Below are 144,179 nucleotides of genomic sequence, written 5' to 3' on the forward strand. Positions count from 1 at the left end.
ACAGTAGAAACTGGATATAATTTCTAGTTTCAGAAAGAAAAAAAATGGGTGTCAAAGTGCTATATTAAACTCTTAAGCCATCCATAAATAACACACAATTCAAACCTCAATTTTTTTGATTGAGCCCTTTGACCGGAAATTATATTACTCATTACCAGTTATGATGCTAGTACTAGGAGCTAACACGTGCTCAGCATCTGGAAGCGGGTAGTACTCTGAGTGCTCTACAGCTATGAACTCATTCATACCCCCCAACAATCAACGACGGTAGCATTATCATTACCCCAATTTTAGAGCTGAGAAAACTGTGCCTGACTGGAGAGGAAAGTGGAAGAAGAACCTATTGTGTCAACAGAATGTGATTTTACTTTGATGTTATTTTCTTATCATAATAAAAATATTTCTCCTGTCATTAGAACAGACTCCGAGTCACACTCCCCCCACCTTACAGCTGGACGTCCCGGGGCTTCCTAAATACTGTGGAGAAGCTAGAATCAAGTCTGCTGGCCTCAGATAAAATGTAGGAGGTATTGTTTTCCTGACGTCATGCACTAGCAGTTTCTCTAAGTATACAGAGGACACACTTTGCCTACATCTTCTCTCAGTTTCCTCCCTGCATTACCAGAGCAATCCCCCCCTCAGGAAAACACTGAGATTCATTTTCTTGTCCTGAGCCCCTTCATCACGAATGAGGTTACAAAAATAGCAGATGCATCAAATCACCCCTGCTTTCAAGATACCCATGAGGTATGGGGTTAGCCTTAAAGGTCTGGATCCACCCATTAATCAATTCTAAATTAAGATAGATTTCAATTTTTAAATGTATAATATTTAAAGCAGAAAACGTTGCAGTCCTTACTGGCCAAGGCGAGGGGGGCTGTAACAACTCACTCGGGGTAGATAGATGAGGCGAGATGCAGGTGATTGTGTTTTTCATAGTAAAAGACCAAAATGGGGCGGTGCGGGGGGAGGGACTATGGGCATCTAGAAAGATCCTTTGACATTAAAAACAAATCTACACCATGTTGGCCTCTGGCTAAAACAGGAAAAAAGAAAAAGGATGCGTTTTTAAAAAAAACCTCTCACCTCTGTGAAGGTTTGCCCAATTCCGCCTTATAATTCGACAAGAGCCACAGCAGGTAACAATTAAAGTAATGACTTCTAAATAGGACTGTAAATGTAAATCATCTGGAAGACTTTCTGATCATGTTTTTACTTGGGCTACACCCTCACATGCTAAATCAGATTTGCACAACTATGTTTATACCTTCCTGTGGAGGAAATGGAGGTGAGCTGCACACGCCTGTACGTGCTCGTATGCAGAGGCAGCGTGTGTAGCGATGGAGCGTCTAGGCTCTCCACCATACGGGCATGCCATTGAGAGGACACGTGTGGAGCCAGACTGTCATGTTCATATTGCACTTTCTAGCTGTGTGACCACAGGCAAGTCACTTAACCCCTCCAGGTCTCAGTTGCCTCCCCTATAGAAAGGAAATGATAATACTAGATCTTACCTCATAGGTTGTGATGAGGATTAAATGACTTAATAGCTTAGAAGAGTGCCCTGCAAATAGGGAGCACTATGAAAGTGTTCAGCTGCTGCAACTGTAATAACAACCATAATATTATCGAATATGTATGCACACATGAGAGTGTGTGAGTCACTGGAGGCCATCCAGGAAAACAGAAATTGCTGTGAAGCAACTCAGAAAATTCCAGGCGGCCATGGAAGGGCTGTCCCTTTGGAGCTGAGAACCTGTAAGAACAGCCACCCGGTGGGAGCCGGAGCTTATGGTGGAGTTTCCCCTGTGGCTCGATCTGCTGCAGAAGGAAGCAGGAGGGACTGAGCAGACATACCCTGCTTTCTCCACTCCCCTACCCTCCCTTGTAAGGAATGGACTTGAGAGCAAACAGACATGTGACCAGCACGAGCTACTGAAGCATTCTCGTCCATGGAAGTGAATCTGTGCATGTATTATGTATATGCTTATGAGTGTGTAGTGATAAACGTGCACCCACACATACATACAGATAAACATCATATGTTGTCTGAATAAGCTCTCCAGGCAACTCAGGCTTGGACCACCTGGAGAACCACTGAGGCAAAGGGAACCTGAACACCTGGCTGCTGCAGTGCTTGTGTGAAAGTTAGCCGACTGTTGGCCCAGTCTACATATGGTGTTACTGTTGAGGGCTGCTAGTTGCTGGTTTCTATTAATGGACTCTATGTTTCAAAGCACCATAAAGCATCTCCTTTCCAAAGCAGTGTAAGTCTTCTGCACCAGGACCTTTAGATCTATACTAAAGCTAAACCTCCAAAGGAGGACACTCTTTTTCCATATTCAAACCTTCCAGGGTCATTTTCTGATAGGCATCATAACCAAATTAAGTAGTGAGTGAGTCCTTAGTGAGTCTCAATTATGACCCAGGGGAAAGCCAAATAAATAACTTAATAAATAAAAAGTGAAATTTACTGTTCACAAGTTCCAAATAAACAAGAAATAGATGGAAATAGCTGAACATGTTTTCAAACACAGAAACTCCAAATATTGTCGGCTAAATGTGTTTTGTGGCCTCACTGACCTTTCCATAAAAATATTGTTAAGGAATTATGCTATTTGCAAATTATTAAAGAAGGGAAACAGTGCTCAGAGTAACAATAACATTTGAAGTAACTCATAAGTAAAAGAAAGGTTCAAATTTTAATTAGAAAAGGTTAATACAAAGCATGTTGCAAAAAAAGAAATGCAAAATTTTTCAGTGATTTTTGTAGAAGAAAGGAGGTGTAGAAATGTTGGAATTGAAGATTCAATCAGAGAGGAGATACAGGAAAACTTAACCTTCTTTGGCATTTTCTTTACAATACTTTGTCTCCATCCTAAATTGTTTTGACCCATCCTGTTAACCTTTCTCATTTCCCTTGAAGTATGTCCACACCTGTTTTGACTCCATTCTGTGCATTTCAGCCTCCAAATAAAGATTTTCCCCCCATCATTGTTTCGTGTGTGTGACTAATACATCCATACTTTTAATTCTTTCTGGGTAGCTTCTCCCATCAATTTCATGAGTTTTCTTCTGTGTTGTTCTTCTTTACGCTTCATTATTTTTTTTCAAAATACTGTACCCATCAAGAAATTTTGGCTTCAAGGAACAAAGACCTGACCAAAGAACCTCAGGATAAAGGGGAGATTTTGAAAGGATGTCCATACACGGGAAGGAACTCAAGAGTACCTCGACAACCATTCTTATGAAAGGCAGAAATGCAGGCAGCGTTTAGGTCCAAACATGTCTCTATTTCTGCCACAGTGACACTGCATAACTGTCCTTCTCCAGACATTTACTCAGTTTTCACTTTCTCTTCTTTTATCTTCCTCTCACTCTAATCTTCTATTTCCTAAAATGGCAGCCCCAAGACCTGCATCGACATGACCTTTCAGTTACAGCAGCCAAGCTCATAGTCAACTCTGCTCCTGGATTCTCAGTCAAATAACTCTTTTTGAAAGGGGTGAGTGACAACTATTTTTTCAATCAACTGTGCCATGGAAGCAGTAGACTGCTGCCTCCTCAGAAAGGTTATGGATGGATGTGGACAAGAATATACTCTTTCATTGCCTAGCACATGGGCAAGCTTCTAAATCCCTCCCAGTCTCTTCAGAACCCCCTCATTATGCCAAGCCACAGCTCCTTGGTCCATTAACTGTCCTTCTGTTCATGCCCTCTCACTTTCTCTCAAAGTTTAGTTGTCATTAGAGCATGGGTTCATCCTATTTCAGCAGGTTACAACTGGAACTGAGGAGAGGTAATATTTTTCTCTACTTTGGAAGGAAAAAAAGAGGCATTTTAAATAAACTCATTGAAAAAAGGGGTGAAGAGAAAGGTCAGGATTATAGGGAAAGAGAAGAGATTCTCTTTGTGTAAATATACATGGAAGAATGTCACCAAGATGTGTGTGAAAGACTGTCTGCTCACTCTTCCCAGAACAGGGGTCCCAGCCCACAGAACCAATGTGCTGGTTTCCCCATTTGCCTTCCCTCTTCTGTGGGGCCCTGGGGCAGAGACACCATTCAAGAGTGGAAACTTCATTTGAGGAGCAAGTGACCTCAAATACAATTGACTGCCATCTTACTCATACTTCATGGGATAACACTAAAACCCAGGAAAAGTTAGGTGACTGGCTCTAGCCCTAAAGCAGGTGAACAGCAAGAAACTAAGGAACCATTCATGAGACACTTATCCTTAAGTGACAGCTCTCATAGTACTGGGGAGCTTATTTCTAGGTAGAACATGAAGTGATCTTGCCTACAGTGGTTCAGAAAAGCTTTTCATGCATTGCAATTCTCTCCAGCCCTCACCTCTTGCCCATGAGAAGATGTCTGAGTCATAGTGGTACCTTGGGAGAGTTACTCGGTGTTGTATAATCTTGCTTTGGTATTTTATCGTGTAAGAATAAAAAAAGGAAAAAAACTGCAAAATACTTAAATTGAATGCTTTGGATAATTATTACAGGAGGAGATAAAGGGCAAATAGAACTTATGTTTACTATTATTTAAATTTATGTGGGGACCTGTAAGACCATGTAAAACTTTGAGGAGCAAGGCAGGTGATAGCATCAAGACACACATACACCTGGGCAAGATCACTTGATTTCAAACTAACCAACTCAAGTGAAATTATAAAAAAAATTATTCCAGTTAAAGTTTTAAAACAAGGTTATGAGAGTGGCAGTTTTATTCATTCAGAATAATTTTTTTAACTACTTTATTGGAGTATAATTGCTTTACATTGTTGTGTTAGTTTCTGCTGTATAACAAAGTGATCAGCTATACGTATACATATATCCCCATATCCTCTCCCTCTTGCTTCTCCCTCCCACCCTCCCTATCCCACCCCTCTAGGTGGTCACAAAGCACCAAGCTGATCTCCCTGTGCTATGCGGCTGCTTCCCACTAGCTATCTATTTTACATTTGGTAGTGTATGTACGTCAATGCTACTCTCTCACTTCGTCCCAGCTTACCCTTCCCCATCCCCATGTCCTCAAGTCCATTATCTATGTCTGCATCTTTATTGCTGTCCTGCCCCTAGGTTCTTCAGAACCAATTTTTTTTTCTTTTTAGATTCCATATATATGTGTTAGCATACGGTATTTGTTTTTCTCTTTCTGACTTACTTCACTCTGTATGACAGTCTCTAGGTCCATCCACCTCACTACAAATAACTGAATTTTGTTCCTTTTTATGGCTCAGTGATATTCCTTGTATATATGTGCCACATCTTCTTTATCCATTCGTCTCTCCATGGACACTTAGGTTGCTTCCATGTCCTGGCTATTGTAAAGTGTGCTGCAATGAACATTGTGGTGCATGACTCTTTTTGAACTATGCTTTTCTCTGGGTATATGCCCAGTAGTGGGATTGCTGGGTCATATAGTAGTTCTATTTTTAGTTTTTTAAGGAACCTCCATACTGTTCTCCATAGTGGCTGTATCAATTTACATTCCTACCAACAGTGCAAGGGGGTTCTCTTTTCTCCACACTCTCTCCAGCATTTATTGTTTGTAGATTTTTTGATGGTGGCCATTCTGACCGGTGTGAGGTGATATCTCATTGTAGTTTTGATTTGCATTTCTCTAATGATTAATGATGTTGAGCATTCTTTCATGTGTTTGTTGGCAATCTGTATATCTTCTTTGGGGAAATGTCTGTTTAGGTCTTCTGCCCATTTTTGGATTGGGTTGTTTGTTTTTTTTGATATTGAGCTTTATGAGCTGCTTGTATATTTTGGAGATTAATCCTTTATCAGTTGCTTCGTTTGTAAATATTGTCTCCCATTCTGAGGGCTGTCTTTTCATCTTGATTATGGTTTCCTTTGCTGTGCAAAAGCTTTTAAGTTTCCTTAGGTTCCATTTATATATTTTTGTTTTTATTTCCATTTCTCTAGGAGGTGGGTCAAAAAGGATCTTGCTATGATTTATGTCATAGAGTGTTCTGCCTATGTTTTTCTCTAAGAGTTTGATAGTGTCTGGCCTTACATTTAGGTCTTTAATCCATTTTGAGTTTATTTTTGTGTATGGTGATAAGGAGTGTTCTAACTTCATTTTTTACATGTAACTGTCCAGTTTTCCCAGCACCACTTATTGAAGAGGTGGTCTTTTCTTCACTGTATATTCTTGCCTCCTTTATCAAAGATAAGGTGACCATAGGTGCATGGGTTTATCTCTGGGCTTTCTATCTTGTTCTATTGATCTATAATTTTGTTTTTGTGCCAGTACCATACTGTCTTGATTACAGTAGCTTTGTAGTATAGTCTGAAGTCAGCAAGCCTGATTTCTCCAGCTCCGTTTTTCTTTCTCAAGATTGCTTTGGCTCTACAGGGTCTTTTGTGTTTCCATACAAATTGTGAAATGTTTTGTTCTAGTTCTGTGAAAAATGTCATTGGTAGTTTGATAGGGATTGCACTGAATCTGTAGATTGCTTTGGGTAGTAGAGTCATTTTCAGAATGTTTATTCCTCCAATCCAAGAACATGGTATATCGCTCCATCTGTTTGTATCATCTTTAATTTCTTTCATCAGTGTCTTTTAGTTTTCTGCATACAAGTCTTTTGTCTCCTTAGGTAGGTTTATTCCTAGGTATTTTATTCTTTTCCTTGCAATGGTAAATGGGAGTGTTTCCTTATTTTCTCTTTCAGATTTTTCATCATTAGTGTATAGGAATGTAAGAGATTTCTGTGCATTGATTTTGTATCCCGCTACTTTACCAAATTCATTGATTAGCTCTAGTAGTTTTCTGGTAGCATCTTTAGTATTCTCTGTGTATAGTATCATGTCATCTGCAAACAGTGACAGTTTTACTTCTTTTCCAATTTGGATTCCTTCCTTTTATTTCTTTTTCTTCTCTGATTGCCATGGCTAACACTTCCAAAACTATGTTGAATAATAGTGGTGAGAGTGGGCAACCTTGTCTTGTTCCTGATCTTAGTGGAAATGGTTTCAGTTTTTCACCATTGAGAACGATGTTGGTTGTGGGTTTGTCATATATGGTCTTTATTATGTTGAGGTAGGTTCCCTCTATGCCTACTTTCTGGAGAGTTTTTATCATAAATGGGTGTTGAATTTTTTCAAAATCTTTTTCTTCATCTGTTGAGATGATCATATGGTTTTTATCCTTCAATTTGTTAATACGGTGTATCACATTGATTGATTTGTGTATATTGAAGAATCCTTGCATTCCTGGGATAAACCCCACTTCATCATGGTGTATGATCCTTTTAATGTGCTGCTGGATTCTGTTTGCTAGTATTTTGTTGAGGATTTTTGTATCTATGTTCATCAGTGATATTGGCCTGTAGTTTTCTTTTTTTGTGACATCTGTGTCTGGTTTTGGTATCACAGTGATGGTGGCCTTGTAGAATGAGTTTGGGAGATATTTTGGAAGAGTTTGTGAAGGATAGGTGTTAGCTCTTCTCTAAATGTTTGATAGATTTCACCTGTGAAGCCATCTGGTCCTGGGCTTTTGTTTGTTGGAAGATTTTTAATCACAGTCTTAATTTCAGTGCTTGTGATTGGTCTGTTTATATTTTCTACTTCTTCCTGGTTCAGTCTCAGAAGGTTGTACTTTTCTAAGAATTTGTCCATTTCTTCCAGGTTGTCCATTTTACTGTCATATAGTTGCTTTTAGTAATCTCTCATGATCTTTTGTATTTCTGCAGTGTCAGTTGTTCCTTTTCCTTTTTCATTTCTAATTCTGTTGATATCAGTCTTCTCCCTCCTTTTCTTGATAAGTCTGGCTAATGGTTTATCAATTTTGTTTACCTTCTCAAAGAACCAGCTTTTAGTTTTATTGATCTTTGCTATCTTTTCCTTCATTTCTTTTTCATTTATTTCTGATCTGATCTTTATGATTTCTTTCCTTCTGCTAATTTTGGGGGTTTTTTTGTTCTTCTCTCTCTAATTGCTTTAGGTGTAAGATTAGGTTTTTTATTTGAGATGTTTGTTGTTTTTTGAGGTAGGATTATATTCCTATAAAATTCCCTCTTACAACTGCTTTTGCTACATCCCCTAGGTTTTGGGTCATCGTGTTTTCATTGTCATTTGTTTCTAGGTATTTTATGATTTCCTCTTTGATTTCTTCAGTGATCTCTTGGTTATTTAGTAGTGTATTGTTTAGCCTCCATGTGTTTGTATTTTTCCAGTTTTTTACCTGCAATTCATATCTAGCCTCATAGCACTGTGTTCGGAAAAGATACTTGATACGATTTCAACTTTCTAAAGTCTACCAAGGCCTGATTTGTGACCCAGGATATGATCTATCCTGGAGAATGTTCCAAGAGCACTTGAGAAGAAAGTGTAGTCTGTTGTTTTTGGATGGAATGTCCTATAAATATCAATTAAGTCTATCGTGTTTAATGTGTCATTTAAAGCTTTGTTTCCTTATTTATTTTCATTTTGGTTGATCTGTCCATTGGTGAAAGTGAGGTTTTAAAGTCCCCGACTATGATTGTGTTACTGTCGATTTCCCCTTTTATGGCTGTTAGTATTTGCTTTATGTATTGCGGTGCTCCTATGTTGGGTGCATAAATATTTACAATTGTCATATCTTCTTCTTGGATTGATCCCTTGATCATTATGTAGTGTCTTTCTTTGTCTCTTGTAATAGTCTTTATTTTAAAGTCTATTTTGTCTGATATGAGAATTGCTATTCCAGCTTTCCTTTGATTTCCTTTTGCGTGGAATATCTTTTTCCATCCCCTCACTTTCAGTCTGTATGTGTCCCTAGGTCTGAACTGGGTCTCTTGTAGACAGCATATATACGAGTCTTGTTTTAGTATCCATTCAGCCAGTCTATGTCTTTTGATTGGAGAATTTAATCCATTTGCATTTAAGGTAATTATCAATATGTATGTTCCTATTACCATTTTCTTAATTGTTTTGGGTTTGTTATGTAGGTCTTTTCCTTATCTTCTGTTTCTGCCTAGAGAAGTTCCTTTAGCATTTGTTGTAAAGCTGGTTTGGTGGTGCTGAATTCTCTTAGCTTTTGCTTGTCTGTAAAGGTTTTAAATTTCTCCGTGGAATCTGAATGAGATCCTTGATGGGTAGAGTAATCTTGGTTTTAGGTGTTTCCCTTTCATCACTTTAAATATGTCCTGCCACTCCCTTATGGCTTGCAGAGGTTCTGCTGAAAGATTAGCTGTTAACCTTATGGGGATTCCCTTGTATGTTATTTGTTGCTTTTTCCTTGCTGCTTTTAATGGTTTTTCTTTGTATTTGTCTTTGTAATTTTTGATAGTTTGATTAATATGTTTCTTGGTGTGTTTCTCCTTGGATTTATACTGAATGGGACTCTCTGTGCTTCCTGGACTTGATTATTTCCTTTCCCATGTTAGGGAAGTTTTCAACTATAATCTCTTCAAATATTTTCTCAGACCCTTTCTTTTTCTCTTCTTTTTCTGGGATCCCTATGATTCGAATGTTGGTGCATTTAATGTTATCCCAGAGGTCTCTGAGACTGTCCTCAATCTTTTCATTCCTTTTTCTTTATTCTGCTCTGTGGCAGTTATTTCCACTATTTTATCTTCCAGGTCACTTATCCATTCTTCTGCCTCATTTATTCTGCTATTGATTCCTTCTAGAGAATTTTAAATTTCATTTATTGTGTTGTTCATCATTGTTTGTTTGCTCTTTAGTTCTTCTAGATCCTTGTTAAACGTTTCTTTTTATATATATATATATATATAAATTTATTTTATTTATTTACTTTTGGCTGTATTGGTTATTCATTGCTGTGCCTGGGCTTTCTCTAGTTGCGGCGAGTGGGGGCTACTCTTTGTTGTGGTGCGCAGGCTTCTCATTGCAGTGGCTTCTCTTGTTGCGGAGCACAGGCTCTAGGCATGCGGGCTTCAGTAGTTGTGGCTCACGGGCTCTAGAGCGCAGGCTCAGTAGTTGTGGTGCACCGGCTTAGTTGCTCCGCAGCATGTGGGATCTTCCAAGACCAGGGCTCGAACCCATGTCCCCTGCATTGGAAGGTAGATTCTTAACCACTGCACTACTAGGGAAGCTCCTTGTTAAACGTTTCTTGTATTTTCTCCATTCTATTTCCAAGATTTTAGATCATCTTTACTATCATTACTCTGAATTCTTTTTCAGGTCGACTGCCTATTTCCTCTTCATTTGTTTGGTCTGGTGGGTTTTTACCTTGCTCCTTCATCTGCTGTGTGTTTCTCTGTCTTCTCATTTTGCTTACCTTACTGTGTTTGGTGTCTCCTTTTCGCAGGCTGCAGGTTCGTAGTTCCCGTTGTTTTTGGTGTCTGTCTCCAGTGGGTAAATTTGGTTCAGTGAGTTGTGTAGGCTTCCTGGTGGAGGAGACTGGTGCCTGTGTTCTGGTGGATGAGGCTGGATCTTGTCTTTCTGGTGGGCAGGACTGCGTCTGGTGGTTTATTTTGGGGTGTCTGTTAACTTATAATTTTAGGCAGCCTCTCTGCCAATGGGTGGGGTTGCGTTCCTGTCTTGCTAGCTGTTTGGCATAGGGTGTCCAGCACTGGACCTTGCTGGTCGTTGAGTGGAGCTGGGTCTTAGCATTGAGACGGAGATCTCTGGGAGAGCTCTCGTCGATTGATGTTACGTGGGGCTGAGAGGTCTCTGGTGGTCCAGTGTCCTGAACTCAGCTCTCCCACCTCAGAGGCTCAGGCTTGACACCCAGCCAGGGCACCAAGACCCTCTCAGCCACATGGCCATGTACGTGAGGAGTTTCTTCTCTTTTGGTAAGTCTGAGGTCTTCTGCCAGAGTCAGTAGGTGTTCTCTAGGAGCTGTTCCACATGTAGATGTATTTTTAATGTATTTGTGGGGAGGAAGGTGATCTCCACATCTTACTCCTCCACCATCTCTAAGGTCCTCCAGAATAAATTTTTGAACCATTGATCTAGACGCAAAGAATGAGAAGTGTGAATTGGCAATGGAGTCTTCTTGAGAATGACAGCTGATTATATCTAGATACTCATTATTTAAAGAATTTCCTTTAAACCTCTCCTCTGTGTTGAGGGTTGATTAAAACCATTCTTATTATATCAATGAAAATATACATCCAGCACAGACTTCATCATTTGAACCAAGTAGCACTTACTAAAGGAGCACAAACATCTGATAATAGGAAAGTGACAGAGCCGGGAAATAAAATTTTTATACAGATAGCAAAATCTTTGAATTACCGAATGTTGAAAACATCAAATTCACAGTTTCTAATACTTGATTACTTATCACCATGATTGCTTTTTATTAATACTTGATCCAAATATGTTAGCCTTAGTATGCAAGTTAAATTTAAATGAGCAAATTTGAAGATCGGTTTTGGTAAAATCCTCCCTAACGATAAACAGATCACTGGACTATTAATGAATAAACATATTTTAGGCTTCATGTTTTGTTCATATATAAATACTAATTCAGAACAATAATCTTCTAGAAAGATGTCAAGTTTTCAGTGCTTGTAAACAACAAATGCTTTAGGATTATTGACAACTTAATGAAGATGAAATGGATTTTTTTCCTTCATACATGACTCAACTGATTTATCTAGCATTAGGATCCCAGTCCAAAAAGGTGCTTTAAAGGAAAGGGATATAGTATGACTCTAGTAACAGAGTAAAAATAAGAGAAAATTGTTGCAAAGTAGCCAATAGTGGATATGTCTTCTACCAGCCTCAACAAAATGGACAACTGGAAGTGGAAGTTTAGTCCAAGGCACTGGAAATCCAAGTTCCATAGATGGTATTATCTTGATGTAAAATGATCTCTTTCATATTAAAAACTAATCATCATGTCATGTGGACATGACAAAGTGGAGAACTTGTGTCAAAGCTAATGCTAGCCAGCACCATTGACATTTTCATGCAAGGTCTAAAATCAAAACTGAGATTTGCTGGCAATTAGATGTGAGGGGTATTTTCACAGGGGTTACAGAACCTAGAGGAAGGGAACATCAAACCAGTGAAACATCTGTTTTAGCATTTCAAAATTTCACAACATAGTAAAGATCAAGAAAACCTGAGAGTGCCAAGGAAGAGCTCATACATCTGGAAGAACCCTCAACATCAGCTGGAAGTTGTTAATGCCACCAAGATTGGAACGTGCTATGTTATGTGGGCAGGGGAGGTGTAGAGAAAGTGATTTCCATATTTCTTTATTTTCTGATTGTTGAAAGAGTATTTGTCCATAGCTATGGATAATTTCATATTTCCTTTGAACTGCAAAAGACTGAAGCAGATGAGGCCACATTTCTGGATCAGCACACAAAAAGGTATCCAGAGGAACACTCTTGGGACAGAATGATGAACACTGGGCTTGAAATCAGGTTAGAAAATATGCATTTCAGAGCAAATTTTGCCAGTGTACAAGTGAGATGCCAGCTAAGCAGAAGTGCCAAGGATATCTGCAGTGCAATCATTCAGGTTTAAAGAGATCACCTAAATGACACAGGGTGAGCAGGAGCTGTATTTAGCCAAGGAGCATTTTTTGTTCATTTTAAGATGTTAACTTAATGACGACTATTGGCATGATGTTGATCTAGGCATTAGGGGTTTTACAAATGCGGAAGGCCTGCTGCTCTCCCTCAGTGTTTGCATTTTGTACATTGTAGATATCTTAATTATCTGTATTGCTGTATATCTAGCCACCCCAGAACTTAGAGGGGCTTTAGAAAGCAATTACGATTTGTTGGCTCGCAAGTACACAATTTGTGCCAGGCTTGTGGGGTATGGATCATCTGTGCAGAGACAGAGTTGACTTGAGTTACTTATGCAGCTTCATTTAGCTAAAAGCTCGGCTGCGGCTGGAACATCTAAGAGGTTCACTCACATGTCACATGTTTCAGCTGGAGTGGCTGGTGTGGACTTTCTCTCTCTCTCTTTTCATGTCTACAATAACCCTCCAAACCTTTCACATGGTAGATGGGTCTCAAGAGGTTAAAAGTCAAAGTTTCCACCATAGGCCTAGAAGTCTCACACTTCTGCGGCCACATTCTGTTGATCAAGGTAATTGATCCTGGGCCCATCAAGGATGTAACGGGAGGGGAAACAGACCTCACCGCTTGATGGAGGAAGTAGTCAGGCATTCAGGAATGAGAGGTGTCGGCAGCCATCTTTGCAGACAATCTTCCATGGTATACAGGAAAACTATGTAACTAAGAATGCATGATACAAAGGGAGGGGATATCTGTATGTGTATGGCTGATTCATTTTGCTGTGCAGTGTAGGCTAACATAACATTGTAAAGCAACCATACTCCAATTTAAAAAAAAAAGAATGATAAGGGAAGCATTTCTGTACAAAATCAAAAGTAAATGGACCTTTAAGCTCTAAAGGAAAAAAAAAAAAGAATGCATGATACAAAACGTGGAAGAAAAGATAAAAGAAACCAAAAATAGCTAATGTTTATTAAGTATCTATTTTGTTCTAGGTAAAAGGTCTGCATCAATATGTATCTTAGTAAATGCTAGGAAATAAAACAAATTCAGAGAAATAAATACAGGATTTGTAGATGAAATTGTATTTCTTATGGAAAGAAAAGGATGAGAAGGTATAAGTAGACGGGGGAAAGAAAGGAAGCTTATTCCAAACTGAGAAAAGAGCAGGAAAATGGCAAATTACAAGAGTTAAGGAAGAAGCTTGGAGGAGAGTGTTATGTCTGTATGTACGTGCATGTATGTTTAAGGAGCGAGACGTAAAGCTGAAAAATATGGCATGGATTTAGTCCTGGGAGATGTGGCTGGAGGTTTGGAAGTGGATGGTAAAAGGTACTAACTGTTGAGAACATTATAGGCAGCAAGGCCAACATGATTTGTGATTTTGCCATAAGGGATGTTTCTCAGATTTTCTAATTTTCTGAGGGTTGAGACCATGGTAGCCTTTTCATCATTGTATAAAAGCACCTAGGTTTAATTTAGTTTACTACATTTAAAAGAGTATATCCAAACTTAAGTCTTTGTCCTTAAAGGTTTTTGGTGATACCATGGGTACCGATGATTATGTGGAAGAGACCCCAGTCTATCCTCGTCATATCCTTTGCCCTCCATGACCCACTTATCTTTGGCAGGAGTTCTGATCATAAAGACTCAGACCCTACTGTGCTGGCATACTGCAGGCACCAAAGATTATTTGCTGATGGACTGATAAGCAGTCTCCCTTCTGAGTCAGCATCCTCTCCCACCGCCTGCATCTCTACTGCCAGATGAAATTACCTGAGGAGTCCATAATTGACACTGTCATTCCCAAGGAGGAAATGTAGGGTGTCTAAATGCCTCTTGTCAGTGTTTGCCAGGCACAAAGCTCCATTAACATTGCTTTCAGACCATCACCCTTCAAATCACAGTTTAGAAACATTCCTGCAACACCCTGGATACCCTACCCGGGTGGATGCATGCCATTTTGGAAATCATTTATCCTTTGGAGATGTGAATAATTGGCAGGCTTCAACTGCAGCGCTCTCATCAGACGTTATAATGTTGCCAGTTATCAAACTTACTCTTATGTTAGCTGCTTTCCAACATCATTCTTTTCCATCTTACAGCAAGACAATTTCTGGGTTGCACTGAAATAAGGAAACAGCAACATGCATGCTTGTTTTGAGAAAGCCAGATGAGACATTCTGCATTTGGCAGGGACAATTTATGAACACACTTTAGAAACAAGGGATTTTATTGGAGAGTTATGAGGCAACAGTGGGTCCTAGTGGATACTGTTTTACACTAGAAATAAAGAACACATTTTATTTCCCTACCTAGATGGGTAACCTCATGAGCAATTATGAAAATGGTATTTTTAGGCCACGATTTCTGACCTTCTCTGAAGGGATCGGATCACCCTCTCAAAGATCAAACATATTATATTAGGCTCCCTTCTAATTTTGTGGCACATAACTCTCTGGTTTAAGTAAGTTCATGTTAAAGGAATCAGCTGTGTTTTTAAAATGGAAATATTCAGCAATACTTCGGAAAATTGGAGAACATTCTCTTGGTGTGAAACTGAAGCACTGCTTTTCTTGTTTAGTATTTTTATAAAGCTCTGTGTAGGTTTAGAGAAGAGGAGGAAGAAAGGAATAGAAACTCTGAAAGGTGAAGTTTATTAGTGGTTAGATTTCATCTCCTGGCATGAATATTCATGCGTTCATTTCAAAAGTTTGTATTGAATTTCTAAGAAGCTTAAATTTAACCACTGTATTAAATTGGATACCATCAAGTTACAGAAAAAGTTACAGAAAATTATAACTCATATGTCTTAAAGAGTAGGAAATACATTATTTCACATAACAGGAAATCTTGAGCAGGCAGTTCAAGGGTTGATTAATTCAGTGACTCAGTGGTATCAGGTATCCACATCAACTTCTCGGTTTCTCTTGACTTTCACCTCATGCCCTCAAGGTAGCTGCCAGAGCACCAAGCATCACATTACAACAAAGCAATATTCAAAGCCAGGATGTGACATGTTTCTGCCTTGTATCTGGAAATGTCCAACAACAGAATTCCCAGATGACTCATTTGTCAGTATTATATCTGCTGCCCAGTCAATAGCAAAATAAATAGAATTACCATGATTGGCTTACAGCAATCAAAATTTAACTAGTAGGTGCCAGAGAGAGGCTTCGTAAGCTTTTATGTACCTAGTTCCTGAAGGCCATTAGTATAATGATAATCAGAAAGAGGGAAGGAACAGCCATTGAATAGACAACCAAAAGCACCCACTACAAATATTTTCCCTTCTGCAGTTATAATTGGGTAACAGTTAAATTCTGCTACATAACCAACCACTCCAATACTTACTGGCTTGAAACAACACCATTTATTTAGCTTTTAATTCTGTGAGTCAGCCATTTAGGTTGCACTCAGGTAGTTTTCCTGCTGATCTCGACTATTATTGTGTATGTATCTGTAGTGAGCTGCAGGGAAGTTGGGGGCAGTTAGGTCAAGGGGAGTTTGTGTTCTAGGAGTGGTTCTCTGCTTTAACAGCTCTGCTCTATTCTGTATGTTCTTTGTTCCTCCAACAGACTTGCCTGGACTTGTTCACACGGTGGTGGAAAGGTTTCCAGAGCCACTAAAAGGTAATCCCCAATGTACAAATTTTTTTTAAAACCTCTGTTGCATCATATTTATTAATGTCTCATTGCCCAAAGAAAGTTACAAGGCTAATGCGGATTCAAGGGTAGAAAATAGTATCTGCTTCTTAATGAAAAGATATACAGTATCATGTTGCAGGGGATGGGGGGAATGCAGGAGAGGAAAAATCTGTGGCCACTTTCACAATCCACCATACAGCTGTCCTAGAAGTTGCTGTGCTGAGCTGCTTTCCAAATTTCTTACAACACACGAACAAAGGCAAAGATCAGAAGAATAATAACAGTTATACATGACTGTTTACATGCCATACATTATTCTGAATGCCTCACACATTAAATTAATGATATCACTCTTATAAAACTTGTAAAAAGCATATGATGAAGTGGAAAAAAATCTGGGTTTTCATGTAAGAAAGATCTATGTGTGATCCTGACACTTGCCTTTTACTAACAATAGGTATGTGACTTTGGGAAAGTTATTTAGCTTTTCTATGGATTGGTTTTCTATCTGTAAAATGGAGAAGTGTTAGTTTGAATCCTCTAGGAAACGGACACCAAGACAGGGTAAGATATGCACAGTATTTGTTGGGGAAAACACTTGTGAAGATTAAAAAGAGATGGAGCAAAAAGTAGGCAGAATTTCACATTGCAGGTGGGATTTGGCACCTGTGAAAGGTGAAAGGGAAGGGAACTGGGTATGAAGAACCTCAGACAAGAGCACGGGACCAAAAAGATCTTAGAGCCGAGGGAGAACGCCCAGGCCTAACTTGCCCACCAGAAGAATTCTGCAGAGGGCAGGAATGGCTTACTTCTAGTGTCCCCAGTGGGCTTAATCCTTGGCCAGGAGCAAGCAGCCCAGGGAAAGCACTGCCTGGTGTCAACACAGAGGCAAATTCAAAGAGATGGCAGGGCTTCCCTGGTGGCGCAGTGGTTGAGAATCCGCCTGCCAATGCAGGGGACACGGGTTCGAGCCCTGGTCTGGGAAGATCCCACATGCCGCGGAGCAACTAGGCCCGTGAGCCACAATTACTGAGCCTGCGCGTCTGGAGCCTGTGCTCCGCAACAAGAGAGGCCGCGATACTGAGAGGCCTGCGCACCACGATGAAGAGTGGCCCCCACTTGCCGCAACTAGAGAAAGCCCTCGCACAGAAACGAAGACCCAACACAGCCATAAATAAATAAATAAATAAATAAATAAATAAATAAATAAAATTTAAAAAAAAAAAAAAAGAGATGGCAGCTAGAAGCTGTCAAACAGCAATGCTCCCTGCAGCTGGTTCTCTTGAAGAGCCATCTGATCAGTGTAGTTTCACAGGGCTAAAAGGTTAGCATTGCTGTGTCAAATGAGATAATATGAAAAGAGTCTGCTGTATTGTCCGGTATGTAATAGAAACTACAAAATGATACTTTCATCCTAACTGCTGGAAGTACAAATAGCCTCAAAGTTCAATCATCTTACCCAAAAGTCAAGTCCAATGCTGATTGCAAAGTAGGTGTTTAATAAAATATTACCCAACATTCACTAGCTGCAGTGAGCATCTCAATATAATGGATACTGTAGTGAGCATCTATTACACTGATTTTCAAGCCCAATCCCATTCTAGTTTATGTGATTTGTACCCCTCAAATCATGTTGGTAGAGCCAAAGCAGCCATGTCTATATTATATGTCTCAACCATATTGTGTACAGTCTATTGACTTGTAGTGGGCAGCTAACCCAACATGAGCTCATGACATATCTTCCCTGGGAGATTAAAAATGGAAAGGGTCAATTCAATTGCTCTCCATGTAGGTGGTCCAGTAACAGGAAAACTCAGGATGTCATAGAAGCTACATTTCCAACATATGGCCTGGGAAATAGTGAATGCCAGTGTGCTATCAGGAAGAAAAATGAACTAGATTCAAGAAAAAGATCATATATGAAAGACAGAATGAATGTCCTTTCAGTATTTGAATCCTTTGTTTCAGTTCATTTCTTCATTTCTGATGCATTTCTGTCATTTTATGTGTTTATGTGATACATAAAATAAATACAGTATTTCCTTCATTTTCTTTAAATTGGTTCAAGTGGGCTTTGTTATATATAACTAAAAATGTCCCGTCCAATACACCAACATATGTATGGTGCAGTCTGGTTGCAACCAAGCACCGAAGAGTTTCTTTCTTTAATGTTATTTGGAAGTTATAAGAAAAATAACTAAGATATACTAACAACGGAAAAAGGCCATTTCTGTAGCAATCCTGCTTTTGAACAAATGGTAACATCCTAAACATGAGTCCTTGGTGGCATCATATTTAAAATTAGGAATATTAAGTATACAAATTGAAAGCATATTAAAAATATATTCAAACTATAAGAAGAAAACAAATTGCTTAAAAAACCTTACTACCATGCATTATGAAAATTAATATAGGGATTTTAAACATTAGGGATTACTAAATAGAAACACTTTACAGAACTATTTGTTAGAGTTTAGAATTCTCCAATATTAAAATATATTCATAGGGCACTAGTAAAAATTATGTAATTGGTAGTATTTAAACAGATGGTGGCTGATGGACCTCCTGTGCTTATATAAAATGGATTCCATTCTATACTGGAGATTGAACCAGAGTATCATTAAATCCATGAACTCTCTGATTCAAAAAGACCATCATAAACAACACAATGTACAGGCCATGATAAGAACTGAAAAAATTCCAGTAAACATATAAGATGCTCAGCTTCACTAAAATCAGAGAGGTATATATAAAAGCTTTAATGAGAATGTTAGAATGTTAATCAGTCTCTCAATGTTAAGAGTTGATAAGAATAGGAAGAGACAGGAACTCTTATTCTCTGTTAGTAGAACTATAAGTTGATCCATATTAATTTTCTTACATTAAGAAACATGGATGTACGTAGGAAAATTAATATTGTGTATATACTCCCATCCAATAATTTCAATTCCAGGTTCATAAACTAGGATCATTCTTGCACATGTGCACAATAGGAAATGTACAGGGGTGTTCATTGAAGCACAAAGCCCCTCCTGACTCTTGATGGTATTCTCCCTGTATGTGATGCCTAGAAATGCTATGATCATCTTGCTATCAACTGGAAGATGAAGCCAGAACAAGATGGAAGAGAGATTCAAGAAAAACCCAAAGAATAAAAGATGGAGCATCATGCCTGGAATTGCCCTACATATGTACTTAGGTAAGCACACAATTTTAAGATAACACATCCATTTATTGTTTACACCATTTGAGTGGTTTATCTATTACTTGCAGCCAAAGCATTCTGTAAAATAATATCATGAGATTTTTGTCTGTTGCTTTGTTTCATTTTGTGTATTATTTTGTTTTAGCAAGGTAAGGGCCTTATGTGCCAGAGTGAAAGTGCAAATCAATTCTAGATTTATCACTGGCTCATTATAGAATGTGTTAAATATTCATGTTTTAGCCTTTTGCCCGTTCATTCTTTCTTGCCATTGCTCTTTGGCATTCATTGTCCATTAGTAATATTTTATTTCCATTGACTTTGGGGAGGAGTTGAAATTTGACTCAGATAATTCAGAAGTTTCTGTCCAATTAGAATGAATTTTTACATAACTGTAGAACTGTACTGTACACTTATGATTACATTATAGTAAAATTTGGTGGAAAAGGGGCTGCAATCTTTATTTATCTATAAAAATCAACAGTATTCCTACTTGGATATTTGTGAGTAGGCCTTGTAACAAAGACCACGAAAAATATTTTTAAGATAATCTGATACTCATAATAACTCTCTGTGCACTTGGTTCAACCATGAGACACATTTGCAATCTGTGAAATGGGCATTTCAACACTGTAAGTTTAAAAGATTCTGCCAAAAGATTGCTAAAATTTATCCACAAAGACTTCAGTCACCTTAAGGATGCTCTTTTTAAAATATTAAACCAATTGTGTGGACTTTTAGTTCCTTTACTGCTGGATGAACTAGTAATCTCTATAAAATTGAAGCAGGGCTTCCCTGGTGGCACAGTGGTTGAGAGTCTGCCTGCCAACGCAGGGGACACGGGTTCGAGCCCTGGTCTGGGAAGATCCCACATGCCGCGGAGCAACTGGGCCCGTGAGCCACAATTACTGAGCCTACGCGTCTGGAGCCTGTGCTCCGCAACAAGAGAGGCCGCGATAGTGAGAGGCCCGCGCACCGCGATGAAGAGTGGCCCCTGCTTGCCACAACTAGAGAAAGCCCTCGCACAGAAACGAAGACCCAACACAGCCATAAATTAAAAAAAAAAAAAAAAAAAAAAAAATGGAAGCAGCCTCATTTTACTTTGCATAAAAGGCAGGGGTGCAGGAGAGGAACACAAATGCTTGGCAGAGGTCAACTGTTTCTCCTGCCAAGGAGGAGTTGTCAGTGGCAAGAGACTGTCAAGACAAATTAATCCAAACTCTTGTTTACATCACTTGAGGAAAGTGGCTCCTCTACATGCCGCTTCCTCTGGGAACACTTGATTCATAAGTCTAAATCACAATTCCAATTTCAGCATGTTCATCCGTCTCACAGACCACAATGCTCCGTGTTTCCCTGGTAGAGCACTTTATTTCATTCCACTTTAATGCACAGTATGGTTCTGCTCTCATGCAGAAATTACCATTCCTGGCTTTTCAATGAAGAACATTTATTCTGCAAAGTTTCCATAAGAGGGAAGATGCTGAATTTAAGTGGTTTATTCTCTTGTGTGATATTAATTGGCTGAACATAACTGAATAAAATCCATCAAATTGAGTAGCCAGTCAACAAAAGGACAAGAAAATTAAAAAAAATTTTTTTCAGTGAGTAATCCTCAATTAAGGATATTTCACAGGATGCAAGGCTGCACGTACTACAAAATGTCCAGTGTATAATAGCTTTAAGTATAATATTTAATCTTTACATTCATTACAATTATTACTCACCCCTCTAGCAACTGAATAGTGTTGACAACACACAATCTTATGGTTTCCATAGAAAAGAGTTTTCCTAACTCCCAACAGTCACCTTATACCTATCCCTCCCTGACACTCAAATAATATCTGAAGGTTGTTCCTTAATATAATTAAAATCAATTTAGATGGCAAATATAAAAAAAAAAACCCCCAAATAACCCAATCAAAAAAATGGGGAGAAGATCTAAATAGACATTCTCCAAAAAAGACATACAGATGGCCAACAAACATATAAAAAGATGCTCAACATGACTAATTATTAGAGAAATGCAAATCAAAACTACAATGAGGTATCACCTCACACAGGTTAGAATGGGCGTCATCAAAAAATCTACAAACAATAAATGCTAGAGAGGGTGTGGAGAAAAAGGAACCCTTCTACACTGTTGGTGGGAATGTAAATTGGTACAGCCACTATGGTGAACAGTATGGAGGTTCCTTAAAAAACTAAAAATAGAGCTACCCCATGACCCAGAAATCCTACTCCTAGGCATATAACTGGAAAAGACTGTAATTTGAAAGGATGCATGCACCCCAATGTTCATTGCAGCACTATTGACAATAGCCAGGACATGGAAGTGACCTAAATGCCCATCAACAGAGGAATGGATAAATAAGATGTGGTACATATATACAATGGAATATTACTCAGCCATAAAAAGGAACAAAATAGTGTCATTTTCAGAGATGTGGATGGACCTAGAGATTGTCATACAGAGTGAAGTAAGTCAGAAAATGAAAAACAAATATCATATAATACCGCTTATATGTGGAATCTAGAAGAATGGTGCAGATGAACTTATTGGCAAAACAGAAATAGAGTCACAGATGTAGAGAACAAACTTATGGTTACCAAGGGGGGAAAAAGGGGGTTGGATGAATTAGGAGATTGGGATTGACATATATACACTACAATGTATAAAATAGATAACTAATGAGAACCTACTGTTTAGCACAGGGAAACCTACTCAATAATCTGTGGTGACCTAGATGGAAAGGAAATCTAAAAAAGAGTGGATATATATATACATATAACTGATTCACTTTGCTGTGCAGCAGAAACTAAAACAACATTGTAAAGCAACTATACTTGAATAAAAATTAATTAAAAGAAGAGAGCAAAACTGTATTCGTTAAAATGTGGGAGAAAGCATGGCTAAAACATATTTTGAAATGTATTTTACAATTAATGTATACTGAAAATATTTTAGTTAAAAGCAGACATTTTAAATGACCTCCAAAACACTAAAATACCACAGTAGCAGTAAAATAGTTCAACCAAATGTTTTGATTATATTCTGCTTGATCTAATACCCAGTTTTGAACATTACAAATATCAATAGGTTATTTCTATCTCAAAACTTTCAGTCCATTGTACCTATGCTGATTGGAAGATGCTGATTATAAATTAAGACACACAATGGTCTATGAAACATATAATTTCCAAGTTGGGGTGTTACAATTCACAGGCCAGTGAAGGTTCCAATACCTGAATGCAATGGAAAGGCTGACCTGGTAGACTCAGAAATCAAAGTAGACATGATTTGAATAACTTTCCTAAATCCAGGTAGCTTTGCAGTGATCATTACATTTTGAACATGATCACTGACTGATCTGCTTTCATATTTGCATTATTTTGCATATTTCTGCTTTATCATAAGCTCATTTAATGAGCTGTAATACAAATATGGTTATTTACATTGATTTGCATGTCATTGCACACAAGAATTAGTTTACACCCTAATGGCAAGACATTTGCCCTCTGACTTTCTTGGCTCACTCATAGATGAGAGTTAAGCTAAACTAAGCCAAAAGAAAGAATCATCTAGAAAATAATTTACTATACAGTTAGTATGTATTTGTGTGCAGAGATGTACTTACAGCACACCTTCTCTTTCAATCAAACTAAGAGGAAATTTCCCAGGGTAACATTAAAGCATCCTTATAATTTACCTCTGAAATCTCTTCATTTATTTTTGAAGCAAGTCATATAAGTTAGCCCTGTACTTGAGGAAATTCTGGAGTAATAAGTATAGATCTCTGCTGGTCAGTATGACAGCCACAAAACAGGTGTAGCTATTTTAATTTAAATGAATTAAAATTAAATAAAATGAAAAATTCAGCTCCTCAGGTGTACTAGACATATTTAAAGTGTTCAACAGCTGTATGTAGCTAATGACAATGTACTGGACACTGTATCTATAGAATATATAAAGCAAACATACAAATCAATTAGAGAAAAACAACCCAACGGAACAAAAATGGCTCACTCATTTCTATAAGCAAATGAATCGTTAGCAAAGGGAGAGCCTAGGAACTAATGATGAAGCAAAGCCGAAATAGTGGATCAAACGGTACATGTGTCAATAGAAACAAATGTGATCCTAATGATAAGTAAAAAGTAGCCAGAGGTAGACCCGCTATGCTCCAACCCCCTATGTTTAATGAATGTTACAGGTGAGCCGGCACCTGCCCCTCTGACTGCCCTCGGGGATGTAGATGCACTCCTGGTCCCCCAGGGATGTGCTTACTAACAGTTGCTGCATTTGCTACCCAAACCACTTATTTGAGCTGAATGATAAGTTTTAAGTTTTATTTATCAATAAATATTTTTAAAACTGAAGAAATATGTGTGTTCTATAAAGTCAGTCAGAAAGGGCATCTTGCTCAAAACTTATTGTAGAATTAGGTATATAGTAGTTTTAAATAATTGGGGTAAACCATCATAAAAATATAAAAGACCTCACTCTGTAAGGAAACTAAAGCTGGAAATGTTAGATGATGTGTCCTGAGAATTTTTTAAATGAGTAAAAAGGCAGCGGGGAACTTTTGTCAGCAGACCTATACTCAGTAAATAAAAAGCCTTGGTTTTGCAGCAAACAGTTAATGAATAAATGAACATTTATATTTTTATATTAAAAATGTTTGTGTGTATGATCCCACACATTAAGTGATATTTTTATGGGTGATCAAATATCAGTGCCAGTTTTATCAGATTGGGTTTCTACTGTACACTTTTCTTTACACCTAACCTGTAAAGGACAAAAAAACCCACTCATTGAATTCTGTTTTATTAAGAAAGAAAACATTCACTTTGTTGCCATGGGTCCATTTAAAATGCCAAACCCTGATTCTCTAATTTTTCCCTTCATGTAGCAGAACCTCAGCTTTCTCACCTGTAGAATACGTATCATAGTCCAACCTCAGAAATGCATTGGGAAGATTAAATGAGATAATGTTATAAAGCACTTAACACGGTGTCTGTGACTTAAGAATGCATTACATTTCATAAGATCTATTTACACAGTACTTCTCAAATTCATCAACAAGTCTCAAAATTTGCAGTCCCCAGGTCACCACGGGGAACAGTAACATTCAGCCCAGAAATTGGATGGAGAAAAAAATCAGCTGGGCCAGCTGCCAGCCATCTGGTTGCCGGGCCTGGCCAGACCTTTTTCTGTGTGAGCTGGCACAACTCCCCGTCTGAGGTGCTCAGCTGCTATCAGCGCAAAGCTCGGTCCTCCTGTCCCTGCATCCACAGGGAGCCTGATCGGGGACACCCACAAAGTGGCCATAGTCAAACCCTGGCACACCTGGGCATGGGAAGCACAGCCAGCCTGCTGCTGGCATTCCGGGATAGGGTTGTAGGGAGGGGAGAGATGGGCTGCAGTGCCACCTTTTAACCCATTTACAGTACTACAAAAGCAAAATGTATATCTTTGTACCTTGTTTTCTCTTCCATTTGCAGTCTCATCCTAACTCCTAAGCCAAGTCCAGAAGAGCTGCTCAATAAATGTTGATGGAATGCTAACTTTAATTGATTGTTATGTGTCCCTTCTAGATCTAAAAGTCTGAAACACTTCGGTGAAATAAATGAATTTTACCCACAAAGATACTTCTCTGGCAGCAGGGCACACTCAAAATGATTTGTCCCAAAACAATGGAATTGGCAGTGCTACAGTATAAAAAATGGCAAAGATACATGAGTATTAGCAAACATGTACTGAGTGCTTACTGCCTGCCAGGAACCTTACATGCATGATCTCATTCACTCTTCACAAAAACAGAGTGAGTTCAATATTATTATTATTTCCATTTCATTTGGGAGTTTACGGCAAAACAAAGGGAAACTAAACTGAGATCATAGAACTTGGATTCAATTTCATGTCTATCTGATTTCAAAGAATGGGCTCCCTTAACAGTTAAATTAATTTCCTCTTAGAGTTAATAAGAATGGAGAGAGGGTGTCCAGCTGAAAGATGGAAGAACGTAGGCCATGTGGCTGTTTTAAAACATGGCTGCAAATGTTGTGCTATTCCTCTCATGAGAAGTGGAGTCTATGTCCCCTGCCCGTGAACCCGGGCAGACTTGTGACTGTTTAAACCAACAGAGTATGGCAGAAGGGACTCTAGGTATCTTCCAGTGCTACCTAATGAAAGGCTGTGCAGCTCTGCTGTGTTCACTGGAACACACTACCTGAGCCATCATATAAGAATTCACACTACCATTATCATTCACACTACCTTTATCATTCTAGAAAAGGTGCTCCAATGGACACTCCAGACACCCACTCATGCTATCAGCATGTATGCAAAGCTATCTTGGGCCACTGAGATCCACCCATCCCACAGCTGTGTGACAGCCATGAAAATGTACTGCTCAGATCGTCAAGACAACTGGCTGCAGGGGGTACGTATGACTGACAGTCACCCCTCCTGATCCAGGTGGTCCAAAGCCACCCTTCTCCTAGACGCCTATTATCCAGTGACTGAGTACAGTTAGTCTACTAGTGGAATCTCATTCCTGAAGGACATATTCAACACATTTCTTCTCACAGGTAACTTGCAGCCTGCCCGAGCCTTTCTTAAACTAACACTGCAGTCTTGGTCTTCCTCCCCAGTCCGCTCTCCTTCCCTGTATCTTTTATAGGTATCAGACCTGCATCCCAGCCTGAGTCTTTTCCTACCTATTCCCACTCCCTCCTCTTTATCCTTCACAGGCATTTCCCCAAGAAATCCCACGCATGTCTAGACTCATTTTTACCTCTGCTTCATAAAAGCCTTATACTAATACAAATTGGAAGAGAATAATTCCCCAGTTAAGCTCTATCCAATTCCTGACCCACAAAAATCATGAGACGAGATTAAATTGTCACTGTTTTAAGCCACAACTTTTGGGCTAGTTTTTAATGCAGGAAGAGATAGCTGGAACAGCAATGTTTTACCACAAGCTGCATGAAAGACAAAAAGTTTGTATGTGAAAATGCAATGTGTTTCTGCAGCAAATACTCTTCTAAAGACAAGACTATAAAAAATAACCAGCCCAGGATATGAAGCCTGAACTACAGTGACCACCTCATCCAAGTTTGCCCAGGTCTTTCTAGTTTCAGCACTGAAAGATCAAAGTCCTGGGAAAGCCCTCACTCTAGGGTAAGCCATGTCAGTTGTTCAACCCACCCAGAACTCTTCAAGTACACAAAGTGAACTGGACTAAGGTTTTCCTCTTGGCATCTATGCTGAGACAAGTATTCCTCTTTCTCAGAGAACCCCATTATCTTAACCAAGAGTCACACGGCTTAATGTAATTGCTTAGTTATGAACTCAAGGTCATTCCGCTAAATTAAAATCTGAAGATAATTACCTCTTATTACTGTCTCATTTCTCAGTGAATTCCTTTGATGGAAAGTTCCAAATATATTCATCTTAGCCTCCAGGAAGCTTAGAGAGAAACTGTACTCTGCATCCCAGCCACCAGTTGAGTCCAAGCTAACATTTCTGAGAGAGTGCTGAACTCTTGTGTCTTGAGACCCTTTAAGAAAGAAAAAAAGGTGCCATGGTTACTTTGGGAAACATTGTATATTGGCTATCCCTTACAGAGAATCTCAAAGCATGTTACATATTAAGAATCTGAGTAGGTTTGCAGAAGAACAATCTTTTTGTATCAAAATATAAATCACAAGAGATCTATTTCACTCATCAGACTGGCAAAAGCAAAATGATTTGTAATATCCACTCTTTGCAAAAGAATAGGAAAATAGTTCCTAAGATAAACTGTGAATAAAAATATAAATTGGTAGAGATTTTTCTGGAAGGCAAGTTGGCAGTTACTATTAAATATAAATGTACATATTCTTCCATCCAGCAATTCTACCTCTTGGTGTCCTCCTTAGAACAAGTACTCATCATTGCACAAAGATGTATATACAAGGGTATTTATTGCTACAGCTTTGTAATAGCAAAAATTTTAAATCAGTCTAAATGACCATTCATATACATTTATTTTGCAAGTGTTTATCAAATGTTTGTTACATGCCAAACACTGTTCTAGTCATGGGAGATGGACCAATGAAAACTGGAAATAAGAAAATGGTCATCCATCATGGAGCTTTTACAGATGGAATTTACGTAACAAGGAGAATGAGGAAGGAATCAAATAATAAGCAAACAAAATCTAATAAATATATATCTCTTAGATTTAGGATTGCCTTGGTATATCTGGATTCCCAAATAATAGTGGCTTAAACAAGGGAGTTTGTGTCCTTCTTATGTCAAAGTCTAGATAGGTGTTTCAGGGCTGGTTTGGTGACTATAGTCAAATGAGGCCAAGTTACTTTCAACAGTCTGTGCTCCCATCCCTGTGAGTAACCCTCGTTTTCAGGGTCCAGTATGGAGCTTAAACCATCACATCCACATTAGGGAGAGTGGTAAAAGGTGGGAAGAAGAATGTCTGTTGGAATTTGGACGTTCCACGTTCACTTAATCTCACCAACCAGACCTATTCTTATGGTCACGACTAACTGCAAGGAAAGCTGGAAGTTACAGTGCTTTTTTTGTTGATGTTTTTTGTCTGTCTGTTTGCTTGTTTTTTAAATGAGCATTCATGTGACCAGAAGTTCTAGTAATGAGGAAGCAGGAGAGAAGAGATAGTTGGTGACAACTAGTAGCTTTGCCTTAAGATAGCAATGAGCTATAAAAAAAAAAGTGATAAAATAAACTGCGTGATTTTTTTAGTGAGGATGAGACATTAAGATTGGGTTGTCAATGACAGAATTTCTGATGATTTGATAGTTAGGTTGACACCTACATGAGGGGAAACTTCTTCTATTATATTAGTTATCTATTCTGAATAATAATAACCCCAAACTTAGCGGCTTAAAATAACATACATTTATTATCTCACAGTTTCTGTGGGTCAGGAACTTGGGCATGACCTAGCTGGGTCATCTGCTTTCTGTCCCATGACAAGGCTAGACTCAAGGGGTTGACTAGGGCTATAATCTCACCTCAAGGCTCAAGTGGGGAGGGATCAACTTGCAAGCTCAGGCGGTTGTTAGCAGAATTCAGTTCCTCCCCAGTTGTTGGACTGAGGATCTGACTTCCTCACTGGCAGCCAATCAGAGGCTGCCCTCAGGTTCTAGTCACGTGTAGGTTTCTCTAACATGGCAGTTCACTTCCTCAAAGCATGTAAGCCACGAAGGCAATAAATAAAGTCTGCAATCAAAATGGAAGCCTAATCTCAGAGTGGCATCCCATCACTTTTTGCTGCATTCTATTTATTGGAAGCAATTCTAACTCCAATCCACATCCAAGGGGAGGGGATAACATAAAGAAACAAAAATAGCAGAAGGTGGAGCCTTCTTAATAGACCGCTTGCCATACCATCTATGAAAATACATGCAGTGAAATCATTCCAGGCAGATGGACCAACTAGTACAAAAACCCTAGTTTGCTCGCAATCTCGGCATGTTCACAAAAAGATGGAAAGTATAAAAATAAAAAAAAAAAAAAAATGGAAGGTATATATTTTGGGAGTATAAAGGAGAAAAGTGCTATGAAATGAGGACAAATTAGTAGGTAGAGGTCAAAGCACATGGGTTTTCTTAAGTTGAGATATAGTTGATGTACAATATTATATAAGTTACAGGTATACAACATAGTGATTCATAATCCTTAAAGGCTATACTTTGTTTATAGTTATTATAAAATATTGGCTATATTTCCTGTATTGTATAATATATCCTTTAACTTATTTTATACATAATGGTTTGTATCTCTTAATCTCTTACCTCTATTTTGCCCCTCCCCCCTTTCCTCTCCCCACTGGTAACCACTAGTTTGTTCTCTATATTTATGAGTCTGTTTCTTTTTTATTATATTCACTAGTTTGTTTTACTTTTTAGATTCCACGTATAAGCGATATCTACAGTATCTGTCTTTCTCTGTCTCACTTATTTCACATAGCATAATACCCTGCAGGTCCATCCATGTTGCTGCAAATGAGAAAATTTCCTTCTTTCTTATGGCTGAGTAGTATTCTATTGGTTATACAGATGTATAGAACAATTCTCTTCATGGAAAAGCAAGGCACACTGAAAATTGCTGCAGCCTATCTCAAGCAGTCACAGAAGCTCTGGCTTTCCTGCCAAACTTCACCTCTGTCCCCAAGGACAGAGATGAGAAAAGAAGGAGAACAGTGCTTTCTGGAAGCAGCAAGTTCTCAGGAGAAGGTTGACGCCCAGCTAACATAAGTTGCAGGAATTTACAGCTCTTCTCAGGAATCAGCAGAGGACAGCAGCCAATCCTCAAAAGCCAAGTCTGTTAACACCATCACTGGACTTCCTTTTATTTCACACTTAAATCTATGCAGTTTCAGGGGCTTGTACATAGTCAGTGATCAGTTAATGTTAGATATTATTGATACTATGGAAGAATAAAATTGGTACTTAATATGTATTAATAAAGATCTAGGATAGTTTACCTTCTGCCTGATTTTAAGACAGGAAGAACATTTATATATCTGTCACTAAGCAGCATTACACACTATTTTCATTCCTATATATACAAACTTATAATAACAAATTTAGCACTTTATATATAGATACTGTCACATGCCTGAAGTAAAAAAAAGTTGTAGAATCTGAGTCAAATTCTTTAAAATTTTTTTTGAGATATAATTAACATAAACCATTGCGGTGTTTGTGTTTAAGGTGTACAATATGTTGATTTGATACATTTTATGACTTGCAATAAGATTAGCATGGCAGCATTAGTTAACACTTCTATCACGTCGTATGTTATCATTTCTTTTTTGTGCTGGGAACAATTCAGACCTAGCCTTAGCAACCTTGAGGTTTATAATATTATTATTTATAATTACAGATCCAAATTCTTGATCTCATATGGAAACTGAGAAAAACTTTCTGACTTTTGTCCACACTGTATCTCTATCACTACCCCTTATTAGTTGCATAGAAGACTGTGCCATTAAATGCTCCAGTTTTGAGAATTTCTAGAGGCACATGCAGGATGTTTATATATAAGAAATATACAGAAATCTTTCGTACTTAATAATGGGCTTTCAGCTTTAAAATAAAAGGTGCAGATTCAAAAGCTTGACATCTTCCTCAAAAAAAGGTGATGTGCTACAGTCAGGTATTGAATTCCACCTAAGGTTGGTAGTTCAGTAGTGGATTATGGATTCCAAATGGTGTAAGGAGTTATATCCTGCACCTGGCGGGAGATCATAGGTTTGGGGCAGCCCATCCAATATGCTCTCTGCAGTCTAGTTGGACAAAGCGTTCTCTATGTTCTATAAATGTGCTATTTTCTTCCTAGTGCTCATCAACAAAAGTTGACTATGCTAGAAAATTGAAGGACAGTATGCTAAAGCAGTATGGTATGATTTGATAATTTGGGATGTTAATAATGACACAACTAAAATTAAATGACAAACAATAAGAAAAAAATATTCATCACTCTAATTGTTCACAATTCTTCCCAAACACTTCTAAGTAAATTCAGGTTTAATTGCAAAAGGTATTTAATAAAGGTGTACCAAATATGAAAAATGATCACACCACTTAATTACTTATAGTTCATTTAAGTAGATTCAGTAAAATACAGAGTAAATATGAAAACATAAATATACCACTATGCATATCTTTGATTTTATTCAGTTGCCAGAATATACTCAGATTTGTCAAACAGGTTCCCAAATATCTCCAGGTGGACAACTAGTGAGATCATTCAAAACCTTAACTATTTTAAAGGTAGTATATATTCTTCTCTGCTTTGGCCTTCTTACTCTGTTTTTCCTTATTACAGTTTGAGCACAGTTTAATTTCTGCTCCATTGAAAATCTGTGCTAATTTGATCAGAAACTGGACATAAGGTGTTTCTAGCAGCAAAACATGGCTTGGTAGTAAAGTTAGTATCAAGTTTCGAGTTCACGTTTCATTCTCTTAAAATAATAAGCAGTTTGTGGGAATTTTGAAGCGTATTTTACCATCAATGTAGTTAACATCTCTGCTTCGTCTGGTATTTTCTCTGTCTATATAGCATGTTTATAGGTTCACCAACAAAGGGTTTCTTTTGCCTATTTCCAATTACTATGTGTTCTTCAATGTAATAAAAATACCTTTGCTTTTTGGTCCAGTAATTAAGACTTTTAACTAATTCAAGCTGACGTTCCTGCAATGGGTGCAAATAAGTGAGATTAAAATGAGATTGCTTGTCTCTGTTCTCCTGGTTTACGTGCAACTTTTACTACAGCTCATTAGCTAGATAGTTCAGTGCAATGAAGTGCTACTTTGTCCTTTTTCAGTGAAAGTCTGGTCCTATTAGGCTTAGTAGCTCTTTCTCAGATTTTGAAAATAATTTAAAATTAAAACTGGTATATATAAAAATTCCTAGTTGGTATTCATTAAATTTCTATCACACGTATAGACCTTAACACAGTATTTAACTCTTTCTTTTTATGAAATTTAAGAATAAAGAAGACACTTGGTTAAAATATGGCGTATCAGTCAGCACAGGCTGGTTTACGCTGCAGAAACAAACAATCCCCCAGATTTCAGTGGTTTGAAATACCAAAAGTTTCTCTTTCACAAGCTCCTTGCCCAACAGGGATTGGCAAGTTGGTCTATTCTCATTGTAGTCACTCAAGGATCCAAGTGCTGAAAACTCCTTTTCTTCCACAATCAATAAAGGAGACATAGTTAGTCAAAACCGGCTTTAAGACGTCTGCCTGAAAAATGACACTTGTAACTTTTTGCTCCTATTATAGTGGCCAAAGCCAAGCTTAATATCAAGGGGGCCAGTTGAGTACAATCCTACCATGTGCTTGGAAAACAGAAAAACTGGAATATTTATGATTATCCCTATTGACCGGCAAAATCTGCCTTCTGGTCACCACATATTTTATATACTCTCGTTCCTTCCTATATACACACAACAACAAACATTCACCTGGTCTATGAAGGGAATAACCTATAAGCCACACAAAGTCACAACATCAAGATTAATATCTAGGATACCTGAGTGATGGGCTGTAGTTCATGGTAGTTATAAAAAGTACTGGTTATATCTCTTCTTGATCCAGAAACCTCCAAAATTAATGATAAGTTATCTACTCCTACTCACACAAAATATATAATCATGAAACAGTGATAGGATATCCATAATAAGTATTTTCACTTAGAAAAAAAATAGGAGACATAAGATATATGCCTCTACAACTGACAAAGGACTCATCTCCAAAATTTATAAGCAGCTCATGCAGCTCAATATCAAAAAAACAAACAACCCAATCCAAAAATGGGCAGAAGACCTAAACAGACATTTCCCCAAAGAAGATATACAGATCGCCAACAAACACATGAAAGGATGCTCAACATCACTAATCATTACAGAAATGCAAATCAAAGCTACAATGAGGTATCACCTCACACCGGTCAGAATGGCCACCATCAAAAAATCTGCAAACGCTTTTAAGTTTCATTAGGTCCCATTTGTTTGTTTTTTTATTTCCATTTCTCTAGGAGCTGGGTCAAAAAGAATCTTGCTGTGATTTATGTCATAGAGTGTTCTGCCTATGTTTTCCTCTAAGAGTTTAATACTGTCTGTTCTTACACTTAGGTCTTTAATCCATTTTGAGTTTATTTTTGTGTATGGTGTCAGGGAGTGTTCTAATTTCATACTTTTACATGTATCTGTCCAATTTTCCCAGCACCACTTATTGGAGAGGCTGTCTTTTCTCCACTGTATATGCTTGCCTAATGAAACTTAAATGCTTTTGCACAGCAAAGGAAACCATAAACAAGACCAAAAGACAACCATCAGAATGGGAGAAAATATTTGCAAATGAAGCAACTGACAAAGGATTAATCTCCAAGATTTACAAGCAGCTCATGCAGCTCAATAACAAAAAAACGAACAACCCAATCCAAAAATGGGCAGACGACCTAAATAGACATTTCTCCAAAGAAGGTATACAGATTGCCAACAGACACATGAAAGAATGCTCAACATCATTAATCATTAGAGAAATGCAAATCAAAACTACAATGAGATATCATCTCACACCGGTCAGAATGGCCATCATCAAAAAATCTAGAAACAATAAATGCTGGAGAGGGTGTGGAGGAAAGGGAACACTCTTGCACTTTTGGTGGGAGTGTAAATTGATACAGCCACTATGGAGAACAGTACAGAGGTTCCTTAAAAAACTACAAATAGAACTACCATACGACCCAGCAATCCCACTACTGGGCATATACCCTGAGAAGACCATAGTTCAAAAAGAGTCATGTACCAAAATGTTCATTGCAGCTCTATTTACAATAGCCAGGACATGGAAGCAACCTAAGTGTCCATCATCAGATGAATGGATAAAGAAGATGTGGCACATATATACAATGGAATATTACTCAGCCATAAAAAGAAATGAAATGGAGGTATTTGTAATGAGGTGGATGGAGTTAGAGTCTGTCATACAGAGTGAAGTAAGTCAGAAAGAGAAAAACAAATACAGTATGCTAACACATATATATGGAATCTAAGGGGGAAAAAAAAGGCCATGAAGAACCTAGTGGCAAGACGGGAATAAAGACACAGACCTACTAGAGAATGGACTTGAGGGTATGGGGAGGGGGAGGGGTGAGATGTGACAGGGTGAGAGAGTGGCATGGACATATATACACTACCAAATGTAAAATAGATAGCTAGTGGGAAGCAGCCGCATAGCACAGGGAGATCAGCTCAGTGCTTTGTGACCACCTAGAGGGGTGGGATAGGGAGAGTGGGAGGGAGACGCAAAAGGGAGGAGATATGGGGATATATGTATATGTATAGCTGATTCACTTTGTTATACAGCAGAAACTAACACACCATTGTAAAGCAATTATACTCCAATAAAGATGTTAAAATAAAAAAAAAGATATATGCTTCTATAAAAATTGAAAACGCACTCTACGGGCCCTCTACCTTGAAGGTGGGGCATACCCCTTGGTTAAGCTCTGATTCTATTTTCTGAGAATCCTTTGCACAGTGGTCTCTGTAGCCCCTGGTCTTACCTTCTTAAAGATACTTTCTAATTTATTATCCTTCTTGACTATATCCATAGGAGAGACTAGGAAATATCCCCTATTAGGATATGAACAGCTTTCTCAGCCTACCTCCTGTCTGCAACTTTTGAGGCCCTACCTGACTGATTTACATTAGATATCTGTTAAGACCAGTTTCCTACTTTTAGTACCGGTTTCTGTATCAATCTAATCTTAATACAACACAAGTTTATTTCCTGTTACATTTTGAACATGGGGCAGCAGGGAAGCTCTGCTCATGGTATCACCGAGGGACATAGCTGATGGGGGCTCTGTTTTAACACAGGCCTTCATAGGGGCTAAAACAGGTAAAAGGAATGTGGCTAAAGTGGCAATTTTTTTAAAGCTTCTTTCTAAAATGATAATTGTTATTTCCACTACTGTTGTTGGTCAAAGCAGTCACATATTCATGATATAAGTAAAATATTACCATTTATCTAAAATGATGAAAACAAGAGTTCTAGGTAACAACATTAAATGATTATCACATATGGAAAAATATTTATTTAAGATTTTTAGCTATAACTGTGGCATTAAAAAATGAGAAGTTAGTCCTGAAAAGGGTGCAGTAAGTGTGGGAATATTTCCAAATACTTTGTCAATACATAATTTATATAATTCTATAAAAATTAACTTGTTAGCATAAATCTATATAAAATAAACTCTTAAAACTACTATGTGAATTTGGCAAGGTTACTGTACATAAGATCAACACAAAAAATAATTACATTTGTATATACTAACAATGATCATGTAGAGAATGAACTTAAAAAAAACACAAAACCATTTGAAAAACAGAAAACTGTTGTTCTACAACTGATCCAAGAAAAATGAAATACTTAGGTATAAGTCTAACAAAAGATTTATAAGATCGAAAGAAATTAAAGAACACCTAAATAAATGAAGAGATATATCATGTTCATGGATTGAATGACTCAACATGCAAAGATATCAATTCTGACAAACTGATTTACCTATTTAGGCATTTTTTATTTCTAGTGAGGTCTGTGTGTATCAGTGAGATTTGATATAATTTCTATCAAATCCCAGTGAGGCTTTTTATAGACATAGACAAACTTATTCTTCAGTTTAATAGTGCCACAATTACTGAAGCCCGCACGCTTAAAGCCCATGCTCCGCAACAAGAGAAGCTACCACAATGAGAAGCCCACGCACTGCAACGAAGTGTAGCCCGCTCGCTGCAACTAGAGAAAGCCTGCACACAGCAACGAAGACCCAATGCAGACATAAATAAATACACTTATATTAAAGAAAAAAAGAAAAAGAATTGAATGGGATGAATTATTCTACCTGAATATAGGCCTACTATATAGATACAGGAGTCTGACAGTGTGGTATTGGCAGAGGTATAGGCACATAGAGCAATAGAGCCCAGAATTAGACTCACTCAATGATGTCCAACTGGTTTTTGACAAAGGTAGCAAAGCAATTTGATGGAGGAAAGATAGGCTTTTCAACCAATGGTGACTGATTATAGGCAATAAAAATAAACCTTGACCTAAACCTCCTACCTTACATAAAAATCAACTCAAAATGGACTACAGACTTAAATATAAGAAGTAAAATTATAAAACTTAAAAAAATTAAGCAGAAACCTTCAGTATCTATAGATAGGCAAAAAGTTCTTAGACTGATATCAAACATGTTTCATAAAAGATTGATAAATTGGATCACATCAAAACAAAAACAAACACAAAAACAAACAAAAACAACAACAAAAAAACTTCTGTCCTGTCAAAGACCCTGTTAAAAGGATGAAAAAAACAAGATACAGATTGGGAGAAAATAATTATAAACTACAAATCCAAAAGAAGACTGGTATCTAAAATACATAAGGAACTTTTAAAATTCAACGGTGAAAAAACAAACACTCCAATTAGAAAATGGGAAAAGGTATAGAGATATTTCACCAACGAGAATGTACAGATGACAAATAAGTACATGAAAAGATATTCAACATCAGTAGCTATTAGATAGATGCAGATTTAAAATACAGTGAGATATCACTACATACCTACATAAGTGACTAAAATGAAAAACAGTAACAACACCAAATGAAGATGAGGATGTGGAGAAACTGGGGGAGACTATCTCCCATATATTATGGGAATGTGAAATGTTACAGAAACTCTGGAAGACAGTTTGGCAATTTGTTATGAAACTATATATCAATTACAACACAATCCAGCAGTAGCACCCTTGGACATTTATCCTAGACAAAAACAAATGTACGATAACACAAACCTCTGTACACAAATGTTCATGTCAGCTTTATTAAAAACAGCCCCAAACCGGAAACAATCTAGATATCCTTCAGTTGGTGAATAAACATATGGTTATATATCTGTGGCATGGAAGAGTACTTAGCAATGAAAAAGAGCAAATTACTGATACCTACAACAATTTGTATGACTCTCCAGAGAATTATGTTGAGTGAAAAAAAAAGTCAATCCAAAAGGTCACGTACTTTATAAATCTATTTAGATTACATTTTGAAAAGACAAAATTTTTGAACTGGCAAACAGATTAGAGGTTGCCAGGGGTTAGGAAAGGAGGTATGGCAAAGGGTAGGTGGTGGATATGGTTGTATAAGGCAGCATGAGGGATCCTTGTAGTGATGGAATTGTTCTGTATCCTAACTGTGGTGATGGATACACAAACGTACGTATGTGATAAAATTGTATAAAACTAAAAAATACACACACATACACACATACAGATAAGTACCAGTAAAACTTGAGAAATCTGTATAAGACTGGTGAATTGTACCAATGTCAATATCCTAGCTGTGATGCTGCACTATGTAACAGTGGGGGAACCTCGGTAATGAGTATATGGGATTTCTCTGTACTATTTCTTATAACAGCACATGACTCAGTTATCTCAAAATAAAAGTGCTCATTGAAATTAATTTGGCAATATAACTCAAGATCTTAATTACTTTCAGTTACTTAAGTGTAAGAATGTCTTACACACAATGCTGACATAGATCTGTATCAGTCAACATTTGGAAGTAACTTCAAAGTAAGGTAACTGATAAACACCAAGCCTCAAAATATATGCCTAGGTAGATCACATTAGTATAAACCAAGTTGTCTGAGTCTGGTCTGTGTCAGTGAGTGTTCAGCTAAATGGAAACAATCCAATTATCAATGGTTAACTCTGGTGATTATAATGTGGGGTATTGTAAAGAAAGATGAAGTTTACTGTATATTCAAAGTAATTCTCACTGAGATTTTTATAATGCACATGTGTAAATTTGTAATTAAACTGGTTTCTTTAAGAAGAGTATGTGCTTATAAGGAATAACACTTGCTATGTAACTGAATAAAGCAGAGTACATATTTGCTCATAAAGTGTGGTTTGTGCACTAGATATTAGCTTTTTGGTATTTAGCCATACTTTTTATTAATTCTTAAGTTTCTAGTTCATAGTGCCTACTGCAGAAGAAGTCAATAGATACTAATAAATATAGATTGTGTATAACACAACATACATAAAGGAAAGGAGACTGAAGGTGTTCAGTAGATTATAAGGAAATTATTGTTTTAATCATATCTATGGGTGATTTCATTGTTTTTCAAATTTTGGCTGCTCAAGATATCAAAATTCATATGATGAAAAAAAAATAGCTCTCAAATGGGTTCATGGTGATCCAATTACCGAAGTATGTAAGAAATACAATCCAGTCACTTTGTCATTAATTTTATTTAAATAAATAATCCAGCATATTCTCATGTTACATATGACATCAAACAGTGAGGATTATTATGTTCAAAGGAAATATTTGCAAGCTCCTGATATTTTTGAACTTGGTCTTGCCTGGTTTGAAGTACGGATTGAGCAGCAGATTAAAACCTACATGTTCAGTCACATCTCTAAATGATGTTTCACTTGTTCGACATGTCATGGCATTTCTCTTTAACAGTCTCAGTTAACTTGCTTCTTCAACATATGTACTCATCTTAATCATTCACTCATCCTTGAAGTAGCCAAATTTAAATGCCATATGTTTTTATTTGCAGAGCATGGAATCAATCTCATTATACTCTTGAATGCACAGCTTTTACTAGGAGATCCTCCTTCTAAGCCAAAAAATCAATTTATGTTTATCTGGAGGAATGATATCTTCTTCTCTGTGTTGGCAGAGTGGGAAAGAGAGGGAGAGAGGGAACAAGTTCGCTTATTATACGTTAAAATGTAACTCAGTGGCTAGCTCCCGTGTGCAGGGTGGATCTCGGCAGCTAATTTACCTTGTCAAATCATGTTATTCTCACTTTTAAATTCATTTGTTCTTTCTGGATAATGTAACTGAAGTCGATGTTCTGCAAGGGAAGATGCACGATCACATTAAATGCATTGATGTGTTAATGTGTTACAACATAGTATGATGTAGCCGTAGTCCAGTGTTCACTAGGACTCTCAGGAATGACTTTGTCTTAAAGATCAGGAAGAGCTGTTTTGCAAGGACTAACACAGGAGACAATAATTCTGCAAGATCAAGGGATTAGTGTGGGGAATGAAAATCCAGAGCTTACATTCACAGCTTCATGGTGAGTTTATATCGAGTTTGCTTTTCTCAATTGTTAGTATGCTAAGATTCAGAAAAGAATTCCCTCTGAGATGTCTCTTGCATGATTTGTGTTGTAGATCAGAGAGCACTCAAGAAATTTGGGGGGCTTCACATGATGATTTAAGATGGAAACACATTAGTACTGATCTTTACAGTTTGACAAAATACTTTCACATCTATAGCTTTAGGTGATGTTAGTAAAAGCCTTGTAAGTAGGCAGACCAGTTATTGACTCCAGAAAGGTTAAAGAGATTGATTAAGATCACATATTTGGAAAAAGACAGCACTGAGATGGTAATTTTGCCTATTGATGGAAAGCAATGAATGAATGAATGAATGTAAATGAATGAATGAATGACAAAATAACCAACTCTAGGTCTTTCTTACAAGTAGTACAGCATTGCACCTACTAGCTCATATGGCATATACCACTTAACATTGCATGTTCCCCCAAAACTTTTTTTATGCATTTGGAGGTAATCCTTTAAAGAGATGGTGTGCACAAGCCTCAATGAAATTATTGCTTTTGTGAATAAATATTGGATGTGTCAGTTTAGATATAAAACATGTTCTGGTAGTTTGCACAGTGTAAAACTCTCAGCTTTGTCTCTATTTGATAAGAAGCAGTGACATCTGGGAGTAATGTCAGAGGCAGTAAGAATTCTGTATTGTTAGATCTACAGAACCACTGTACACGTGATTTTACCAAGTGATATGAAACAACATTCTCACTTTTATAATTGTAAAGGACTAAATGTCCTTGAAAAATCTTTTTAATCAAGCAGTGCAAATTTGGAATTATCCATATTTATTCACTTCCTGAATTGAAAACCATCAGAAGGAATTCTGTATCATATTGATGTCATTTTTATTACTGCTACATCAGTGACTAATTGAAGTATACTTTAAGCTTAAAGAATATGCTGCTATGCTTAATTATGTTAATAAACATATTTTATCACTTTTAACACAAATGCTATTTCATTATAATTAAATAGGTTTTAGAAACATTGATTTAGTTGACAGTTTGCAATACCATGAAGAAATGGGATGAATAAGTCAAGGTATGTTTTATGTCTTACAATTGATGAAATACAGGTTCATGAGTCTTTTTTGCCTATAACTTTCATTAGTTAATGGTATTTCCATTAGTTATATTGCACATATGTCATGGCAAAAGGAAATAATGAGTGTTTTTATCAAGGAAGAACAAGTTGTAAGTTATGAATTATTTTCTTCCTACTGCAAGTAAAACTTAAGCATAGGTATTACCAACCAAGATTTGGCATTGCTCAAGTTTCAGGCTATAATCAGCTCTTACCACAAGTACTATAAGAGCCTCCTAATTGGAATACCTGCACTCACTCTGCCTAGGCTCAAATACTCAAATTCTGAAATCTGTAACCACAGGAATTTTGTTTTTAATCAAACATAATGACACCCACTCCATTGCTTAAAACCCCTCAATGGCTCAGAACTTCTCTTAGTATAAGACATTGTATTAGAGAAAGAATAGCTGCCGTAACACATAGACCCCAAATTTCACTGGCTTAACACAGTACAAGTTTCTCTTTCATTCATGTTCAGTAAAAAACAGATGTCTCTGCTAGGCGCGATTCAATCTAATTATGATATGAGAACACCAGTTCCATCCCTTAAGGACTCAGAGTTTGCTACATTCTGATGGAAGAGTAAAGAAAGGGTGAAGAAGTCACATTACTCCTTAATCATGTTATTCCAGATGTGCACATAAATTTTAACACATTCCATTGGCTTGAAATAGTCTGATGGCCATATATAGCTGGACTTATATCTGGGGCTTATGTTCCTTCAATGGAAAGCCACTTCCAGGGAGTTTTCCACCATAAATGGTGAGATAGTTTTCAGTGGATAGCCAACTGTCTCTGCTACAATTCTATCCCCCAAAATGCCATGTAAGACCCTGTATTTCTGGCCTTATCAAGTACCCTGCACTCCTTTGGCTCACACGGGTGTTCCTTCTATCTCTTTAATGCCACAAGATTCCTTTTAATATAAAGTTTTTGCACATGTATTTTCTTTTTGCCCCTGGGTTTCAGCATAACTGTGAATTCTTTGTCAAATTCTGATCCAACCTGAGTCAAGTCCTTTTGTTATGTATTCTCATAGCTACACCCTACTGTGTCTCTCTACTCTGTAGCATTTGTCTCTGTTGCAATCTTTACATGTATTTGTCTCATTGTTAAATAAAATACTCACTAGAATATAAGCTTCACGAGCGTGAGTATTAAGTTTAGTTTTGTTCACTCTTATTTCCAGGCTCTAATGCAGTACTTAGCATATAGTGGGCATTCAATAAGTACTAAATTAATTAATTAATTGACTTTGACCTAGTACTCTTCAAAACATTTTCAACTGCTACTGAGACCTTCTAAATGCAAACATTCACCAAAAGTGTTTTCTTCCATTTTGACAAAAGTTAATGCCTTAATTTAGGTTCTCTCAGAAGCAGACCCTAATTTGAAATATTCAAGTGAATGTAGTTTATTACTGGGAATGGAGAACGTGAAGAGAGAAATGGGAAAGTGATACAGGGAAATATAGGTAACCAATAATGTGTTATTAAACCACATTGGGTGAATGAAGCTGACTTTCATAGGGAAGACTGGGAAACAATGTAAAAAGAACCCAGAAATATCCAACTTAATGGTCAATGGACTTGAGGTATTAATACACTCCTCATCATCATTACTTTAGGAGGAAAGTTGATTTTCCAGCAGGGATAAATCAAACAGAGTGGCCTTCTGAGAAAAGATTCTGGACAAGGATATGCAGATGTTGGCAGTTGGAAGTTCTCAGATGCATTGAAAAATTTTATGTATATATAAAATTATATGTGTGTATATATATATATATATTTTCACGCAAGACATTTATAGCAACTGCTACAGTTTACCTGAGGCTTAGTACTGCTGTGATCATGTAGCTCAAGCCTTTCTCCCTCTCACCTTTGACTATTATCTTTCTGGTCTTTAGTTTATGCTCTTTCCCAATCTATCTAGAATACCACCGACAGATGAATATTCTTAAAGCATGCCATCCCTCGTGTTATGTGCTTTGTCAATAGTCTTCAGTAAGTATTCTGGCTTTTTTTCATTCTTGACATCCATTAACAAGTTTTCTCCTTTGATATGGTCTTGTGCTTTTCTGCATAACTCCCCTTATCCCCACTACCTGGAATAATCTTGGCTTACTGAATTTCCAGTATTCTTTAAGATTGCATTCAAATCTAAGATTTATTTAAACACTGTTTATTAGAATGTTTAATCTTGGAGCTATCTGAATGACCTACCTTAGAAGGTGATCAGTTTGCCATTCCTATACATTTTTAAGTACAAGTTTGGCAAAAACGTGGTGAGGGTTATCCAGGGGAGACTGGATGAGTAATGCATTATATATCTAGACCTCTGAATGCCTTCTTATCCTGTGATTCTATGAACCTCTTCCTAATTAGTTCAACCAGTATTGATCATTTTGTAAAATGCCTGTGACAGGCATAGTTTTAACTAGGCTTTTGGAACTAATCATCTATAGCAATTTTCATACATCAATTTCTCATCTCCCCTACTAGATAATAAATTCTCAGAGGGAATTTATGTTGCATCTCAGAGATGCAACATAATTCAATCTATATCTCAGAGTGCCAGTATTTTGCTTACGGTAAGAACTAAAATTATCTAAAATGAGCCAATACATTTTTTCAGTGACCTTCAGGAAGCTTCATTTTCCTTTCTTGATCCCAACCACCAGTGAGCATGTACTGAGTATGTAGTGATCCTAGCCCTGTTGACCCTGAGCAGTGTGGTGCTACATAGTTCTACTCTCAGAGTGAATATTTCACTCAGAAAATAAACTATAAAAAAACCCTTTGATTATCTTGTTTCTAGAAATCATATGTTACAAATTTCAGTGTTAATGAATAAATAATGTACATTTTCTTTGGGTGACTTATGCAGGTGAGTTGGAAATGCTTATATTTATATACTAGAAATACTGTGGGAGGTTTAGTAGTTCCCAAGCCTTGCCCATTATCTGGTAAGTGTTCCCTACTCCAAAGTGGTAGCTCCTGTGGACGTGTTTGCATTATGTGTTTCTACCCATCCCATTTTTTATTGATGGGTCTGGGGTATATATTTGCAAAATGGAGACAAAAATATCTGATCTTTTTACTGTCAATATATACACTGAGTGCAAAAATAAGAGTATTCAGCTATACAGGGAAAAATAGATATAAAATTCAATATGTTACTGAGTACAAAAAACTCACTTTAACAGTTCTTTTGCCCTTTGAAATATACTATATTTTCTCAATTCATACACAGATTTAAATTTTTCTTCTCACCCTTTCTAGCATGCATTCACCCACATACTGCCTCACCACAATTTCATCCTGTTTCTCAGCTCATTATTATGATTAACTGTCGCAGTGATAAATTAAATACACAACTCTAATAAAGAGAAAATATACTGCAAATTTTTCTTGTATAGAGTCCATTTATTTCTAATTTTATTTGCAATGCTAGTGCATTCTTTGTGATTTCTCTCATCACCACCATCATCATCCCACATACAAGAAACAAAAAACGCAAACTAAAGAGTAAAAGTATTACTTAAGCTGAATACTGGTCCATTCCAGATCTGGCTCAAAGGCAAATCTTCTAGGCAGGATATAATCTAGAGTTTTGAAAGTCAAAGTTTGATTCTTGGATAATTAGCAATGGTACCACTTGGGAGCTTGTTAGAAGTATAACCTCAGATTCTATCTCAGACCTAATAAATCACAATCTGCAACTTAACAAGTTCCTCGAGTGGGTTATATGCAAGTTTTGGACATGTGAGACCTGGACATTACTGTAGCAGAGATGACTGGGTATCTACCAGCAATTCTTTATTTTATGTTTTTTTAAATAAAAGAACCTCTTAGTTTTAGCTGGTTACTAGGTTAACCATCAAGAGAGTACATTTCTCAGTTTTTCTTGCAACTTCCTGTAGTGATGGGACAAAGTTCTGCCCAGTGGAATGTGAGTAGAAGGTGGTCTGTGATTTTCAGGTCAGGCCTAGAAAGTGAATGTGTGTGAGCCCTGGTCCTGTTCCACATGATGCTGCCTGACAGATGGTGACAATCTGAACAACTAAATTGGACCCAAAGGAGGAAGCCATATATTAAAGATGAGAAAACCAACTTTGGACTGCTAAACTAACCCTAAACTACTCTGTGAGAAAGAAAAAAAAAGTTTTATCTTGCTCATGACACTCTGTTTTGTCATTTTATTAATATTGCAATTGCATGGATAATATAATATCCAAAAGTTAATTTTATCTTTGTCATTCTATTTAAACCACATCTATGACACAAAGATATAGTGAGTTGTATTTTAAACTCCCATCACGACATTTTTAACAGCTGAATCACCTCACTACAAGCCAATGATTAACTTAAGTCAGTGATCATCTTTATCTCTTTTGCAACTTTCAAATTTGTGTTACTTAGCAGCCTTTAATTTAAGCATATGTTGCTCTTTCTAACAGGTAAAATGATCAAAATATTACCAGAAAAAAGTCATAAAACAAGCCCTAAAGTGTACAGCATAATTAAACAATTATTTATCTTTCTGATTTTCAATGTTAATTTTGGTCTTATACTTTAAACCCCAGATAATTGCATTTTTCTGATTATACAGCTTTATACTTGGCAAAACAAACCCTGTTTAACATAGGGACTTACCTTTCTACAACAGGATCCCCTAGAGTTTTAGGACATATTCCTGGCATGATGTTCTGTATAGAGAATACGTTCATTTACACAGTCTTTCCCAACTTTTAAAATATTATTTTCTAAAACAGTTTTAGGTTTACAAAAAAAAAAAAAAAAATTACAATGATAGTACAGAGAGTTACCATACATCTAATACCCAGTTTTCCCTGTTATAAATATCTTGCATTAGGGTACTGTATTTGTTACAGTTAATGAACCAGTATCAAAACATTGTTATTAACTAAATTTCATAGTGTATTCAGATATCCCTCATTTTTACATAATTGTCCTTTTTCTGTTCCAGAATCCCATCTAGTTCCATTTTGTGGTCATGTCTCCATAAATTCTTTCAGACTGTAACAGGTTCACATTTTCCTTTTTTTTGCTGACCTTGGCTTTTTTTCTTTTTTTTTTTTTTTGGAACACAGGTATTTTGTTGGCTTTCCCTCTATTGCAATTTGTCTGATGTTTTTCTTATTATTGTACTGGCAGTGTGGGTTTTGGGGAGGAAGATCACAGAGATACAGTGCCATTTTTATCACATCATATCAACTATATATACCATCAATATTATTTAGGACTTGATCTTTATCACCTGGCTGAGAGAGAGCTTGTCTGGTCTCTCCATTGCAAAGTTACTTCTTTTCTCTTCTGTTCCCCCTTTCCATATGGTACTCTTCGGAAGGCCCTCATATGCACAGTCTACATTTATGTAGTGGGGAGTTATGTATCTCCTTTCTGAGGGTAGAGTAGCTACATAATCTGAACAGAGTTTTTATGCACTTTTTCTTTACTTTTTATGTTTATCTTAATGTTTATCTCCTAAGATAATGCTGTTTCTGAATATTTGGTAAACACATTTCAGAAAAGCCTAATTGTCCATATCTTTATATCCATGTTTAATATAATGGAGAGAACTAACCTAAATTTATGTGTGCTTTAATTATGGAATAAACTCTTGTGTCTGATATACTGGTTTAAGGAAGATAACACAATACTTTTAACTAATATTTACTGACTGCTCGCTGTGTGAAAAGAACTATTCTAAGTGGTTTGCATGTATTATTTAATTGATATTAAACCCCACTCTATTCCAAGGATTATTATTAATCTACCACTGGGGCTCAGAGAATTCAATAATTTTTCCAAGTTTTCACAATTGTTAAGTGGTAGATCAGGGAATTTAGTCTAGTCTTATTCAAGTGAGGTTTAGTGACAGTTATGAGATTGGTATTAGGTATTCAAATGTTATATTAAGGCAAAAACACATTTACTCAGTGAAACTTAGAACACATATCATTTGAATATTTCAGCTGTGAAGAATTTTGGTTTCAATTTTTATATAATGATAACTGCATGGTCTAATGCAATCATCCAAAAACCACTCAATTTCAAATGATAATCCACCCACATAGCATTAGTCATCTGAGAACATACACAGATTTGGATTTGGAAAATTGCAAAATATTGTGGGTGAGTCATGACATCTACAAAAAAAAATAGTTTTGTCCTCTTGGTATGCCCTCTAAGAGGATTTTCAATGATTCATAAGTGAGCATGATAGAAAGTAGGTAAGCGTTTTTAAAATTCTGTTGATGGCACGAGAACAGATTTTCATACCCAATTAAAAGCGTTCCATTTGTGATCTGCTGGAGTATACAAGTGTTTCCTATTTTCACTGCATTAATTGTACTAGGATATAAATTGTATAACAAAATTCACAGGCAACTGAGAAATTTTACAATGATATCGTGGCAGGCATAGCAGCCTGGAAGCAGTTTTGCAAGTATGATATTTAACAGCCATAAAAGTTTTACTGAATTAAATGTACTTACAACTGGCAGTTAAAGAATTAACAAGACACCAGTCATTTGTACAAGTTTCCAAACACAGTGACATTGATTAGAAATGCCCTTGCTCCAGAGATAGCAAACAGAATGACTTGTAAGATTCTGCTTTAATGGAAACAGTAATGATGCATTTGATAGGTGTTGCATATAGAAAATGAATTAAGGACCACTCCGCCATCATCTCGTTTTTTTATAAGAACAGTGCCCTCTGGCTAAATTTCATGTTAACAGTGGTTCTCATTTACTTCTCTCTTGCAATTTCCATTACTCTAAAATAAAACTTAGATAAATTCATTGGACTGCCTACTTTGACATACATATTTTAAGCCTGCAAATTCTGGAGAGATTTATATGGCTTTATAACTTGTTTTCAGCTACAATATGATCACACTGTGTTATCATTTTAAAAGTGTCAGTGTTAGATAACAGGTCACTGGTGGAAGTAAACGTCAAGGTATCTAACATGTATCTTTTCAACTGAATTCACAAATATGGATCTCAACAATGGCTCAGAGGCATTATTAAGTATGGGAGCTAATATTTCTCTAATATGACTGCATAAAAAAAAGCCACCAGCATCTATAATGTTTAACACAATCCTGGTGAAATACAAAATAGGATAGCTCTTTCCCTTAATATGACACCAATAGTTAGTGCATTCATGTTGAGACTTCCTTGATGCAATGTCTCTCATATTGCTTTTCTTTGCTGTTTAAACCATTATTTGAAACTGATTTAGCTTCAATTTGGTTTCACAGATACATGTGTCAGGCATTTTATCCTTTTGATGGACGTAGGTTTCTGATTATGATTCTATAGCTGTCAAATTTCACATTCAAAATCTGATCCCAAACTACCAAACGTATAGAGTTGAAGCCCTGATTGTAAAATATTAATGATTCAATTCAACTTCTTCACCCTAAGTCAAACAAATCAAAAATCAAAATTTGATACACTTAGCTATTTAAAAAACAGACATTGATTAAATAGCCATGGGATATCTAATCAATAAAATAACCACATGGCCACGAAGAGTGCTATAATAGAAGAAGATGGAATCACACAGAAAAATGGTTACAATGTATTTTAGGTAAAAAAAAGGAGTCTATTAAACCTTAAGATCCTAATTTCAAAAAGAAATAGTTGAATACGTGAATATATAAACAGGCAGATAGGTAAATAGTGGATCAAGGAAAGAAGAGAGAGATAGATAAAAGGATTGAAGGAGACAGAAATGATAAAAATGATATTATCCTTGATTTGTTTCTTTGTGTTTTTGCATTTTTAAAAAAATAAATAATAAAGTATATCTGTATGTATTAAGAACAGAACAACTCTCTCATTACTAAAACGATTAGGAGTTTTAGTAATCAGTTCATGCCTAATCCCTTTATTTTGAAAGAACTGAAAATCCAGAGGGCACGGATTTATACCAAGAATTATAGTGTCAGAGCAGAAGCAGAAACCAGAAGCCAGAGCGCTGATCTCCTGGTTAGTGTTGACCTAACGAGACCTCAATGCCTCTCTCCTTCCCCCGCCACTTGGTAACTTACTGGTAGTTCTTTATTAGGCATCTCAGGTGTGGATCTTTCATGGCAAAATGGGCTTGAAATGATCTTATAAGAGGGTTAAACAACTTTTCAAATTCTCTGACAGTTTGGGAAATAATGGAGAAATCGTTAAGAGACCTCTGTCATTAAAGGTGGGCTGGGAATGTATATGTGCAAATAATGTATTCACAGAGCCACCTTGCAGCTAGGAGTTATAAAAATAGACTCCACAAAGGTACATTTTGTGTGGCATTCTAAGTGCAAAGTAACATGTTTAAATTCAATTTTGTTTCTCAATTAAAGTGATGGGGAATTTTAAGAGCTTGGCTGACTCATGTGTAGTCAAGCCCATCATATATTGACAGAATGTGGTATACGGAAGTTGTTATTCATTATTAATTATGGTGAAGAAATTAGTGAAGACGTGGGTAGGAATTTTGACGAATACTCCATTTCCTCCTTTCTTGTTGTTTTTCATGGATTGAAAGAGTTCAAATGCTTTTGGTGATTGTTTTTGCTTATGGTGTGAGATGTGGAGCTAAGTTTACCTTTTGTCGAATGGCTATGCAGTCATCCCAGTACATGTTATTAACAAGTCTATTTCTATCTCAGTGATTTGAGATGCCACTGTTGTCATATACTAAGTTCCCCAATATATTTAAGTTTAATTCTGGACCTTCTATCCCATTCTTCTGTTTGTCTAGTCATGTGCCAGTAATACTCTATTTTAATTGTAGAAACTTTGCAGTATCTTTTAATGTCTGGTAAGACTGGTCTTCCCTGGTATTTCTTCTTTTACAGTGTATTCCTGGGTACTCTTGCATGTTTTTTCTTCCATCTGAACATTAGTATCATGTTATCTAACTTTGTAATTTGTTGGTATTTTGATTAGGTTTGTATTGAACTTATAAAACAACTTATGGAGAACTTACATCCTTATAGTGTTGAGTCATTTTATGCAAGAACAGGGGGTGCCTTTCCATTTGTTCACGTCTTCTTTAGTGTCTTTCAGGAGCATTAAAATTTTCATCATACATGTATACATTTTTAATTAAATTTATTCCTAAATATTTAGTATTCTTTTTGCTATTGTACATGGGGTTTCTCTTAAGTTCTCTAACTGTTCACTGTTAGAGACTACATAAAGCCTATTGATTTTTTTAATGTTAATTCTATATCCACCTAATTAACTGAAATATTTGATTCCTTGAGTGAGCTCTATTACTGATCCTATGTGGTTTTCCACAACAGCAAGTAGAGATAGTTTTATTTCTTCTTTACCAATGTTTTATGTTTCTTATTGATTCCTCTCATCTAATTGAGTTGGCCAACACTATAGAATAATGTGAAATAGCAGTAGTAATAATAAGTATCCTTACCTTGTTCCTAATCTTACTGGAAATGCCTGTTGTATTTCAGCATCAAAGAACATACCCGCCTTAAGACCAAGGTAAATATATTTTAGCAGGGTAAGAAAGAATACCTTAATTCATATCTCCTTGAGTGCTTCTATCATAAATTAGTCATGTTTTCTGTCAAAGGCTTTCTTAATGTCTATGAAGATAATATAATCCTCCCTTAAATTGTTAATATGGCATATAGTATAAATGATTTTTCTAATATGTAACCAACCTTGCATTCCTGAAGTAAATCCTATTTGTTCATAGTGTATTATTTTCTTAATGTGGTGTTGGATTCAGCTTACTAATGATTTAAGAGTTTTACACTAATATTTATGAGTAATATTGACCTGTAGTTTTCTTTCATCATGTGGTATATATCTAATTTAAGTATCACTGTTATAGTTGCTTCAAAAGGAATTAAGATATTTTTCTTCCCTTTTAATGCTCTGAAATAATCATAGAGCATTGGGACTATCTGGACTTTGAATGTTTAGAAAAATTACCTTGTGAAAGTAACTGGGCCTGGTGCTATTTTGTGTGGTGTTTTCCTAATAGTTTCCTATATTTATTCTATGAAATTGGTCTACTTAAGCTTTCTAACTTCAATGGGATCACTTCCGGTAATCTGTATTTCTCTGGGAAATAATTCATTTGCCTAGAATTTCAAGTTTATTTCTGTAGAGATAGAAAACGTAGTTTCTTACGGTTTAAAAATTTCCTTTGGTTTCAATAATTTCTTTTTTGTAATTTCTAATGTTATATATATTTACTAATTTTTCTTTTTTATTGATAAAGTGAATGTAGAAATGCATTTAATTTAATTATCTAAAACTTAAGTTTAAAAGCTAATATTTGGCTTATTTATTAGAAAACTCTCAAGTATATCTGGAAAAAGTTGGTATGTGAATTAACTTTTAAAACTGTACATCTTACAAAATCTAAATATAGATCAATAGAATAGTATGAATTAACCGTGTACCTCAAGTGGTTACTGCAGCTTAGAGCCATGGATTTGATATTAGATTTTATGTAAATAGCAGTCATATCACATTGTAGACTACAGAAAATGCTTGTTATTTTTTTTCAAGGCTTAGAATCTGTACCCTCTACTCTATGTTTGGATAATTCACTATTTTAAGAGTCTCAGTAGAAGGCAGAGATTATTTCTTTAAAAGTTGAAAACAGCACGTTCCAGTGTATTCAACCTTCCCCGCACTAGGGCATGGTCAATCAACGAGATGCTTCCAACCAAGTGTTTAAATTGGCAGGTAATGATGAAAAACAAACAAAAAAAAGAGACTGGCTGAGAATCTATTGCAGAGGTAGACGGGGTGGCATAAATACGTGACTGTCAGGGGTAAGAGACTAAGTGGCTCAGTCGTGGTATCCAGAGGTGGCAGCCATGGCTTTAAGGTCTGTGGCATACACTGCTCCAGAAGACAGGTGTGGTGTCCTCCCTGAATTAGTTTTATGAAAAGTTTTCATTATGATCTTCCCAGCTGCCTATTTCTTTACTGTTTCTGTGTATTTTTGAGTCTAGTTCTTTGGATTTCCTGATAGTACTCTAATCTATTCGATATCCATTCAATAGATTCTCTTTATTAAGTTCTGCCAGAGTCAATTTCTGTGACTCGTAACTGAGGGCTCTCACTGATATAACTCTCTTGGCACAATCAATGGATGTGTAGTATATTTGCTTCTTAGCTATTTCTTCCCTCCTCTATCTAGAAAAGAAATATTTGTTTAGCCTTCCATACACTATTCCCTTTATGTCATAATTTGAGCTCTCTTCTGATCATCCTTGTGTCTCTTCAATAGTGGAGGGTCCAAACTCAGCACCTGATGGAGTCTGGTAGTTTAAAATCAGCTAAAGACACAAATTTAAAGTCTAAATCTGCTACTTAGTAGTTGTGTGACTCTTAGTAAATCAATGAACCTTTCTTTACTGTAGAGAATCTGTAAATTAGGGAGAATATTACCAGTTCTGTGAATTGTTATAAGAATTAAATGAGGTAATGTTAGCAAAGACTCTAACTTAGTACTCACACATAGTAGGCATTCAGTGCAGTTTATGGTAATCACTATTAGTAATTACATAGTCTCAATACAGTCTATGGACCTACAAGTATCATTTGTATTCACTGTGTTTGAGACACCAGTCTTTGCAGTCAAATTTCAGCTTGACTTTTATATCTTTCTTGCTTTTATTTTCTCAAAATTATGCCTGTTTACTTAGTTCTCACTTTTAAAATGACATTCACCCAGGCCTTAACATCTAGTAATTAAAAGTATGAGAGAATAAGGATCTTTAAAAACCACTAGAGTGTGTTAGGATAGTACTAAGTCCTAAGAGTTTTATGCTTAAGTAAACAAATAACATTTTACTGCAGCTCATTTAAGTAGGATTTTATGTTGTTCCTGAGATGGGAGTCTATAGGCAACTAATAAGAGGAAAGAAGTAACTGTGAAGAAAAACCAGCTGCACCAAACTGCAAGCACCCCATGAATCTGCAGATCCTGCAGGGCACCAAGAGGTGAACCCAGCCAGATGCAGCAGTGGGCAGATTTCTCCAGTGTTGTTTCAAAATATCAATAGTGTTTTATGAACAAAGAGGGCTTTTTAATCATTTGTATGTCAGAATCCCTGCTTATCAGCATTACTTCTTGAGGTTTTTAACCATTAATATTAGTGTATTAAAGATACTGAAACATCACAGAGTAAATAAACCTGTCACATTTTTCTAAAACCTTTATTTCTCCCAACGTACTAACATAAAATTTAAAAAAATATTTTGTTTAGATTTGTTTTTACAGAACACTTTGTGATGATCCAAGGTATACAGCTGATATAATTCAATAATGACAAATGAAACTGGAAAGGTAGGACTAACCAATTATGAAGACTCATAAAAAACAGTCTATATATTTGGAGCTTTATCCTCCAGGTACAGGAGAGCAATTAAAGATTTCTGAGGTAGAACAATAAGGAAGTGGTAAGTTAGAAAGGTTAATTGACAATGATATGTAGACTTCATTAAAAAAAGAAAACAGATGGAGGCAAGGGAATTCATTAATAAGCTATTGTGATATCTCTATTTTGAGAAAATAATTAAGAATTAGAATGAAGGCACTGAACATAGAATAGAAGCCACAAATAGAAGAGATTAATCCACAGGACATGGGGGCTAGTGGATGTGGATGGGAAGGAGAAAAGACTGTAAGAGAAAGTAATTAAAACTGGCAAGAGAGTTCATGCCTGAAAGAGTGAATAAAATATTGTAATAAGTAATCCTCAAAAAGATCAAATCAAGAGGGCTTTTGTGGAAAAATACTGAAAATATTTTAGGAGCCTAAAACCTAGGGAATTATTCTGATGTTTCCACTTAAGTTGTTTGGAGTCATAATTTGTCAAGGATTGAATCATGTTTCAGCTCTCTATCTTGCATTTTGTAATCTAGAAAAGAGAACTAAAAGATAATAAACACTCCTTTTGACAAGTATTTTGCCATCCTTCACCTACTTGTTATGTAGAAGCATGTCTTACTGAGTATGTGTCACATTTACTGGTGATTTACGTGGAAGAAGGATTCAACAACATGATAATCAATAAATCTGGATACTTTAGTGCTTTTTGGTAGAATGTAACATATTATGAGTACACAATGTAAAGAAATCAGGAATCCTCCAAGGACAAATGTTCATGAAGGATGGGCAAAAGTAAGCTAGGGCAAGACAATTTTTCTCACCCTTATTGAAACGTTCCTATTAACTCCCTGTCTTATACTTTGGGGTGTTATCATGCTTGTAAGTAATTTTTCAAGGGAAGAGGGAACATTAAAATATTTGTTTTAAAAACACAACAAACTAGTGAATATAACAAAAGAGAAACAGACTCACAGATATAGGGAAAAAGCTAGTGGTTACCAGTAGGGAGAGGGCAAGGAGAACGGGAAAAAACAGCGTAGGGGGTTAAGAGGTACAAACTACTATGTATAAAATAAACTGCAAGGATATATTGTATAATATAGGGAATATAGCCAATATTTTATAACTATAAATGGAATGTAACCTTAAAAGTTGTGAATCACTATTTTACACCTAAAATTTATATATTACATCAACTCTATCTCAATTTAAAAAGTTTAAAAAGTAATAATAAAGCAATGCAAGAAAAAATAAAATAAATTCTTTGTTCTACATTCTTCCAGTTAGACATTAATACCCCATGCTGCTCTAGACTTAATTCTATCAGTAATCTTTTCTGAGAGTAAACCACAGTGTCTTGTCTTCCTTTAAGTTATGCCACAGTCCTAAGAGCCACACTTGTGAAACTGGTGTCCTGGTACCAGATAGGGTAAATTTGAGAGGGCTGCAGAAATTACCCAATAAAATTTGGAAGATATAGGACTGGGTTCTGAGAAAGAGCAGGGGGGAGGGGGAGACAGAAATATCAGGGCCAAAATTAAACATTTTGGAATCATCAGCACAGAGTAAAAATCATATCTTTACATGAAAAATAGAGAATTTCTCCAGAAAAGGAAATATAAGGAGAAGGAGATTGTAATGCTTTAGAAAACCTCACAGGACACCCACAATGGAGTTCCAAAAATAAGGATTACCAGCAATGGAGACTGAGACAGAACATGTACAAATGAAGAGAATTTGATGATAGGAAAGTATAGTAGGTGGAATAATAGGTCCCCAGAGATGCCCGCATTCTAATCCTTGAAACCCGTGAATATGTTATATTACATGGCAAAGGGGAATTAAGGTTGCAGATGGAATTAGGGTTGCTAATCAGCTGACATTAAAATAAGATTTTTCTGAATTATCCAAGTAGGACCAGTTTAATCACAAGGCTCTTTTGTATATGGAATTAGGAGGCGGAAAGTCAGTATCAGAGTGACACAATGTGAGAAAGACTCCTCTGGCCATCTCTGGCTTTGAAGATGGAAAGAAGTCATAAGCCAAGGAATGCACTTATCTTCTAGAGGGTGGCAAGACAAGAAAACTGATTCTCCAGAAAGGAACAAAGCCATTCTGACATCTTGATCTTAGCTTACTGAGACCGATTTCAGACTTCTGCTCTCCAAAACTGTAATATAGTAAGTTTGTGTTGTTTTAAGCCTCTAAATTTATACCAATTCGTTATAGCAGCAATAGGAAACTAATACAGATGGCTATTGTTTACATGGATATGCAGTTTCAGTAAAAAGTATAGAAACCTATTACAAAATCTTACAAATGAAGAATGGAAGCAGGAGGTGTGGCCATATTTTCAGCAAATTAGGCAGTGGAATAAGGAAGAGAAGTAGGATGACAATGTCTGAGAAATTGTTAATTGGAGAAAAATTCAAATGGATCTAATTAAACAAAAATAACATTGCTTGAGAAAGATGTTCTATTATATTTAGTTCCTTTTTTGTAAGTAATCAGAACATTTCTTGAGATCATACGAACATTATCGTCAAAACAAACAAATGAAAACCTCCCAAACTAATGTATGTAATAACTGAGATCTAGAAACTCACAGAAAGCTGTTTCACTTTTTAAAGAATTTTTAAAAAGTAATCTCTAAATTATATGAAAAAACAAATACTGCCAATTATGAATGAGATGAAAATAGACACTTAAGAAAAAATTCTGGCACCTTATAAAAATGTCAATTTTATATATTAAAAGAACAAATATAATGCTGACATGATAATTGCATTTACAGAGAAAACAAAAATGAGTATGTTAAATCAAGACATATACAGAGCAAAATAGAAGACTGGAAAATTGTCAATAAAATCAGTGTATAGAAAAAGTAAATCTGGCTTTTCACAAGGGCTTTTGTAAGAAAGTAGGAATATTTAAGAGTAAAAGGTAACTAAGCCTGCCAAATGCTACTGTGGACAATACTAAATTACATGCGCAATTCTTATGCAAAAGTAATTCCATTGTAAAAACACAAAAATGATGAAAAAATCTTTTATTTACATAGATTTGACTAAAAATGAGTTTAAAGCTAATAATGCAGTTTTAAAATAGATTTGTCTAAATCTAGGTAAACGAATTCAACTGCCAAATGAATGATTCAGACCATATACCCTACCAGGTTCCATAGAAAATAATTGTTCTAGGAATTCTAGTGCTGGAGATGTAAGTAAGCATTACTTGTGAAAAGCATTCGGTGACGAGTTGTTTGGTAAATACTTTATTAAACTTTGCTTCATGCTTTCTCAAGCCCTTTAACAAATACTGCATATACCACATAAATCACAAATACCAGTATATCATCATCCTTAGATTAAATCCATAAATTAAATTTATCTATAGATAAATTTAGTTCTAAAATAGAAGTGAAAAATAGAAAGAATAATTTTGATTTCTTTCTAAATCTCCACTTTTTGTAGACCTTTTGGATTATAATGGACTGTTAACTCCATTGTTCTACTTTGTAGCACTACATTTGCCATGCCGATTGTCTGGTTATTAACATTTAAAGATTTTCTATCTGAGAAGGTCCTATTGGGTTGTTGAATCAGATCTTTGGGCATTGAGAACTCCTGTTTACTCCATGTTCTTGATTATTCATTTGCCAAGTTATTCTCTATACGCTTTATCACCCTTTGGCCTTCTTTTCTCTTAAATAACAATCAAAACTCCAGCAGTTATTAGTTTGGTATTAATAATACCAATAATTTGCTAAGCACTTAAGATGGAATTAGCTTTTCATGTCTTATCTCACTATTCACAACAACTTTGGGGCAGGTGTTAATCTCTCCACTTTGCAGAAGAGAAACCAAGAATTAAGATTCCATGGTTGATACATGAAAGAGTCAAGGTTTGAACCCAGGTTTGCTTGTCTCCAAAACTTTCATCTTGATGCTATTGTCTTGTGATACATTTTCTTGCCCTCTCTGTGCTCCATCATGAAACCCTCATAACTATCTAATTCTTTAGCTAGATTTCCATGAATTGACCCTAGGTATATAGGAGAAGAAGAGGACATTACTTAAGGGAAAAGAATTCAAGGACTAGAAACCTGAGGATGACTTCTGAAGGTGATCATCAAACCCAAATCAGAACTCACTCATGCCCCAGGGTGCTTTCCCCCACTGCAGAACCCGACATCAGGCCTTGAAAAATGGTCATGACTTTTTCTTGAAAGCACTTACCTCTACCACTTCCTCTTTCCCAGCTACCCCTGTATGAGGCTCACCCTTTTCATGAGGAACATGGCCTCACACCTGTGAGTAATTTCTTGACCCCCTTTTAACTATGTGCCCTCAATCAATAGCCCTTCCTCTTCTCTTGCCACTGATTTTTTCCAGAGGCCTGAAAACGTGATTCCTCTGAGTAACGGAAGCCATTTCTGATCTGTGCCACTGCCCCCACATGTTCTCTTTTTCTCCCAGAAGTGTGTTTCATGTCACTCATGCTATCTCAACCCATAAAACCTTATGTTGTACTATATAAAAGTATATTCTTCTAACTTACATAGGGCCCATGAGCTCTAGGATGCTATTGTTATCTTTAGGCAATATGATCCCAGATTTTTAAAAACTGTGACAATGTTGTCTTTATTTTTCTAACAAAGGGTTTTTTCCCTCTTATAAAAAAGGAACTTGTTCATGGATTTAATGGGGATCAGACGAGTCCACTTAGAATCATCTGGGAAGCTATATTAAAATATCAGTGCCTGATTTAAGAGTTTTGGAGAGGTCCTGTGTGTCATTGTTTTTAAAAGCACCCCAGATAATTGCAGTGTGCATCTGGGAATGAGAATCACTGTTGTAGGTAGCAGTTCTGAAGTTGGTGTTCTTATATGGGGTAACCATATGTGCTAGTTTGCCTGAATAAAGTCCTGGTATAATTATTAACAATGCTTCTTTCTCTCAATATCTTGACTTTGGATGATTAATCATATGGCTATCCTATTCTTACTAACCATCTAGACAGCCCATTAAAAATTCAGATTCTCTTGTCCCATGTCCAAAGATTAAGTTTCTGTAGGACTAATAAGAGGTCTGAGAATCTGCATTAAAAACAAGCACCACTGCCCTGAAGTGATTCTAATGCAGGTGATCCACATACTACATATTTTTTTAATGCACTCTATTTTTTTTAAGACTTTTAGTTTCATAGCAAAATTGAGAGGAAGATACAGAGGCTTCCCATATACCCCTGCCCCCACACATGCAGTCTCCCTCAATATCAACATTCCTCACCAGAATGGTATAATTGTTACAAATGGTGAACCTACACTGTCACATCATCATCACCCAAATTCATAGTTTACATTAGGGTTCATTGTTAGAGTCCTACATTCTATGAGTACGGACACATGTAATACAATGACATGTGTCCACTATTAGCATCATGAAGAAAAGTATCACTGTCCTAAAATCCTCTGTGCTCTGCCTATTCATCCTTCCCTCCCCTCAGACCCTGGCAACCACTGATCTTTTCACTGTCTCCAGAGTTTTGCTTTCTCCAGAATGTCATGCAGTTGGAATGACACAGTATGTTGCCTATCCAGATTGGATTCTTTCACCTAGTAATATGCATTTATGGTTCTTCCATGTCTTTCATGGCTTGGTAGCTCATTTTTTTTAGTGCTAAGTATTATCCCATTGTCTGGATGTACCACAGTTTATTTATCCATTCACCTACCGTACATCTTGGTTGACTTCAAGTTTTGTCAATTATGAACAAAGCTGCTATAAAGTACAGTATGTAGACATAAGTTTCCAGCAACTCTGGGTATGTACCAAGAAGCATGATTTCTGGACTGTATGGTAAAATATGCTTAGTCTTTTGAGGAAACAGCATATTGTCTTCCAGAGTGATTGTAGCATTTTGCATTCCCACCAGCAATGAATGAATGTTCCTGTTGATCCAAATCCTCATTAGCATTTGGTGCTGTCAATAGTTTGGGTTTTCTCCATTCTAATAGGCGTGTAGTAGTATCTCACTGTTGTTTTAATTTGCATTTCCCTAATGACATAAGATTAGGAACATTTTTTTTCATATGCTTACTTGCCATCTGTATTTCTTCTTTGGTCAGACGTCCAGGTTTTTTGTCCATTTTTAAACTACGTTGTTCATTTTCTTATTGTTGAGTTTTTAGAGGTTTGTTTGGTTTTTTTTTTGGTGTATTTTGGATAAAAGTCTTTTATTGGATATGTCTTTTGCAAATATTTTCTCCCAGTCTGAGGCTTGTCTTATTCTCTTGACAGTATCTTTTGCACAGCACAAATTTCAATTTTAATGAAGTCCAGTTTATCAATTCTTTACTTCATGGATTGATTTGAAACTCACCAAAACCTTGTGAGGCAGACTGTACAAAACCTGCTAATTTAAGCAGATTAAATGACTTTATTATCCCTGATGTTATATTGGCAGAGTAATGAAGGCAGTATATGAAAATAGGTCTTTTAATTCCATATCTATTTTCTACTCTTTCACTTAATGCAGATTAAATAAGGACCCATTTTTTTCCCACTGTGCATTTTTAAGGACCTGTGAGAACTACCATGCTTTAGAATAAAAGCAAAATAAATGTTTACCTCTTTTGAAGTAGATGGTTAATTTCTTATTGCATGCCTTGGCAACTATTTCTGAAGCTTAAAAACATACCAGAAAGTCCCATCTCTTCCATTTCTAATAGAAAATCACCCCAGCTGGCTCCCCAACTCTTTTGTAAGTTCTCTCTTATTTATCATATTCAAATCTGCAATCTTGATGCTGTTTTTATGATTGTAATTCATGCTCAACAATCTGCTTCCATTCTCAACTCAGTGAGCTGGCAATCAATTTCTTAGTGCTATTTGGGAAGAAGGCAAAATCTAAAAATGAAGCTATTAATATATTACAAGTAAGAACTGAATCTGTTAGGTAGGGGCTGACAGATCACATTAAAATGGGCGCCCTGAGGCACTGTGAGGCATGAGAAAGGACCTGTGATGCATGATACTATTATTGACCTTTGAGTTACACAATTTATCAGAAAGGAAAAAATAGCTTATTTTGTGTAGGTAAAAACCACTAAGTGAGCCCTTTACCCTAGATTTCTAGGAGAAGCAAATTGGTCATTGCAAAAGTTCACTAATTAGACTGTTATTCCCTCAAATCGAAATGGAATTGTTACAACCCAACCAGATTGCGTTTAACATTAGTTCTTAGTTTAACATTATATGGGAAGCCAGAGTAAAAAACACACTGTGTTTTGAAAACTACTGGGAGGGTGGGCCTGCCTTTCAATTAGAGTTTTCCACTACTCTGACGCTTCCGTTTATCTCCATTTTACACACTCACACTGTTATAAACATAAAATTACATTATAATAAACATAATGGTGCTCTACTACTAATAGAGCACCTCCACTAATTTATGCATGATACTTAGCTCTAAATTTGATTTATCTTATTTAATCCTTAAATATTTTATGATGTAAGTATTATTATTCTCATTGTGCTGATGTGGATATTGAGGCTTTGGTGAGTGAAATGAATTGTGCAAGTTTGCACAGCTAGTAAGTGGCAGAACTGGGACTCAAATCTAAGGTGGATCTGCTCCAACACTCTTTTCTTAAATATAGCTTTGCATTGCAATGTAGTTTATTTATTTTTAAAATTGAAGTATAGTTGATGTACAATATTATATGTTACAGGTGTACAATATAGTGATTCACAGTTTTTAAAGGCTACACTCCATTTATAGTTATTATAAAATATTGGCTATATTTCCCATGTTGTACAATATATCCTCATAGCTTACTTTATACATAATAGTTTGTACCTCTTAATTCTGTACCCCTATATTGCCTCTCTCCCCTACCCTCTACCCACGGGTAACCACTAGTTTGTTCTCTATATCTGTGAGTCTGTTTCTTTATTGTTATATTCACTAATTTGTTGTATTTTTTAGATTCCACCTATAAGTGATATCATACAGTATTTGTCTTTCTCTGACTTATTTCAGTTAGCATAACACCCTCCAAGTCCATCCATGTTGCAGCAAATGACAAAATTTTCTTCTTTTTTATGGCTGAGTAGTATTCCACTGTGTGTGTGTGTGTGTGTGTGTGTGTGTGTGTGTGTGTGTACACCACTTCTTTATCCATTCATTTGTTGATGGACACTTAGGTTCTTCCATATCTTGGAAACTGTAAATAATGCTGCTGTGAACATTGATTGCAGTGCATGTATCTTTTCAAATTACTGTTTTTGTTCCTTTTGAATATATACCCAGGAGTGGAATTGTTGGGTTATATGGTATTTTCTAGTTATCTGAGAAACCTCCATACTGTTTTCCACAGTGGCTGCACCAATTGACATTCCCACCCATGGTGTACGAGGGTTCCCTTTTCTCCACATCCTCACCAACATTTGTTATTTGTATTCTTTTTGATGATAGCCATTCTGACAGGTGTGTGGTGATATCTCATTGTGGTATTGATTTGCATTTTCCTAATGATTAGCACTGTTGAGCATCTTTTCATGTGCCTGTTGGCCAACTGCATGCTCTCTTTGGGAAAATGTCTATTCAGTTCTCCTGTCCATTTTTAAATTGGGCTGTTTGTTTTTTTGATATTGAGCTGTATGAGCTATCGTTATACTTTGGATATTAACCACTTATCAGTCATATCATTCATTGCAAGGTATTTTAAACAAGGTGATAGTGACTGCAATTATTCCCTGACATCTAACTCTATATGTAATATATTTAAAATCAATGGAAAGTACTCCAATCTAATCACTGATATGGTGCCTCCAGGTAATGCAATAGTTACATCGTTTTCTTATTCATCACTGCTATTTAAAGAGAGACATTCTCTGAGGTTTATCACTTTCACAGATTTCCTGACAACCACAAGCCACGGGACAGTTTGAAAAGTTTATTGAGATGTAATGTACACATGTTATAATTCACCTTTTGTTATGTGCCCAGTTCTATGAATTCTGACAGAATTGTGTAAGTACCATTAGCGTCAAACACAGATCATGTCCATCACCCTGAAAAAGTTTTATTATTTTTTTAAAATAAACTTTTACTTTAGAATAGTTTTAGATTTACAAAAAAGCTATGAAAAAAGTGTACAGAGTTCTCATATAGCCCACACCCAGTTTCCCCTATTGTTAGCATCTTACATTATTATGGAACATTTGTCATTTTTTCTGTTCCAGCGTCCCATCCAGGACACCACATTACATTTAGTCATCATGTCTCCTTAGGCTCCTATATTGTGTCAGTTTCTTAGATGTTTCTTTCCTTGGTTCCAATGACCTTGACAGTGTTGAGGATTATTGGTCACATGTTTTGTTGACTGTCCCTCAATTGGGATTTGTCTGATGTTTTTCTCATGATTAGATTGGGGTCATGGGTTTTTAGGAAAAAGAATACAGAGAGATGAAGTACCATTCTCACATCATGTCAAGAGCACATGCTATCAACATGACTTTTATCACTGTTGACTTGACTTTAGTCACCTAGCCAACAGAGTTTGTCAGGTTTCTCTGCTATAAAGTTATTCTTTCCTCCACTTTCCATAGTGTTTTCTTTAGAAGGAGGTCCTATGTGAAGCTTAAGGAGTGGAAAGTTATGTTCCACTTCTTCTGGGGAGACAGTATCTACATAAATCATTTGAGATTCTTCTGTACAGGATAATTGTCTACTCCCCTCCAATGATTCATTTATTTAATCATTAATTTATATAAGTATGGATTTAAAGATATTTTATAATTTAGGTTTTAATCTAATGCTATGTTTTAAATTTTGTTGCTCATATGGTTCTAGCCATGGCTATTAGGAGCTCTTTCTATTGACTCCTGTGCCCCTTTGATACATCCCCATCATTGATTTTGTTTGTTTGGTTTGGCTTGGATTTTAGCACTACTTTGCTGTCTGGCAGTACAAGATATTCTATGATAATATTATATATTCCCCATTCAAGCCCTAGAATCAACCATTTCTACAAGGAGTTCTGGTTCCTTTTATTAGAGAAACCAAGATCTGGGTGGAGTGTGCTTATTGCTAGTGGGGTGTGGCTTCTAGGCTCCTGCAGCTCATAGAGAAGGAAATATATGTGTATATACTGACCCAGGTATGTACACATATCTGTAGATAATTCTATATGTATCTATCTATTGGTATCTATTTTATGCTAAACATGAGTTCATGTTCATGTCTTTAATTGCAATTACAACACGGATCATTCTAACCTTCTCCCTTGCTTATCTAGAATCCCCCATGCCAAGAGCGAGAAACCTAGCTCCCACTGTCTGCCACCCATTTACTTAATTGTTGAATTTCATTTTACATATATAAGGTTTTTTGAATTGTTAACCTGTACCCGATAGGAACCAACTTTACCAACTAGAGTACAGTACTTATTTGAAGTTCCTTGTTCCTTTGGTCTTAGTCTCTGCTCACCTCCGAAGTTAATTAGGCAATGTGTGCTGACCTTTTACAGGAAAATATTTGAACTAGGATAAAAAAAATAAAAGTTTTATTTAATGTGTAACTACATTATGAAGAGTTAAAAAATCTCCGAGTTACTTGTAATCATGGGTGTATACTCTTGAAATAGTTTGAGATCTATAGTTTTCTTTGAATATTCTAACATAGTGGCTATTTTCCAATGCATTTTCCTTAGCTTCTTCTACGTTTTTGGTTTTCTGGTTTCCTTCTAGACTGTGCATTGTTAAAAGTAGAATTCTATAGACAAGGGTTTGATAGTAACAGGAAGTTTAAAATATTTCCTATAGGCTTTCCTTATTATTTATCTTCTCATGGACTTAAAAATATATTATATCTTTAAACATTTTAAACTGGATTCCAGATAGCAATTGGAAACTGGTGACAAAAATGTGACTCTTAGGGCTTCCCTGGTGGTGCAGTGGTTAAGAATCCGCCTGTCAATGCAGGGTACACGGGTTCGAGCCCTGGTCCGGGAAGATCCCACATGCCGCAGAGCTACTAAGCCCATGAGCCACAACTACTGAGCCTGAGCTCTAGAGCCTGTGATCCACAACTACTGAGCCTGCATGTCACAGCTACTGAGCCTGCACTCTAGAGCCTGCGAGCCATGACTACTGAAGCCTGAGTGCCACAACTACTGAAGCCTGCGTGCCTAGAGCCCGTGCTCCACAACAAGAGAAGCCACCGCAATGAGAAGCCCGCGCACCACAACAGAGTAGCCTCCGCTCGCCACGACTAGAGAAAGCCTGCGCCCAGCAACAAAGACCCAACTCAGCCAAAAATAAATAAATAAATACATAAATTTTTTTAAAATGCGACTTTAAAAATGCATCTTTGATAAAAATTAAATAAATGTCTATATTTTTAGTAATAAAATGGTATTCTCCCCCAAATATTAATGTGATATTTTATCACCTGAAGTAGAAAACCCCAGCAAATTCAGGGCTATCTTCTACCAGAGGAGTCTTACAAGACCCTATTATCCACTTAAACTTAAAGAGAAATCTCATCTCAAAATATTCTTTCTGAAATTCTCTTTTGGAAGCCCAAGAATGTGTTTTTAACACAGTTCAGAAACAATGTAAATCAAAGACCAAAAAAAATTTAAATGACTGGACTGCTATATTGTCTATAAAAGTCAGGCTAGATGCCAGGATTGGACTCTAAGTTCTACAGAATCAACTATATACACATGCTGGAATGGTATCTGACATTAAGGCAAATAGGATGAGCGGGGCGTTAAGGATAAGGCATCCACAAAAGCAAACGTTTCACTGAATATCGGATATAAAACATTTAGGAGCCTACACTGAGGAAATCTTCTTTTGATTACAAATTCATGATTTTTATTTATAAAATGACTAGCTTTGAGGTTTTATATATTCATAACTTCAAGGGTTTCTCAGATATTTCAAGTACATTCAAGCTTCTGCAGTGAGGATTCATTTTAAATTAAATATTTATTGCTTCCAGGAACATTTTCAAGTAGTTTGTAGTATGATGTGGGGCCCCAAAGAGAAACGACTGCCTCAAGAACTCTATCAGGTGGCCCTTCTCTGTCTTAACAGGATTCGAAGGAAATGGATGAGGCCAGCTACAATGACTGAAGCTGCATGTGACCTTCTCCGGATACAAGCATTCATATACGTGTAATAGTTCCCGTTCTTTAAGAGCATGCTTTGATGCATGGTTAAAAACACAAAGGTGACTATGGATTTGCTTTTGAGCCAAACCATAACGGCCACAGTGTGTGACTCTCTCTTTTCCAGCCGAATAAGCATTTTGCCGAAAGATTTACTATGTGCTTTTGTACATTCATTGATTTGAATATCCTAGACTAGTCTTCGGTCACACAAATGTAAACCCAATAGGGACAGAGATTCTTTTTTTTTAAACCAGCCTTTTTTGTGTGTTTTTTTAAACCATCTTCTCCACCTTTTTCTGTGTATGCTTGGGAGTGACTTAGGAGTATACCACAAGACCACAATCATTCCTTGAACAGTGGGTATTTTCTCAACATCCTTGTTCACAATGGCTCTAAGACTTGATAAAAGGAATTAGAGAAGTACACATATATACATTACAGGGAGGTAAAATTAGGTGCCTCTAAAAAGTACAAGCCTAAATGCATGTGTAGTCATAGGAAGGAGGAAAAACATTTTCTTATGAGGATTAGGAAAACTTAGGACATTTACTGAATGATATTGCTTTTGAAAACCAAAGGCAGGATAGAATTTTAATGGATTAGGAGGAGTAATAGAGGGTTTGGGCATTCCAAAGGGAGAAGAGTTTCCTGGTGGAGGATATTGAATGTATAAAAATAGAGAGGGAGGAAAGCACACAGAGCAGGACAGAATCTATGAGGCTAAGGTATATATGAAAAATAAATCTAGCTGAAAATAAGTATCAGGGCATACTATTGAAGGTCATACATGTCAAGGTGAATAATTTGTTCATAATCTTGGAGGATCAAATAAATTGGGCTTCATAATCTAAGAAAGTAATACAGAAGCATCGTGCATAGATTGGTAAAGGGAAAGACAAGATACACAGGTATCAACTTAAGATTTGTTATAAAAATCCAGGTGAGAAGAAACATGGATTAAACTAGTTTGATCATTATTAAAATTAGAAGGAAGGGAGTGATAAGCTAGATATTATGATGATGTACCAGAATTTGGTAACACCTACCTACTGAAATATGAAATCAAAGATGACATAGAAATTCTGATTCCAAGTGTCTGGAAGAATGAGCATGCCCTTAATCAAAAAAAAGAAGTTGCTTCTAGAAATGTGGCTAAGGAAGCTATGAGGATGGAAGTCAGTTAGACTTAACAAAGGAAATAGTATTGAAGAGGTTTAGGTGACACTGAATTACACAATGTAAAGAAGAATGGGCCATTAAAATGAAAGGGAGCCTGAGTCCTGGAAAGGATTATTTGGGGAACAAGGAAATATCAGAGAATCCATGAGAGGAATAAATGAGAGAAAATGAGAGGAAATAATTAATAGTGAATAAAGAATGACATAGTGTTTTTATTATTTCTTTTGAGGTTTCATTTTTTTCTTCCTTTTTTTCTTTCCTCGCTTCCCTTCCTTCTTTCCCCAATAGACTGCTGCCCTAAATTTTGATCCATGGAAATCTATAAGAGAAAACACTAATACTGCTCCTATATTTAGGGAAGATTTTGCCTGTCTCTTAGAACAGTTGTAAAGAGTGAATTTGTCTCCAAACTGGTTTGCATTTTTTGTACAAAGATGCTAAACGTAAACAAAGCGCTGCTATTAGAATGATATATGTGAGGTTGCCCATGCACTCTGGCAGAAAAAAATGTTATATAAATGGAAAGTTTTGCATATATTTTAAAAGAACACACAAATTTCTCAAGGGGAATTGTTGATTTATGTACTGTGCTTGTTCTAAAGGTATGTGTATGATTCATAAGTTAATTTATAAGTAATTTTATATTGTAGAAAGAAAACTAAGAGGATACTTAACTGTTCCCAAGTATCTGAAAGATTTATTTTATGATAATCAACTATTTACCAGTTTATTGTAGAGAAGAAGGAAATCGATTTAAACTTCACCTGTAAAATTTTATGTAAGATACAGACCTTACCGAAGCATCTTCATTTGTTGTGGACTCTTGGAAAAGGAAAAATAATTATTTCTTTTATTTGTTTTTCTAGTTCTTTGACCCTATATTCTCTGTTCCTCATGTCTACACTCCTGAATTTTACCAAATAATTGAAAGAATATTGACCAATTACCTGCAGTAAGCCCTTTCTCATATTAGTCTTTTTATAAATCTCCTCAAGATAGCCAATTAATTTTATTTGCTTGATTGTTTTATTTCCACCTTTATCACAGTTGCCTATTCTGGTGTTTAAATATGTACTATGTCAATGACAATTTTAGTCAAACACAAAGTTCGTGAAAGTAACACATTATATGTGTTTATTCTCTACATTTCAAAGAAAAGTCATTTAAAATATTATAGGTTTAACTGTATCTAGCGGCAATGAGGTTGATAGTTTTTATTTTTTGCTTTTTATGTTTTGTTTTCAGTCAGCAATATCAATCTTTTGTTAAATATTTAAATTATTTAGATTAAAAAAAAACTTGTGTTGTTTCTATATCCTAGCTATTGTAAATAATGCTGCAATGAACATTAGTGTGCATATAATTTTTCAAATGACTGTTTCTGTTTTCATTGTGTAAATACCCAGAAGCAAAATTCCTGGATCATACGGCAGTGGCCATTGATAGATGAATAGATAGGAAGATGTGGTGTGTGTGTGTGTGTGTGTGTGTGTGTGTGTGTGTATGCATGTATATATATAATGGAATGTTACTCAGGCATAAAAAAATGAAATCTTTCCATTTATGACAACATGGGTGGATCTTCTGGGTATTATGCTAAGCAAAATAAGTCAGGCAACAAAAGAAAAATACTGTACGAGTTCACTTATATGTGGAATCCTAAAAGCAAAACAAACAAGCAAAACAAAAACAGACTCATAGATAGAGAAAAAAATGGGTGGTTGCTGGGGTAGGTGACAATTAGGGCACATAAAATAGATAAAGAGTATTAAGAGGTATACACCTCTAGTTATAAATGAATAAGCCATGGGGATGTAATATACAGCCTAAGGAAAATGGTCAGTAATAGTGTAATAACTTTGTCTGGGGACAGATGGTTACTAGACTTACCGTGATGATCACTGCATAATGTATGCAAATGGAAAAATCACTATGTAGTACACCTGAGACTAATATAATATTGTATGTCAACTACATTTCAATACTAGAAAAAAAAACTTTGTAGAGTACCTAGATTATCTTTGAGATTGTTATTGTCATGTCATACTTTCAGGCTTCCTATTCCTTGTTTTTCTTCTTTTTGATGTACTAAAAAATCCTAAAGTGTTATTATCTCCAAGAAGCAAAGGCATCATTTTTTTCTCCAAGATAATGATCTCCTTCATGCCTCCTTCACTCCAGCCTTGAAGCCGTTAGTTTAATATGCAAATAGAAGGCTGACAAGGCATATTGAAAGACTTAATGACCAGCTAACCGCTACCACCACCACAATTCTCTCCCATGAAAACAGGGATACTGTGAATTGACGACTAGCATCACCAAATGCTTAATGGCAAACAAAACAGGAGGTTCCATTGTGCCACTGACAAAACATGAAGAAAAAAACAATTCCTATCACATGTCCCTGATTTAAAAGTGCTCCAGGCCGTCTTTGTTCCACAGCTAGGAGCATAATAAATTAAGAAAAAGTAGTATATGGCTGAGATGAAACCTTGTGGGATATGTGAGTAAACTAACAGGTAGAGAATTTGAGAGAAAAAATACGGTAGCCTTGGGTAAGTAAGATAAGAAGCAAGAAAACAAGGCGCCAGGATATTGCACTAATAAGATAATATAATTTACAGCTGTGATGTACATTGCTATTGCTGTCTCTGCCTCTTGTATTTCATACTTAAGGAGTTTCTGAAACTATGTAAATGCATGATAAAGCTGGACTTTATACATGAAAATATATATGTCACTAACTAGGGGGCAGTTCACAGAAAAGTAGCAGACATTCTGGGAAAAACACTGATTAAAGAATGAAAAAGCAAAGTGTGGGGCTGTCTTCACACTTCTTTGGGCTGCTTGGGGTGCTGACACCACTGCTGCTGCTATTGTGCCTGGGCCAGTAGTGATAGAGGATTGACCAAATAGAAAGACCTTTAGCTCACCTCTTATGGACACACCAAAATCACAACTATCTGCAGAACAACCATTGATGAAAAAGACTAGAACCCACCAAAGTACAAAGTGTTCTACAACTAAAGACATAAAGAAGGAACCATGACAAGATGAGTAAGAAGGACAGACACATAACATAGTCAAGTTCCATAGCCCTGGGTGAGTGACCCACAAACCGGAGAATAATGACATTGCAGAGGTTCTCCCACAGGCGTGAGAGCACTGAGCCCCATGTCAGGATGAATCCCCAGAGCATTTGGCTTTGAAGGCCAGTGAGGCTTAATTTCAGGAGTCCCAGAGGACTGGGGGAAATAGACACTTTGCTCTTAAAGGGTTCACACAAAATCTCACACACTCCAGGACCCAGGGCAAAAGCAGTAAGTTGACAGGAGCCTGGCCCAGACCTACCTGCTGGTCTTGGAGAGTCTCCCAGAGAGGCAAGGGGTGGCTTACCCTGGGGACACAGACACTGGCGGCAGCCATTATTGGGAGCTCCTTCTACTACGTGGATGCTGGTGCTGGAGGGCACCATTGTGGATTCTTCCCTCAAGCTCATTAGCACCAAGACCTGGCTTCATTCAACAGCCCATAACCGGCAGGGACACAGACCCACCCATCAGCAGACAGGTTGATTAAAGACCTCCTGAGCTCCCAGCAGCCTTTGGACATGGCCCTGCCTACCAGAGAGCCTAGGACTCAGCTCTACCCGCCAATGGGCAGCCAATGGTCCCAGAATTCGCTGGGGCCCAGCCCTGCCCTCTAGAGAACCTGCTCTGGCCTCTGGACCAGTATCAACCACCAGAGAGTAGACACCAAACACAAGAAAATCTCAGTCCCACTTCCTGCGGATGAACCTACCCACAGCAGGCCAGAATTTGCTCTGAGATCAGCTGGTCCCTGGCCCTGCCCACTAGCAGGCCAATACAAGCTTTGGGAGAACCTGGATCCCAAATCCAACTGTATCAGGAACCAGTCCTCCCCCAACCAGCGATCTGACACCAGCTCTGGGATTCCTGGGGCCTGCAACCAGACTCTAGGACCTGGCTCTGCCTACTTGTAGTCCAACACTAATTCCAGGAGCTGTCTTCACCCACCAGTAGGGGAGCAACAGTCCTGGAGTCTTCTGGACCTTGACCATGCCCCTCTAGCTCACTCCAGCACTAGCCCTGGGGGCCCCCCAGGGCTCTGCAGTCAGCCGCCTCTTGACCTTGTTCCACCAACCAGTAGCGGGCAGCCTCTGAACAAGGTAGAGCCTGGCACTCAACCAGACCGGGACCAACCAAGCCTACCAGACCACCCACACAGTCAGCCCGCCACAACAGAAGGACCCACGCAGACCTCATGGGGGAACCCACAGAGCATGTACCTTAAGTGATGAGAGGATGAGTGCACTGCTGGGATGCATAGGACGTCTGCTACAGAAGGTCACTTGTCCAAGGTCGGGAAACATAACAAACTGACCAGTTACCTAAAAATACAAACAGCAATTTAGGAAAAATGAGGCGACACAGGAACATGTTCTAGATGAAGGAACAAGATAAAACTCCAGAAGAAGAAATAAGTGGAGATAGTCAATCTACCCAAGAAAGAGTTGAGGGTAGTGATTACGAAGATGATCAAAGAACTTGGAAAAAGAAAGGATACACAGAAGGAGAAGTTAGAAGTTTTTTTAACAAAGAGTTAGAAAATATGAAGAATACAATAACAGAGAGATGAAAAATACAATAACTGAAATGAAAAATACACTAGAAGGAATCAATAGTAGAGTAAATGATATGGAGGGACAGATCAAAGAGTTGGAAGACACAGTCATGGAAATCACTGATGCTAAACAGTAAGCAAAATAGAGGACAAGAAGTGATATTTACTGAGTTCAGGCATATGATAGGCATATGATATTTATTTATGATCCTTTTATTTTCCCTATAAGGTAAAATGTATAACTTTTCATTACATATAAGAAAACTGATGTTCAGACATATTAAATTATATGCTAAACATTGTTGACTCATTTGTTCATTCATCCACTTGACAAACATTTTCATTTGCATACAACTTCTTGGATGTTAAGGCAAAACATCCTGGATTTTGAAATTAGGCAAAATATGGGTGGCATATATATATATATATATATATATATATATATATATATATATATATATACACACACACACATATATATACAAACATATACACACACACATATATATCACGCAGTGTTAAGCAATGCATTTTGTTCAAATCACTTTATTATAAAAGATAGGCCCATATCTAGTGAATTGACATATTACATTATAAAATTATAAGTGTTTGTCTGGTAGAGATACACATAACTCTGACCAGCAGTAAATATAGAAGGTTAAGGGACCTTCAAGATGGTGGAGGAGTAAGATGTGGAGATCACCTTCCTCCCCACAAATATATCAGAAATACATCTACATGTGGAAAAACTCCTACAGAACACCTACTAAACATTGGCAGAAGATCTCAGACTTCCCAAAAGCCATGTGGCTGACAGGGTCTTTGTGCTCCGGCTGGATGTCAGGTCTGGGCCTCTGAGGTGGGAGAGCTCAGTTCAGGGCAGTAGTCCACCAGAGAACTCCAGGCTCCATGTAAAATCAAATGGCGAAAGCTCTCCCAGAGGTCTCCATCTCAATGCTAAGACCCAGGTCCCCTCAAAGACCAGCAAGCTACAGTGCTGGACAAACCATGCCTAACAACTAGCAAGACAGGAACACAACTCCACCCATTAGCAGAAAGGCTGCCTAAAATCATAATAATGCCACAGACACCCCAAAACACACCACCAGATGTGATCCTGCCCACCAAAAAGACAAGATCCAGCCTCATCCTCTAGAACACAGACACCAGTCCCCTCCACCAGGAAGCCGACACAACCCACTGAAACAACCTTAGCCACTGGGGGCAGACACCAAAAACAATGAGAACTACGAACCTGCAGCCTGCGAAAAGGAGACCCCAAACACAGTAAGTTAAGCAAAATGAGAAGACAGAGCAATACGCAGCTGATGAAGGAGCAAGGTAAAAACCCACCAGAACAAACAAATGAAGAGGAAATAGGCAGTCTACCTGAAAAAGAATTCAGAGTAATGACAGTAAAGATGATCCAAAATCTTGGAAATAGAATGCAGAAAATACAAGCATTGTTTAACAAGGACCTAGAGGAACTAAAGAACAAACAAACAGTGATGAACAATACAATAAATGAAATTAAAAATTCTCTAGAAGGAATCAATAGCAGAATAACTGAGGCAGAAAAACAGATAAGTGACCTGGAAGATAAAATAGTGGAAATAACTACTGCAGAGCAGAATAAAGAAAAAAGAATGAAAAGAATTGAGGACAGTCTCAGGACCTCTGGGACAACATTAAACACAACAACATTTGATTTATATGGGTCCCAGAAGAAGAAGAAAAAAAAAGGGACTGAGAAAATATTTGAAGAGATGATAGTTGAAAACTTCCCTAATATGGGAAAGGAAATAGTCAATCAAGTCCAGGAAGCACAGAGTCCCATACAGGATAAATCCAAGAAGAAACATGCCAAGACACATATTAATCAAACTATCAAAAGTTAAATACAAAGAAAAAATATTAAAAGCAGCAAGGGAAAAACAACAAGTAACACAAAAGGGAATCCCCATAAGGTTAACAGCTGATCTTTCAGCAGAAACTCTGCAAGCCAGAAGGGATTGGCAGGACATATTTAAAGTGATGAAAAGGAAACACCTAAAACCAAGATTACTCTACCCAGCAAGGATCTCATACAGGTGCGACGGAGAAATTGAAACCTTTACAGACAAGCAAAAGCTAAGAGAATTCAGCACCACCAAACCAGCTTTACAACAAATGCTAAAGAGAATTCTGTAGGCAGGAAACACAAGAGAAGGAAAAGACCTATAATAACAAACACAAAACAATTAAGAAAATGGTAATAGGAACATACATATCGATAGCTACCTTAAATGTAAATGGATTAAATGCTCCAATGAAAAGACACAGACTGGCTGAATGGATACAAAAACAAGACCCATATATATGCTGTCTCCAAGAGACCCACTTCAGACCTAGGGACACATACAGACTGAAAGTGAGGGGATGGAAAAAGATATTCCATGCAAATGGAAATCAAAAGAAAGCTGGAGCAGCAATTCTCATATCAGACAACATAGCTTTAAAATAAAGACTATTACAAGAGACAAGGAAGGGCACTACATAATGATCAAGGGATCAATCCAAGAAGAAGATATAATGATGGTAAACATTTATGCACCCAACATAGGAGCACCTCAATACATAAGTCAAATGCTAATAGCCATAAAAGGGGAAATCGACAGTAACACAATCATAGTAGGGGACTTTAACACCCCACTTTCACCAATGGACAGATCAACCAAAATGAAATAAATAAGGAAACATAAGCTTTAACTGATACATTAAACAAGATGGACTTAAGTGTTATTTATAGGACATGCCATCCAAAAACAACAGAACACATTTTCTTCTTAAGTGCTCATGGAACATTCTCCAGGATAGACCATATCTTGGGTCACAAATCAAACCTTGGTAAATTTAAGATAACTGCAATTGTATCAAGTATCTTTTCTGACCACAACGCTATGAGACTAGATATCAACTACAGGAAAATATCTGTAAAAAATACAAACACATGGAGGCTAAATAAGACACTACTAAATAACCAAGAGATCACTGAAGAAATCACACAGGAAATCAAAAAATACCTAGAAACAAATGACAATGAAAACATGACGACCCAAAACCTATGGGACGATCCCCAAACCTATGGGATGCAACTCTTGAAGAAGTTCTAAGAGAGAAGTTTATAGAAATACAATCCTCCCTCAAGAAACAAGAAACATCTCAAATAAACATCCTAATCTTATACCTAAAGCAATTAGACAAAGAAGAACAAAAAAGCCCTAAAGTTAACAGAAGGAAAGAAATCATAAAGAACAGATCAGAAATAAATGAAAAAGAAATAAAGGAAACAGTAGCAAAGATTAATAAAACTAAAAGCTGGTTCTTTGAGAAGATAAACAAAATTGATAAACCATTAGCCAGACTCATCAAGAAAAAAAGGGAGAAGACTCAAATCAATAGAATTAGAAATGAAAAAGGAGAAGTAACAACTGACCCTGCAGAAATACAAAGGGTCATGAGAGATTACTACAAGCAACTAAATGGCAATAAAATGGACACCTGGAAGAAATGGACAAATTCTTAGAAAAGCACAAACTTCCGAGACTGAACCAGGAAGAAACAGAAAATATAAAAAGACCAATCACAAACACTGAAATTGAAACTGTGATTAAAAATCTTCCAACAAACAAAAGCCCAGGACCAGATGGCTTCACAAGCGAATTCTATCAAACATTTAGAGAAGAGCTAAACCTATCCCTCGCAAACTCTTCCAAAATATAGCAGAGGGAGGAACACTCCCAAACTCATTGTATGAGGGCACCATTACCCTGATACCAAACCCAGACAAAGATGCCACAAAAAAAGAAAACTACAGGCCAATATCACTGATGAACATAAATGCAAAAATCCTCAACAAAATACTAGCAAACAGAATCTAACAGCACATTAAAAGGATCATACACCATGATCAAGTGGGGTTTATCCCAGGAATGAAAGGATCCTTCAATATACACAAATCAATCAATGTGATAAACCATATTAACACACTGAAGGAGAAAAATTATATGATCTTCTCAATAGATGCAAAAAAGCTTTTGAGAAAATTCAACACCCATTTACGATAAAAACTCTCCAAAAAGTAGGCATAGAGGGAACTTACCTCAACATAATAAAGGCCATATATGACAAACCCACAGCCAACATCGTTCTCAATGGTGAAAAACTGAAACCATTTCTACTAAGATCAGGAACAAGACAAGGTTGCCCACTCTCACCACTATTATTCAACATAGTTTTGGAAGTTTTAGCCACAGCAATCAGAGAAGAAAAAGAAATAAAAGGAATCCAAATCAGAAAAGAAGAAGTTAAACTGTCACTGTTTGCAGATGACATGATACTATAAACAGAGGATCCTAAGGATGCTACCAGAAAACTACTAGCACTAATCAATGAATTTGGTAAAGTAACAGGATACAAAACTAATGCACAGAAATCTCTTGCATTCCTATACACTAATGATCAAAAATCTGAAAGAGAAATTAAGGAAACACTCCCATTTACCATTGCAACAAAAAGAATAAAATACCTAGGAATAAACCTACCAAGGAGACAAAAAACCTGTATGCAGAAATTATAAGACACTGATGAAAGAAATTAAAGATGATACAAAGATGGAGAAATATACCATGCTCTTGGATTGGAAGAATCAACATTGTGAAAATGACTATACTACCCAAAGCAATCTACAGATTCCATGCAAACCCTATCAAACTACCAATGGCATTTTTCACAGAACTAGAAGAAAAAATTTCACAATTTGTATGGATACACAAAAGACCCTGAATAGCCAAAACAGTCTTGAGAAAGAAAAACAGAGCTGCAAGGGTAAGCTGGGACAAAGTGAGAGAGTGGCATGTACATATATACACTATCAAATGTAAAATAGATAGCTAGTGGGAAGCAGCCGCATAGCACAGGCAGATCAGCTCAGTGCCTTTTGACCACTTAGAGTGGTGGGATACGGAGGGTTGGGAGGGAGGGAGACACAAGAGGGAAGAGATAAGGGGATATATGTATATGTATAGCTGATTCACTTTGTTATAAAGCAGAAACTAACACACCATTGTAAAGCAGTTATACTCCAATAAAGATGTTAAAAACAAAAAAAACAAACAAACAAAAAAAAAGGAGCTGCAGTAATCAGGCTCCCGGACTTCAAATTATACTACAAAGCTACAGTAATCAAGAAAGTATTGTACTGGCACAAAAACAGAAATATGGATCAATGGAACAGGATAGAAAGCCCAGAGATAAACCCACGCACATATGGCCACCTTATTTTTGATAAAGGAGGCAAGAATATACAATGGAGAAAAGACAGCATCTTCAATAAGTGGTGCTGGGAAAACTGGACAGCTACATGTAAAAAAATGAAATTAGAACACTCCCTAACACCATACACAGAAATAAACTCAAAATGGATTAAAGACCTAAATGTAAGGCCAGATACCATAAAACTCTTAAAGAAAGACATAGGCAGAACACTCTTTGACATAAATCACAGCAAGATCCTTTTTGACCCACCTCCTAGAGAAATGGAAATAAAAACAAAAATAAACAAATGGGACCTAATGAAACTTAAAAGCTTTTGCTCAGCAAAGGAAACCATAAACAAGATGAAAAGACAACCCTCAGAATGGGAGAAAATATTTGCAAATGAAGAAACTGACAAAGGATTAATCTCCAAAATTTACAAGCAGCTCATGCAGCTCAATACCAAAAAAACAAAAAACCCAATCCAAAAATGGGCAGAAGACATAAATAGACATTTCTCTAAAGAAGATATACAGATTGCCAACAAACTTATGAAAGGATGCTTAACATCACTAATCATTAGAGAAATGCAGATCAAAACTACAGTGAGGTATCACCTCACACTGGTCAGAATGGCCATCATCAAAAAATCTACAAACAATAAATGCTGGAGAAGGTGTGGAGAAAAGGGTACCCTCGTGCACTGTTGGTGGGAATGTAAATTGATACAGCCACTATGGAGAACAGTATGGAGGTTCCTTAAAAAACTAAAAATAGAACTACCATATGACCCAGCAATCCCACTCCTGGGCATATATCCTAAGAAAACTATAATGTAGAAAGAGTCATGTACCACAATGCTCGTTGCAGTACTATTTACAATAGCCAGGACATAGAAGCAACCTAAGTGTTCATCGACAGATAAATGGATAAAGATGTGGCACATATATACAAGGAATATTACTCAGCCATAAAAAGCAACGAAATTGAGTTATTTGTAGTGAAGTGGATGGACCTAGAGTCTGTCATACAGAGTGAAGTAAGTCAGAAAGAGAAAAACAAATACCGTATGCTAACACATATATATGGAATCTAAAAAAAAAAAAAAAGTGGTTTTGAAGAACCTAGGGGTAGGACAGGAATAAAGATGCAGATGTAGAGAATGGACTTGAGGACACGGGGAGGGGGAAGGGTAAGCTGGGACGAAGTGAGAGAGTGGCATGGACATATATACACTACCAAATGTAAAATAGATAGCTAGTGGGAAGTAGCCGCATGGCACAGGGAGATCAGCTCGGTGCTTTGTGACCACCTAGATGGGTGGGATAGGGAGGGTGGGAGGGAGGGAGATGCAAGAGGGAAGAGATATGGGAACATATGTATATGTATAGCTGATTCACTTTGTTATAAAGCAGAAATTAACACACCATCATAAAGCAATTATACTCCAATAAAGATGTTAAAAAAGTATAGACGGTTATGGTTTATTGCCCTGTTGGGTATCAATCAGGTCTGTATTTTACTTAGCATTTTCATCTTAACATTCCTTTATTAAATTGTTTACAAATACCTATCTCTTCAAATGTTCTCAGAGCCATTTTTAACATCTTCCTTGTTTCCTCATTAATTAATGGGTTGAATAAAACCTTTGAGACATTTCATATTTGCAAAAGACTTAAAAATGAGTACAAAGACAAATAATGCATAATCAGATAAGTAGCACAAACACCTTGCCCTTGAGTGCTTGATAGGGAAAACTAATCTTGTGACATTAACTGCAAAAACAAATATTATAGGCTCTAAGAGTAGAGTGGGAGCAGTAAAGACAAAGTTGTAAGTTAAACTCGAGATGAAGCTTGAAAGATGAAAAGGCAAAGTCAGTGGTGTGGAAGGGCATTCTGAATAAAGGTGAAAAATAATATAACTGACAGAGGGAAGACTAAAGCCTATATCTGTCTGACTTCTAGGCACATATTTTTCCCATCATGCTATGCTCTTCCCTATCCTTTTCAGAAGACTTGGGTTTCTAATAGTCTTCCTCAGTCTCTCTGGCCTTGACGTCCCTCATTTAAGAAATAGGGTTTGGGGGATGAAGGAATGCAACATATTTATGATCATTAAGATTTCTTCTCATTTTAATGTTTGTGAATTACAGAGTCCAAATAATAACCTCTTGCTTATTACTTTTAGAACATTTTTAAAGTAATGCAAAAGAATTCCCAGTACATTTTTTTCTTGGGTTTGTACAGATACACAATTAAAAACTCCTCTCCTGTGACTTTTAAACTTGAACCAACTTCTCCTGATTAAACAAAGTCAATGAGTGTATGATCTTCAATTTAAAATTATTATGTCTTTTGAGTTTTGATTCATGTCTAAAACTAGTGGAAACAGATTTTTTATGTTAATATAAAAATCGCTGTTAAAGGGCTGCATATCTTCTGCTTTTCCTCATGTACTCACCAAATCCATCCAATTTTTATTCTGTATGTTTAAATCTGTATATTGGGGAATTGATTTATTTTTGTGAAGGGAGAAAAGAGGGAGGGTAGAAGCAGCACACTTATTGTGCCTTGTTTGTGAAATGTTACCAAATCACATGGTCTTCTCCACCCTCTCCAGCTTTATGAGTAGCTAGGAAGATACAAGAAGGATGATGTATTAGGGTCTTATTAAACTAATCTAATCTATCAGCTTTATTCTTTTATCCTCTTTATTCTCTTAGAGCATCACTTACTTCTCTCTCTCTTGATACATATTAAAATCAAAAATTTCCATTCATTTACATGGTTATTAAGATTTAGATCCCTCAAGAAGATTATACTTTCCTTAAGGACAGGAGATGAGTAACAAGCATATATTAGGCACAAAAAAAATATTTGAATAAATGAGTAAATGAATGAATAATAAATGAGTGAAAATATCCTGGTGCATATGTGTGTGTGTATGAAATGTAAAATCAATCAAAATATTTTAAGTGATTCAATCTCTTAAATTATCTTTTCCACTTCTTGTTCCATGAGATTAGCTCATACATTGTAGTGTTTTAGTATTGTTTTACATATTAAAGGCTCTGGCAACTTTCTGAAACCCAACCATTATTTTCTCTGCATTTTGCTATTTCAAAAAAGTTAACTTTTTTTTAACATAAAATAGGTATTAAAATTTAAATTTTATAAAATCCTGTGAAACTTTTAACATCAACCTAATTGTACTTTCTGTAGTGTATATCTTCCTTTAACGTTACTGAATATCAGGGTTTACGTCTCCACTAACCCTCTTTCTTCCTTAAAGCTTCAAGACTCACATTTTCCTAGTATTCGAAGAACTTTACTTATTTTTCAAATGCTTTTCTTCACTTAATCATTCACTCACTCATTCTTTCATTTAGTTTACGAACATTGCAAAACACAAAAAACGTTGTATATGACATTGTACCAGACATTGGCAAGGTTCTAAGTATAAATTAGATAATTCCTTGATTTATGGAACTTACAAACGCATAGTTATAATTAGGTAATCAAATATATAATAAAGATCACACTTGATACTAAAATAACAGTTTTTAACTATCCAGTTTATGGGATATGATTAAATATATATATTTTTCTTTATTATAGCACCACTTTTTCTTATGCTATATGGACATTTTATATTGTCAGTGTATGATTATGAATAAAATACTAACAATTTTAACTTTAAATGACCTGGGGAATTTTTGAAACATAATCAAAACTCTCTGCTAGATAAACTTAAAATCATGTAGTTATCTTCAATGAATAGTCAATGCTTCTATTGAGCGAGATAGAAAGGAGTATGCGCTAGGCTGCTCAAGTCCTTGAACTTACGATGATATAGTTTCTCAGTGTAATACTATTTGGACAAATGAACACCAAAGTTTTCCTTTTTCGCTAGCATTATTCCACAAAGGATGGGGAATGCTATTTATGGTAGTTATTAACCTTTGCCTCTTGTAGAAAGGAAAGAGTTTATATTATGGTACAATTTAGTGACAATTCTTATTGAAAAAATATAATTATTTTGCAGGCTGTAAGGCAATACAGTAATGCTACAAATTATTTTTTAAAAACCTGTTGTGTTTGGTAAGGTTTCACTTATGTGCGAATGGGGCAAGAGAGCAATACATGCAGCATTAAGTAACAGTAGCTAGTAAGATGGTGTATTTTAATTTAGATATAAATAATGAAAAAGTCATTGGCAAATACTATCAAAAATCAGTTAAATAATAAGGGGCTCTAGAGAACATAAATGATTTTCTTAGACTTTTGAACAATATTCCAGATGATAAAAATCTTTTTACCTTAAAAAGTAAAAGTAAGATTTTAACTTAACATGCGTTGGATGGATAGCAAAATATTTAATTACATCCTTGAAAAGCAAAAATTTCAGTTACATCCTGTGTGAACTTGAGCAAGTTTACCTCTCCACGCTATGGTTTCTCATTTGGAAACATAGGGATAATGAGAACTGCCTACCTAGTGTTCATGGCTGTTGTGAGGCTTCCTGAGAAAATCGTGTATAAGGTGCTTGGAGTCCTTTTGATGAAAAGTGCTACTTCAGTGCTAGGTATTTTTATTGCCTATGAGGTGACATGGTGGATTAACTGCAGTCATTTTTCATCTACCAGAGTTCAAAACATTAAAAGAGAAAGTGAAATGGTAGTCTCAGGTTAGCTCCTCCGCTTGGTATACTACAGATTATTTCATCAGACTGGACTTCATGGCTAAGAAATGTTGACCAAGGTGATTTGAGGGTAGTAAAAAAGTAATCAGAATTTAATAAAGGTTTTTATCTCATGTAGATGCAGTTCTGTCTAAAATCATGCATTTATAGAAGATTAACATATATGTACATTTTAGAGTTACAAAACTGATAAATGAACTTTGAATATGTGCTCACACAGGAGTGGAACTGTGTGTTTCTGGGTATTGGGAGTGGGGTGGGTGGACTTGGGCTATAGAAGCTATTATAACATGGTGGAGAGCAGAGCAATTGAATGTATTAATATAAAATGAGAATAGCTATTGGCAAAGTAACATGTGGGAAGTACTTTAGAAATTCTTTGTGGTTATGAAGTGGTTCGAAAGGAATTTATATTTTGTTTTCAAACAAATGCAGGATGTGAATCAGGAAATAGAGAATACACAAGATGTAGTTAGATTAAGGAAGTGCACGATGACATGCCCTAGAATAAATGAAGGGTCATTCCTAGTTGTGCATCTATATTTTAATGCAGAAAGAGGCCCTGATTTGGGACGAGATTTATTTTGAAAAGAAAAGAAAAGAAAAGATTAAGGTGGTATCTTTCAACCTTGGTTGCAAATTAGAATCACTAATTTGGCAGAGCTTTTAAAAAGGTTCATACTCAGGCCTCAGCTCAAGGTGAAATAAGTCAGAATCTCTGAAGATTGGGACACAGGTTTTGATACTCTTAAAGTCTTTCTCAATCATTCCAAAATTCAACCTAGGTGCACATGATGATCTAAAAGTGGAAATGCTCCTAGATATCCAACACCATCCCCCATCTATCCACGTGCAAAACACACACGCCTCTGACTGATTTTCTTATGAGGCTACACAAATATCCCAACTGAATGGTATTTTACTTTCTTATTTTTAAAGTAACATTATACTTTTGCTTTGTTTTAATAAGTTATTCAGAAATGTAGATGTGCCATAAGCAAAAACATTATACCCGTATCACCTAGAAATAACTACAATTGATATTTTTATTCATTTCCTTCAAAACATAGATTTAAACAAAAATGTGATTTTATTGCCTATATTTTTGATGTACTTTTAATCTTTAATATATAGAATATTTCTTAATGTCTGTCCATGTACTTCTGTAACACTGTTTTTAATGGATGGTTGCACCATAGTTTTTTTTTTTTTAAGGAACTTTTGTTCGTTATTGGCTTCCTTTCCAATTTCTCAGTATTATAAAAAAATATTGTGAATGGAGATGCAGTGAAACATCTCAAGTAAGGTAATTCATCCAACATACATTTATTGCTCACCTACTATGTATACATTCTTGTATATATCCGGTAGCTCTGAAGCTTGAGTCTCAGAGTTAAATCTTTCTCTGCCTCCTTCTCTTCTCCTTCCTTTCCTTCATCTCCCTACTTCCCACCCCATCTCCCTCTCTCTCCCTCTCTCTCTCTCTGTCTTTCTGTCATTGTTTCTCTGTCTCTGTGTCTCTCCCTCACTCTCTCTCACATTAATAGCATTGTCATATGAGGACTTGCAATGTATATGGGATGAGGCAAATAATCAGGGAGAAGTAGTTGAACATGTCTAAATATGGATATTTTTCTTATTTTCCCAATGGCTTAAGAATTATATTATTTTTAATTAAAATGATAGAGGACCTCACAACAGCAATGTTAGACTTGATTCTGACCTCCTTAATTGTCTTTTGAGGGTTTTGTGATCTCTAGCTAATTTTAAAGTGAAAAACCTAACCAAACCAACTTAACAAAATTTTCTAAAGGAAATGAAAAAAACACATCCCTATATCTTTCCAAGCCTCTGAGATGGGGTGATACTCAATCACAGATGTTTCTCCACTGTTTGGTAGGTATATATGAAATCTTCTTTTGTTTCAACACATTGTCCCCAAAACTTCTCTACTAATGTATAGTATAGCTACATTAAATGAAGGCTGGATTTAAATTCTGACTATCTACTGAGTGACAGTTATGAGAACCCTAATAAAATATTTGATTGTATTCTGAAAGCATTGTTCATTGCAGCACTATTTATAATAGCCAAGACATGGAAACAACCTAAATGTCCATTGACAGATCAATGGATAAAGAAGATGTGGTACATATATACAATGGAATATCACTCAGCCATAAAAAAGGATGAAATAATGCCATTTGCAGCAACATGGATGGACCTAGAGATTATTTTACTGAGTGAAGTGAGCCAGAGAAAGACAAATATAATATGATATCGCTTATATGTGGAATCTAAAAAAAATGATACTAAATGTTTATATACTAAACAGAAATAGACCCACAGACACAGAAAATAAACTTATGGTTACCAAAGGGGAAAGGGGGGGAGGAATAAGTTAGGAGTTTGGAATTAACATATACATACTACTATATACAAAATAGATAACCAACAAGGACCTACTGTATAGCACAGGGAACTATACTCAATATTTTGTAATAACCTATAAGGGAAAAGAATCCGAAAAAGTATATATGTATGACTGAATCACTGTGCTGTATACCTGAAACTAACACAATGTTGTAAATCAATTATAATTTAATTTTTAAAAAAAACTTTAAAAAAATGACCAAGGGGCACAATTATGGTTTTGTATCTGTGTGTCATTATCTAATTATTTGGAGGTTTCCTAGAACTTTTTTTGAAAGATAGTTTGAGCCCATTTCACTTCAATTACTATATAGTAAATATACACCATAATACTATGGCAATCTAGATTTGATTTCAGTAGAAATTTTAAAACATAATATAAGATTTTCTCTTCAATTTTAAAGTAATATAGGCTTCAAACAATTCAAATAATGCAGAGGAATTTAAGGAGACTAAAACAGAATATACTTTCCTTCTTTGCTCCAGACCTAAATCTCTTAAAATAACTAAAGTAACAGATTGGCACACATAATGCCAGTTTTTCTTCTATGCTTCTAGTAGCACAAATGCATTTTTCTATCTTTTAAAATTTTTTACACATAAATGTGAATATACTAAAATTATTACTCTGAAACTTGCTTTTATTTTTTAACTTATCACTTTCTAACAGTCAATTTTCCAGGCCAGTCGATATGAATCTAATTTATGAAAAGCATAACTGGTTTATATTCCATGAGAAATATATGCTGTAATTTGCTCAACCATTTCTTACTCAAAAACATTCAAATTATTAGCAATTTGTTTTCTTCAACAAAATTACTATAGCAAACACATTATTACATACACTGGTGGCCTTAGGGCATGTGCATTCTCATTTTTATTAAATAAACTGATAATATATAGCTAACTACAATATCTATAATTGACTAATATATAAACAGAGAAAAGAGTAGCAGGCTTTAGGGGAATGTTAAGTCATTTTGTCTATCTTGATATCATTTTTTTTTCCTGCTTTTTTTCCTTCCTTCTGTCTTCCCTCCCTCCCTCCTTCCCTCCCTCCCTCCCTTCCTTCCTTCTTGCATATTTTCTACATTTTCTTTTATATTTTTAATTTTTTTTGTAGCTTCAAACCTGTATTATATTTACAAATAAAATTAGTTTTCATAATTAAGAAAATCTCAGATCCTTTGCTATTTTTGAACAGAGAAAGAGAAAGAACTTGAACATAATTTATTTGCTTACTATGAATTTTAACAATCAAACAGTTAAAAGACTGGAGATATTGTTTCTGAATGTTAGGAGCCCAGATATGAGATAGTAGAGAGTGATGGAACTGCACTTGAAATGAGAATCATAAATCTGGAAACAAGACCTACCAGTATCTTGACCAGCTATGGAATCTTGGGCTCCCTGAGGCAGTGGAAAGAATGTGAGTTTGGCATATGAACACCTGACTTCACATGCTGGCCCCAGTATATTAGTTGTAGGACACTACACAAACTATTTAAGTTGTCTTATCTTCAATATCCACACAGTAAATGAGAAGAAATGGTTATCATGGTAATACTGCAAAGTTAAAGTTAGATAATGTATTTTACAATTCACATAAAGTGTATTAAATAAAGGTGTAAATCTATTTGTGACTCTTACTAAAGAAATGAGGAGAATGAGACTATCAGAAAACTAATGTTTATTATCACATAAAAGATAAAGAAAGGCTTAAATTTTTACCCTGATCCTTCTTAAATGTATAAAAAAGCAAAGCACTGAAAGCTTTTAAAGGGTTTTATTGTTCTGTCTTCGTGCTTGTCTTAAATGAATATTGTTTAGATTATCATTTAAACAGGATAGATGCAAATTGTTGCTATTATTGTTTTTAATGACACTTTTTATTTCTTAATTTTGGCAAGATTCTTTGGCTCGTAGAAGGGTAAATGGAATGGTTTCTCAATTAAATGCACTGAAAGGAATTCTGTAACAAAAGAAATGCATAGGGCATTCTTCCTGACTGTTTTTTATAATCCACATATTAAGATATTCTTCATTCACTGATAACTATTTATTAAGTTCTGTTATGTAGTAGGTCATATACTGGGTATACAATACCGAGTAAAACGGATATGAGGTCTGGCTTCATGGGCTGATGGTTTAGGAGAAGAAAAAGACATTAATCAATCTGATCATTGATTGACAATAATCAATTTATAAATGTATTTTATCAAACGTTTTGATTATCCAACGAGAATAAAAGTGGGGCAACCTTGCCCCATATTAAATGTCTATTATAGTCAAAAGACTGGTACTACTTTCAAAAAAGTATTGGAACAAATGTAGTCTCTGCTGAAATTTCCTCAAGTGCCAAGAGGACATTCCATTCAGAACACATATTAAACTATATAGAAAAAGTTGCAGACTGAACTGTATTGTTTGATTAAACCATTATTTTCTGTCTCTGTTTCCTATCTGATAAATAGTGCTACCAGGACTTAAGACTGTAACTGAAAACCGTCTTTATCCACCTCAGAATCACCAAGAGAGTTAAATCAAGTAGAAAGTCTTATAAAATCCAACAGAAGTGCCCCACTCACCAAATTCCTTTGACTATATTCATTATATAATGTGACATCAATAGACAGTTCTGATACTTAACAGTGATAAGTTTCCTGTTCTTTCATGAGACCTCAGAATTTGAAGAAGTGTAGAAAAATGTTCCAAACCCAACACTCTCCCCATCGGAGGACGATTTTGTGCACTATTGTTGGGCCATGGTCCTTCAATGTTTCTGCGAACTTGTCTAGCAAAATAAAATCCATTTACTGTTTCCCTGCCCAACATGGTAGTAAATCACTCCATGATTTCACGAAGTGACTGTACATGGAGAAGTTCTTTATGATCCATTTGTTCAGCAATCATCTGAAGAATTGAAATGAACTAGATTCACCAGAGAATATCTCAAAAACCAGAATGGCAGTTGATTTAAAATTGGAGATTTATGTGGCCTACAACCCAGAACTATTTGTCTTCACGGGGCATAACTTTCTGGTAAGAAAATCCATTCAGTTTATCAAACTACAGACCAGAAGGTTGTTTTGTGAGCAAAGGGATTTATAATTATGTAGAAGTGAAGAATTTAACAATCTGACTTATTTCAGTGGTCATTTTTTCCCTTTTGATATTATGTATTTTTAAGCATTTGGAATGTATTACTACCTGTTCAAGACTTTCCTCCGTCCCATCTCAATCAGTCTTATGGTCAGCAGGATAATTGGACGTTTAATTTTTTTTGGGGGGGGGAGTATAATTGCTTTACAACATTGTGTTAGTTTCTTCTGTACAACGAAGTGAATCAGCTATATGTCTACCTATCTCCCCTCCCTCTTGTACCTCCCTCCCACCCGCCTCCATCCCACCCATCTAGGTCATCACAGAGCACCAAGCTGAGCTCCCTGTGCTATACCACAGGTTCCCACTAGCTATCTATTTTACACATGGTAGTGTATTTATGTCAATACAATGGAATATTACTCATCCATAAAAAGGAATGAAATTGGGTCATGTGTAGAGATGTGGATGAACCCAGAGTCTGTTATACAGAGTGAAGTAAGCCAGAAAGAGAAAAACAAATATCTTCTATTAACTTATGTATGTGGAATCTAGAAAAATGGTACAGATGAACCATTCCAAGGAGGGAATAGAGACGTACACGTAGAGAATGGACTTGTAGACACAGAGGGGGAAAGCGGAGGGTGGGATGAATTGGGAGATTAGGACGTTTCATTTTTAACAAAAAAATTATTTTATTGCTTACGAAAGCTGTTCAATTTTAGCCTTTGGCTGTGTGACTTTAACAGAGGTGTTTGTGAGTTAGAACACCATAGCATGTTTATTTTTGCAATTCATTATAACACTCTGCCCTTGGAAAAATTGATAGTAAACAGTTTATAATTTTTGTAAACTAAAAAATCATATGTGACCTAATACTGAAAGGAAAAAATTTAGTGACTTCCCTGTAGAAGCAGACTCATTGTTTGAAAAATCAACACATGTTAAAATAATTTTATTTTTAATGATCAGATGCATCTTACACATTGTCTTTATCAGTGATCCTCAAAGTGTTATCCTCAGACTACCTGCATAATGAATTGGAAAATGTCTTTAAAAAGTAGATTTTTTTTTAACCACTGACCTATGGATTCAGAGTTTCTTTTTTTCCTAGCTTTATTGATAAATTGACATATGACATTGTGTAATGTTAAGGTATATAACATGATGATCTGAAATATGTATACATTGTGAAATGATTACCACAATCCAGTTAGTTACCACATCTATCATCTCACAGAATCACCATTTTGTTGTTGTTGTTGTTTGTCTTAAGAATTTCTAAGATCTATTCTCTTAACAACTTTTAAGTATATAATACAGTACTGTTAACTATAGTCACCATGCCGTACATTGGATCCTCAGAATTTATTCATCTTATAACTGGAAGTTTGTACTCTTTAATCACCTTCAACTTCTTCCCCCACCCTCTCACCCCTGGCAACTACCAATCTACTCCCTATTTCTATGAGTTTGATTTTTTTTTAGATTTAACATGTAAATGAAATCATACAGTATTTGTCTTTCTCTGTCTGACTTATTTCAGTTAGCACAACTTCCTCAGGTTTCCTCCATGTTGTTGCAAATGGCAAGATTTCCATCTTCTTTATGGGTGAGTAATATTCCACTGTAGGGATATATGCGTGTGCGTGTGTATGTGAGTGACAAGAATGGAAGCAAAGAGATCAGTTAGGTGGCTATTTCATAAAGCAAAATATGAAGTGTTGGTGACTTAGAACAGGATGATAGTGGTGAGAGATATGAAATAACTAAAAGACAGAACAATTAGTATTTGCAGATAGATAGACACAGTGAATGAGAGAAAGAAAGGACTTAAAGATGATTCCAAGTCTCTAACCTGACCAAGTGAAAGGGTGCATGGAAATGACTGCGGAAGGAATAGATTTAAGAGAAAAGTGGAAATTTAGTTTGGGGCATGTTTAGACTGGGCTGCCGATTTTACATCAAATGGAGATTAGGCAGTTGGATATGTAAGTCTGACTGAAGACAGAAATTTTGGAGTCATTAGCGCAAAAGTATTGAAGGATTTTTAAAGGATTGACTCGGGTTGATCATGTAGAGAGTATATAGACAGAAAAAGAAGGCATCTCTGGATTAAATCCTGGAGTATTCCTGCATGTAGAGCTTGCTGTTAGATTGGAAGAGAACCGAGAGACTTGAAAACAAAACCAAATGTGGGTATTTCAGTAGGAGTTTGTGATGAACTCCCTCAAATGCATCTTATAGTCATGGAAGATAGCTGAAAATTGGCCATGTGATTTTGCAACATGGAGATCATTGGTGGCATCCGTATGAGCATTTGGTAGTGTGGTGAAAATAAAAATCTAATTGCAGTGGTTTTAAAACAATGAAACAAGAGGACATGAAAGAGTAGGAAAAGATTTCCTATAAGGGAGCATAGACTGGGAAAAATAGATAGCAGGGTATGGGGGTGAAGTAAGGTTTTTGTCCTTGTTTTTACATGAGAGATATTATAGCATGCTTATATGCTAATGGCAATAATGCAATAGAGAGAAAAATCAAGGATTACTTAGAGTAGAAGAAACAATGGCTGGGTGAGGGTAAGAGGACCTGGGCTCCTTTGCAGAAGTGAGGCGGTTGGTCTTTACTGGGACTACCGATGGATGATACATAATAACAGTGGTACTAAATATAGAGGATGCAGGCTATAGATAGAGGCAGATTGGTGGTTGCGGTTATTAGTGCAACTGGAGTACTCTTCTATGTAGTTCTATTTTCTCGGTAAAAGAAGGAAGCAAGGTTGTCAGCTGAAGATGAGGAAAGGGATGGGAACAGAAAGGAGAAACAGGGATTGATAAAGGCATTCAGGGTTCATGCAAATGAGAGATTGTATTGTTTCATCTTGTAAGAGTAAAAAGCACTAGGATCAACAGAGAAGTCCTGAGAGATTGACAGATTATTGCAGCTGGAGAGATAATGAGTTAATAAGTGGAAAATGCAACAATTGAAACTAAGATTATAGAGGAGGTATAGTTATTAAAAATGAAAATATCTAGACTATGACCATGAGAGGAGGTGGCTGAGATAGTGTGAATGACAAGATTATTGAAGAATGAAGGGTATGAGAAGCCAGAGTCCTGGAAGAACTGCTCAGATTATTATTAAAGTCACCAAGAATTATCACAAAAGTTGGAATGGAAAGAGTAGCAGTGGTTCATACACCAAAATCTTCAGGAATGTGGAATAGAGGATTCAAGGGGGTATCATTGTCTAGAACATGGAAGGGAGGCAGATGGTAGAATATGATGACATGAGCTACAAAGCTGGGTATTTTAGGGAACAGAGATAAATCATAATCTGAAAGAAGCTTTGAAGAGCAAAGGTGGTCTATCCTACCTTAAGACTCAGAATTAACAAGGATTACGGGAGAGAAAACTGTCACAGCTTAAAGAAGGTCATGGGGAAGCCATGTCCTTAAGAAAGAGCTAGGATTCAGTTCCAGCTAAATGGTTAAGGGGATGCTCAGGAAAAAGACTGAAAACATGAGTTAATTTCCTGGAGCCATGAAATCCACATGGCCGAGCAAGATCAGAACAGCTTTAGGAGTCAAGGAAAGTAGGAGGTGGGTCAGACTGAGATCTTCAGCACTATATAGGGAAAAGAGCCCTGCTGGCAAAGGAGTCTTGCAGTCACTAACAAACAGATGTGTGGGACATGATCACATGAGGTCTGGTCTGAGAGGCAGATGGTGGTAGAACAGCAAATGTGAGTTGGAGGAGAAGGAAGGATGGTGTTACTAGGAAAGCATGATGATCTGGGCTCTCTCTCACTCCTGTTCAGATCTCTGTGGAAACTTTGGGAGGGGACAGTGCTACTGAAACGGGGAACAGTGTGCATATCTCTACCAAAGTATTAACAATGGTTATCAACATGGTGGCATCAGGCATGATACTGGTGTTATTTCACTTAGCATTTTTAAGTAATTACTTCTAAAGAATGCATTTTATGGGTTATACATACATACATATATTACATACGTGGGATCCCATGATATATGTATATATGTATATCCCATAACATTAATATATATGTGTATGTATATGCATATATATTCTCAATTTTTAACTTAAGTTGAAAATACTGGCTTGGATGAGAGAAGACATGGTAAGAGCTCTGAATGTGTAATGTTTTCTCAGGAACAAGTCTTTATATCTCTATTTTACTCCAGCTGTATTTTTTAAATTACTTGGCTAATACTAAACTCACGTTCATAGAGAAAATTATCAACATTTTATATAAAGTTGTTGACATATAAGACTGAATGGAGTCTAACAATCATATTTACTGATATGTCAGTTGTTAAACACTGAGCAGATGTCTTCATCAGCTTCTCTACAATGATGTCTAAATAGTTTTAGGGAGATTTCTACTAATCAGGAAGCTACATAGTGATTTCCTCCCAATACTGTTCCCTATATCAAAATTTTTACTTCTTAGTTATTTCCTATATCTCTCAGCTCCCCTAATCTGGAAACAATTAGGCTCTCCTTATTTCTTTCCCAGTCTTCAGGGTTATTCAGAGGATTATAAGCACGAGTTCTAGAATTAGGCTCCTGGTGTTTAAATTCCACGGATGCCTAAAATATATGTTTTTTGCCCTCAGAGAATTTACAATGTAATCATTGAAAAGAACCATGTACACTAGTTTCTTCAGCACAAAATAGAAACGAGTAGCATAAATATAATATTGGCTGAAATCGTAGAAAAATATCATGGAGTGAATGATATTTGAATGGGGATTTTATCAATAGTGTGCTTTAGGGATAAAAATGGTGTTAGGCAGAAGGGAATTTCAAGCAGAGAAATGACTTTAGTGAAGATATGAAAATGACAACTGTTCTGATGTTTAGGATGGTGGGAGTATGCATTGTGTTGGGGAGAGCTGTGAGAGACGGTTAAAAATATCTTGGTGGGACACGAATGCCTAATAATTCTGATTTGCTTTACTACCCATTTGACTTTATGGATCATTAAAAATAATTTAGTATAAATGTTAATAGCTAGTATAGCTCACTCTGAGGTTGTTTCTGCACTTGAGAGCAACCAGTAAAACATTTTCATTCAACCATTTATTTTACTACCTGTTGCCAGAGAAATAGTTTCCTTGATTTTTAAAAAATATTAAAAATTGACTGAATGACTGTTTTTTTTGAAAATTAATCGGGGGCTTCCCTGGTGGCGCAGTGGTTAAGAATCCACCTGCCAAGGCAGGGGACACAGGTTCGAGCCCTGGTCCGGAAAGATCCCACGTGTGCAAAGCAACTAAGCCTGTGCGCCACAACTACTGAGCTGGCAATCTAGAAGCCACGAGCCACAACTACTGAGCCCAAGTGCCACAACTACTGAGGCCGTGTGCTTAGAGCCCGTGCTCCGCAACAAGAGAAGCCACCACGATGAGAAGTCCATGCATCACAACGAAGAGTAGTTCCCACTCGCCGCAACTAGAGAAAGCCCGGGCGCAGCAAAGAAGACCCAACACAGCCAAAAATAAAATTAATTAATTAAAATATTAATCGGCTTGTTTGAGGCAGGTATAAATGCAAGCTAAACACTTAGCATATTCGAGTGCATATATTCACAGTAGGGACAGATATCGAAGTAATAAGAAAATTTGAGCCACTGACATCTACATCTGGCAATTTTTGTTAAATGAACATCCCTCCTCACTAGGGAAGAAATTAATGTTTTATAGAACAAGGGTTAGCAAACTTTTTCTGTAAGGGCCAGGTAGTAAATATTTTAGGCTTTGCAGGCCAAATGGTCTCTGTCACAACTACTCTTCTCTGTTTTTCTAGAGTGAAAGCAGTCATAGACAATATGCAAATGAATGAGCTTGGCTGTCTTCCATTTAAACTTTACTTATAAAGTCAGGCAGTGGGCCAGATTTGGTCTGTGGCTTGTAGTTTGGTGACCCTGTTCTAGAAGGTTATTAGGATCAGGTATGTAAAAAGTTGAATAAAATTAATGCAACACTAAGAGACCATCACATAAAAATGAATGTTTACCAGATGTTTACTCTGAACCACTAACAGGAATCCATGCAGGGAATAGGCTTTTCTGTGGTACAGATACATCTAACTCAGGGCTGAATCCATAGTTAGAAAAAATTCTGTTTTTATATGTCTTTCACTGTTGCAGGGCAAAGGGAAAAATCAATCCAATTTACATAAAAATTAGATATAGTTTAATGATAAATATATCCCACAGAAACATAAGCCCAGAAACTACCATAAACCTGAGTCTCATAAGAAATAAAATTTGGAGTAAGCAATAAGCGTAGTGTCAGGAACTTTTCTCAGTTCCTCCCAGGGGTGATCTTATTTTTTTCTCCAGAAAAACCCTGAATTTAACCAAGAATGTGAAAGACCTATACACTGAAAACTATAAGGCACTGGTGAAAGAAACTGAAGAAGACACAAATAAGTAGAAAGATATTCTGGAAAAAATTAATATTGTTAAAATGTCCATAGTACCCAAAGCAATCTACAGATTCAAGGCAATCCTTATCAAAATTTCTATGGCATTTTTTGCAGAAACAGAACAAACAATCCTAAAATGTGTATGGAAGCACAAATGGCCCTGAATAACCAAAGCAACCTTGAGAATGCAGAACAAAACTGGAAGCATCAAACTTCCTGATTTCAAACTATATAACAAAGGTAGAGCAATTGAAACAGTATGGTTTTGGCATAAAAACAGACACATAGATTAATGAAACAGAATAGAGAGCCCAGAAATAAACCATATATGCATATATACAAAAGCATATATGGTCAATTTATGTCAAAGGAGCCAAGAGTATACAATGGGGAAAAGACAGTCTTCAATAAATGGTGTTGAGGGGGAAAATAAAGGAAAGAAAAACCCTATGAAGTGAATACTAACATCATCTCCATTTGATGAATAAGGAAACTGAGGCACAGACATCTGAAGAATTTTCCCTGGCCACATGGATAGAGAATGGTAAAACTAGATTTTTAATCCAGTGAGTCTATCTCAGGAGCCAATACTTTTAAACACTGCCCTAAACTGCCATTAGGTTTACGTCAATTTGTTCGTTGACATTTGAGCTAGTCTCTGAAAATAAATAGGATTTACTTAATCATAATAGCTAACATTTGTTGGTCACTTAATATATGCTTGAGCTTTTTACAAATTATCTCCTTAATCTTCACAACCCTACTTTGTGGATATAAAGAAGACAGCATCATCCAAAGCAACATCAACAGCAATTAGTAGGCCCAGAATGCTAGCCTGGAAAACCTGACTCTAGACCCCGCAGTGTCGATCTTCAGAGCAGGTGAAATGGTCTGAACAGATACAGTAAAGAATGTACAGAGATAAGGCGGCTGCCAGTTGGGGAAGGGAGGTATTAATTGGGGAAAAGTGAGAAAGTGACTTGCTAGGTAGGGTGGCTCCTAGATTATTGGTAAAAGAAGCTAATTTTTTGATATAGGAAGCAACTGAGATCCACAAAAGACTTGTGGCTCAAGGAACACAAAATAAAGTTGTGTTTGGGGAGGTTCTATAGCAATAAGCAGAGAAGACTGGAAAGGAAGATGAGAGATGGGGGAACAACAAAAAAATCATGAGGTTTTGTTATTTCGCAAAAGAGTGGGAGGTATAAAAATTGAGAAAAAGGAATGATACAGACACAAATTTCAAAGGAGATTATGATTTGAGACTGGTTGGTCACATGAGATCTAGAAAAGGATAAAGGGAAGATTAATTCAAATGCTGAGCCTGGGATATTTGACAAAGAGGATGAAGAAAGAGAAAAGCCATTGAGTTCACCATCAGCTACCTCTGCAAGTGCAATTTCCATAGCGTGATGTGAATTAAAGGCCATTTTTCAAAGGGAAACAAGATGATGTCTTGAAACCAAGAGAAACAGCTGAAACTGGAAATTCAGATTCAAGGAGTCATCCACATGACGACATCAGTGAAATCCTGGGAGTACTTGATTCTTTAATAAAAGGAAGTTCAGAGTGAGAAATGAGGGCAGTGAGCAGGATGGCCTTCCTCTGGAAGTTAGAAAAAGAAGGCTTGCCAGGAAGAACACAGGACAACCTATTAGAAATGCAGGAAACAGAATGGCAATAGTACAGGCCTCAGAAAGGGAAGGCTCAAAACACAAGTGTGTGGTTAAGAGTACCAGATGCGATGGTCTAAGAAGATGAAGACTGGAAACGAGCTATTAGACTTTGTAAAATATTGGCTTCTGATTACACTGAAAGGAAGAAACAACAGAAATATCTATCAATAAGTGAATGGAATAACAAATTGTAGGATATCCATGCAATGGAATATTGCTCTGCAATAAAAAAGGAATGGACTAACCAATGATTAATCCACGAAACAGCATGGACTGATCTCAAAATAACTGTGCTGAAATATACCAGACTAAAAAAAAATACTGTATGATTCAATTTATGCAAATTCTGTAAAGTTAACTAATCTCTATTGACTGGAAGCAGATCAATGATTGCCTGGAGAGAGTCGAATAGATTGTAACAAGGGCATGAAAAAATCTGCTGGGGTGGTGGATATGTTTGCTAGAATAGTTGTGGTGATTTCATGGATTTAAACATATGACAAAATTCATCGACTTGTACACTTTTAATACATGCAGTTTTTTGTATGTCAATTATACCTCAATGAAGCTATAAAATAAAGAGTTTATGGAGTTATAGTGATCAAGTTAGATTTCAAGGGGTTAGTAAATGGCAAATGGAAATAAAATTAGCAGGTACCCTAGACCACACAGTATGTACACATTTTAGAACATTGTCCATAAAAAAATAAACTATTGCATGACCAGGGAAAGTGACAGTTTTCATCTTTTTTAAAGATGGCAAAGACCTAGCTTTTCGTTATTTTCTATTTACTTTTCCCCCTGTAGCTCTGAGGTAAAATATATAAGTGCCATTTGTTTTCTAGTAATATTTTTTTCCCAGAAACAGAAGGATAAGTTGTAGAAGAAATATGTTTTAATTATTTATTGAAAACGCACACTACCTCAAAAAAAAATAACACCAAAAATAAAAGTGTCTAATTCTGAAAGCATGAGAGTGTACACAATTCTTGATAATTTCAGTTCTGTCGACTCAAACTAGCAACATCAGAGCATTCCATGCAGTTTTTAGCCTCCTTGTCACAAGTTTGCCTCAGAGGAAACTAATCTTGATGGAGAATTCTGCCTGCTTTGGGTGGGAAAAAATGCATATATGTGTGTAATCTCAAGACGAAACTTTAACTATGATTTTTGTGAAATGTTTGCCACCCAACTAAAAATATAAGTTTCTCCAAATTGCTACAATGTAGTTTTCATGATGGTTTTTTTTTTTTTTTTTTGGATCTGTGGAACTATTCTCAAACTATTCTATTCTAATGGCCTCATTTTCGTTTTCACCTCACACCCAAAAGACACTACTGTTTGCTGATTATCATTTCTCCTGTATAGAATAAGATTTAATTTTACTGCTCATTGCTCATAATATGTACATGGAAGCAGAGATCAGGCTTCCCTACCCCATCTCTATTTCTTCTTCAGATTAATAAGTCTCCCTTTCCCAATCACTGAGTATTGCACACAAGGACAAAAGAGATAAATGTTTACTGAAGCGTATTTAGAAGAGGAAAAGAAGGTAAATCCTCACTTAAAATTTTTCTTGCCTTTTCCCTTAGTTCGTTTTTTTTAACATCGGCTAGTATATGGAGAATAAGCTTTGACTGATGGATTTGTCTTATATTATAAGGGGTTCTAAAAGATGCATCTTATACTCACTGATCTATTTCATATTTTTAAAGATTATTCCATTAATATTGTTGCTTTTAATCCTAAAATATCTCTTCCATTGCCTCTCACGGTAATATCTCTTCCAATGCCTCTCACCGTGTCTCTCACGGTTTCTCTGAAGAGCATATGCTTGTATGTTGAGTTAGGGTTACTCAGATTGTGAACTCACAGAGAACAGTCAGGAAGCAGCATCCTGTTTGTATAAAAGTGTCATAAGCAGATGGGACTACTACATATTTTTTAGTAAAAGTTAAAAATATGTATGAAAAAGTGAAATAATATCACTTCTGGCCTTTGATATGGGGACTGCCACTTTTTAAGTAGCAGATCAAAGAGAAATCAGTCAATGTTCTTTCAAAGGAAGGTATTATTTTATTGACCCCATACAATTGCTGTTTTCTGGATCTAAACCAAAATCTATGACTATGCAACTATGCAATGAGGTTTTTCTTTTACTTTATCACATAATCATCCTCTTTTCAAGACAAACCTCCTCTGTGTTGAAATCCAAACTTAAATGAGTGATAACATTAATAATTGAATCCAAAAATCAATCTAATAGGATTATTGGAGGACAATTCAGGGCTGACTTACCAATAATAGCGATTACTCTTAATTATGGCTAGCATTTATTGCAGTCTACAGTACAAAGCACTTTAAATGGATTACCTTATTTCATATTCCTAGCAATACTATGTGGTAGATGGTATGAGCCCAATAGATTGGTAAACTGATATTTAAGCACTTAGAAAATTTGCCAAAAGTCACACAGCTGTTAAATGGTCTCAGACTCATGTCCCTTTAATGCCTAAGGCCACACTCTTGACCATCACACTGCTGTGTGTTGGCAGTTCTCATTTACATTTGTGTTTAAACTTATTTAGCAAATATTTCCGAAGTAATTAGTAATTGTTGTTCAATTTGTATGGAACTAGGGTTTCAAAGATGGCAGAAATATGGTTTATAGTTCTTATCATTATGGATGGTATGAAACATCTAATTAATCATCTCAAATGATAACACTGTCCTGAGAAAGTGACTGTTCAATCTTATGCTTTCTGTAATACTGCTACCCCAAAATAATAGGAACTATTAAAATAAAATCAAATATATTTACTGGTGATCTGAATTGTTTACCTTCCTTGTTTTCCTCACTATCATTCAAAACAGATTTTAACTCTCTCACGATGAGGTCAAATGTAAATAACAATAACAATAAATGGATTTTTACTTTCTGCTTATATATTTTACCTATATTCTTGGTTTCTTACTGTTTAAAAAATATAAAATTTTCAGTAGCATGTATATATATGTAGTCAAAAGTGGTATTTGCATAGTACCAAACGAAACTGGTGATTTCGTTTAAAAAAAATGTAATGTTAAAAAGTCATTTTGTTATGCTTAGTGAAATAAGCCAAAGACAAATACTCTACGTTATCACTTATATGTGGAACCTAAAAAATAAAACAAATGAATATATGTAACAAAACAGAAACAGACTCAGAGATGTAGATAACAAACTAGTGGTTAACAGTGGGGAGGAGAAGGGGGTGCAAGATAGGGGTATGGGATTAAGAGGTATAGATTACTATATATAAAATAGGTAAGCTACGAAGATCTGTTGACAGCACAGAGAAGTATAAACCACTATTTTGTAATAACTTTAAATGGAGTATAATCTATGAAGACATTGAATCACTATGTTGTACACCTGAAACTAAAATAATACCATAAATCAACTATACTTCAATTTTTTTAAAAGTCATTTTGTTTCAGAGTAGCGAGACAATCCATGTAAGTTGACTATTTTTGCTTTTCACTTATTGTGGCATGTGAAGAGAGCTGGATATTTTCTCCCTCATAATTTTAATATGTGGGTTATAATTAGTATATAAATATGATTATTCAGAAAAACATCACTTAAAAGACCTCTATATATTGTTTTATTACATGCAGCTATTAAGTCTAACAGACTCCATGTTACTTCTTGATACTATGCAAGCTTTACGGCATTATTCTGAGTTTCTTGGTTCACTGTAAGTGAAAAGTATTATCATCATCCTTTTCATATCATTGTCATGTGAATATATTCAAATGTGTGTCTGTGAACTGTTTAATTAGATTTGTGAGGCTCTTATGAAACTGTCATCAGCAGAAATGAAAATGCAAAACTTGTAAATTATATTTTTTTATATGTGTTAAAGTTGAGACTACTATGTTTTGCTGAAGAAATTGCCCTATTAAAAAATAGCAACATGTATCCTTAAAGCAGAGGGTGTGTGATTTATAGGAGTAGCAAGCTTGCCTAGAAATGGGATGCCTGAAGTATCTTTACCCTGTTTATTTATTCTAGGTGCTTACTGACTTCTCAAGTTGCTGCTGGTATAACATAAATACAAGCTGAAACTCATAATTGTTAAGTTTCAAAATTTGCTAAAGTAATGTTTTTCTCCTGCTACTCTAAATATTTGAAGATGTATTTGAATAGCTCAGTCTCTTTTCATCCATCTTTAAAGCACACATCCAACTCTGTAAATTGTGTTGAGCCTCTCTTTTAATAGGATGTAGATGAGTGAGACTTATTTTCCTGTTTCTGACATGCTTGAACGAGAAAACAAAGCTCCTCCACCATCCCCCAAGTGGAAAAACCTCACTATGCTAGATGGGTTTTGAAAAATAAAAACACAAATCAAAACCTTCTAACAGCACATCTGTTCTTATTTATAGGAATTAGATGATACAAGTTGCAGCTCAGAATCAGAGGTAAGCATTACATTTAATCTGTCATGCCTGGAGGTTTTTATGGAGTTCAAACATTTTAAAAGGTTTGGCTTGACAAAACTCTCTCATTATGTTTCTTGAGGTAGCACTGTCATTTGTGCCCAGTATCACACTAACAACATTTCCAGTTCAGCAGGAGCAGACATTGTTCATTGCATTTTATTTGATCTCAGGCTATTTAATACTAGAAGATGTTGTGTGCACACCATTCCTTTAGGATTTTAAGCCACTGGGTTAAAGGTACACCCAATTATGTTATATCTTTAAGCAACTTGAAAGTGCAGTTATATATAGAAATTTACCACTGAACTATGCTTAAATGAAGTGAAGGTTGTGAAACACACTGACAAAAGATAGGGAATTCAAAGTAAAAAACGACATTTTGTCCTTCGCTTGTGCAGCTTTAAAAATGAAGGAAGTTGAGTAGAATACAAGATAAACTTGAAGAGATTGGGGATTTCATTTTTTTAAATGCTTCTATAGACTGCATCATATACAAGGTAATAATAATTGTTTATATGATAACATAATTATCATATGTTATATGGGAATTTAAAAAACTCTTTCACATATGTCATTTCATTTGAAACTTAAAGTGGTCCTGGGGTATACATGGAATAGTTTAGGACTAGTCTGTTTTCCCCCTAAAGAATACATGGAGAATCTATGAGTATTTTCTTCACAATTATAATGCCAGTAGGAAATGTAGCTGCATATTGGACCCAGTTCTTTAGACGTCAAGGTTGACCCTCTTCATACTACACAGTCACACTACTGCCATAAGGATAGGTGTGTGCATACACCAGTACACTCATGTGCAAGCATGCACACACACGAAAACAGCAAGAAAAAGAATAAAATCAGAGAGAAAGCAATGTGTATTTGCTGGATGAATTAGGGTGCTCTCTGTCCTGGACAATTCAACTCTACCTCGTATAAACATTAAGGAGATTTATTGATTGATGTAAATATAAAGTCCAGAGCCACTGCTCTCATGAGTCTCCTAGGTTTGTTCTCAAATGTGTCAGATTTACTTGTAGGCGTCCCTTATGTTTGCAAAGGTCAATGGCAGTTTCGAGAAATCTGTGACCTAGAGTTCTCAAGCATAAATCGTGACTTTCCTGTAGGTTGGATCAGACTTGAAATCATCCTTATAGCCAAGGGTAGGACACTTAGATTTAGGTTAGCTACAGTGATCTTTGTTGCTAGGGTGAACAGGAATATCCTGTCTGGAACTGGCCATTTATGTCCTATCCCTTTTACTGGTCCTATTAATCACAAGAATGTTACACAATGGCAGGGGGAGGGGGGAGGTACCATCAATTCTATGGAGACAACCACAATGTATACTACAACTAAGTTTCAGTGTGTAACTGCTCTGTGTTGGGTATGTAGAATTCTAATTATTTGACTGCAGGCATAGAGGGATGAATTAATGTAATCCTAAGTACATGTAGCTTAATCTTATGTTACAGATAAACAAAACCATTAATTCACTTTTCTTCATTCATTCAGTTTTATCCCTATTCCTCACTTTGCATTATCTTTCCCCTAACAAAGCAACGTTTTGAATGCATTTGATAGGTATCTCTTTGTTGATGTATGCTTCATAAAATTTGTTTTGTTGTTTTGCATTTTCATAAATAGTAGTGTTGATCTTATTCCATTTCTCACTTTTGAAGTTCACAATACGTTTCTATAATATACCTATACTTGTACAGGTATACCCAGTTCATTGCTTCTTACTGTTGTGCAATTCTCTAAGGTGAGCATAAGTAGAATTTTACTTAATCACTTTCTCTGTAATGGATACCCATTTTGCTTCTAACTTTGCACCATCACTAACATCACTGCAATAAATTCCTGCCAACATCTTCTTATAAACTTGTGTAAGCATGTATCTGACTTATATACCCAGGACCGGAATTATTTGGAATGTGGTATTCATATACTGACTTTGACTAGGGACTCATGAGTGGCTCTCCAGAATGACTCCATCAGTCTATAGTAGGAATCTATGAGACCATCTACCAAACTCAGCAATAGCCCATGGTTTCGAACAGGTCACATTGCAGAAATGGAAATTAATTTTTCTACTTTAGGAGAAAGGGGTTTAACAAAGGTAATTTCCATGCTTTCAAAAAATTATTGAATGGGATACAGCAGCAAGTCTAGGCTGGGTTGCTAGGAATGACACCAGAATGATATTCAAATACCTTTAAAAGGGTAGCTACAACCTCTGAGGCCACCCTGAACTACGGAGATTAAGAAGCTGTTGTACCTGCTATCTGTGTATCAGGAAACTACAACTAGAAAGAAGGTCCCACCATTACTACAGATGCAAATACTTCTTGGCATCCCCAAAGGATGTTCAGAATGCCAGAGAATGGGACATAGCTGCAGAAACTACTCACAGCTCTTGACTCATTCCTGCTCAGAAAGCAGATAAAAGGGCAAGGAGAGGTCCTTTGTCATATTTTCATCTTCCAAATGCATGAGTGTTTACCTTACTGGTAGAACTTAATTTGTTTCCAGAACCTTAGCTGCAAAGGAGTGTGGGAAATGTGATTTTAGCTTTCTGGCTTCTGTAATACAGAAAAGTACATTAAAAGTGGGGTGGAGGGCTTCCCTGGTGGCACAGTGGTTGAGAATCTGCCTGCCAATGCAGGGGGCACGGGTTCGCGCCCTGGTCTGGGAAGATCCCACATGCTGCGGAGCAACTAGGCCCGTGAGCCACAATTACTGAGCCTGCGCGTCTGGAGCCTGGGCTCCGCAACAAGAGAGGCCGCGATGGTGAGAGGCCCGCGCACCGCGATGAAGAGTGGTCCCCACTTGCCGCAACTAGAGAAAGCCCTCGCACAGAAACGAAGACCCAACACAGCCATAAATAAATAAATAAATAAATAAAAGAACGTGAATTTCTAAAAAAAAAAAAAAAAGGGGGGGGGTGGAAAGGATTTTGAAAGGATCAATCCACAGCATTTGTCATGCCATCTTTCCACATTTGACCTTCTAATGTGTGTAAAATTCGTTTTAGCTTTTTCTCTATGTATTTTATAACCTAGAGTTTCCACTTCTATAAAATACCTATTCATATTATTTTTTGTTTTTCTAGTTGGAATCTTGAATCTTTTGTTGCTTTCATTATATATTCTAGACATAACACACTTTGCCATTTTGTACGGTGCAAGCATTCTTCTCAAACTGTATGCCTGTTTACTTGTTCATGTACCTATATTTCAAGCAAGATTTCCTTGCAGAGAGTTGGGGCTATGTGACTAAATATGGGAAATGGAATGAGAGTAAAGTTATTATGAGCGACTTACAAATTATCTCCAACATATATACCACCTGCCCTGGATTGACCATAACCATTCCTTCCTTCCTGCTGACTGCAAATAACAATAACTGGAATGACTTCAGAAGCCATGGATCAAGCATGGAAGACCTATGACACAACCTTGAACTGATCAGAATCTCCCATAAGACAAAAATGAACTTCCCATTTATTTAAATCACTGAAATTTGGGGTTTCTTCATGACTTCAATTGAACCTTTATCCCAACTAATAACATTCTTGAAGTTTGGTGATAAACCCTCATTCATCAGAATGTACTGTAAGTTGTGTAGATGTACTGTTGGATTGGTTTGGCTAATACTTTATTACTGGTATTTGCATTTACTGGTATAAGCAAAATGTGGCTAAAATTTTATTTTCTTATATAATCAGTAGTATTTTCTTCTATAATCTGATATAGATCATGATTTTTGAATAAAATTATATGACATAAAATAATCTAAACAGCTTTTACTTCTTTTAATTTCTCAGAAAAAAAATGCAAAATGTATGTGATCTGGATTGAAGTGTGTCCCCCCGAAAGATATGTTGAAGTCTGAACCCCAGTAACTGTGAATATAATCTTATTTGGAAATAGAGTCTTTGTGGATGTAATCAAAGTTTCAGTCTATCCAGTCTATCCATATTTCAAAGTATCACACAATGTGTTGTGGAGAGAAAACACCAAGAGTGTGCCTGGATAAACGTTTGTTAGAGAGATTAGGTATATGACTCAGGGATGCAGTCAACTATCTCAGCGGAAATGCTGCTTGGACAGAGATGGGAATACCTGAAGAAAGGTACTGGATTTGTGGGATGCTATAGGTAGGACGTGGGTGGCTAGAGCTACTTGGCAACAAACATGTGTTATCTTTAAAGAAAAGAGAAGAAAGACTCAAACAGTGGCTCAGAGGCCAGGGGGCTTTTCAAGGACTGAGAGATTGGGGTTGCCACTGCTGTGGGGGGAGAGGGCAGGGACGCTGCTGAGGAGGGCTCAGAGAGTGGGACCGCCCTGAGGGGCCCAACGGACAGAGCCACGAGGAGTATTTTCAGGCCTTGAAATCTAATGGAATTTGCCACGCTGGGTTTCAGACTTGACTGGTACCTGTGGTTTTTGTCCCCCTTCAAATGTCTTTCTTTTGGAATGGGAATGTTTGTCCTATGCTTAGCTCACCATAGAATTTTGGAAAAAGATAATTTTTTCCCCCTGTTTTAGACATCCATGGATGGAGAGGAATTTGGCCCTCACATGAACCATCTCCAGCATAAATGTAAAATATAAAACTATAAAATTCCTAGAAGGTAACAGAGGAGAAAATGTAGATGACTTTGAGTTTGATGATGACTTTTTAGATGCCACGACAAAAGTACACTCTGTGAAAGAAATAACTGATAAACTGGACCTGAATAAAATTTAAAATTTTCTGCTCTGAGAAAGAAATTGTCAAGAGAATGAAAAGACAAGTCACAGACTGGGAAAAAAATATGTGCAAAACACATATCTGATAAAGGATTGTTAACCAAAATATAAAAAGAACTCTTAAAACTCACAAATAAGAAAACAAACAACCCGATTAAAAAAATGTGCCAAACACCTTAACAATTACCCCACCAAATGAGATATACAGGTGACAAATCAGCGTATAAAAACGTTGCTCCACATCATATATCACCAAAGAAATGCAAGTTAAAACACCACTGAGATATCACTACATACCTATTAGAATGGCCAAAATTCAAAACACTGACAACACCAAATACTGGCAAGGATATGGAGTAATTCTTGCTAGTGGGAATGCAAAATGGTACAGCAACTATGGGAGACAATTTGGCAGCTTCTTATAAAACTAAGCACACTCTTACTATACAGTCCAGCAGTCAGGCTTCTTGGTATTTATCCAATGGAGTTAAAAACTTACTTCCTACACACAGAAGTTCATAGCAGCTCTATTCACAACTGTCAAAACTTGGAATCAACTCTGACATCCCTCTGTAGGTGAATGGGTAAACTAGGTACATTTAGACAATGGAATATTATTCAGGGCTAAAAAAAAAAAAAAATGAGAGCTATTAAGCCACAAAAAGACATAGAAGAAACTTAAATGCATATGGCTAGATGGAAGAAACAAATATGAAAAGACTACATAATGTATGATTTCAACTATACGACATTCTGGAAAAGGCAAAAATATGGAGACCATAAAATAATCAGTGGTTGCTGGGGGTTAGAGAAGAGGGAGTGATGAATAAATAGACACAGAGTATTAAAAACTCAGTAAGACTGCTCTGTGTGATACTGTAACAGTGGATACATGTCATTGTGCATTGGTCTAAACCCACAGAATGCACAACACCAAAAGTGAACCCTAATGTAAACTATGGACTTTGGCTGATAATGATGTGTCAGTGCAGATTCATCAATCATAATAATGCCCCTCTCTGGTGGCGGATGTTGATAGTGGGGAAAGCTATGTGGGCAGGGGGTGTGTGAGAATCTCTGTACCCTCCACTCAATTTTGCCATGAATCTAATATAACTCTAAAAGATAAAGTCTATTTTTTTAAAAGAAGTTCACCAAAAGCTAAGAGAGAAAGCATAACCTTGCCAACATCTTGATTTGGGAGTTCCAGCTCTAAAACTTTGAAAACAAATTTCTGTTGTTTTGAGCCACATATTATGTGCTAGTTCATTACAGTAGCCCTAGGAAATTAATAAGCATAGAATAAGTTATCCTGGATAGTTTGGTAATTGTCATCTGAATCCATCTAGGATTAATTTCTTTAAAAAATTAGGGTGGGTAAGGGCTGCTGGAATGGAAACATGTCTTTAACTACCAATTCAATTTACTTCATGTTAATAAGTGTTCAAATTTCCTACTTCTTGCATATTTTAATGAATTTGTCATGTCATCTCTTTTCATTACATATTTATTAACATCATATAACTAGCATGAAAATGATCTCTTCTTGTTTAACAACCCTTCCTTTAGTTTATCTCTCCTTTTAAATTTTCTTATAAGCAGCAAGGAGAAATCAAGGGACTCTTTAAATACTTTGCTCAGAAAAGTTTTCAGCAAGATCACCCAGCTCTTTAGGCACATTTTCTACCTTGTACATTACTGCAGGCAACAGTATTGCTAAACTCCAGTTTTCTATCAGATCTTCTTCATTTTCCTTTAAATCCTTGTGTTCAAGGCACTTTAAGTTTTCATTAGCACACTCCTCAAAATCTTTACATCTTTTCTTGCTTCTTCCCACCCCTCCGTTCCAAAGTCATTCTCATATTTTAGAATTTTTGTTATTGCAGCATTCCATTTCTAAGGTGCTAAAATCTGAATTTAGTTATCTATAACTGCATTAAAAATAATCCTAAATTTAGTAGCTTAAAACAACAAACACGTATTATTTTGCATAGTTCCTGAGACCAGATACCTCACTTCCTTGCCATATGACCTTCTCTATAGGCTGCTCGAGTATCCTCACAACAGGGCAGCTGGCTTCCCTCAGGAAGAGCTATGCAAGAGAGGCAACCCAAGCTAATCTTACAAGTGACATACCATCATCTCTGCTGTATTCTATGGTCACACAGACCAACCATGGTACAGTGTGGGAGAAGGCTGCATAAGGGTCTGAATAGCAGGAAGCTGGGATCATGGGAGGCAGGGGCGGGGGGTGGATCTTTAAGGTTAGCTATTATGGTTATTAAGGTATAATTTCCATCAACACCCTGAAGACTGGGCTTTGTCAAGAGTAACAAATTAAAGTCTGCTTGATCTTCATCTAACAGTGATCAACTGAAATGGCTATATTAAGATTTATTATATCATAGGGATTTCTATGATTTGACTATGTAGGTAATAGGTGCTTGTAATCAAAAAGTAACAGACACATGATTTAAAAATGTGTATGAGTATGAGGTTTCACTTATAATATATGCCCACCATCCTGACCCTTGAGGACAATTTCATAATAAAGCTCATTTTTATAAGTGACATCTTCTTAATCTTAGTTTCAAATGAAGCATAAATGGGACTGAAGTGCTCGTTTGGACTAATGGTGCAGTCAGGTTATTTCAATTAGAGTCACCCAGCTACTAGTGAGCTGACTGTACCATTGGAACAGTTACTTTAAACTACTGACCAAGTCTTGCCAGACTCAGCAGGCAACATCTAATGTGATTACCTCCTAATGTGTTTCAGCAGTTAGGAAATCTATAAAACAGTTTTAACAGGGCTTAGAAATACCACTTCTATAAAATGGACTGGCATAAAGTTAATTCTTTAATGCATTTCATTAAGAGGAAAGTGTTTACTTTCCTCTATGCAAAAATCCACTCGTTAATCTAGGAAATATCACCTGAGAATGCTATTGAAGTCAATAATATCAAATAAAATAATGACAGGTACTGACAAGGACTCAACAAATTCTACTCCAAAATATATTTCCCTATTAGAGTTGCTGTAAACTATGCTTGGATTTAGCCATCTTGGCAGAAGATTTAAAAAGAAAAGACACATTCACAGCTATGCAATTAGAGGAGAATCACACCAGCAATTAGTTGTAGAGTAGGTGTTACTTCTGTGTTGGTATCTATTTTCAGTTATTTATGCTTTGGCTTTTTTTCTTTGTTTCTTTCTTTCTGAGTGTTTGCAGGCAAACATCGGCAGACTGAGCTTATCTTTGATAGGATCCCAGAATGCTGGTATTAGGAGGAAGTTTAACCTAACCCTGCTAAGTTCCATTTAAAACTTATCTTCTTGTGAAGCAACTGATTTTTACATGTGGAATTTGATGTCTAGCCTAAACTCAAATAATTTTAGTGGTAGAACTCACTGTTTTCTGAGGAAGCCTGTCCTAAAACAAGTCAGTTTGTTCAGTTAGAAAGTTCTTCCTCATATTGAGATTGAGTTTATCCATTTGAAGTTTCTACATGGTGACAAACTCCACCCTTGTTAATATTTAGCATGAGTCTCATTCCTTTTCCACAGGACAATCCTCTACAGAGGTATGATAGACCCTTTTGCATTTTTGTTGGTTGCTATCTTCATGAAGCTGAAGGATACCATCCTATTTTGACTTGCTTATCATCAAGGTATCATTAGCTTTCCTGGGATGGGCTGGTGCTCGTGTTTTCATTCTGCATGCCCTTACAACACCAAGAAGGTGCCTGATTGCTATGTATTTCCAGATCATGAGAGATTTGGTCCTGCTGCCCACTGACATGGAAGGGGTGACTTTATTCAAAAGATATCAGCAGTACACTTCCCCAATAGTACACTTCTTGACCCACAGTGACACATGGGGTAGCTGAATAAAATCACCTTGACAGGCTGCATGCCAAGGTAAAACTAGTGAGGACAGGCATTGATCTTCAGGCTCATAAAATTTAAAATCAAGAGGAGTGCCAAATGAAATGTGAAGAATGTAGCTTCTTAAGGAACTGACACACCTAGAGTGATGTCAAATCAAGAGATAGGAAATTAAGAGGGGGATTCTGACAGTCAAGGAAGTAGTATATTATGTACACATATACTGAACACTCAAAGCATTTACTCAATGCTACAGTTATGAGTATCCAAGTAGTACTCTTCTGGAATGTTAGGGACATTTCCTAAATACCAGGATGAGAACTTGGAAGGGGTGGGTGGGTAGCAGTATGTATTTAATTATTCAAACTTCAATTAACAGGCATTTATTGATGCCTTGCACTGGGGTAGGTGATGTCTTGGGTACAGAGTATACAATTTTAGGCAGTGGCATACTCACAAGCTTACACTATTAGAACAGTACAATGCTCATAAATAAGCACAATATGCTGATTTTAAAGTTCTAAGAGAGCTTTGTATCTGGACTACTGATTTGAAAATACATTTTACAATGACAATTATAAAAGTTTTATGGGATTGCTTTTATTGTGTACAATTTTTATAGCTTTAAAAATACCAGTAAGAAGTTACATTTACCAGCTTTTCTAGGGTTTGAATTTAATGAAGAGGCCCTAATTTATATTTTATTTGCTCTGATCTGTCCTCTTCCAGGTTCTTTGCTCTGTCTGAAATTTAGGTGTCAGTGGGAGGAAAATGGATGAGAATGCCATAGAAATGCTGAACTTTTCACATAATCCAGCTCAGTATAGTTGAGCTAATGCTGTCAGTGAGCTTTGTAAACACAAACTGCTGTGTGCTAGATTTCTCAGGGACTAAGTAGTGAGGTGAGTCTCTTAGGTTTATACTGTAGAATTGAAAGCAAATCACTGAGAGGAAGTCCAAGTACTATCCATCAGTAGGAGATGATATATTTTTAAAAGGAAAACAGCAATTTGTCTATGAAGAAATGTCTTTTTATTAACAGAGTTACTAGATATTGCAAGTGATGGCTAACTGATCTCTTAGAGTTCTTTTCTAAAAAATATATTTTAACCGACTCCCATGTCCAGAGAGATGGAGTAGACACATTTACACTTTTCTTCCTGCTAAGTGAAGCTAAAAACCCTGGACATTTATACAAAAGAAACAAAAGAAGACTCTGAAGGTGGAGGAAAGAAGACAGGCAGGTTAAAGATCCTGAGACCCAAGGACAACATGGTGGTGAATTCCTTGGGTTTTCTTTTTGACTCATAGCACAGACTTAAAGGTAAAGGAGCCAGCAACTCAGGAAGGTCAATGTATATAGACAAAGGTGGCTCAAGAAAAGCCTGCTCTCTCTAGCCCAAGGAGGAGAAATGAGATAGCCTCAGAAGAAAGACAATTTTCAGACAATAGTGCATTACTCTAGTCAAGCACCACTGAAAAGATTATAGTCCCACCCCCATCAGCAAAAGCCAAGTGCGGAGTCTAGACCGTGCTTACCAGGCTGCACGGAGTTGTTCAAAATCCCACCAGGTGGTGTCAGAAAAAGCACAGTAGGGAACTGGATCTCTCATCCACGTCAGGCAGTGATAAGCTCCCAACTCCCAGGGCAGTGTCAGTGGAGACCACATATGCAGCCTGGACTTCACCCTAACCCTGTGGTTTAAAAAAAAAAAAAACTGGGTAAGAGCTGGAAGGGCCTCCTCCTCAGACACTCATTTCCTTCTACTCCACTCTGACTATAAAGCTCTCCTGTTTAAATTTTTTAACATTAGTTAGTTATTGAATGAGCCAGCATTTAAACCAACAAGCAATTTGAAATTAAAAAAAAAAGTTATATTCTCTTGACGAAATCAATAGATCTGTACACTCTAAGCCCAAATTCACCTGGAGCTTAGCATTTGACACTTTAGATGGTCAGGCATTTTCTAGTTAAACACAATCCCCAACACTTCCTATGACCCCCCAATTACCATTTGACATTGAGCTTGTACAGGTGTTTTTCTTATATATGGTGAAACAATATTTCTCTTACGCATATTTCAATCAAGAGTAGAAAAACTAAGCAATAAAAGATAGCAATGTTATTTTTCTTATACCTGTCCTACTTCCCTCTTTTATGTAATCTTTTTGGCTCCCATAGGCATATAAGTTTCTAAGTCCTACAATACTGCCTCAGATCTGTGACAATACTGTTCCCAATCTTGGCTATACTTATGAATCCTCTGGAGAAATTTTTAAAAATCCCAGTGTCCAGGGTGCACTCCAGACCAATAGATGTGGGTGGAACCCAGGTGTCAGTTTTTAGACCTTCCCGGGGGTTTCCAAAGTACAGCCAGGTTGAGAACTGCTGCTTTAGACATTCTCTAAGATTTCTCCTGTTTCCTAAATGCTAAGACTTCTGTAATTCTGAAGAAGACTGTCTCAAAGATTGGAGGGGTTCAATATATTTTGTGTAGGCTGTAATTGGGGACCTAGGATTGATGCAGGGACATTGATTGTGAACTGCTTGCTGAGTTGAACAGATCATACCAACCCTTTAGATGAGCAGCCCAATCTAGCAACAACTTCCACACCTAGAAGAAAAGTATCATAGACTAATCTTAGTTCTGGGGCCAACATTCTATGTGAACATTTTCTCACCCTACGGTTCCTTTTCTTTTTTCATGTATGACTCAACACCCTCTACGTACAATGCTTTGCTTAAGTCATACAGTTGTGGTAAAGACTGTGAGGAAATTAAAATAAAAGTACATAAACAAATATAAAACAACGTATTCCAAACCTATTGAGTTCCTACTTAAATTCAGAAAGGTGATCAGGAATTTGAAATTCTTATTGCAACGCTCAGGTGAGAAACTTTTGCCCCTGGTCACCCTACAAGGTCCAGATAACAGGACTCTGGTGAATCACAAGGTTGATAACTCCAAATTTTATGGGTTCAATAAGCAGCTATGAAAAGACTTGCAATGACCAGGAGCCAGTGGCAGAGCTCAGAGCCCTACACTTCTATTATTTGTTTTCAGACTTGTTCATTCTCCGGAAAAGGTCAAAATATTCCATACAAAACCGTGTTCAGTTCTCAAGTGTGAAACTTCCATGACTGGAAACACATCAAGGCTTTTTGACAGCAGATAACTTTTTGCCTCCTCTCTGAGGGGCTCCCATTCAGAACAAAAATGTGATACAGCTCAGAGTGCTATCAGAGCTGCTGTAAAATGCACTTGGGCATTCTGAAGATTCATGCTTAATATCTTTCCATAATTTGTGAGAATGTGTGCAGAGTCCTTCTAGAGTGCTAATAACACTGTGTTATGCCACTGGCCAGCACCACAGGGCCGACTTACACAGGGATAAAGCTATGATGTTGAAGGGAAAGATGAAGACTAGAATTGCAAGTTAAAAAGCAAGATTTTATAGAGACCACTGATGAACTGGGGATAGACTAACCGACAAACGTTAAAAATAGTGAAGATATTTAGGCTTATCTTAGAATGAAACTCTAGCAGCACTGTGAAGGCAAGCTTATAAGAAAATGAATCATTGTGGGAGCTGTTTTTTGACTTTCTGCAGAATAAGATACTGAGATAAGTTTAAAGATATTCTGAAAAGCGGGGTACCTACCAAAATAGGCAACCTGAATTAGGGCATCACCCATCTTCTGAGTGTGTGTGTGTATGTTTTTCTTCCTAAAAATATTATGTTTATATCAGAAACCACTTCAGCTGAAACAAATTTCTTGTAACAACAGGACTTCTGTTTTATAACTTTACATCAGAGAATGAAGTCAGACCCAAATACTTGCTTTTGTTTGTGGCATTGCCCCTAATTTATTTAAAATCGATTATGTTGCTTGGGCTTGGAGTTCAAAAAAGTCATCAGTGAATCCATATGTAATATTTAGATTACAGATTGATATATTGATAATGCGAATCAACCCTGAATTAAAATTAATCTCAGGTGTATAGCAAATATGTTGTTTTCAGACACTCGTGAAACTGCTTCTTTCATAGAAGTAATAATGAGAATGGCATGGTTACATGATGAATAAAATGCAGAATAAGTACAGAGTAAATCGTCATCTATTTCATGAAGAAAACCAGTGTTGGTGATAAGTAAATCAAGATATTTGAGTTTAACTTCAGAAGAGAAAATAAAATGTTACAAGTTTCTCAGTAATTCCTGTAGATGCCAAGTAGGAACTGAGAGAAAATAATAATTATACAAAGCAGTGTCTTATTGGATAAATGTTTCTTTGTTGAACTATTATACCTGAGTGAGAAGCTATGACATGTGTTTTGTCTGTATTCATTATTGTCTATTTTGAGATGGCATCGTGCCAACAGATTGTAAGCAAAACCTGATGATTATTCTCTAAGGTGCATCCATTATATTATTAAATCACCTTTCCTACTACATTATATGAATAACTATAGAAACTTCAAGGTTTTAAAAATGATTTATATAATCTAGTCATTCATGTATAATTAATTCTACTAATTTGCATGAGTGTTTCAGGTCATTTTGGAATAATTAGCCATTGTTGAGGGTTTTTTCCCCATCAATTAAACTAATTGCTTTTCACATAGGTGTAGACTGAATATTGATTCCCATTTTTTTCAACTAACTTGCATAAGCAAATTATGACTAATTGCCAGCTTACCACATCATTACACAGTTGTCATCAATTATACAAAAATATACTCTACTAGACTAATGATTTCTTTGTGGCATTTTGAAGGGCTTTTTAACTGTGATGCTTGAAACAATGCTATAATTTGAAAAAAATATCAAACACCATGTTTAAACCACTAACACGATAAAGCACATTATTGGTTAACAAATATGCCAGCTCCTGCCTAGACAGTCATTTATCTTCGAATGTAAAGAATTCCTTGAAACAAGTTGATTAATCATCATTATTATTAAAGGTAGTGAACACACACATGCAAATACTGGATTACACTGGTTCTAAGTTTTTTCAGCTCAATTCCTCCTGTTTCATAATTTATTTCTTTTCTACCTAATGAAACATCTCTGAGAGGATCTGAAGAGGTGGGGGATTTCAAGATTCACTGATAGAGAGCAGGAAGACATTTTAAAAAGTCAGGAGACAAAAGCAACTCTATTCATCATGCATTCTATGGGGTGCATTGCTGTCTTTTGATGGTTTTACTGGGCATTTGCTTCATTATTTTCTAGGTTAGAAACACTATTTCTTTTTGGGAAATACTATTATGTAAGTTATTTGGGGAAAACTTTAAATATCTAAAATCTTTCACCATGCTGGCATTGCCAAACTATTGACTCATGATAATTTTATAATACCTGAAATAAATTTTGTTCACTCTAAAGTGAAATGATGAAAATAACATTTAAGTTTAAACATCGTTTGACACTCTGAGATTTGTAGTTTATTTTATTTTATATATTTTTATTTTTTAACATCTTTATTAGAGTATAATTGCTTTACAATGGTGTGTTAGTTTCTGCTTTATAACAAAGTGAATCAGTTATACATATACATATGTCCCCATATCTCTTCCCTCTTGCATCTCCCTTCCTCCCACCCTCCATATCCCACCCTTCTAGGTGGTCACAAAGCACCGAGCTGATCTCCCTGTGCTATTCGGCGGCTTCCCACTAGCTATCTATTTTACGTTTGGTAGTGTATATATGTCCATGTCACTCTCTCACTTTGTTCCAGCTTACCCTTCCCCCTCCCCGTATCTTCAAGTCCATTCTCTAGTAGGTCTGCATCTTTATTCCCGTCTTGCCCCTAGATTCTTCTGACCTTTTTTTTTTTTTTTTTTAGATCCCATATACATGTGTTAGCATACAGTATTTGCTTTTCTCTTTCTGACTTACCTCACTCTGTATGACAGTCTCTAGGTCCATCCACCTCACTACAAATAACTCAGTTTTGTTCCTTTATATGGCTGAGTAATATCCCATTGTATATATGTGCCACATCTTCTTTATCCATTCATCTGTTGATGGACACTTAGCTTGCTTCCATGTCCTGGCTATAGTAAATAGAGATGCAATGAATATTTTGGTACATGACTCTTTTTCAATTATGCTTTTCTCAGGGTATACGACCAGTAATGGGATTGCTGGGTCATACAGTAGTTCTATTTTTAGTTTTTTAAGGAACCTCCACACTCTTCTTCCTAGTGGCTGTATCATACATTCCCACCAACAGTGCAAGAGAGTTCCCTTTTCTCCACACCCTCTCCAGCATTTATTGTTTGTAGATTCTTTGATGATGGCCATTCTGACCAGTGTGAGATGATATCTCATTGCAGTTTTGATTTGCATTTCTCTAATGATTAATGATGTTGAGCATTCTTTCATGTGTTTGTTGGCAATCTGTATATCTTCTTTGGAGAAATGTCTATTTAGGCCTTCTGCCCATTTTTGGATTGGGTTGTTTGTTTTTTTGATATTGAGCTGCATGAGCTGCTTGTAAATCTTGGAGATTAATCCTTGGTCAGTTGCTTCATTTGCCAATATTTTCTCCCATTCTGAGGGTTTTCTTTTCGTCTTGTTTATGGTTTCCTTTGCTATGCAAAAGCTTTTAAGTTTCATTAGGTCCCATTTGTTTACTTTTGTTTTTATTTCCATTTCTCTAGGATGTGGGTCAAAAAGGATTTTGCTGTGATTTATGTCATACAGTGTTCTGCATATGTTTTCCTCTAAGAGTTTGATAGTGTCTGGCCTTACATTTAGGTCTTTAATCCATTTTGAATTTATTTCTGTGTATGGTCTTAGGGAGTGTTCTAATTTCATTCTTTTACATGTAGCTGTCCAGTTTTCCCAGCACCACTTATTGAAGAGGCTGTCTTTTCTCCACTGTATATTCTTGCCTCCTTTATCAAAGATAAGGTGACCATATGTGCATGGGTTTATCTCTGGGCTTTCTATCCTGTTCCATTGATTTATATATCTGTTTTTGAGCCAGTACCATACTGTCTTGATTACTGTAGCATTGTAGTATAGTCTGAAGTCAGGGAGCCTGATTCCTCCAGCTCCATTTTTCTTTCTCAAGATTGCTTTGGCTATTCAGAGTCTTTTATGTTTCCATACAAATTGTGGAACTTTTTGTTCTAGTTCTGTGAAAAATGCCATTGGTAGTTTGATAGGGATTGCATGGAATCTGTAGATTGCTTTGGGTAGTAGAGTCATTTTCACAATGTTGATTCTTCCAATCCAAGAACATGGTATATCTCTCCATCTATTTGTATCATCTTTAATTTCTTTCATCAGTGTCTTATAATTTTCTGCATACAGGTCTTTTGTCTCCTTAGGTAGGTTTATTCCTAGATATTTTGTTATTTTTGTTACAGTGGTAAATGGTAGTGTTTTCTTAATTTCACTTTCAGATTTTTCATCATTAGTGTATAGGAATGCAAGAGATTTCTGTGTATTAATTTTGTATCCTGCTACTTTACCAAATTCATTGATTAGCTGTAGTAGTTTTCTGGCAGCATCTTTAGGATCTCTATGTATAGTATCATGTCATCTGCAAACAGTGACAGCTTTACTTCTTTTCTGATTTGGATTCCTTTTATTTCTTTTTCTTCTCTGACTGCTGTGGCTAAACCTTCCAAGACTATGTTGAGTAATAGTGGTGAGAGTGGACAACCTTGTCTTGTTCCTGATCTTAGTGGAATTGGTTTCAGTTTTTCACCATTGAGGATGATGTGGGCTGTGGGTTTGTCATATATGGCCTTTATTATGTTGAGGAAAGTTCCCTCTATGCCTACTTTCTGGAGAGTTTTTATCATAAATGGGTGTTGAATTTTGTTGAAAGCTTTCTCTGCATCTATTGAGATGATCATATGGTTTTTCTCCTTCAATTTGTTAATATGGTGTATCACGTTGATTGATTTGCATATATTGAAGAATCCTTGCATTCCTGGGATAAACCCCACTTGATCATAATGTATGATCCTTTTAATGTGCTGTTGGATTCTGTTTGCTAGTATTCTGTTGAGGATTTTTGCAATTATGTTCATCAGTGATATTGGCCTGTAGTTTTCTTTCTTTGTGACATCTTTGTCTGGTTTTGGTATCACAGTGACGGTGGCCTTGTAGAATGAGTTTGGGAGTGTTCCTCCCTGTGCTATATTTTGGAAGAGTTTGAGAAGGATAGGTGTTAGCTCTTCTCTGAATGTTTGATAGAATTCGCCTGTGAAGCCATCTGGTCCTGGGCTTTTGTTTGTTGGAAGATTTTTAATCACAGTTTCAATTTCAGTGCTTGTGATTGGTCTGTTCATATTTTCTATTTCTTCCTGGTTCAGTCTCAGAAGGCTGTGCATTTCTACGAATTTGTACATTTCTTCCAGATTGTCCATTTTATTGGCATATAGTTGCCTGTAGTAGTCTCTCATGATCCTTTGTATTTCTGCAGTGTCAGTTGTTACTTCTCCTTTTACATTTCTAATTCTATTGATTTGAGTCTTCACCCTTTTTTTCTTGATAAGTCTGGCTAATGGTTTATCAATTTTGTTTATCTTCTCAAAGAACCAGCTTTTAGTTTTATTGATCTTTGCTATCGTTTCCTTCATTTCTTTTTCATTTATTTCTGATCTGATCTTTATGATTTCTTTCCTTCTGCTAACTTTGGGGTTTTTTTGTTCTTCGTTCTCTAATTGCTTTAGGTGTAAGGTTAGGTTGTTTATTTGAGATGTTTCTTGTTTCTTAAGGTAGGCTTCTATAGCTATAAACTTCCCTCATAGAACTGCTTTTGCTGGATCCCACAGGTTTTGGGTCGTTGTATTTTCATTGTCATTTGTTTCTAGGTATTTTTTGATTTCCTGTTTGATTTCTTCAGTGATCTCTTGGTTATTAAGTAGTGTGTTGTTTAGCCTCCATGTGTTTGTATTTCTTACAGATTTTTTCCTGTAATTGATATCTAGTCCATAGCATTGTTGTCAGAAAAGATACTTGATACGTTGTCAATTTTCTTAAATTTATCAAGGCTTGATATGTGACCCAAAATACGATCTATCCTGGAGAATGTTCCCTGAGCACTTGAGAAGAATGTGTATTCTGTTGTTTTTGGATGGAATGTCCTATAAATATCAATTAAGTCCATCTTGTTTAATGTATGATTTAAAGCTTGTGTTTCCTTATTTATTTTCATTTTGGATGATCTGTCCATTGGTGAAAGTGGGGTGTTAAAGTCCCCTACTATGACTGTGTCACTGTTGATTTCCCCTTTTATGGCTGTTAGTATTTGCCTTATGTATTGAGGTGCTCCTATGTTGGGTGCATAAATATTTACAATTGTTATATCTTCTTCTTGGATTGATCCCTTGATCATTATGTATTGTCCTTCTTTGTCTCTTGTAATATTCTTTGCTTTAAAGTCTTTTTTGTCTGATATGAGAATTGATACTCCAGCTTTCGTTTTCCATTTGCATGGAATATCTTTTTCCATCCCCTCACTTTCAGTCTGTATGTGTTCCTAGGTCTGAAGTGGGTCTCTTGTAGACAGCATCTATACAGGTCTTGTTTTTGTATCCATTCAGCCAGTCTATGTCTTTTGGTTGGAGCATTTAATCCATTTACATTTAAGGAAATTATTGATATGTATGTTCCTATTACCATTTTCTTATTTGTTTTGGGTTTATTATTGTAGGTCTTTTCCTTCTCTTGTGTTTCCTGCTTAGAGAAGTTCCATTAGCATTGTTGTAAAGCTGGTCTGGTGGTGCTGAATTCTCTTAGCTTTTGCTTGTCTGTAAAGCTTTTAATTTCTCTGTCAAATCTGAATGAGATCCTTGCTGGGTAGAGTAATCTTGGTTGTAGGTTTTTCTCTTTCATCACTTTAAATATGTCCTGCCAATCCCTTCTGGCTTGCAGAGGTTCTGCTGAACGATCAGCTGTTAACCTTATGGGGATTCCCTTTTGTGTTACTTGTTGTTTTTCCCTTGCTGCTTTTAATATTTTTTCTTTGTATTTAATTTTTGATAGTTTGATTAATATGTGTCTTGGCATGTTTCTCCTTGGATTTATCCTGTATGGGACTCTCTGTGCTTCCAGGACTTGATTAACTATTTCCTTTCCCATATTAAGGAACTTTTCAACTATAATCTCTTCAAATATTTTCTCAGTCCCTTTCTTTTTCTCTTCTTCTTCTGGGACGCCTGCAATTCGAATGTTGGTGCGTTTAATGTTGTCCCAGAGGTCTCTGAGACTGTCCTCAATTCTTTTCATTCTTTTTTCTTTATTATGCTCTATAGTAGTTATTTCCACTATTTTATCTTCCAAGTCACTTATCCGTTCTTCTGCCTCAGTTATTCTGCTATTAATCCCTTCTAGAGAATTTTTAATTTCAATTATTTTGTTGTTCATCTCTGTTTGTTTGCTCTTTAGTTCTTCTAGGTCCTTGTTAAACGTTTCTTCTATTTTCTCCATTCTATTACCAAGATTTTGGATCATCCTTACTATCATTATTCTGAATTCTTTTTCAGGTAGACTGCCTATTTCCTCTTCATTTGTTAGGTCTGGTGGGTTTTTTACCTTGCTCCTTCATCTGCTGTGTGTTTGTCTGTCTTCTCATTTTGCTTAACTTACTGTGTTTGGGGTCTCCTTTTCGCAGGCTGCAGGTTTGTAGTTTCTGTTGTTTTTGGTGTCTGTCCCCAGTGGCTAAGGTTGGTTCAGTGGGTCGTGTAGGCTTCCTGGTGGAGGGGACTAGTGCCTGTGTTCTGGTGGATGAGGCTGGATCTTGTCTTTGTGGTGGGCAGGTCCATGTCTGGTGGTGTGTTTTGGGGTGTCTGTGGCCTTATTATGATTTTAGGCAGCCTCTCTGCTAATGGATGGGGTTGTGTTCCTGTCTTGCTAGTTGTTTTGCATAGGGTGTCCAAGAGTGTAGCTTGCTGGTCATTGAGTGGAGCTGGGTCTTGGCGTTGAGATGGAGATCTCTGGGAGATTTTCGCCATTTGATATTATGTGGAGCTGGGAGGTCTGTTGTGGACCAGTGTCCTGAACTTGGTTCTCCCACCTCAGAGGCACAGCCCTGATGCCTGGCTGGAGCACCAAGAGCCTGTCATCCACACGGCTCAGAATAAAAGGGAGGGGAAAAAAGAAAGAAAGAATGAAAGAAGAAGATAAAATAAAATAACATAAAATAAAGTACAATAACAAAACAAAGTAAAATAAAATAAAGTTATTAAAATAAAAAATAATTATTAAAAAAAAAATTTTAAGTAATAAGAAAAAAAGAAAGAAGAGAGCAACCAAACCAAAGAGCAAATCCACCAATGATAACAAGTGCTAAAAACTATACAAAAACAAAAAAAAACCCAGACAGACAGAACCCTAGGACAAATGGTAAAAGCAAAGCTATACAGACAAAATCACACACAGAAGCATACACATACACACTCAGAAAAAGCAAAAAAGGGAAAAAAATATATATATCGTTGTTCCCAAAGTCCACCTCCTCAATTTGGGATGATTCGGTGTCTATTCAGGTATTCCACAGATGCAGGGTACATGAAGTTGATTGTGGAGATTTAATCTGCTGCTCCTGTGGCCGCTGGGAGAGATTTCCCTTTCTCTTCTTTGTTCGCACAGCTCCTGGGGTTCAGCTTTGGATTTGGACTTGCCTCTGCATGTAGGTCGCCTGAGGGCGTCTGTTCTTTGCTCAGGCAGGACGGGGTTAAAGGAGCAGCTGCTTCGGGGGCTCTGGCTCACTCAGGCCTGGGGGAGGGAGGGGTACGGATGCGGGGCGAGCCTGCAGCCGCAGAGGCCTGCGTGACGTTGCACCAGCCCGAGGCGCGCCATTCGTTCTCCCGGGTAAGTTGTCGCTGGATCACAGGACCGTGGCAGTGGCGGGCTGCACAGGCTCCCGGGAGGGGCGGTGTGGAGAGTGACCTGTGCTCGCACACAGGCTTCTTGGTGGCGGCAGCAGCAGCCTTAGCATCTCATGCCCGTCTCTGGGGTCCGCGCTGATAGCCGCGGCTCACGCCCATCTCTGGAGCTCCTTTAAGCGGCGCTCTGAATCCCCTCTCCTCGCGCACCAGGAAACAAAGAGGCGAGAAAAAGTCTCTTGCCTCTTTGGCAGCTCCAGACCTTTTCCCGGACTCCCTCCCGGCTAGCTGTGGCGCACTAGCCCCCTTCAGGCTGTGTTCACGCCGCCAACCCCAGTCCTCTCCCTGGGATCCGACCGAAGCCCGAGCCTCAGCTCCCAGCCCCCACCCGCCCCAGCGGGTGAGCAGACACACCTCTCGGGCTGGTGAGTGCTGCTCGGCACCGATCCTCTGTGCGGGAATCGCTCCGCTTTGCCCTCCGCACCCCTGTGGCTGCGCTCTCCTCCGTGGTTCCGAAGCTTTCCCCCTCTGCTACCCGCAGTCTCCACCCGCGAAAGGGCTTCCTAGTGTGTGGAAACCTTTCCTCCTTCACAGCTCCCTCCCAGAGGTGCAGGTCCTGTCCCTGTTCTTTTGTCTCTGTTTTTTCTTTTTTCTTTTGCCCTACCCAGGTACGTGGGGAGTTTCTTGCCTTTTGGGAGGTCTGAGGTCTTCTGCCAGCGTTCAGGAGTTGTTCTGTAGGAGTTGTTCCACATGTAGATGTACTTCTGATGTATTTGTGAGGAGGAAGGTGATCTCCACGTCTTACTCTTCCGCCATCTTGAAGCTCCTCCTCTGTGGTTGATTTTAAATCATTGCTTCCGTGATGGCAACAATACAAATGCGATCTAAAGCTTAGCTGAATCCAAGATGGATTCAAATATTTTCAGTCTAAGTAAACAACTCTATTATGTTCAACATAATAATGTTCTTGCTTTCATTCCACAGGACAAAAATAATTGATAACCTCTGTTCACAAAGTGTATTTGTACTCGATGTTATTTCTTCCTTCCTAACAGTTACTGAATGCCATCTTGTATTGTTTATAATGACAACCCATCCGCATTTCTAAAGGTTGACTCAAGACCTTCCCACATTAACTTGAATTAAAATTGAAAACAGCACAGGTTATGCCTGAAAGTACCCAGCAAACATACACATTAACAGTAAATTTAAAACTCTACAGAACAGAAACCACACACTCTGCTTTAATTACTGCAGAAAGGTCAGTGTTTCAAACAAAATAGAGGTAAGAAACCATGCTTTTATGACAGGCTCATGCTATTGAAAAACAGAAAGCAAATGTAGGTCTGCCCTTCTTCTCCTACCTACTTACTTTTGATTACATCTTGCAACAGATTTCAAAACAGATTTCAAAGGGCAGCATCTGTTGTTTGAACTATCCATAAAAAGTTCATAGACAGCTAAGTTTACAGATTGCTAAGGGTTTAAGAAAAGCACGGGGAGATGCTAAAGAGAATAGAAGAGAATCTGGAAGAAAGGTAGTGAGCTCATTCTCTACTTGAATAACTAACTTTGTCAATAGGAAGAAACTAGAGTAACATATATATTCATGGCTCCAACACATGTTCTCTTTTAATATCCTGAGGAGGGTTTCATTCAAGGCTTCCAGGAAGGGGACGAGAGAGTAAACAGCCAATTTAGAATTCTTTTCATATTAACCATAGAGATGTATCTTTTGTTAAGCAATTAGAGTCAAATCTTTAACACAGAGTTGGCCTGGTAGAGTATTTTGAAAAAATTTCTGAATGTTAGCCTATAGCCTTGGTATTTAACAACTTTTATTTTTATCAACATAGAATTCTGTCAAATGCCTAAAGCAAGTAACTGTGGATTTTAAGCTTTAAAGATTACACTTCTATTTCAAAATGGGCAAACAACTGGGCGCTCTGAACATTTGTTTATGAATGACGAGGTGTATATGAAATCGTAAACTTTTAGAGCCCAGGATCTGCTATCATATCTGGCCCTGTATATTTGGTGACAAGTGATATTTTAAAAGTTATATATTTTATTGTTATGTTAAAAAGGTAAGTTTAAATATGAAAACAACCTTTAGGATGTTTTTCTTCCTGTTTGTATCATACACTAGAAAGAAATTTCAGATTAAAAAGAAATCTTTGAATACTGACCAAAATGTTATTTTGTTTAGGAACTATGAAAAGTAGAATTGCTGAGCTAAATCATGAGAGAAAATATATCATGTTTGTAATAAACTACCTGCAATGTCTAATAAGTCTTTTTGTCAGCCAAAATTTAAATTATATATATATATATATGTACACATACATACATATATATGCATATACACATTTTCTTTTCAAAGTACAAGTGAATTAATTAATGCTAACCAACATCATAAATTCTCATAAATAAACCTAACTTTAAATTACAGGGACGTTTCTTAGAAACTGAATGTCAGATGTTAAAGAACCCCACTCATCTATAAAGTGTATTAGTCTAAGAATATCTGATAATCTAGGCTAGAAAAGCATGGAGTGAGAACGAATAGTGTAGGGAGAAAAGACAGCAAGAAAGGATAGCCAGATCTTTGTAAAAAGCACGTCATTGCTTTAACTGGAAAATTTCTCTACTGTATAGTAAAAAAGAAAACAGTAAGAGTAAATAGTTTCAAAGCTAAAAAAAAAATCTGCTGCATCATGTCAGCATGTTCTCATAACAAGAACTAAATAAAGTCATTATAGCACTTACCATATTTCATTTTAATTTCTATGTCTTTCTCTTTCATTAAATTCTCCTTCAAGACACAGCCATATATCTCCAAAATCTAACACAGTGCCCAACATATAAGTAAAAATCAAATAGAATTTTTTTTTTGTTTTTAATCCTTTAAGTTTAACCATCATATATAGGATTCCTGTTTGCATAATTATACAATTAAAATATCTAACTGCTGTGAAATGCTTTCTATATGCCAAAAATGTTTTAAAGCATTTCTGTATTAACTCATTCATTAATCTCAACAACTCTGTAAGACAGGACTTTATTTATCTGTATTATATAGAGTGGAAGCAAAGGCATGGACCAGGAAGGTAATTTGCCCAAAGTGAATGAGTGGAACCATCAACATTTGAATCCAGACACTCTGAGTCAAGAGTCAAAGCCCATAACCATCACAATGTACCATCTCTGTTATCAAAATCAAGCAATGCTTCAAGCCAAGGTAATTTGCCATAGATGCAGTAATAATACACTACATTAACAGTCATGGTTATAATATACATATTATCATTTAATTAGAAATTGGCAAAAGTTGGTGGCTGAAAGTGGATGCGGGTACAAACTTAACATGGCGAGTAAGCAATGAGAGCAACCTCTCTTGAGATTATAAACCACTGAGTCATGGGTGGCCAGAGACATCAGGATATTGCTAAGAATATGAAGAAAGGAGAAAGGAGCCCAAATGGAAGGTATGAAAGATGTCGCAGAGGTCAAATTTACCTGACTTGATCATTTAGCCCTGGCCTGGCCCTGCCATGTTCAGTATACACTAATCATAGGTTTCACCTCACATACCAACTCTGGGTAATTGGGAATGGCTGCCTAGAACGTGGTATTAAGATGGAGTGTAAAGTCTTGTCTGGTCTCTGTTGAAGTGTATTCTGCTCTCCCTTCTCAAGGTCTGTGATGAGCTTGGATGTAGATTATAATGCTCTACACTTCCCCTCCTATATGTGTTATCCTTGCACTATATACACTTCCCCTCCTATATGTGTTATCCTTGCACTATATTAACATTTTCATGGCTTGATGCTTGACTCTTAATCTCCTAGAATCACTGATCAGTCCTGTAACAGAAAAGAAATGGGTTGACTCTGAGATATTTGATATTCGACCCAGAAATATATATAAATTTAAAGACATGGACTTTAAATTTAAAGGTGTTGTCTACACATACACTAGTGTAGACTGTAGGAAAGTCAGATAATGGTCGTGTTCAGAGAAATCACCCTCAAATGTTGGTACCTGAGTTATTACTGACAAACATGGCATCATAAAGCCGGTAGGTACACCCTACATGGGGGTTCATGCAGCTTTGTATCCAACCCCAGGTATTTTTCAATTAACCTCAGTAGTTTCACACTGAGAATTTCAGGTATGTTACGAGTTGAAGAGTTTCCCTCCAAAAAGATATGTTGAAATCCTAATTCCCAGTACCTCATCATGTAACCTCCTTTGGAAAGAGGCTTGTGGAAGATGTAATTTGTTAGGATGAGATAGTAGTGTAGGACAGACCTCTAATCCAGTATGATTATCATCCTTATAAAAAGAAGAAATCTGGACATGAAGAAAGAAATGCAGAGGGAAAATGGTGTGAAGACACATAGGAAGAAGATGGCCATGTGACTGGAACAAGGCATTTAGGAGCCAACAAACACCAAAGACTGCTGGAACATACCAGAAGCAGAAAAGGTAAAGAAGGGTGCTCCCCAGGGCCATTAGAGGGAGTATGGCCCTGAAGACACTTTGATCTTAGACTTCTAGCATCAGAATTGTGAGTCAATAAATATCTCTTATTACAAGCCACTTATTTTTTGCTTCAATTGAACATTTTATAAATGAGAACATGAATATATACTCTTATTTTGTACAACAGCATTTTCATTTTCGTTGTTGTATAGTATTCCATTGTATACATCGCCATGCTTTATTTATCTATTCAACCATTGATGGACCTTTGGACTTTTTCAGTTTGGGACTATCAGACATCACGCTACTACGAATGTTTCTGTCCTTCTCTTTTGATGCAAATCACATTTGTATTAATTAGATATTGAAAGAGTGGAATTAATGGGTAACAGAGGAAACATATGTCCTACTTTAGTAGACAAAGGCAAATAATTCTAAATCACGAGATAAATTCACACTGTCTCCGGTCTGAGGCTGCTGCTGTTTGTTCTAAAACTCAATGTTGTCAGTCTTTTTAATTTGTTAACTGAATTCCCACCATTGTGGTGGAAGCATAGCCGTATCTCACTATACTTTCTAAGATCTCTGTAACTTGGATTCTATAATACACAATTATGTTTTGAAATTATTTAAGTCAACTTATTTTGGACTCAAGTATTTATTTGTTGTTGGTGGTGATCATCCATGAATTATGAGAATGAAAGACTGCTTCTTCCCTAGCTTAGAATGCTAGAACTGATCAGCAAAATGGTATTTTCCACTGTGGAGAAATTTACTACGTTTGTTCTTCACAGCCCACCTCTGTGGTCTTGTGGTCATAAAGCATTATGTTAATCCTAAATGGTATGTGTTCCCTATCCCATCAAATTGACATTGGATTAAAAAATGACCTCCAGAATGATTGCTAACTCTGAATTGACTTCACACTGCGGTCACAGATGATTTGGAAATTTACAGCCTTTTAAAACATGATTTCTGTATATCACAAAGAAGATATAAGCTCCCCAAGCTGCCTCCTGTAAATGTCTCCTGTCTTTATTATTTCTTGTTGGAGAGGCTTTTCTTTTCCTTCTACAATCACAGATTCACTACAAAGCAAACTGGGGCTAATTGCAGATATTAAATAGCACCACAAATTGAATGATCTCAGTTTTAAACCTGTCTCAAATATAATTTATGGTTTTCTGTTACAGCTATTGGTTTTTGTACTTCCTGGACTGCAGTTGCAAAAACACTGATATTCTCCAGACTGTCTCAGTCTACTGGCAGAGTGATTCTCCCCATCATTAGACAATAATTGGTTAAGGGAAACATGGTGTGAGGTACTGGGAGCTAGTGGCCTGTACTTAAAAAGCAAACTCTATTCTCTCCCTTCCAGGAACTTGATTTGGTTTCTCCCTACTTGAAATTCTGTTTTGAATCTGAAAATGTTACCTAAACCCTAATTCAGAAATCCTTTGCAAGGAATCTGAATAATTTGCTCACCAAAAAAAAAAAAAAGAAGAAGAAGAAGAAAACAAAAAGAAAGAAAAAAGAATCACAAAGAGAAGAAATAGCCAGCTACCTGCAGCTACCTGTAATCATAGCTCTGAATTGCTTTTACCTAAAAGGTGATTAGGAAGAAATTTTATTTTATCAGTTATTTCCAAGCAAAATTTCATTTTCTTATTGACAGAAAGATTCATAGATAACCATACTAATAAGTAACAAACTATCCTGCACACTATCAAGGTAGCTTCGCACATTTCTAGGTGTGAAGAAAGGCATTGGGAACATTAATTAGCTGTGACTATAACATGTCCCAGATGAGACCAGCTTTCTTTCAGCTCCTTCACTTGCAACTAAAAGTGAAAAATGTTTATCAGCTGAGGTCAAGCTCTGGAAATGAGTAGCAAATGTAAAACACAAGCAGCACAGAATTGTCCTACATTGAATCTTGTGGGTGGATATTTGTACAGTAACCCCAAGGGTCTACTTTAACTTTTCAGAATAACTGAACTGCAAAGCAAGACACTTATCTATTCAAAGTTCATGGGAGAGACAGAAAAACGATGAACTCTTGCAAAAATTTCCCAGCCTTCTTTCGAAGAAGAACCACAAATGGAAATTTGCTGTAAAGACTAAAAAAGCTTGTAAAAATGTTAGCAAGAGGATGTGCTTCAGGCTTCTGTGTGTGAACAATGTTTTTTACTTCCTCATTAACACAAATTTGGCAAAGCTTGGTATACACTCAGCCATTTGGAAAAGAAGAAAGGCTTTTGGTGTGTCTTATGATAAAGGATTTTTGAAGTGCATAATAATTTTATAATAATTTAGAGTAAGTTTATGTTGTTTCAGTATGTGTGCAGTGGAAATGAACAACTTTTATAAATAATAAAATAGTGACTAAAGTATTATTATTTGTTGCTGTTGTTAATATGTTTCAAAAAACATCAACAGTTCCTAGCATATAGTGGAAACTTTTAAAACAAGTTTCTTTCCATATGTCGTATCTTTAATTTGTGCCCAAATGTATTATGCTCTAGGTAATTTAAGTGAAAAAGGAATTTATTAAAATAGGTATTAAGTGCTTCTTGGAATGATTGGGAAGTATAGATAATGTGACTCAGGAAATAAGTAGTACACAAATGTTTCATATTTTCAGCTTTATGGTGAACTCTGCCTTTTACCAAGTCTTTATTTAAAGACCTGGGAGATCCTCAAACACAGGAAGAGAGAATATACTTCTTGTTTGGGCAACAAATAAACAGGGAAACAAATGATGATGGAAATGGTATCTAGCAATAACAAGACCTAATATATATCCAGTAAAATACTAAAGGGTATGATCATGTGGTTTATATAATTTGACAAGTTAAAAATTAATTTGGTTAATATTAATGGACTATCTGGGGTATTCAAATTAAAACCTCCTGTTTATCAAAACAGTAAGCTCTTTTGTCTACTGAACCTTTAGTACTTCAGATTATTGGCAGATCCATTCTTTTGTAATGAGCACCTTTCTAGGAATGGGAAGCAATTCTAAAAGGAAGTCACTGACATCAGAGGAAGAATGAAATATTCTCCACATGGTAAAAAGGGAGGGTTATTAACAAGATCAATGACTATATTTTTGAAACACAGTGGAAATGTCTTTATTTTATAGAAATGTTCTATCCAAGAACCCACTTCATTTTAACTTCCCTACAACTTACTTAAAATGTTCTGGGAACTTAATACAACAATTCTTCATTTAACTTATATAGTCAACTTAAAAAAATGTTTTTCCAGTTTTATTGAGAAATAATTGATATACATCCCTGTATAAGTTTTACAGAAACAGCATGATGGTTTGATTTACTTATATTGTGAAATGATTACCAAAATAGGTTAGGTTAACATCCATCTTCTGACATGGATACAATAAAAAGGAAAGAAAAAGGAAAATAAACTTTCTCCTGGTGATGAGAACTTTTGGGATATACTGTCTTAACAACTTTCCTAAATAGCATACAGTAGTGTTAGTTATAGTCATCATGTTGTACCTTACATCCCCAGTACTCATTTATCTTATAAATGGAGGTGTGTACCTTTTGACCACCTTCCTCTAGTTTCTCTCCCCCCATGCTCCGCCTCCGATAACCCCAAGTCTGATCTCTTTTTCTATGAGGTTTTTTTGTTGTTGTTTTTGTTTTTTTAAGAGTCCACATTTAAGTGAGTGCAGACAAGTTGCACACATGAATCATGTTCACACAGAACACAGTTTTTTCATCTAAATTCTATCTTTTAAAGCTTTTTTTCAACTACTGGGCCACAATCATGAGACTCTGGAGCAGATGCACCTGTTTTCATCTTTGCATCTGCTCTACATAGCACAGCACTGGACACAAAATACATGCCTAAAATTACTTACTTGAATGATTGAATGCATGAAGCTGGTCAGTTTATGACTATATCAAAAGCTATGCAATACCAAGTTTCAAGTTTAACTCAGAAAAATTTCAGTAAAATAGTAATGATTTTCCCGTCAATAATTTTATCACAGAATATTGCAGGAATAATAAAGGGATTAGAGACATTTTCAACCAAAGTAAAATGAGATTTATAATTCATATAATATGTATATTTTCTAATTACTTTTTGTATGTTACCTTATTTAACCCTCACAACAAGTTGATGCGGTACGTGTTATAATTAATTTCATAGATGAAGAAATAGGATAGGTGAGCTATTTACCCGAAGTCAGAGAGTTGTAAGCAGTATATATTTTATGTGTATTAAGATATATGTCTTACATGGTACTGATGTATGTGTTGTATACACACATATTAATATAAGTATTACTATATTAAGTAGATAATGCATGTCACTGAAGAAAAAGATTTATGGAGCTCAAAGCAGTATTATTAGTAGATATTAATTTAAAACATTTATAAGTGCAAATCTTGCCCCACTTTTTTAATGTCAACAGATCCTCAGGTTGTTCATAGTGAATTTTGTATTTCACAATGTTTAACCCACCCCAGTCTCCCAGCTCAAACAACTGATGAGTAGTACACTATCCCTTTTGTCTGTATAGCATCTGGTATCCTAAACATTTTTCTACTAAAGAAAATATTCTACAGAGAAGACAACTCCACTGAAACAAAAGCTGATGGACAGAGTGTTGCTTTCTTTTTAAAGATCTGTTTTAATTTATCAGTCCCTGGAGAAGCACAGGTTCTTTTCCTCCCCCATTTCTTTAAGGCATATGCACTTGCTTCAGCTCTGCCCATCTTTAAAATTATCGTTACTTCCCCAATCGCCTCTTTTGCATAATGATGTCATTTTTGCTGTCAATACCACTATAATGCTTTCACACAGAGAGTATAAGGAAGAAAAAAGTTGAGTAGCATTTTTCTGGAGTCTCATTTTCTCTTGTCCTTTTTCTCCTGGTCTTGTGTCTACCTGACCATATATGTGATATGAAATCATGTGGCAGTTTTCTATTAATCTTTCACATTTGAGTTGGGTGAGTCATAATTCATTAAGAATAAGACTGTGTCTGCATGGAAAGATGCTCAACATCACTAATTATTAGAGCAATGTAAATCAAAACTACAATAAGATACCACCTCACACTGGTCAGAATGGCCATTACTAAAAAGTCTACAAATAACAAATGCTGGAGAGGGTGTGGAGAAAAGGAAACCCTCCTACACTGTTAGTGGGAATGTAAGTTGGTGCAGCCACTATGGAAAACAGTATGGAAGTTCCTCAAAAAACTAAAAATAGAGTTGCCATATGATCCAGCAATCCCACTCCTGGGCATATACCCAGACAAAACTATAATTCAAAAAGATACATGCACCCCTATATTCGTAGCAGTACTATTCATAATAGCCAAGACATGGAAACAACCTAAATGTCCATCAACAGATGAATGGATAAAGAAGAAATGGTACATATATACAATGGAATATTATTTGGCCATGAACAAGAACAAAATAATGCTATTTGCAACAACATGGATGGACTAGAGATTATCATACTAAGTGAAGTAAGTCAGAAAGAGACAAATACCATATGATATCACTTATATGTGAAATCTAAAATATGACATAAATGAAATTATCTATGAAACGCAAACAGACTCACAGACATAGAGAACAAACTTGTGGTTGCCAAGGCGTGGGGTGGGGGAGGGATGGAGTGGAGTTTGTTATTAGCAGACGCAAACTAGTATGTATAGAATGGAAAAACAACAAGGTCCTACTGTATAGCACAGGGAATTATATTCAATATCCTGTAATAAACTGTAATGGAAAAGAATATGAGAAAGAATATATATATGTATAACTGAATCACTTGGCTGTACAGCAGAAATTAACACAACATTGTAAACCAACTATACTTCAATAAAAAAAAAAAAAAGAAATAAAAAGAATAAGATGCCTGAGCTCAGTGGCAGAATTAACCCTGAATTAGCACTGTTGAATGACATGGTTCATTTACACAGTGTCACAACTGACAAAGAAAATTCTGTTTATCAGAAGACTTGTATAGCATATCTGTTGCCACATTTTCTGGACACTCAAGCATTCCCAATTTAAATAGGTCATTATATTCTTGTAATAGTTTTTCAGGAGCAGACTTTGGTTTTCTTAAGCAGGAAATAAATATATTGACATATAATAGATAGCTCAGAAAACTGAAGACATATTTGAAGAACAAGGCTGGGGATAAACAAAAACAGAGATAGTTCCTGTGGTCTAAGGAGCAGGAAATTATAATCAAAGTACTCAGGGCATTACCCCTGCGATGGATGAAGTGGCTAAAAATCTTTTCTGTTTTTGATTGCTCTGCTCAAGGTTGAGATTCTATAGTGAATGGAATAGGACAAATGTGGATTATGTGCCCACCTACTTGCAGGATACCACGGTGGACAATTCTACTAAATGACCAATCCGTCAAAGCAAAATTGGGAGCTCTTACCAGAATATAAGAAAACTGATGTGGATTGGCAAAAGCAACAAATTTCTATTATAATTCTATTATAATTGTCAAGAATTTAAACACAGTTTATTACAAGGTTTTTTCAATTCACAACACACCTGAGACCTAAGTTAGACCAATATTTTCAGAGCCCCTTACCTTTTTTTTAGCCAGAAAATGATACCAATGCATACTTGAGGAAGTTAATCAGATGAAGACAATAGCTTTATTGTGGCAGAATAAAGCTTAATCTGAGATTTTAAGCATCTTCAACTAGAGCACAGAAGTTCGATTGACCCTTGCAGAATTCATTTGAAAGATTAAGTGAAAACACCAGCTCAACACAGAAAAATAAACTGGTCCATGAATGAAGTGTTAACCAGTACTCAGTATCTCAGTCCTTTCCTGGAACGTAGGGTGGGTCACATACTTTCAGACACCTTCTCAGTCTCTCAGGCCACAAGCTCTGAGGATATAAGGAGGATCCGGGCCTCATTGCTATGGCCCTGGAGAGGTTACTGCAGTATGTAAGATTGAAAACATGCAAATATATTCTGCGTTCTGCAAAGCTGCCTCCCCATTTTCTCTCTTCCGGACAGCAGAAAGCCAAGCAGAGCTGCAAATCTTGCACAGCAATTTGAAGACGTTGGCAGGGCAGCCTTGTGTGGGAGTCCTAAACCTGACACTCTGGTCTGTCCGTGCTGGCCTCACTGCACTCTCAGCTTGTCCATCACATGGCTATGGAAGCAGAACAGGGAGCGAATGTTCTGTGTTTCTGGCCTCTAACAACATATTTGCATCCTGGCGTGTTCTCCTAGGTGTGTCTGTTCAAGATAACCATCAGCTAAGGTTACGCTTCTCTTTCCAGGAAGAGAGTCTTTATTTTTCACTCTTGGACTTAATTTTTTGTGGAAAAATCATGCATTAGAAGTACAGAAGGTTTTTGTTTATTGTGATTTGGTGGATTTGTTTCTCTGTTTGCTTCGTTTTTAGTAAGGAAGGATTACCAGGCCAAAATTGACCAGTATTGTTTTAAGTAATATCTGCAAAACAGTCAGGATCTTAAGTAGATAAAATACTGAGTAGAAAAACTATTCCTCTTTATCATATGACAATTTCAGCCTTCCCAGGCAAGAAGGAACTGGTTTTGTCAGGCTTATAATCCAGCAGGGCTCAATTTACATCCCTGTGAATACTCCCATTAAAATAATATAAGCTCCCAATTTAAGATGGATCGCTAGTACAATCATTGTCTTCCATCCTGAGAATTGACTGAAATAAAAATATTGAAGGGAAAGCATAGTTTACGGACTGTATCATATTAGTTAAACGATTTGAAATCGCCATTTCTGTTAAGTCAAAAATGGTTAAACATTAGCTGCTTTCTATGTTTCAAGCTAGCACAGAATGATTATATATTAACAAGAGAGGTAACTGGAGGTGATTTATAACTGAATGAAAGGTAAAAACTAGAGGGGAGTGGATTAATTGATGAACAATATGAGGAACGCCACACATCCCAGAGTATGGAAGGCTGAGGGACTTTGGAGCCAATTGGGTCACTAAAGGCTGTGAAGTCAGCAACAGGAAACACAATCAAGGGCAAGGGGCAAGCGGGGTCCCAAATCATCATTATGCAAAACAACTAAACCAAGTAGCAATCCTACAGCCAATCTCAGACCACTGGCATCTGCTAGTCAGGCAAAAGCCCAAGCAGGGTCCTTCTGCCAAGCACCCACAGTTAGAGGAAAGTTAAGGCTTCAAATGTGGCTGTCGGTATTAATTATGAGGTCATGGTCATTTTGGCATTTGGTGGAGGAAGCTTGATAGTTACACAGCTAACATGTCAGACTTCATTCTACCCCATGTAGAGATTCTGTTCAAAGTTCTAACTCAGTGAGGAGAATCAAAAGGAAACTGTACTATTTATCAAGCAAACTCGTAAGAGAACATTCTCTGCATCTTCACCTCTTAAATTCAAAACTTGCTTATGAGGAGAGCTAGCAGAATCAAGAAAATCAAGAAACTCAGACATAAAATCTATTTTAGGAGCAAAGAGAGATAACTCAGGGAACAGAACTTAAAATAATCCAGTCTATAATTAAAAATTTGGGAAAGTATGAAATTTCTAAAATAGAGTTTGCCATGTCAAAGGAGCAATCAGAGAACAAGGTCACTGTCAAGATTAAAATACTAAGGGCAGATTTTTTTTTTTAAATAGAAAAAAAGAGATAAAAATACAAATAACCTGAGATACAAAGGACCAATAAAGGAGGTCCCTCAGAAATAAGAATTATATGAGAAAACAAACCAAAACAAGACAGAATGAAAACCCAAAGGAAACTATCAAACAAATAATGAAAGAAAATTTCCTAGAACTGAAAATAGGCACTAAAATGTAGATCAAAATGGCTTGTAAAGGCCCCAGAAACACATACTAAAAAACTCAATTATATGATACCTAATTATATTCTTATGAAGTCTTAGAACCACAAATTTTTGGAGAAAAAATATTTTTAACCTAGAATTCTATACTAGTCAAATTACAAATCAAATGTAAAGCTTTATTAAAAAAATATATGAAATGACATTGGTGCCTTTCCTCTCACAAAGCATTCTTTAAAAGTCACTTCAGGGTAAACAATCCACACCAAAGAATAATCCAAGAAAAAATAACACATGAGATCAAAAAACAGTGGGCCCTACCAGGAAAGTTATGATGAGAAGTACTAGAACAACAGCAGGACAGACAACCTGGATTATATAACAATTTTAGATTAAAAACAGGAGGAAGTCTTGATGAAAGAGGCATCCAGAAAAGGGGAATCCACAGAATGGATAGTAGGATTAAAAATTTAGAAAAGCATGAATGTATAAAGGAAAATGATGAATTAAAAAAAAAAGGAGAGGGGGGAAAAAACAGTTATAAACTCTAAGAAAAACAAAGTTTTATATGGCTGTCATGGTCCAGTCATAAAGCAAATGAACTGATAGAATGGTTTTAGGCAATTAAAGGAGGTGATTTATTTGAACCTCATGCTAAGAAAATTCTCCTATACATAACACAGAGTGCAGATATTGGATCAGAGGACAACTAAATGCAATCTTCTTATAGTACTTTGTTGAACAACCAAAAATTTATATAATCAAAAAATGTGAAACTACTTTTTAGCATCAACCTAAGGACAACACATAATAAATTTGTTTGTAGTTGCAATATAAAATATTAATATTAAAACATCAACAAAGTACAAATTAAAGCACAACTTACAGAAGGTAGTACATTAACATGGGAGAGAAAGTGGAAAAAGAAAAATGGAAGAGAGAGTAAGGGAAATTAAATGCTAATCTTAAAAAGTCAAGAAATACTGCTGGATGTTAATGGAACCAGAAATTGAGTTTTAAGTATATTATTTAATGTTGAAAATATAATCATTAGAAGAACTATAGTACAGTATATCAAAACTAAAACTTTATTTTTCACATTGAGGAGTCAAGAGATATTTTCTACATCTGATAGATTGAGAAATAGTTGTATAATTACATTATCTAAAAGCTGAGTTTTTCTTAAAAAGTGGAACTAGGGTTGAAGAGGAATGAGACTATAGACTGAGGGTTTTCTATAGTGAGTTTTTCTGTACAAATTCATTAGTTATCTGGGACATGTGTTGCTCTAATATTCAAACAGAAAAAATTAGGGTAGAATACATAAGAATCATATTGATCTTATTGCTCTATTATGAGATTATTGGTGATTTTATTTTCTTGATTTTACTTTCTGTATTTAAAACATTTGCTTTAAAGTAGATGTATTTTTTAGTAATAAGAGAAAAACTCAGAAATATTCATAAATAATGAAAATAATATGTGCCACTTATTGAATGTCTACAATGTACCCATGTACTCTGCTAGAAATTATATATGCATTTAATCTATTCTGAAAAATGTTTAATCTATTATCATTTCCTTTCACATATGAATAAACTGAGGATCATTGTAATTTACTAACAGAGGTTCACAAAAGAATATGTCATGTTTCAAGCCTAGTTTGGGCCACCCATAACTAAGCTATTATTACCACCCCATACCACCCCAAAAACTTACGATTTGTATGGGAATGTGGCTTAGCATCTTGAAATATAGGGACCTAAAAGATTTACTGTAATTCCCTTCAATGGAGACTGATTTAAGACCAAGCACACACATTAAGAAGACACTACTATATTTAAAATAGATAACCAACAAGGACCTACTGTAGAGCACAGGGAACTCTGCTCAATATTCTGTAATAACCTAAATGGGAAAAGAATTTTAAAAAGAATAGAAACATGTACATGTATAACTGAATCACATTGCTGTACACCTGAAACTAACCTAACACTGTTAATGAACTATACTACAATGTAAAATAAAAACTAAAAAAAGACATAACCAAAAAAAAGATGACAAAAAAATAGTTTTGCCGTAATTAATATAGATTTACAAGTCATCTTTAAAAATCTGGCCCCATTGATTCAACTGGTTTCTGTATACTTAGTTATCAGAACAGCTGGACATTCTACATAGTCCTGGCTGCCCCTTTGTGGTCCTGTACCGTACTGCCCCTACCCTTGTTAAGAGTTTGGATTCTCAAACAGGCTTTTGAGCATCAGATTCCTCTCTTTACCATTTACTAGCTGTTTGACATTGTTATTCTCCTTTTGGGGTCTTCATTTCTCAACCGTAAAATAAAAATTTTCAAAAAGTATTGCAACTAACCATGTCAATTGTCTTTTAAACATCCATCCCTCCCTTTTTTATTGGCAACAGAACCCCAATTTGAGGCCTAGAAATATTCCCCGCTAAATACTCTTTTTCTAGCTCCTTTCAAGCTAAGGGTTGCCATGTAACAGTCCCAGCCAATAAGATGTAAATGGAAGCCAGCTGTAGGCTGTGAAAGAAGCATGTTCTTTCTTGATGGAAAAAAAAAAAATCTGGCTTCTAGACTGTTCCACCTTCCTCTGTTGTATTTGCCTCAAACAAGGACACAGTGCAAAGAGCTAGGTCTGCAATCTTGTGAGCATGTGAGGAAAAGTTCTAATTTTGACATCAACAAGACATCAGCTACCAACACTTAGATTTCGTGTGAAGTGAGAAAAATTAATGGGTCTAAGCCAGCATACTGTGGTTTTCTGCCACTTATTACCAAATGAATTCCCAACTAATGCTAATGTCTTTCTCACAGGGTTGTCATAAAGATTCAAAGAAGTAATGAATATAAAGAATTAAGATTAGATTCCAGCACAAAGCAATAATTATTACCTGCATTGGGGGAGGAGAGGAAACGTTAAAGAAGCATAGGATTTTTCAGTTTAAAAGCTAGCCCTTTGGCTTCCCTGGTTGCGCAGTGGTTGAGAATCTGCCTGCCAATGCAGGGGACATGGGTTCGAGCCCTGGTCTGGGAAGATCCCACATGCCGCGGAGCAAATAGGCCCGTGAGCCACAACTACTGAGCCTGCGCATCTGGAGCCTGTGCTCCGCAACGAGAGGCCGCGACAGTGAGAGGCACCCGCTCGCCGCAACTAGAGAAGGCCCTCGCACAGAAACGAAGACCCAACACAGCCAAAATAAATAAACAGCGTTCCCTTTAAAAAAAAAAAAAAATCTAGCCTTTTCATCTCATTGCTAAGGAGAAAAAGACCCAGAGCATTAAATGACTTGCTAAAGATAACTCATATAATATTTATTTTTCTTCACCATTTATTATTGCAAAATGTGATATTTATTAAGCACTTGCTATATAACAAACATTCTGTAAGGGTCTGGGCAATGCCCTCTTAAAGCTTACATCCAATGACATATTTCAAGACTAAAACTAATATTCAACCCATTTAAGGTTTAATTGCATCAAATTACAAAGAGCTTTGATACTGAAGTTTAGCTTGTACCTTAGCAGGGAAGAGGTAGGTAGACTAGTTAAATACCAGCTCCCTTTGCTCTTTATATCAGTTATGTTTATTGTAAGATTCCAGTATAGTTCATAGACTCAAACAAATGGCTGAGGCACCATAGCGGGGGCAGAAACAATGGCTATTCCGATCACCCAACTAGTAGGTTTCCATCTTACCTGAACACTGACAGTAGCATATATCAACTCCAACTCTTTTTCTGTTCTTGAATTCCTCCACTTGACTCAGAGACCAGCAGGAGAATGTTGGCTTGACCTGGTTTGAATCATATATTCACTTCTCAGTTAAGAGAATTACATCACCTTGACTGACAGATCCACCACATTGCTTACAGTGGGAGAGAAGTAATTCCCCAATAGGAAACTACTGTGCTGTCTCCAAAAGAAGGCAAAATGAATGTGGAATTGTAAAACAAATCACCTGTCTGCTTACTTAAACCAGGGCTCTAGCAAAAAGTATAGAATAAATATGACACTATGAAACTCTGATACCACCCTAGTTGTGGATGGGGTGTGGGGTTCAAAGGGAACACTACTAGATTCCTAGCCAAGTCTCAGAGTTGTCTTAGCCAGTCGCTATGTGTCAGCATGTGGTATTTTGTGATAGAAAAAATAGTAAACTTGCCTTCTTATTCTTTCCAGTATATCTTACCAATTCTCTTTTATATTCTAAGAAGTTCTTACCTGGAATATATATAAAGTGTTGTTTTTCTCCTTGCTTATGCAGACTTGTGTTTTTAAAAAAAAGTTTATGAAATAAAGTAGTTGCTCAGTCTTAGAAAACTGGGCCAGGCATCCAATTAGCATACCTCTCTTGCTAGCAGGACTATCAAGATGATTAAGGAGTGTTCCCTCTAGGAGAGGAAAAGGTGTGCTAAGCTGCGAATCAATTTGACAGACTAGTCTTCCATTGACCCTCATAAGTTCTGTTTTCTTTCACCCTTGATTCTTAAGGAACTTTACATTCACTGTTCTTTATATCCTCTTTTGCCATTGTTGTTGCAATTGATAATGTTTTGATTCCTCCTTTGTGTTTTAATTCGTTATCTTATACTCCATACTTATTATTCCAATTGCCAGCACTCTTTGGACAATTCACTGATGTGTAGCACTTTTCCTTTTGGCAGAACATAGCTAAATGGGAAAATTTTCAGAATAGATCATTATTAGAGATAAAACTCTATTTATATGGATGGATGTTACAAGACCCTACTGATCTACTGTCCAGACTCCTTCTTCCCATTTCTCATTTCAGAATGGCCCTCCTCCAGCGTCAGTGTGTTTTTGATGTCAATTAGCTGTACCTGCAAATCTTATTTGGTGGCCTCACCTAGGGCTATTGGAGACACTTTGCCCATAGGCACGAAGACCCAGAGTTCTTGGGAATTTACATCCCCCTGCTACTCTGAGGCCCTTAGCCAGAAGCTGATAGTGGTGTGAGTATGAATTCTCAGCATCCTGTAAGATCAGGATGAAGCTACCTTCAAAAGGACTTGACCTGAAACAACACCCTTGCTGGCTTCTTCTCCATCAATGTCATGTGCAAAGTCCTATGGCAAGAGTGGCTGTTTTGTTTAAGAACCTGCGAGAACACTGGCACAGAGACTTTGAACAAGAGGAAAAGTGGTATAAGATGAAGTTGGGGTAGCGGGGAGAGGTAAGGGTCATATCATGCAGACCCATAAGGAGCCTAAATATTATTCATAGTACAACAGTTCACACCTACTAACTCTTTCCACCTCATAGAAGAGACTGTAATCAAAAATGGTAGCTGCAATGGGTGGCTGCCATGGCAACGAGTGAAATTAGCTGATATTTACTGTATTTGTCATTGCTGATTAAAGAAGCCTGGGCCATGTAACTAATTTTCTACCAGGGTTCAGGCAATTAATGGCCAGGTTGTACCAAAGGAATCTCCCTATTCACCACTAAAGGAAGATAATCCTTAATTGAAAGTAGGGAGTCAAGGATCCAGAGGCATAGTGCTAATATCCAAAAGTCTTTAAGTATTAAGATTAGCTGGATAACACAATATCATGGTTTAGTTGATCTAGGCCCTATCTAAGCTGGAGCTGTGGGTTGGACACATCAATAATAGGGTTTCTACAAAATGACCTAATCAGCAAAGACTAGAATATAGAGCATTCTAAACACAACCTATGGCAGAGAAGCCAGATTGATGAGTTTCATATAAAATCATCTTTATCTGGTTCTGTTATAGTTCTACTTCCTAGAAAAGAGACAAAACGTAGTCCTTATCTAGGATTTGTACATTTATCTTACATTAGCTTACCACCACTTTTAAAATCTGGTAACTTTTCTAAAAATTACCCATGGATAGAAGCTTTTATTTTTAATTACATAATTTTCATTACATTAGGAAGCACATTTTTAAAATAGTATAAAATTAAATTATTTTGACATAAATATAATTTTCCTGAGACTTAAATTTTAATATACCAAGTTTTCTTTCAGTGCAGGCTAGACTTTCATGCTTACTAAAAACATGCTTAGCTAATCACATTATAGAATATGACTATTAGACAAGAATATTTTTAAAAGCTGCCTTAATATCCTGTAATACAAGAAAAAAACAAACTAACAAGCACATGGAGATCAACTCTTTCATCGGTCTACAAAGTTTTTAAACATCAGATTTTGACACAGGATTACTGTTCACAGGATCAGATTTCAACTTAGTAATAATGATATATGTGGTTTTATATTTTGTGTTAAAATATCAGTTATGACTTAGAGTGTGAGTGCCATATCCTGCAGTTTCTCAGACACTTACAAGTGATATATGAAAATCATGTATACTTTTTCTGTTTACTGCAGATATTTAACACCGGAAAAAGATTAAGAAAAATGAAATACTCTCCATATGTATGCATGCTTTTTATGAGAAAAAAAGCAGTGCTGTCAACATGCTATTTGTAGCTACTAGCAAATTTAATTTTATGATGTTTTAAAATTTTTTTGCAGTCTCAGCTAAGATAACAGCTTTGAGGCCTGAAATAAATAAAATCCAAAAGAATGTAAAATAAAACTAAGAATTTGAAGATGAGTAGAACCTGAGGTGAATAAATCTTTATCTTCCCAATTTTCTTGGTGTTCATAATGAGAAATCAGCCTCACTGTCCATAATCTACATGGTATCATACAGGGGAGATATTAAATTAGTTTGATAGGATCTCCCGCTTCAAGGAGCTTTCAACAGGGGATTTTGAGAGACCTACCATGCATTGAGCTACTGTAGATTAAGTGGTTAATGCCATTATCTTATTTACTCCTAACAACTGTGTACATTAGATATTAGTATTTCCTTTGTATAGATGAGGCACTAAGTATTGAAGAGGTTAATGACTCACCAGCATAACATAACTCGTAATCAGCAGTGGCAGATTTAAGGTCTGAATCCAACTCTCCAAACCACAAAGCTACACCCTCTCCTCTAGCACTAGCCTAATAACTGTGATTTTTGTGATTAATAAGAAATCAGATCTATTTACAAAAACACTGTGTTAAATAATCACACAATTGAAGTAGAAATCCTAAACATCTAGTCTGAAGCATCCTTCTGGTTTTGCACAGTGGCTGAAGCAGAAAATTCTAGACCCACAGAAAGAGGAGCACTTTTCAGAATCAATCTCGTGTGCTTAGGAAAGAAATCGCAAACTGTTAGCAAGCAGATAGGCTGATTCGCTAAATAATTTATATTGCCTATCACTGATTTTCTTCTAAGTAGAAGAATTCACAATGAAACTACTATTCCAAAATGTTATACTTATAAGAGAGCGACTTCAACCATGACTTTCCTACCTGCTATAGTTCACCAAGTGCACACATAGTGATTCTAAGTCAATATTGATTTGGCAGCTCAATATGCTGTAAGATTTATATAGATAATTGCCAAAATTTATATTGATAGTTTTTTGTAAACTGACTTTAAATTGAATCATCCCGTATATGGTGAGTTAAAACCAGGAAAAAAATAGGATTGTATGTTATTAATTTACTAAGAAAAGCCATGTGTCAAGAGCACATTTTTGAATTCAGAAAAACCTGATCAGAAATTTCACTTGTAATTTAATATTGCTTCTCCATTTATTGATAACAATTATATTTATAGCTGCCAAGAACCAACAGTATAATTATGAGAAGACTTTTTGACCTAGAACAAGAGGATAAGACATTTGTACTTAGCCTGGTTGAATGCTTTGCAGCTTGGGACCAAACAAATTCCATTATTAGCACCTCGGTTTCTTCAGCTTCTCTTTCTCTCTCTTCCCGCATCAATCTTACAAGCTTTGTTTCTCTCTTGCTCTATTCACGGATCTTTGCTCTAATAAAAAGCAAAATTTAAGAAGTTTTCTCACTCTGGCTATACTTTTTACTGCTCAAGGTACAGCACAGAGAATTAAGTTTTCAAAAACCAACTGATAAAAAAGGAAGAAAAAGAGATTAAAGAACATGAAAGTGCTACAGAGATAGACTCAATAAAAAATGTATAGAGTTTTTTTTTTTTTTTACTCTGAATTTTCTTCTTTTGAGGACAACCATGTTCTCTTCAAAGTGCATTTATCTGAAATTATTTTTTTCCTATTTTTATCAATTCTTCATTAAGTTATTGATATATTTTAAACAACACACATTCCCTGTTTTTAAACAACACACATTCCCTGTTTTACTTCTTTCTACAAAATATAGATAAAACACTCCTTCCAAAGATGTTATTCTCCCAGTACACAGGATACGAAATCTTCACAGAAAAGTACAAAGGGAAAAGAAAGCTAGTAGGTTGGTAATGGGACATAGGAGAAAAGCTTGGACAAAGGTACAAGCATACAATTCATCTTCGTTCTCTTCAGACAAAAATAATAGTAATGGCAAAAGGAAATGTGAAGGTGAACAATCCCCTCAGAATCCACAAACAATCCAAGGATAATGATGAAACCTTCCATCTCTTGTAATACCCATCAGTAAGAAACAACTGAATCCTGCTATAGCCTTACAATAAAGGGTTCTTATTTAAGATAACTTCTGCATTTAAGGTAATATTTACCATAATATGCCACACTTGGTATTCAAACACATAATAAGCTAAAGTAAGTCTGTCCGTGACTCCCTTTCCTTAGTCTCTCTCTTTAACGAAATCCATCAAATAAATTTATAAGGTAATAACAACTCAAAAATAGCATTGCCACTTGTCTTTAGTCATTGAAAAATTTGTTTAGGATACTATAAGTTCAAATATCAGATTTGTCTATGGGCACTACAGATTTATATAAATCATGCTTCTCTTTAACCATCTTAGTGGAAATATCAAATACTGGGGATTAATTAAATTATGATTCAACTATTCAAGACAAAGCATTCAGCTAGAAAGAATATCTAGTGCTATGGGAAAATAGTCATTTTATTTTGCTAAGTGGAAAAAGCAAGTTACATAATTTTATATTCAATACACCTTAATTTTGCAGAAGTGTGCAGATACATAAAAAGACCAGAAGGTCATATAACAAAATATGAATAGTGATTACTTCTACATGATGGATTGTCAGGTGTCTCATATGGTTGATTTTTCACTTCTTGTGATCTCAGCCAGTGTAGCTGAATTGTTCTTTTCTGAAAGTATACAATATCTTTCTTTTTACCTGTGCCTTTTCTCTCTTTTTACATCTTAACTCTTTTGAACAACTGTTCAGATTTTGTTGCCTTAATACCTCAGTTTCCTGAATGGACGAGCTAATGTGAACAATCTCTCCACAGAACTCTTAAAACCAAATCTAAGCTTCTTGAGGGCAGGATCCATAGCTTATAATTTGTAGCTTCTGTAGCAGTAGAAAGTGGTTTGGTAAAAACCCCACAGAATTAAAAATGAATTCTCCAGAAAATACTCAGATGTGTACGTATACACACACACAGGCACACATACACACTTTTTTATCTCTTTTTTTCAGTGGTGGCTCTTGAGTCTTATATATTTGACCTAATCATCACCATGTCAAATCACAAAATCTCAGCTGAAAGGAATCTGGAGGACCCTCCTTACTGTGCTGACTCTCCTCCATAGTAGTGCTTCTGCATCTAGCTGGGCTTAAGTATCTCCAGCCACAAAGAATTCACTTAACATATGGGACTTATTCTATTGCTACATATCTTCTAAACATTGAAATTTTTTTAATGCTTTGGCAAAACACATACATGCATAAATTTTTAAAAATTCCTATCATACCCACTAGATAATATTTTAATACTTTATAATAAAATTTTAAGCTCAAAGGAATTGAACACATAGAATCCTGGTTTATTCATGTTGATTGCTTTCCTTACATTCAATATCTATCTTAATTACTTAAAGTGTGTTATTTAAAATTTATCTGATTACAGAAAATAAAATATGAAAACAATGCAAGCTATTATTGTATGTTTATTGACACTTTTTACTCCATCACTTGAATCCTAGTCCTTATGTCTTGATCTTTTAAGCTTTAAGTTCATATGGATAAAGACCAAAGTTACATTTTCACCATGGTAGACAACATGAAAAATAAATATATTGGAGTAGGGGACAGCAAACTTTTCCTGGAAAGGGCCAGGCAGTAAGTATTTTTGGATTTGAGGACCATAGGTCTCTATTGCAACTATTCAACTCAGCTACTCTAGGACAAAAGCAGTCACAGACAACATATAAATAAATGGGTGTAACTATGTAGCTGTTCCAGTAAAATTTTATTTATAAAATCAAGCAAGATCTGGACTTGGCCATTGTTTGCTGGTCCCTGTATAATTGGAGAATTACTCATGCTGCTATCCTAATGAACTGCATGAAGCAGATCACTATCCCAACAGGGGGGCTATGAAGATCACTATTAATCAATTGAGTATGTATTTATTAAGCCCATCATGTGAGTTTAGCATTGTAATCAATAAGGCTTTACAAGATTATAATGTAAACATCGTCTAAGAAAACAGATTTAAGAGTATGCAACAAAATCAAGTAATTCAGCACAAAATATCTATTTCAGAGCATGAAGTACCATCTGTGTATGCATGTGTGTACACACTCACTCATGTACCACTATTCTTGGTTCCTCCACTCCCCAGCCCACTCCCCAGGGAAATGTAGATAAAATATTTAAATGGGTCTTGTGAAAGTAGAAGACATGCCAAGTTATTTTATTCCCTCATTCTTAAGTTTTCCAGAAGAAATAATAGTAGCAGTTTCTAGATGGTCTACTGTGAGCGATCTTGGCTTTGACCAAAAAAAAAAAAAATCTCCCAACGTGTCTCCAAAGTGTGGCTTGGGAGTAGTGGGGGATGGAGAGTAAAAGTTGACTCACAATCTGAAAGTAGACGCACTTTCCATGAGCCTTAAAAAGTCCACCACTACGTCTTAGCAGATGTGTGGTTTAGTTCATAGGTTTGACACACATAATGATTATTTCCCAGCAGTTATGAAAGATTTATTAAATTCAGATAATATTGAAGACTTGTGTTTTGCAATCTTTGTATATCGTTAACATTTTGTTTGAAAAAGGACTAATACTATAATTCAGGAAAAAAATGTTTCCAGCCTATTTAAAAACAAATTTTAAAGACAATTTTTTGAAAGCAGTTTTAGGTTTACAACAACATTGAGAAGAAGAAACAGAGATTTCCCACACACCCCAGCCCCCAGGTGTGCATAAAGTCATTATCAACATCACTCACAAGAGTGTTACAGTTTTACCAAGGATGAACCTACATTGACACATTATAATCACCCAAAGTCCATAGGGTTCTCTCTTGATGTACATTCTTTGGGTTTAGACAAATGTATAATGACATTTTTCCATCATTATAGTATCATACAGAGTATTTTCACTGTCCTGAAATTCCTCTCTGCTCTGCCTAATCATCTTCCCCATCCCAACCCACCCATGGCAACCACTGATCTATGTACTGTCTGCATAGTGTTGCCTTTTCCAGAATGTCACCTAGTTGGAATTTTTCAGCATGTAGATTTTTCAGATTGGCTTCTTTCACTTAGTAATATGCATTTAAGCTTCCTCCACGTC

The 144,179-nt window shown here is 36.3% G+C and overlaps 1 long non-coding RNA gene across 1 annotated transcript; it reads right to left on the reverse strand.

The window, feature by feature from the left end:
- Positions 1-26,713: 26,713 nt before the first annotated feature.
- LOC132374189 (uncharacterized) lies at positions 26,714-109,056 on the reverse strand. The gene is made up of 3 exons (XR_009505596.1): positions 108,907-109,056; positions 70,232-70,333; positions 26,714-26,864 (listed from the first exon to the last, which is right to left on the reverse strand). It is a non-coding gene; the product is annotated as an uncharacterized LOC132374189 (long non-coding RNA).
- Positions 109,057-144,179: the final 35,123 nt, after the last annotated feature.

Source organism: Balaenoptera ricei, chromosome 11 (genome assembly GCF_028023285.1).
Source record: "Balaenoptera ricei isolate mBalRic1 chromosome 11, mBalRic1.hap2, whole genome shotgun sequence".
NCBI classification, from domain to species: Eukaryota; Metazoa; Chordata; class Mammalia; order Artiodactyla; family Balaenopteridae; genus Balaenoptera; species Balaenoptera ricei.